Below are 144,179 nucleotides of genomic sequence, written 5' to 3'. Positions count from 1 at the left end.
TTCACTTGTATTTACAAGTAATGTAAAAATAAACAGAACTGTCTTCTGTATTATTGAACACTATAAAAATCTTTAATGCAAGTTGAAATGAAGGAAAATCAGGTGCCTCAATTTAACTGGATGTATCAGACGTTAATGGTAATGCACTGGGCCACAACCCAATGTTTGGAGACTCCTCCTGTGATGCATCAGTCCACTTCCTGCTTCTATGGTTCAAACTATCAGCCTGTGACTGGTGTGATAGTGTGGAGACGATAATCATATGATAAATAAAAAACTTGCGTCGCTCTAACATTAAACTTTCATAACAAGGTGGGGACCACAAAATATCGGCCCACAGGCCAATTTTAACTGGAAGTACAACTATAAACCAAACCTCTCTGCCTCAATGTTACTTATATAAATGCAATTTTGTTTGTCGACACTTGACAATTCATTTTATCTATTGTTTTGGTTGTGTGTGGTTTTATATTTAAGTGCTAGGGTCTATTTTTATTGTTTTCAATTTTTATTTTTAATTAAGTGATTTTTGTATATGTACTATTGTATTTTTACTGCATTTTGTTTGTTTTATTTATTTGGGATATTTAAAAGTTCTTGAAATTCCAATTAAAATGGTAATAAATACTCATGAGAAATTTAAGTAAATTGCATTTCAAAGTTTGTTAATTATGATATATAATCATTACATCAGTGGTTAATTAAGTGTCAAAAAATGATTGAGAATAATATAGTTTAGCTGGAATAATTTGTGGGACAATATATCTTCCAGCAAAATGTGTCAACCCAAGCCTACGTCCAACAGACAAAGCTGACCAAGGTTCGTGCTTTGAGGTTTTGGGATGTTTAAGTTTGAGGCTGTGCAAGGAGCAGTTACGTGTTTATAATATTGCTGCACATATGAATGACATCAGGTGTGGAACGCTTGAATACAAGCATTTCATGCTTTTAGAAGTACTTCAATTTACAGCATTTACCAATTTTATTTTACTTAATTTCCTAAAATGAATGTTTGCTCAGACATCTCACAGCTGTTCAACATGCTCAGCAGAGGGAGTGTTTTTTAAATGATATTTTAGTCAGTCAGCTTTTACAAACATCTGCAGGTGAATTAAACGACCCCTCAGTGATGCATGAATAAACGTGATAACGTGTTTTGTTTTTTTTTTTTTAAACCTTTGAGTTGACTTAATAATTCTACAAATACATTGTTTCCATCCCAGTTTTTGTACAATTTACAGGTTCCTCAAAGCATGAAAAGGTTTTTCTCCCTCTTGGTTCACAAAACCGTAATGTATGGCCCTATAAAATCTACGTTAACAGAATCACGGAAACAATCGACCAATGAAAACAGAATTCACTGTTGAATGTGGAAATTGACAGAATCGGGATGAAACACTGCCTAGAAAACATGCAATTCATCACTCACTCCAAAATACAGACCATCCAGTTATCGCCTAACTTTACTGTGTCTGTGAAGCTCAGTCTATTTCTCATCAAACTCTGCGGCGCTCCACAAAAACATGAGCAGCTTCACCTGCTCAAAGTGTTTGAATAACATCTCATCAGTGCTATAGAAGATCTGTAGGAAACAGTTGTTGGTTGTTGTGGACGAGACCACCGATGCCAGGGATTGTAGAGTATGAAACATCGTAGGTTCATAACTATAGCTTCTAATACTGTCAAATATTCTGACCCCCCAGTGGTGAAATAACATCATCAGGATAATTTAAATGAGGTTAAGTGAAATTAAGTTGATCAAAACTTAATCAATAAACCTGCTCAGATTCAGTAAACCATTGATCCCTGAGAGGAAATTGGGTGACATTAATGTTGCTCTCATACATCTTTATATGACATGTACATAGGGTTGGGCATCATTTGGATTTTAACAATTCTGATTCCGAGTCTCAATTTCAATTTCTGTTCTAAACGATTCTCGATTCCGATTCTTTGAGTTGTGCAGGTAAACAGGTCATAGATTTCACAGGATAATTTTTTTGTTTGAAAAAGCCTTTACACAGGACATTTTTATTAATTCACTTAGTTGATATAGTTTACTTTGATTGCTGTACTGCAATTAGGATATTCAATTACAAAGGTCTCCAATTGTAACTGTAAAAGTGAAACTTTCTGAAATAAAACTACAAACAAGTTGTCATCAGTCTAAAAAACATAGAGCTACAGGTAGATGTGAAACTAAATAAAACAAACTCAAACCCTGGAACAGTCATGTGACAAATCAATCAACAGTTCTTGTTGAGAATTATTATTATTATTCGGGATACAGTGGAAACAGAAACTATAAAAAGTTATATTTTGAACCTATATATTTTATAGGTAAGATATTATATACATAAATGTAATTGGAGTCTAAAGCCACAAAAATTGCACCACTTTAAAAAGAAAATAGACTAACATAAAACCTCTTTACAGTTAATTCAGATCGTTTTGCGCTTGCGCGACTTGCTGCGATGACGCGCTGGTGACGACATAATCCAAGAATGCAGCGGCCCAGACTCCAGCCGAGAATATTTAATAAGAGCCTTAAAAGACATGGATATAATGAAAAGAGTGGATGGACGGAAGCATAAACATGCAAACTTTCACACGGATACACACGGACTTATTAAACACACAGGGATCTCGATAAATGGAACAGGCTTCAGGACGACTGGCACTAGGACCCGGAGGCAGAGTAAATGCGTCCCTGTACTGCATGTACAGGCTGTAATATCACCAAGTTTATCATTTTACCAGTTGTTAGAGCTACTATCTTTATCAGGGAGCAACTATTGATTCCTGGTGATTGTTTTACTGGGCTTTTTACAGGTGATTAGTTTCTATCTCTCTTCCGCTCCGCGGTCCAAACTGAAACCGTAGCCAGACAAACACAGACACGCACACACAGACTGCAGTCACTATAGTCGCGTTCTGAACGCACCTACAAACCCTGCATAAACAAACGGAGCAAGCCACGGAAACAAACTAGTACTGGCTTTTAGGAATCGAAAACAAGAATCGAAATGCAAACATCTTCGTAACGGTTCCAAAACCGGATGTTAGGAACCGGTTCCTATTTGGAACCAGTTCTCGGTGCCCAACCCTGCATATACAGCACATAAGTAAAAAAGATCAGTCAGAATAATCCATGTCAGTACAACTTATAGATACTTTTTAATTGCATCTTACTCGTTATTTTAAATAAAATTTTTATTTTGAACATGCATTTTTGTTTATTATGTTTCGCTTTTTTATTAGTATTTATTTTGTTTCCTCAAAGGAGTTAAAAACTAATTTTCTTCTAGAAAAATGATTCATATTTCTAAAAAACTGAATTTTAAAAAAATTAAAGCGGAAAACACCGAATTTGGAAAAAAAATAAAAAGGATTTTATAGGACCCTAGTAATGGTCTAATTGATGTCACCTGATTGGACTGTAGGAGTATACATGCATCTGTCACTGTGTTACGCTGTTATGGACTGGCAATGCGTACATGGTGTCTTACGCAAGCTGGGATAAGTTGTAGTAATGTTATCGTAATTAACAGAAGAATTGGTATTTAAGTTTTATGATTAAAAATGCGAAGGCAAAGTCTTATCAGATTCAGAGAACATTTCTATACTTTTCAATATGAAATAGGTCAAGTTAGGACGAGGGAGTGAAGCCGACGTACTCTGACAGCATTTGGGAAGCATCTCACAGTATCTACACTGAACTTCCTGTTGTGGAACAGGAAGTGACTTGTTCCTCTCTCTGCTCGACTTTAACTCTCTTTGCCCTGAGCGTTTTAAAAATGTGTTCCTGCAACCAGATTCTTTCTGCTGATAACACAATGAAAAATGAACCTTCAAACTACCAGCAAAACTACCAACTTGATTTTCTCACTCCCATCAAAGACTCTCCTATCCACTGATACACTTAGGGCCCTATAAAATCCATTTCAAATTTTTCCAAATTCCCACTTTGGTAGTTTAGACGGTGTTTCGGCTGGAGGCTTGATCTTCCACATGTTGAAGCAGCTAAGATGAGAGGGGGCGGGCGGTGCACCGAATGAGTGGTCCCCAGAAACATTTCCCCATAACAACCGTTCTTTGCCTCATGATGACGGTATTTCATCCACATTCTGTTAATTTCTGCATTCAACAGTGAATTCTGTTTTCAAAGGTCGAATCTGTCTGCAATTTTGTTAACGTGGAAATTATAGGGGCCTACTTATACTATCATCCATGCGTCACATTTGTCCTGCGCCTGGGAACTGTCTTTAACACTGTTACTGCACCAACACATTCGTCAGATTGTATGAAACCAGTGATTGGCCGTACCTCTTCCTCACTGCAACACACAGGCCGTGCAGCACTGCTCCTGCTTCTCTGGTAGAGTGGAGTAGTTCATCTGTCGGACGATCTCTGCAAACAGCTCGTCCACCATGGTCTTACTCTTGGCTGAGGTTTCGATGAATGGGCAGCCCCACTCCTGAGCCAGAGCCCGCCCGTCAGTCCCAGCGACCTCACGCTCAGACTCCAGGTCCACCTTGTTGCCCACCAGGATTAATGGCACCTTCTCAAAGCGCTTCACTCGCACGATCTGGTCTCTCATTGGTCTGATGTCCTGAAATATTGAAAAAGAGTAGCGAGAATGAGAAATGCAGCACAGCTCTCTCTACCATCTCAGAGACAATGTGTGATTACTTGTAACTGGAGAAAATATTTCATTTGAGCAGAAGAATAAGAATTAATAAAAGCTGATGGGAGCCTTTCATACGTGCAGACATTTCTTGGCGTCTACAACCAATAAAAGTAAATAGGCAAAAATGTAAAAAAATCCAAACAAAAAAATAAAACACTGAAAATGAGAATTCACTTTAAGGATTGGGCTACAATTTGAAGTCCTTGATCTTCTGCACATTGGGGATGAACCTAATATGTACCAAAACTTATCTCAATATTTTTTCTTAAAATGGCGGTATACGATATGAATCTAGATAATTTTAAATTAAATAAAGTCTGACCAGAAACACAATTCTGGGTTAAATTTGCTGATGCAAAATGCCACACAGAAGTGTGCCAAATTATCGATACGACAATATATCGCAAGGTTTCGTCTCGTGATACGTAATCGATTCACTGGTGCCCATAAATGATTTTTTATTTATTGCAACATACGAAATATGAAATATGAAAACAATATATATACACATGATACACAGATAATTTATTACAAACACCATACCTACTGTAAAGCATGGGGGTGGTAACATCATGCTTTGGGACCAGGACGACTGATCCATGTAAAGGAAAAAATGAATGGGGCCATGTATCGTGAGTTTTTGAGCGAAAACCTCCTTCCATCAGCAAGGGTATTGAAGATGAAATGTCGCTGGCTCTTTCAGCATGACAATGATTCCAAACACACCGCCTGGGCAACGAAGGAGTGGCTTTGTAAGAAGCATTTCAGCCAGTCTCCAGATCTGAACCCCATAGAAAATCTATGTAGGGAGTTGAAAGTCTGTGTTGCCCAGCGAGAGCCCCAAAACATCACTGCTCTAGAGGAGATCTGCATGGAGGAATTGGCCAAAATACCAGCAAAGAAGTGTGACGACTTACAGACATTTGACGTCTGTCATTGCCAACAAAGGGTACATTACAAAGTATTGAGATGAACTTTTGTTCTTGACCAAATACTTATTTTCCACCATAATTTGCTAATAAATTCATTAAAAATCCTACAATGGGATTTTCTGGATTTCTTTTTCTCATTTTGTCTCTCATAGTTGAGGTATACCTATGATGAAAATTACAGGCCTCTCATCCTTTTATGTGGGAGAACTTGCACAATTGGTGGATGACTAAATATTTTTTTGCCCCACTGTACACAGTCGTTTCTCTGGTGTTCCAAAACTTCCTAGAGCCAAGAAACGTAAACAGTAAGCTGAATGAATCGCCAAACTGACTAAGACTGAAAAGTTTGTCATCGGGTGTAATTGCTTTGCTGTAAGGCTCCGGAGCACTGTCTCAAGGAGCAGAATGGGTGAAAATCCTAGCTATGTTTATCTTAAGATGAGGAAAATATTGGGGATTGTGATTTAGAAAGCAGAGAAATGGAGAAGCAGTAATGGTTAACTTCTGTGAAACAAACTTTTTCTCTGGCAGGATCTGTTTAAGTGAGGCTTGACAATGCATAGCAGGACAAAAACAATATGACAGGGCTCGAGACTGCGACCGCATCCGTGCAAGTGCATATGGTTGACCTTATTTTGGACGGAGCGGCTGACCGCTTCGTCACATCCTACAGAGTGCACTTCTCTCTCTCCCGCTCTGCGCTGCGTGTGAGGAGGCAGAGCGCGTTCACACAACTTGGCTGCGGATATGCAACCTTGAATGCGCCAAGTATAAACACCAATGTGTTTATATTTAACCGCCACTGTGCCGGTTAAATATGCAGGCTTTAAGTGGATATGAAGTTTTGGAAGATGTGATAAAAAAGGTGAAAGTTACAGGCCAAAATGCGTTTGCACCCATTATAGTGCCACCTAGTGGTGCACTTTTTGGCATGGGTGGTCTGTGTGCTCTTCTATACGTACCCTGTAAATTTCAAAGCCCTCAACATAATACTTCAGCTGAAAAAAACAATTGTTGTTTATGTTGTAATAAGCCACACCCACTTTCATCAATCGCAATTAACTTCAAGATATGGCCTCAGGAGCGACCCAAGGCCAAGTTTGGTAAAAATTGGTTTTGCCATTTAGGAGAAATAAATATCCCATATTTGCAGTGCCCCTTAGTGTCCAACATTATTCAAATTTGGCCCCAGAGTCACATGCCAACCAAGGATCTCAGATTTGGTGTTTTTGGTATTTATTTGACCGAGATATGCACCAGTTCGAGTTTCATAGCTAGCTAGAAATATTTTCTTGGTCATCCCCACCAAGTTGACGCATATACCCACAGTCACATGCCAACCAAGGATCTCAGATTTGGTGTTGTTAGCATTTATTTTGACCGCGATATTCACCAATACGCGTTTTTATAGTTGGCTTGAAAACTTTATTTGTTAATAATTTGCGCATTTTTTGCTCGAGCAAAATTCTTTGCAGAACTTTAAATCAGGTCTAACCGCTGGTCGTAAGAACCGCGTATGAAAGGCCCCTAATAATCTTTATATAACATTGTGTTCATGCAAACTGAGATGCGTAAATATTTGAAGATGCAAGATACAGTTTTATTTCTTGATTTAAACTGTTTTTAAGTTTCCATTTACATGATCAGCAAAAATCAAATCAAATTAACTCAAACATTCTATAAAATTTTAACTGTATCAAATTTAATACACTGTAATGTCTTCATTGACAAGGTATTTTTTTTCGGCTCTGGGTGAGCTGAGGCAAATGGCTGCTTGTAAATGTTGCAGTCCCCTGACCAGGGGAAGAGGGTTAGGAGACCCCACTATAAGAGCTGCACCCTCTGAATTTAATTACATGGGGTGAAGCAATGCAGATGCTAAGTTGTTTATGCTACTGTTAAGTTAATTCAAGTACCGCATTTCTGCATTCCTGTTATGCTTTGCTGTTATTGAAAACCTAATGTATGCTTCAACACTTTTCATTGTTTTCACTACGTGGCCAATCTCAACCTCTGCTTAGAAGACGCTTTAATGCCCAAATATAGTGAAATACAGTACGTCCAGGCAGACACATTGACCCGTATCCGGTGTTTGCTCGAGTCATCGCAACATGCTGTTACCTTTCAGTCGATTCACTCGGTACAACACATAGTATGGGATATCACGCCCCCGCGTGGCCCACTGAAGAAAACCTCAAATCACGCCTTTAAGGCAGATGATCTGTGATGACGTAAGTGAGGCTCCGCCTGCCTCATAAATACGCTGTTATCACAGTCATCCTTCAGTTCTTACTCTCTTCACCTCGCTAAAAACACCTCTACCGAGTGGAGTTAACAAGCTGCTGCTAGTTAGCTCTGTCTCTGCCTTGGCTACTGCCTACTTATAATTAGTTTAACTGCCCCTGTTGGTGTTAGCAGCTACTGCTGGTGCCCACGAACCGCTTATTCTTTTAACAAGCTTCAGTGTTTCAAAATGAGCACGAAGGCTAAAGCAAAGAAGAAGTCTCCTGGCTTTTCCTTGCACGATAAGGACCAGCACGAAGCATGTACCGTCTGCCTGGGGATAGTCCGCACCAGGAGAGCGTTGACACAGCCCGAGTCCTGTGCGTTTTGTCGCCAGCTTTGGCATTCAAACCTGCAAAGGCGGGTCACTTTCGTGGAGAAGGTTCTGGGGAAAGCTGCGGTTGCACGGCACGACCCTCTCCTATCCGAGTCTAGGGACCCTGCTTCATCCGTGTCTGATGAGGAACCTGTGGTCAAAGTCCCCGCTACTAGCTGCGCTGACCACATGGAGTACGTGCACGGGTTGGCCGAGGTCATGCCGGAGTTCTCTGAGGGCTCTAACCTGCCTCTGGAAGGACTAGACGCCGAGCGTGAGGACGATGACGTACTGGACATCGGTCTGGACATTCATGGTTTGTCGGAGGATGAGCTAGATGCGCTGTTGCCTGGGCGGTTGAGAATAGCCTGCCCATGTTCCTGGATCTTATTTCGGAGTTAACATCAACATGGAACAAACCACTGTCTACCCGCATCACGGTGCCCGGCTATGGACAATATTTAGATTTACATGAAGCGGAAAAGGCTAGCTTGGTCAACCCTCCACCTATGGAGCCTTCTCTGGCTGCGTATCTGGCGCCTTCACACAACCATGGTGTGAGCGGCCCCACATCGCTTCCTTCCAAGCACTGTAGATTTTCCTCCTCGCAGCTGGATAAAATCTACAGAGCGCAGGCAGGCACCGCTCGTGCACTGAGCTCTGTCACCATGCTGCAGACCTATCAGGCTATGCGGCTGGCTGAGCTCAGTTCGCTGCTTCCCCCCGACAGCTCTGTGGCTCCTCTCCTTAACGAGGTGAGGATCGCCATGGATTATATTCTCCGGGTGTCCCGCTGTGCAGCACTCTCCCTCGGCAGAGGAATGGCGTCTACCGTGGTGTCACAGAGACGCCTGTGGCCGACCCTCGGATGCTCCAGATAGAGACCGGACCGTTTATTTGGATGAGCCGGTATCTCCCATGGGTTTATTCGGGCAATCTCTTGACGCCATTCAGGCACGGTTTCAGTTGGGGAAGAAGCAAGCTGAAGCCCTGCGCAGCATCATTCCCAGGCGTGACGCTAAACCCAAACCATCTGCAGATGCACGCAGGCCTGCAGCACCACCTCCGCCGCCCTACAAGAAGGCTACACCTCCGTCAGGTTTTGGACGACTGGGAAAGGTGCAGCCTCCTGCGCCGCAGGTTCCTCATGCTCCACACCACTCGGTTTGGAGCAAAGGTCCGCCGCAGGGCTTCCAAAAGGGCCCAGCGCATAGGCGGAAGAAGCCACACACCTCCCAGCAGTGGGACTGAGTGGAGAGGGACTTCAGCAGCAGGGAGACGCTGCTGTCCCTATTTTGTTCCCAAGTTCTGTTCAGGGGCCCAATCCCAAAAGGCATTGTTCTGTCCTAACACAGTCTCCTAAGCACAAACTCCCCATGCACACTAATGCACATCTGTTACCTCTGTTTATAAACCCCAGTTTGGGTGTGTTGAATGTTTCTCAGGTAACTGTAAAGTTTTGCAATGTTCGTCACTTTCTCGGTGCCCCTTTAAAGGTTCACTCTGTGACTACTGCAAATGTGCCCACGTGGTACTCAATAAAAAGTCTATTTTGTATTAATAAAAAAAAAACTCCAACTCATATGAACCTGGTCGGTCAGGCGAGGCCGCTACCCCCCAGCACGCTAGAGGGGAGCAGCACTCCACCCACAGTGCTACAGGTCAGTCCGCTCGCTGCCCACCTTCCCAGGTGGCGCGCATGCGCACTCATCCCTTGGGTGGAGAGGACCGTTGCTATGGGCTACAGGCTACAGTTCCGGGTCCGACTTCCACGCTTTAGTTCTGTAATAAACACAGTGGTAAAGAAAGAGGCTGCAGTGAGGGAGAAAATACACACTTTTGAGCAAGAAAGCAGTGAGAGTGGTGCCCGCTTCGGAGATGAAAAGATTGGTACAGCCGTTATTTCATTATTCCGAAGAAAGGGGGAGGGGGGGGAGTACTCCGTCCTTTATTAGACCTGTAAGTGTTGAACAGGTATCTGCGGACGTACAGGTTCAAGATGCTAACACTCAGACAGCTACTGAGTGCTTATTTTCATGTGGCAATACACCCGGACCACAGGTAGTTTCTAAGGTTTGCATTCGAAGGTGTAGCCTACAAATACCATGTGCTTCCGTTCGGTTTGTCGCTTACCCCTCGCACCTGAACCAAATGTGTCGAGGCGCCGTTAGCTCTGATTCGGGAGAAAGGCGTGCGTGTCTTAGCCTATCTGGACGACTGAGCTCTGATAGCGGGTTCGAGAGAGCAGTCAGCAGCAGATCTGTCTCTTGTTCTGTCCCGTATCCGAGCTCTGGGCTTTTCAGTGAACATGAAAAAGAGCTCGCTGACCCCCGAGTCAGCAGTTTTCTTTCCTCGGTCTGGAAATATGCTCTTTAATCGGCCGAGCGCGTCGGTCGGAGGGAAGGGTGGCCGTGTTTCACCGCTGCCTTTCTCATTTTCAATTGGGATGCAAACTGCGTTTCCGATTGGTCTTGCAGCTGTGGGGCATGATGGCATCTATGATTACTGTAGTGCCGCTCGGACTTTTAAAGATCCGCACTTTTCATCGCTGGTCTCGCTCACACCGGCTGTGTCCACAGCGTCACCTCCAGCGGATGTTGATAACTCTGTCTTGTATGATGGCTCTCCACCCTTGGAGGGATCCCGGGTTACAAAGCCAGGGCTCCCCGGTAGGGAGGGTGTGCTTTCGCAAAGTGGTGACTACAGATGCCTCCCTGATGGGATGGGGGCTCTGTGCAATGGAGCAGCAGTGAGAGGACTCTGGACCTTAGTACAGAGCAGGCTTCACAGAGAGGTAGTTAATCCACGTCCGAAAAACTGTGGCAGCTACATGCCTACCTGTTGAAAAGTCAAATTTAATGGCTCAGGGTCTGCCCCCAAGTGTGGTGGCAACGATCCAGAGTGCTAGGGCATCATCCACTCGTGGCTTATATGCTTGTAAATGGCAAGCATTCGATCAATGGTGTCAGGACCGAGGTGTACTCCCATTTCAGTGTTCAATTGTGGAGGTTTTGACTTTTCTTCAGGAATTGTTGGATAAAGGTCTGTCCTTTTCCACTATTAAGGTTTATTTGGCGGCTATATCTGCTTGCCATGTTGGTTTCAATGGAGTGACTCCGGGTGCGCATCTGCTGGCCATGCGTTGTTTAAAGGGAATTTGCCGACTGAGGCCTGTGGCGAAATCCATCATCCCCTTATGGGATTTAACTGTAGTGCTGGATGCTCTCTGTGGCCCCCCTATGGAGTCAGAAGATATGAAATTTGTTTCATATAAGACTGCAATACTTCTCGCTTTGACCTCCGCTAAGCGAGTGGGCGATCTTCATGCTTTGTCAGTGCAACCTTCTTGTACCCAGTTCACTTCAGATGGTTCCAAGGTCACATTACGCCCAAACATGGCATATGTGCCTAAGATCATCCCTTCAGCTCATAGCTCCATGATTTTTGAGCTAATGAGTTTTTGCCCTCCTCCTTTTGCATCTGAGGAGCAAAGGAGGTTACATTCCTTGTGTTCTGTACATGCTCTACGTGAACACATAAACTGCACTAGGAGTGTGCGTTTATGTGACCAGCTGTTTGTGTTTTGCTAATCCAGCTAAGGGTAAAGCCCTGTCTAAACAGCGGCTTTCTCACTGGATTGTGGAGGCCATCTCCCTGGCCTACAACAGCAGGGGTCTTCAGTTACCTCAGAGTGTGAGAGCACATTCGACCAGGGGCGTATGTACATCATGGGCTTTGTTTAGGGGGGTATCTTTAAGTGACATCTGTCGTGCTGCCAGTTGGTCATCACCACAAACTTGTTTGGTTTTACCGTCCGGATGTAACGCCCCCTGCGGTGGCCCATTTGGTTCTTTCCACTGGGTCTAACATGCACTAGAGGTGCTGGAGGTTGGTTTCTGGTTCATAGCTGCTCTGCGAGGCGTGTATACATGTCCCATACTATATGTGTTGTACGGAGTAAATCGACTGAAAGGGAACGAAATGTTATGTCTATAACTTCTGTTCCCTGAAGGAGAGGAACGAGGTACAACACTTCTTTGCCCCGCTTCACAGCTGGGCTCGGTGAAGAGCAGCTACTGAACTGAAGGATGACTGGCAGGCGGAGCCTCACTTACGTCAATACAGATCATCTGCCTTAAAGGCGTGATTAGAGGTTTTCTTCAGTGGGCCACGCGGGGGCGTGATATCCCATACTACATGTGTTGTACCTCGTTCCTCTCCTTCAGGGAACAGAAGTTATAGACATAACATTTCATTTTAAAGCTAAAGTTGTTGTTTTTTTAAATCTTTGCTACTGCTTTTCTTTAAAGCCAAAAGTTATTTGTTGAATAGGTGAAGGTGATGAGTATGTAGTAGGAGTGTGACGATATCTTAATATGGCGATATATCACAATATTTTTTTTCGCACGATCAATTATCAATATGCTCGCGCCAAGTATAGATTTTTAGTTTTTTTTTTGGATTTAAGATGTATTTTATCATTTTCAAAACCTTTTCTGCTTTTTCACTAAAATGTGCAGGTTTTCACAGAAATGTTATCACTGTTTGTTGAAGGAACCTATATATTGTTTACTGAAATATTGCACTATAATTGCATCACTGGTAAGAAGGACCCTATTTTTTGTTTACAGAAAGCAATATTGGAGATACCTATTCGTTTACAATGGTATGTTGACACTTATTTAGAGAAATGTTGCACTAAAATAGTGTCACTGTTCATAGGACACTTTTTCAATTTATTGTCTTTCAGAAATATAAAATAAAAATTGTATTTTTTCACTTCATCTTTTTTTTTTCTTATGTCATAAATTATCGTAGATTGATTTCTGACCAATATATCGATAATCACAGCATCATCATATCGTGAGATAATCGTTATTGTGAGCTGTGAATCGCGTATCGTGAGGTATCCAGAGGTTCCCACTCCTAGTATGTAGTTAGAGAGTTAATCATCCTTGGTATAGGTCTTCCACTAATAAATACTCACAAACACTGTAGAGACAAGAAATAACATTTGATTCAAAAGTCTGATTCCAAAACGCACTTTTAAAATTTAAATGAGGTATTATGTGGGACCTGCAGTAATATTACAACTGTTATGGACACACACCAATACACACGCTTGCTTGCATTATGAAGGACACGGTTTATATTGGACGGTGATTATCGTGGATTACAAAGCGGAGAATGCACACAGAGCTTTACTCAGGCAGAAATCACAGCCCGAATGAAGCCGATGTCTCTTTAAGCCTGAACCCATTTCAACGCGACAGTATTCACATCTGTGCAAGTGCATGTAGAATGATACATTGCAAGTTATAAACATGACAAGCAGCTTCATGTGCTGCTACGTCTAGTTGAAGCACTGTTTATATTAGATGGTGATAAGGGTGTGCGATATGATGATATTAGATCGTTAAAGATTACAATATGACGACAATCTCCCAAATCACGGAGATCGTAGAACCGTTTGTAGTTCACATTTTAACCCTTGCGGTGCCGCGTCTGTGTCATATGTCTGTCATCCATACACAGAACATTAGGGATGTAACGATTAATCGTAAGGCAGTTAAAAATCGATTCATAGGGGTCACGGTTGATATCGATTTTCTGACAATTGAATCGCAGTACTTTTTTTAACCAGCAGAGGGCGCTATCCGGAAGTGTAGGCGGCGGGCGGAGTCTGCTAATACTTTCTTTCTGGCCGCCTTCTACTCTTAAATATGTTAATAAATGATTCATTACCCCTTTAGCACCGAAAGAAATTCTGTAATATTACTTGAATATCTGTAAAAGTCACGGTTTTCTATTAGCTCTGTCTGCTAGCATAGCATCTCTTCTTCACTGCAAGATATCTGCATGCCAACCGACCACTGGGTTACCAGCGCCTTCTGCTGGTCCAAACAAATATGACGTAAATCAGTGTAATCACGGTTTTTTTTTTTTTTTTTGTTTTTTTAAAGTCCAATTGTTAAGACACAAAATACATTTTCAGTTGCACTTTTAAAAAGAAAAAGAACTATTATGCAGTTTTGCATAGTTTATTATAGAACCAGAATTTAAATTAATAGGCTTCATTTTCATTTGTATTATTCCTTTATTTATTTAATTCAAGATTTATTTTTAGTTAAATTGCATTGTTTTGAATAGTTTATCAAGGAATTCTTTTGACAATGAAAAATAAAAGGAAAATAATACAGTATTTTCTAGTTTTTTTCCCAAAAAAAAAATTGTCTACAGTCCCATTTTGTAAATGAAAAAAATCGTGAGAGAATCGTATCGTGAACCCAGTATCGTGAATCGAATCGTATCGGGAGTTGAGTGAATCGTTACATCCCTACAGAACATCCAATGTTTTTTCTCTGCCAAATCACACCATTTACTAATTGATTAATTTAGTGCTTAAACAGGGCAGAAATACAATGTCGGGGGCCCCTACACTCAACAGTGCTGGCAAGAAACCTGCCACCTCTGTGTGTGGAGTGAAAGAGTAATGTAAAGCGCTTTGAGTGTCCAAAAAAAGCACTATATAAATCTAATGCATTATTCTTAATATTATTATTATGTCATGTCTGTAGTCCTCTGCAGCATGTCAGTCATTGTTTGCAGTTAATGAAACATACACACAGTAGGTTCAGAGATGTCTAAACATAGCAATAAGAGGGAACACATTTTTGTCCGCGATTGGACTCTGTTTCATGGTGCTCTTCGTGTGGTGCAGCCATGAAAGGAAATAATAAAACGCTTGCACGTCTTGGTCCTCTCTTCGACTTGATCCATTGTAGAAACAACACTTTCGCTCCGCAAAAAGATGAAAAAGAGCAATGTCGACTGGAAAAGGCATTGACCGGGGATGAGGTTTGGAGTAAACCAATCACAGCCTTACGGTTCGTGTTGCGCAGTCAGGATTTTTAGGAGGCACGCGTCAAGTTATAAAGTAGATTTCTGAAGGCAGAGAGATATGCATAGCTACGGTGTCGATGAGACGCAGTAGCATGATTTAGGCTTTAGAAGGTGAATATTCAGCCTCAGTCCCCTCCTTGTGAAGCTCCCCCAAATTCTTGAATGCATTTGACAATCCTCTCAAGGCTGCGGTCATCCTTTTGCTGTTGCACCGTTTCCTACCACATATTTTCTTTCCACTCGACTTTCTATGAATATGTAGGGTTTTCACCAGGAATTTTTCACAGCATGGGGGCGTGGTGTATGAGTGAGCGAGTGCTGGTGCGGAAAATTTTGAAATTTATAACTCAAGAGGGCCAAAATTAGTGAAGTAAAGCAAAAGTTTTTTTAAATCTTTGTTACTGCCTTACTTTTAGGGGTGTGCCATCTAAGGCACCTCACGATTCAATTTTGATTCAGGGTGCTACGATTCGATTATTCAACGATTATTACGATATTGATATTATCACAAAAAGATAGAAATGTAATTAGCTGAATGACATGAACTAACCCCTCAGATATGTTTTGGGGCAATGATATCACGCATTTTAACTATATTTTTTGTGATAAAACGGGTGCTCAAACCACATCTAGCAAGTGCAGTTAATTATTTGACAGACGTCATATTCTGCAAAATGTTGCGGGATTAAGGCGGATTAAATATGAATTTAATAAAAAATAGTTAACGCTATTAACCTTATTAAGCATGTTTGGAACAATTTCAGCTACTAAAGTAGGGCCCTATAAAATAACAGAATCGTGGACAGAATCACAGAATCGACCAATAAAAACATTTAAACGCGGAAATGGACAAAGTCGGCATGAAACGCCGTCACCGTGGTGCAAAGAACGTTTTTATGGGGAAATGTTTCCAGGGACCGCTTATTAGGTACATTGCCCTCTCTCCTCCTGTCCTGGCTGCATTAAACTCATCTTAAACCACCACAAACACCCTCTAAAACAACGCAAATCATCACTGACTCCTAAATACAGAACCTCTAGTGCCAGTTAAACTTTGCCTGTAAAACTCCGTGTTTCGTGTAGCGCAGCAGCGCTCTGTGAAAATGTGATCAGTTTTAATCATCTTCACCTGCTCAGTGTTACAACTGCTATGCCTGGCTAACTAAGAATAACTCAGTCCGTGTTGTCTTTTAGTTCTTTATATTCCAGTTTGTGAATGTGTAACCACGAGACACGAACAACAGTCAGCAAGCTACCTCAAGTGCAACCGTTTCAGTGGGAACTTCCGGTTTACAAAATAAAAGTCCGTTGGAACAACTCATCAGAGCTACAGTAAAATGCATGTTGAAATAATGAATTAAAAAAAAAAAAAAGAACTAATGAAACCCAATAACGAAAACAATCAAAGTTTATACTAATTTTTTTTTTTTTTTAATTAAGCAATGAAAAATGTATTTTTTATTTATAGTATATGGCTTATTAGCCAGAACATTGTTTTGTTTTGTTGTTTTCTTAAAAAATATGTTTTGTTTTCTTTTGTTTTTTAACTTCAGTGTATTGTATGGTATTACTTTCGTCCTGACTATGGGGAACAAAAGTAACAAAATGCAACATCTAATCAATGTCAAATTCCACATTACACAAAAGATAGGATCATTTAAATTAGGTTAATTTAAACTCAGTTGATCAGAACTTAATCAATAAACCTGATCAGACTCAGTAAACCATTGATCCCTGAAAGGAAATCAGGTGACATTAATGCTGTTCTCATACATCTTTATATGACATAAATAATTAAAAAGGAGAAGTCAGAATAATCTGTCACTACAACTTATATCTACCTTTTAATTGTGTGTACTTTATTTTTGACATGCATTTGTTTAATTATGAGGTTTTTTTTTTAATTTATTTTCTTTCCTCACAGGAGTTAAAAAAGAATATGTTCTTTTAAAAATTATAAATATTTCCAAAAAAAAAAAAAAAAAAAAAACGGAATTTGGAAAAAAAATAAAACGTATTTTATAAGGCTCTACTAAAGTCATCCAATTTCATTTATTAGCATCAACGTGACAGCCTTGCTGGTCAAACAAAAAACCAAAAGACCTGAACCTCTATGAATCTGGCTACATCTTGGGGTTAGATATCACAGCACGCCCCAGGTCTGATAAGCGCCCCCCACATGCACACCGTCACCCTGCTCAGTGCTCTCTGGGTGCTCTACCCCACTCCACGTTCGCTAGGCGCACCCCCCATGTGCTCTGTTGCTACGCATGCCCGGAGCTCAGCGGTAACTCCCCGCTTCCTTGTTTTAGATTTTCAAAATAAGGTCACCCTACGCACTCGCACAGATGCGACCAGATTAAATTTTCACTTGCACACTGAGAAAATACTTGCATATGTGACCAATTTGGTCACAGTCTTAAGCCCCGTCAATGACTGTCTTCTGGACATCTGTCAAGTCAGCAGTCTTGCCCATGATTGTGTACTGACCCAGATTGAGAGATCATTTAAAAGCTCAGGAAAACTTTGCAGGTGTTTTGAGTTAATTAGCAGATTAGGGTGTGACACCATGACTTTGCAAAAATGAACTTTTTAGAAATAGAGTTTGGCTTTGACTGTGTACATGTGAGAGAAAAAAATTCTGCCTAACAATTTATACCCACCTGGTTAGTATATGTTCCAATATTCCTTCACCTTCACAAAACAGTTTTTAGTTTACATCGTTTAGTTTCTGAGCTCCTAAGATTTGTTTTTCTTTTATTCTTTCTGTAGACTTTAAATGCCACATCCTCAAGTGTCTAAAACCGTGTTTTACCGAAGTAGGCCTTCAGTTTACAGCTTCTTTATTTACCTTATGCCACCACAAAGAATTTTGCAATTCAATTATGTTAAGCTGTTAAGAGGATATTTAGCGCACACACACGACTTTTTTTTTTTTTTTTTTGCGAAATATTAATAATACAATCATAGAAAATGCTTAGATTATTTATTTTTTCAACCAAAGTCAAAACTAAAAAGGTCTAATTGTGGACCCTGTACCAGAGTGAACCTGACACCCCTGATCCGGGCCTTTTAATATGCAAACACAATAACCCAGGTGTGTGTTTGAGACTTTGTTGATGTGCAGGTATTCAGGCCAGTCTGGTAAATGTCTGTGTGTTTACCTGGAAGGACTGCTGGTTGACCAGGCTGTAGACCAGGATGAAGCCCTGTCCGTTCTTAATGTACAGGTCCCTCATGGAGGCGAACTGCTCGGTCCCCGCGGTGTCCAGGATCTCCAGCACGGACGGAGACGAGTCCACCTCGATCTCCTTGCGGTAGAAGTCCTCAATAGTGGGGTCGTATTTCTCGATGAATGTGCCGGTGACGAACTGCACGGTGAGGGCTGACTTACCGACACCACCGCTGCCCAGCACGACCACTTTGTACTCCTTCATCGGTGCGGTGAAGGCGGGCTGGTGTTGTGGCTATCGGTGAAGCTTCTCTCCCCGTCTCAGGAACATGTACCGAGCCGGGAGAACAGCTGAGGGCCCGGCAGGAGGGTGACAAGAGGCGGCCCAGGTCCGCTCACACTGGCACGGCGTTGCGGCTCATTATGGCTGCTTTTTTCCCCAGACGCTTTAGAGCTGATTTATGGTAGAACTTCCCTGGTGTTAGCTAGTCCCGGAGCTCGTCCTCTGTCTGCATTCCCGCCGGCCCATACCTGAGCCCCAGCCTCTAACACCGCCCGAAAAGACTGTAGCACCACCGGGGCCCACAGTAGCCTCACACGGCTCTGACCGTGCTCCGCGCTGCCGCAAACTCACTGCATCCCGCCCGGGCCTCGGCTCACCGCCCTGCTATCAACACAGACTAGATGGAGCGAACCGAGGCTCCATGGGCCGCCATTCAGTGGTGCTTATACCCGTTTTGGACTAGTTCTAGAGGCGTTCGTTTCAGACTGAGTCTGAAGCAGTTTCTGGTTTAACTGAAGCTAGCAGTCCGCTTCCGCTAACTCAGCCACACTTCCGTCGACAGAGATATCAAAATAAAAGTTTTAGAACGTCGTTGTCATGGAAACCCCTACATTTTTAGTTTCACATACCCATCAGGGTACAATTATGGCGTAAATATAATGGTAATTTTTCAAATCTGTTGCTGTCCTAATCGTAGTTAAATTATAGTCGCGTTTAGATGATTTACTTTTTAATTGTAATTGCCATGAAAATTCTTTTTAAAAAAAGTCTATAATTTTTCACCATGCAGCCGAGTAGTTTGCCACAAGTAACATTAATCAGTTATGCTGTTATTATGTATAGGCACCTAATTTAAAACTGCTAATTTACAACAAATCGGTAAATAAGAAAATGTAAATGAAATGTAAAACTAACCTATCCACCTAGAGAGCAGGTACAGTTCAATCAGTAGGGGATGATATTGGGGGCTATATTATTATATAGGCTTTGTAATACTGCGGTCAAGCCAGCCGTGGTTCACGTTTGTCTGGTCAAATCAGCCGCACGTTGTTTTCTTGTGCGCGAATATACTGACACTTACGGTAATCACAATGAGACCGCCCTGCAGAGCTGCTGGAAGAGAGAAAAACAAACATTTCAGTATATTTCACCCAACTTTGACATAAAATAAAAAACTTTTTTTCTATAAGTAGTCAATGATTCATATTTCACTGAACTTATTACACAGTAAAAGTACTCAATATTATTAATGCAAGTAGTCAATGAAGTACTAAGTTCAGTGAAATATGAATCACAGACGACTTATGGAAAATTATCTTTTTATTCCACGTCAAAGTTGGGTGAAATATCCTTCAATTTGTGATCTGTACATGATTTTGACCGAGGATTACACAAAAAGTACACAGTAGAAGTACTCAATATTATTCATGCAAGTAGTCTATGAAGTATTAAGTTCAGTGAAATATAAATCATTGACTACTTATGGAAAATTATCTTTTAATTCAACGTCATAGTTGGATGAAAAAATCTTAATTCCGTAAGTGTCAGTATATTCGCGCACAAGAAAACAAATGCGGCTGATTTGACCAGACAAACGCGAACCACGGCTTGCTTGACCGCAGTTTTGTAATGTAGTGTAGTTATATTAGTGTAGCCACTTTTTTCAACCGTATTAACAAATAGTGCCAACTACTTTTAATATCAGAATACTATAAGATAAAATATTAGAAAGCATAGGCTACACCTTATTTTCTCCTTCTTGTGTGGCGCCTTTGCCTATACCAGTGATACGTAACAAATGTTTGGGAACAACTGAGCTGTTGCGCCCCCTTTGTAGAATATGAAAATAATCAGGGGCCCCCATCGCAACAAAATGTAAAAGAAAATGTGTAAAAAATGTTAGTGTAAATATTGGATAAAGTTCAAAATTGTATTTATTCTTTTTCAAAACTCGTAAAAATAAAGTAACAATAAAGTTATTTGAGTGCAAAGAATATAATGTAAAAAAAAATATCCAATTACTTTTCACCTTGATGGTACTATTATGGCGTGTCAAGTGTAAAAATGTATCTCTTGCCCACTTTGATGCCTTTGTACGGTTTAATGATCTTATACTCGGGCACCAGAATATGAAAGTCATACTTGGGTTTCCACCTACGGTGCAATCTCTTAAGTTCCAAGTGTTTCAAATTGAACAACAAGACTTTTACCTTAATGATAATTTCTTCCTGAATAATTTATATTCTGCTGCTGGCTGGATTGATGTTTTGAAGGGCCGGATTTAGCCTGCAAGCCTTGAATTTGAGTCATATGCTCTTATACTTCTGCTTTGTTTGTATGGCCTTTACTGTATGTAAACTTTGCCCACATTAAGAACCTGTAAGGTGAGTAATAGTCTTATGCAAGGTGATTCCTTTGTTTGATACTTATCTGTGTCACATACAGATTTTTCAGCTTTTTTTGTTCAAATCACCATGTAGTACGGCAGTTATAAAAACAAGTTAGACTTCAGCTATCATACTACAGATAACAATAGCCATTGCTGGCAAATGGCAACTGTAGTAACTTGTGCAACTGACTTATATTAGATTATAATAGTATAATTCCATTTAGCAGATGCTTTTATCCAAAGCAACATCCAACATGAGCAGCTATGGTTAAGAGACTTGCTCAACATCCCACAGTAATGACCCAGGTTGGATTCGAACCCATGACCCTTTGATTAGAAGCCCTTCTTGAATGTTGTATTCTAAACGTTAAAAAGATTGACAAACATGAAGAAAAATAATGAACTATACATCAAACTTTCGTTGGATAAACAACTACATACTTAAAATGCTGCCATGTATGGTGATGAGATGCAGAAATGCGGCACAGCAAAGAAATTTAATTCTTCTTAAGGACCTAAAATAAATAATGTCATAATCATGTGTTTTAGAGACTGATAACTATTAAAACGGTTAAGTAAGAACATTTATTCTGGTCTCCATTCTGATGTGACCCATTATACAGCTATGTTGATAGAAACTACATTATAGCTGACTAAATATAATAGCTGTGTTATGATGTGAATGTTCTGCACCTGAAGCACTGACTCAACAATTACACACAGATATATGCATACAATCCTGTGATCCAGAACAGGTTTAACTCTAAGGACCTTTTAGTTTGTCATCAAGGGAAGTCAAAATAAATCAAAATAATCTGTAAACCTTGTAGAAAAGTATTTATTGGTAAATAATCATACTTTGATTGTGTTATAGAACTTATTTTGGAAAATAAATAAATACAAATAAAATACATATATATTTAGATATATAAAAAAACATTTTTAGGTTTAAAAAACATTCCTATGCTCAAACATAGATAAAAATCAAATGAATACATTAAAAACCAAAAAGTGATACTGAGAATTAAGAGAGAATCTGCAAACTCTGTACAGAGTTACAGTTCTGCAGCACAAGTTCACAAACTTTAACCTCAGAGTAACTATTTTTGGTATTAAAGTATAATACACGTTAAAACACACAGGCAACAGAACACAAAGTTTCATGCATGATTTATTTAAGGTCAAACGTAAATAGCAGAAGTCAGCCTAGTAGTGTTAGGGTTAGCATTTGGACTCGGTCTTGTCTCGGACTCGGGATTTTCTCTCAAGACCGTTCGAGACCAGCACTAATTCCTGCTATTTTTAAACTTTTTTAATAATGTGATAATAACACGGAGAAGAACGGGATAAAACATTTTATTCATTCTTTAATCCAACCCGTATAATGACCACAACCTTCCTTAATGTGACTGAGTGACGTGTGTGACACACTCATACGTGTGTGGCTACGGTGTCAGTTTGGACCGCGGAGCGCAAGGGAGAAATGAACTAATCACCGGTAAAAATCCCAGTAAAACTCCAGAAAACAATCACCAGTAATAAATATTATCTCCCTGCTAAAGACAGTAGCTCTAATAACTGGTAAAATGATAAACTAGTGATATTACAGTCTGTGAATGCTGTACAGGGGACGCACTTACTCCGCCTCTGGGTCCTAGTGCCTGTTCCGTTTACCGAGGTCAGTGTGTGTTTAATAAGTCCGTGTGTGTCAGTGTGAAAGTCTGCATGTTTATACCTCTGTCCATTCACTCTTTTCATTATATCCATGTCTTTTAAGGCTTTTATTACATTGTGTCGGCTGTAGTCCGGGCCGCCGTTATCTTGGATTATGTCGTCACCAGCGCGTCATCGCCGCAAATTGCACATGCGCAGAATGAGTAAACAGGTTCACAGTATAATTATTTTTTTATAGTTTCTGTTTCCACTGTATCCAGAATAATAATAATAATTCTCAACAATAACTATTGATTAATTTGTCACATGACTGTTCCAGGGTTTGAGTTTGTTTTATTTAGTTTCACATCTACCTGTAGCTCTATGTTTTTTAGACTGATGACAACTTGTTTGTAGTTTTATTTCAGAAAGTTTCACTTTTACAGTTACAGTTGGAAACCTTTGTTAATTGAATATTCTAGTTACATTACAGCAACCAAATGAAACTATATCAACTAAGTGAATTAATAAAAATAACCTGTGTAAAGGATTTTTCAAACTAAAAAAATATCTTGTAAAATCTGTGACCTGTTGACCTGCACAACTCAAAGAATCAGAATCAAGAATCATTATTTTTTGGCAGAAATACTTTTAAACACTTGCTGTACATTCAGCTGACATAAAAATCTTGTTTTCAAATATGTAGAATAATTGTGAATTTATCAGTAGCAGTAGTAGTTTTTATATTTTAGTTGATTTTTTGCAGGCGCCTTTTTTGTCCGTCAAATGTATTTAAAATAAACTAAAATTAAAGAGAGAATGTTATTTAACTGTCGAACCTTGTCATAATTTTATTTATTTATACATTATTTTTTAAATTGAAAAAAAAATGTTCATGGTCTTGGTCTCGGTCTCGGTTTGTCTCGGTCTTGGTCTTGACTCGGTCTCGGCTCCTGAAAGTCTTGGTCTTGTCTTGGTCTCGGTGCATTCTGGTCTCGGGCAAGTCTTGGTCTCGAATAGTGTGGTCTTAAACACAACACTACAGCCTAGGCACAGTAACTTACATTTAATAGCGTCACAGTTACACTACAAATATAACTGGCATGTAGCACACAGCAGCGCATTTGAGTTATTTCTAAAACATGGCTTTGATGTCTTTATTTACTCTGTGATTGTACCCATTTATAACCTGAACAACACAGAAATGGAAATTAAGAAAAATCACATATTTTCAGTGACGTGCAGTCAGGGTAGGCAAGGTAGGCAGTGCCTACCCAAGGGTGAATTGATATTTTGATTATTTGTTTTAGTTATAATATAATTATAAATTGTTTATTTTTCCATTTCCAATTGCCTACAGTACCTATAAGTTTGAAAGTCTCCGCATTTTGTGCGTTTCATAGTCCAAATTACTAAACAGCGCTATTTCCTGGAATGGCTGCACAGTCTCACTTCACTGTAAAGCAAGAGGAGGCCACCCCCCCCCTCAAAAGCACGTTGCTGCACTGCCTCTGCCTCTGGCAGTCAGTTCCCCAAGATGACCATTTATGTCCAAAGGCAGCGTAGAGAGCTGCCTTTGGACATAACTGCGCTATGCTAAATGCTATACGTAAGTTCACAGTACATTAGTGAATAGATGCCATGTGACCGCTGCTGCTACGTTCTCTAGCTAGTGGGCGGGATAACACTACAGGCAGGATGACAGCGCTAGACACGATAGAGAAACTTGTTTTTGAAGAAAAACGACAGCTTTTAAATGATGGGAGACCAACACCTGAGTTACCAGAGCTTCCGCAAAGGTAAGGTCAGAAAATTGTTGGTACTTTCTACAGTGAATGAAACAAAAGGAAGCATTGACTTTGTGGATGCTCCTCACTGAGGCTGTTCCGAGTTGTTGCCATTTTCTCCATGTTTCTGTGTTTACAACACAATCAACGGATGCGCTGCCGTGTCATGTGATATTTCTTGTTGGGAGAGTATGGAGGCTATATTAAATAATTGTTTATGTTTCTGTAATGGTGTTTATGATGGTGATTTTGTTAGATCGCTAAATGTTTGTTCATGTGGATCTTGTTGGGTTTTTTCTTTTTTATTATGAATTTTATATTTTGATAAGCGTGTTGAGATGACTTTGTTGGAAATTGCTTTATACAAATAAAGTTGATTTGAATTGAATTAACACTTGCCAGCAGAAACATATTTGCAATGTGCCTACCCAACCCTAGTGGTCACGGCACGTCACTATTTACACAAACCAAGGTCCTTTAAGGATGAAGAAAAAAATTTACGTTTTTTACAATAAAGACACAAATACTTGTATGTTACTGAATGTTAAATGTGCTCCTCGGTGTGTTTGCATGCTGTGAGACAGCAGAGATATTCAGCAATGTGGACTTAACCAAATCATTGGAATGACTCGGTCAGTCTATCAGTCAGACAAGTCCACGGTTGTTAGAAGCTGATGAGCATCACATGCTCAATCTTGTTGGGTTCTTTCTTTTTTTGCTATGGACTTTATATTTTGTTCAATGCTTTGAGGTGACTTTGTTATATTTTGTGCTATATAAATAAAGTTGAAAAAGTTTAACCAAATGACTTAACGCACTTGTGATATGTGAGAAAGCAAAAACACAAACTACGCCTGTGCCTAGATCCGCGCCCACTAAACAAAGCCATACTGCGACCGTACTACTCACTACCCAGTGTAGGGAACCAAACCACATCAAGCCGAAAGACCTTCTTCCTAACAGGAATTAACCAAGGAGCCTGTTTCTTTATCAAGCACTGGTTACAAAATAACTGCCCCAGCAACTTTGAGGTGCATAGCTAACCCACTATGCTTCCTTTGAACCCAATAACGGAACCAAATTGACTGGCTACAACACTTTGAAGTTTCCAGTATTGAACTTTTTTTATGACTCCACAAGGAGGAAGAACCCCCGTCTTCCCCCTCCGATACAAACAGATACCTTTGGGATGCTGTAAAATCACAGAACTGACCCCTGACCACCTGTGGTGAACTGTCACACAAGGACACTGCCCAGACCTCCTCTGGGATGTGTCCCAGTGAACTAATAAGAACAAAGAAACTATACTATGTTTCGAAAAGTCACAAATTAAAACATTATTAGAATGGTTTCTGCAGAAATTGAAAGTGCAAATATTGTCACAATTCAACTTTATTTGTATAGCACAATTTACAAAGTCATCCCAATGTGCTTATCAAAATATAAAATTCATAAAGAAAAAATCCAACAAGATCTACATGAAGTATTTAGCCATCTAACAAAATAAACATCTTAATACACCATTAAAGAAACCTAAACAATTATTTAATATAGCCTCCATACTCTCCCAACAAGATATATCTCATGACATGGCAGCGCATCCATTGTTTGTGTTGGAAACACGGAGAAAATGACAACAACTCAGAACAGCCTCAGTGAGGCGCATCCACAAAGTCAATCCTTCCTTTTGTACCATTCAATGTGGAAAAATACAAACAATTTTCTGACCTTACCTTTGCTGAAGGTCTGATAGCTCAGGTGTTGGTCTCCATCTTTTAAAATCTGTTGTTTTTCTTCAAAAAAAGTTTCTCTAGCGCTGTCATCCTGACTATAGCGTTATCCCGCCCACTAGCTAGAGAATGTAGCAGCAGCAGTCACGTGAAATCAATTCACTAATGCACTGTGAACTTACGTATAGCATTTAGCATAGCGCGGTTACGTCCAAAGGCAGCTTTCTACGCTGCCTTTGGATGTAAATGGTTTTCAACTTGGGGAACTGAGTGCGCATGCGCAAACACATAAAAACATGCTATGGAGGCATGAGGAGGCAGAGCTGCAACGTGCCTTTGAGAAGGGGTGTGGCCTCCTCCTGTCTTAGTCTCAAACTTATAGGTACTGTAGGCTATTGGAAATGGAAAAACAAATAATTTATAATTATATTATAATTAAAACAAATAATCAAAATATTAATTCACCCTTGGGTAGGCACTGCCTACCTTGCCTACCCTGACTGCACGCCACCGATTGACAGTATGGTGGGCGTTAGAGGCAGCACCAGTGACCAGGACTCGGACATTCAGGTGACAGTATCTGCTATCGCTGACACCGGTGCGCAGTCGAACCTTTGGTCACTGGAGGAGTTCCTGGCCTGTGGCTTCTCACGTGACAATCTGCACCCCATCAGCCTGAGCCTGTCAGTCGCAAACCGCTCCCCTATAGCCATTGAAGGGGCATTTTTTGCTAGGCTCTCGACCAGGCACGTGCAGTCAGGGTAGGCAAGGTAGGCAGTGCCTACCCAGGGTGAATTTAAATGAATGACATATTCATTTAAAAAAAAAAAAAAAAATTTTATTTTTTTTTTTTTTTAAATCATAATTTTTTTTTTTTTTTCAATTTCCGATAGCCTACAGTACCTATAAGTTTGAAAGTGTGAGCATTTTTGTGCTTTTCATAGCCCAAATGAGTGACTAAACATTGCTATGCGCCTATTTCCTGGAACGGCAGAGATGCTGCACACTCCTGTATTAGGAGGAGGAGGACACACCTCTCCCGAAGGCACACTACTGCTCCACCTTTAGCGGCTAAAGTTTAGCCCCATATCACGTGAACGGATGTTTGCGCATGCGCAGTCAGTTCTCCACAGACCCACTATGAAAAACCATTTAACCGTAACCGTGCTATGTTAATCCAATACGTACGCACAGTGCATAGTGAATACAAAACAGATATCACGTGGGCGGGATTACACTACAGGTTGGATGACAGCGATGGAGAGGATAAATAATTTTTCACAACTTTCTTTTGAAGAAAAGCGACAGCTTCGAGAGAGCAGGGAATGACACGCAGGAAAGGGTCCCAGGCCGGGAATCGAACCTGGACCCGCTGCAGGTGAGGAACTATAGCCTCTGTACATGGGGCGGGCGCTCAACCCACTGAGCTAAACACCGCCCCGAAAGCGACAGCTTTTAAAAGATGGGAGACCAACACCTGAGCTGCCAGACCTTCAGCAAAAGAAAGGTCAGAAAAGTGTGCGGACTTTCCAAAGTGAATGTTACAGATGGAAGGAATGGCTTTGTGGATGAGCCTCACGGCTGTTCTGCTTCCCGTGTTTGCTGTTTGGCGGCCGTGGCATCACCGACAAGGTCTGGTCTGCTGAAGTTGGTGTTGACCATTCCAGCCACCACAGCATCGGTGGAGAGGTCATTTTCTGCTTTAAAACGCATCAAAACTTACAGCCGCAACAGAACAGAGCAAGGAAGACTTTCATCACTGGCTCTCATATCCATTGAGAAAGAGAGACTCATAAAGTTAAAGGCCAAGACAGCGGACTTTTACACTCCTGTGATCGACATCTTTGTCCAGAAAGACAGGCGCACGGACTTCATCTTCAAATAAAGTAAGTCTAAAGTTTAATCTCTCTCTCTCTCTCTCTCTCTCTCTCTCTCTCTCTCTCTCTCTCGTGATTACAGCGGTGGTCATTGTGTGAGCTGAATGGTGTGTGTATATGGTAAAATATGGTGTATATGAAAAAATAACAACGTAAATAGCATGACGTAAGAGGAAGAGGTGCTGCACATTTTGAATACGTGCATAAACTTATTGTTGTAAAGGTTTTGGGTGTTACGTGAATTTGGGGTGCAGACGTGGTTTCAGCACCGCAGACAGCTCCGCCATCCGAGTCGTTGTCATTTTTTCAGTGTTTCCAACACAAACAATGGATGCGCTGCTGTGACGAGATATATCTTGTTGGGAGAGGAGGCTATATTGAAAGTTGTCATTGCCGTCTCAATGATTGCACTTCTTGTAGTGTTGACCTTTGACAACATGTGCAGACAAGGGGGAAAAAAAGACAGGAAAAAAAAAAGAGAAAGTCATTTGTGGTCTTGATTTGCAACGCCGTGCCTACCCAACCTTAGTGGTCACGGCACGTCACTGCTCTCGACGGTCTCCAGCAGCGGTGTAGTGGCATCGTGCCGATCCATGGTGTACGTGAGCAGCTCTGTTTGCGCCATGTACCTCTCCTACTAGTCACTGCTCAATCTTGGCCACCTGCCAATGAACTTTCCGTCCATATACGGACAAAGCCCTGTCACTCTTGGCATGCCACCTGACCCCTTGTCTGTCAACACCACACGGTCCAGCTGCAATGACCCGGATAGTACTCATCCTGCCCAGTGCTCGTGCTCCCAGCATACAGTCCCACCAGCACGGCCCACGAAACTGCCGTTCCCTTGCACGCAGTAAAATAATGGACGGATGAAAGGTTGGCTGCTCAAGAGATACGCCTCATCTACATTTAACACCTGCCCCCATCAAGCGTTGCCATTTCTCAGCCTGCCTGTCGAGATCAGCCCAACAGCCCCACCCAAAGCATGCCACACCGCAGCCACCGTGCCACTACAACTGGCAGCAGAAGATCTATGATGATCTCCTCCGGGACGAGGCCCTCGGTGTCTGTCGCAACCTGTGACGTGATGCCATCATATGGTAGTCACCCGGAAGCATGATGGTTTCCCCAGCAGGACAGTAGACCTCTCGCCTCTCAACAAGTTCTGCCAGCGTGAGACTTTCGCCACTGAGTCCCCATTCCAACTCGCATGCCGTATCCCCAAAGACACTTGGAAGACTGTCACTGATGCCTGGAATGGTTACCATAGTGTGCCCCTGCGCAAGTCCGATTGTCACCCGTCCACCTTTATCATGCCCTTCGGACGCTGGCGCTATACCAGGGCACCTCAAGGGTTCCTTTCATCGGGGGATGGCTACAACTGCCGTTTTGATGCCATTCTTTCAGACTATGAGCGTTAAGAGCGCTGTGTTGATGACACTATTCACTATGACGCTGACCTGGAACAGCACTGGTGGAGAACCATTGACTTTCTCACGCGTGTCGGTAAATTGGGCATTGTGTTGAACCCAGACAAACTCCAATTTTCAGAGTCTCGGATGCCACTTCCCAAGTACTTGGACGCTATACAAGATTTCCTCACCCCTGACTCCACGACGGACATCGGGAGCTGGTTCGGGCTTGTAAACCAGGAGCACAACTATGCCCAGTTGCGTGACACAATGGCACCCATTGCCATTTCTCAGCCCTCGTTGTAAGTTTTCGTGGTCGCCCAAGCTGGAGGAGGCATTCCAGGATTTCAGAAAGGCCATTGTCGAGGCCATCCGAGAGGGCGTTGAGATTTTTGACATGTAAAAACGCACCTGCCTTCGCCCTGACTGGTCCAGGCATGGCATTGGTTACTTCCTGCTTCAACAACACTGCAGTTGCCCATCCGGCATCCCGGACTGCTGCCTTGTGGGATGGAGGATTACCCTTGCCGGCTCACGTTTCCTGTCTTCAGTGGAGCAAGGCTACGAACCACTGAAGGGGAGGCCCTGGCCATTGCCTGGGGCCTTGACCAGACGCGATACTTCACGCAGGAATGTGACAGCCTTGTCGTTGTCACTGAACACAGGCCTCTGGTGAAGATCTTTGGTGACTGAACGCTGGATGAGATAAACTCTTGTCTGTTCAGACTTTAGCCGCATACTCTCCCATGGCCCTTTGACATTGTGCATCTGCACGGCAAGAGTAATCATGCAGCTGATGCAGCCTTGAGACATCCTTCCCCCTCGACTTCTCCTGACGGCCTTTCCCTGGGGTCAGTGAGTGTTCCCAATGATGTGGAGTCGGCATTTATGGCCTACATCGGGGAGGATGCACAAGAACTTGGAGCCATCTCGTGGACTGTCCTCTAGTGTGAGACTGCGGCAGACGCGTACCTCGCCCACCTCCTATACCTCATCGAGCATGAGGGTAGGGTTGATGTGGATGACCCTGTGCTAGCAAACTTGTCTCCAGTGTGCGGGTCTATCTAGACGCAGGATGGCGTCGTACTATATCAAGACTGTGTTGTTGTCCCCCCGACCCTTCGCGATAGAGTCCTCCGGCACCTCCATTCTGCCCACCAAGGTACTTTGGCGATGGAGCAGCGTGCCCGTGCCATAGTCTATTGGCCTGGCATGTCAAGGGACATTCGTGACATCAGAAACAGATGTGCGGACTGCAACCGCAATGCCCCATCGAAGGCGGCCACGCCCCCCCTCACATCCTCCCCACCGTCCACACCATTTGAGGTGGTGTTTGCTGACTTTTTTGAGTATGGGGGCCGCTACTACATGGTTGTCAGAGACCGTCTCTCAGACTGGGTGGAGGTCCTTAGTTCCACGGCTGGCACTGACCTTGGTGGCTCGGCTGACCTGGTATGCCACCTCCGGTTGTTCTTTGCCACCTTTGGCGTGCTGGAGCAACTCTCAAGCGACGGGGTCCTGCAGTTTACGGCGGGCCGCACTGAAGACTTCCTGCGCTTGTGGCACGTTAAACATCGCATGTCCTCGGTTGCCTTTCCACAGTCGAATGGGAGGGCGGAGGTGGCCGTGAAGACTGGCGTCCAACACCGGCCCGACCGGTAGTCTTGATCATGACCATTTTCTGTGTGCTATGTTACAGTTCGTAACACACCAGACCCTGACTGCAACCTCTCGCCAGCGCAGATCATCTTTGGCCGCCCCCTTCGGGATGTGCTTGCTTTTGTTAATAGACTGGAGAAGTTTTCAAACCCGCATATCCGACCGCTCTGGCGCCGAGCATGGGTGGCAAAGGAAGATGCCCTCCGGACCCGTATGGCCCGTACTACGGAGTCCCTGCGTGCCCACTTGAGGCTACTTTGCCCACTGGCGCTCAGTGAAACAGTATTCCTTCAGAATCAACAGGGCCCGAGTCTCCACAAATGGGACAGGTGGTTGTGGAGTCGTTGGATCATGATGAGTATCGGGTCAGGGTCGACAGGTCAGCGATTCCTCTGTGCCTTTACACAGGCTTCAATGTTACACCTGCTGGAATGTTACTGTTGCCAGTGTCTTTGGAACAGGGCCCCAACCTGCCGACCCGGGTCCTGTGGTCCCCTGTGAGGTCCCTCGACAGGTGGATGGGTCTTGGGAATCTGCGTCGGATGCCCCCTCTATACTGCGTGGTGACCATGTTCCTGCGTCCATCACCCCGCCCTTCTCGCCCTCAGCATCTCCGAACCCGCCTTTGCTTCCCCAGCCGTTGCTGGGGTTTACCACCGGCCACTAGAGGCCACTGTAGGCCTGTGCTTTGTCTGTGTCTGAGTTAGTCAGGAGGCATCCATGTTTTCTGCTGCTTCCCTCCCGCTAAGACATGTTTGTGAGCTGTTCCACTTATTTCATGTGAGTTTGCTCATTTATATTTGTTCTCTATGTTCTTGTATATGCTATAGCTTTATGTAAGAGTTATATATATCATTCATCTCTGTCATTAAAGAAACCATTTGACATAGAGGAGTGTAATTCTTCAGTTATCATGAGCTTTATTATTTAAGTTTAAAGGGCCCGGCCTGGCTCTGATTTGCTCCACTACTGGTCACTCCTATGTAATACCGATGAATACATTTACAGTTTGTGTGAAGATATGGTGAGGTATTTAGTGTTTTAAAGCAAAAAAGAAAAATGTGTTAATATGTTGTGTATATGGGCTTGGGTTTGTATAATTGTAGATGTGTGTTTGTAGATACATTTGTATGGTCTAGTTCAGGGGTTCTCAACTGGTCTCACCCTGGGACCCACATTTTAACACGGTCATTAAATTGTGACCCACTTTTTTTTTTTTTTAGAATTCAACAAACCAAATTTAGTTTTTTTAAAAAATAGTATGTATAATCTTTTTTTAATCAGCATGCCTATCAAAAGAAGTTTATTTCAAAATAAAAAACAAGTCAAACATGAGAGACAATAAGTATTTATTTATTTTCGACCAGCTGTCCGTGACCCACCTAGTGCAGGTCTGTGACCCACCAGTTGAGAATTGCTGGTCTAGGTTGTGTTATCATGCCTTACATGTTGGTGGCCTTGCTTTGAACTTGTATTTCTTTTGGTTTTGTATGTTCCTGATCATTGCACATTGAAGGGTGGATACTCATTGTGAATTTCCCATTGGGATTTTTTGTACCCATTTAAAGCACTTTTCAGGAAAGGCAAAGAAACATAAACAAACTAGTAACAAACTAAATTTGATGATGTCAAATCTTGAAGAAGTCCATATATTGTAAAATAGGTCTTAAATTATATTTTGTCAGGTCCTAAATTATGTATGTTCATTTACCACTTTCTTTTTCACAGCCTTTTTTAAATTTTTAATTTTATTAGTTGTTAAACAAATTAATTTGTTTTATAATCTGAAAAACTAAATTTAAACTAAAACAAATTAATTTTCAAAAAGTGTAATAACCCTAACACACACTCACTCACTTCATTGTTTAAACATTGTTTATGGCTTCTATGGCAATACATTTGGTTAGTTTGAAAGCAGTGCTGTGACAGCAATTTTCTTCTTATTTGCTTATCAAACCCTGTTTTTGGTGTTTGTCTATTTTGGAGTTGTAGCCCCCCCTCCTGGAGAAAAATGCACCAGACACCACTGACCTGTATGTCTCAATGTTCTTAAGTGAGCTTTATGATGATACACGTCATTTGCAGAGCAGCTCTATGTTGACAAGTAGCCATGGTAACAGAGGCCTAAAAAGCCAAAAGCTGTGTCTACAGTAGGAAGAATTGTCAGAAGGACGTTTAATATCCTTGAAACAACCTATAAATATGGACCAGCAGATGTCCTCAGTGAACAACGTAGGTGACCAAAGTGAATTCAGTGATATTCCTGAATCAGGTTAGTAAATACTGCTCGTTTTATAATATTGTAAATGTAGTTACATATTCAGTGATAATCCTGTGTGAATGAGCTGAGACTGTAAAGCGCTTTGGAATTAATTAGTCACAAAAACACTATTTAAATCTAGTCCATTTGAACATTTACTATTTAGTCAGAATCGCCTAATTTTGGGCACACGGTGGAGGCGTGGTTTGCATGTTCTCCAGGTACTCCAGGTACTCCAGGTACTCCAGGTACTCCAACAATCCAAACAAAACCGACTGTTAGGTTGAATGGAGGCTCTAAATGGCCCATTAGCAGTGAATATAAGTGTGTGTGGTTGTCTGTGTATCTGTGTTAGGGTTCAATTACATTATTAAATTTCAATTACGTCTTCAGTTAATCACTTCCAATTACAATGACTGAGCTTTTTCTCCAATGAATTACAATTAAAAATACAATTATTATTTCCCCTTAAAACTAAATTATATTACGTTCTCAATTACAATTATCACAAATACTGAGCCTTAAATAACGATCCCCATCAAACGCGACTTTCCTCTTGTCTTTCTGTTAACAACTCGTATGATAACTGGTCAGTTTGACCCATTACAGTAAATCAGCTATAAAATAGAATATTATCTTATATTTAATTTGTTTTTCATCTCTTGTTAAGCTTCCTTATCCATCAAAATAATTTTTCCCTGTCAGTATACCCCTCAATTTCATTTTTTTAAGATCGAAAAAATATTCTCAAGCGAACTGAAATGTAGTGGGAGAACTTGATATATTTTATTGACTGTTAACTACGTATGTGTAAGCCATAGAACTGTAAAATGGTTCCACAGTTTTGCTTTTTAATTAAATTTGAGTTTTTCGAGACTTTTCATGCCAATTAAAATTACAGTCAAGTTTTTTTCTTCTTCCACCTCCAGTAGTACCAGTACCAGGACCAGTTCCAGTACCAGTACCAGGGCCAAGTATCCAACAGTCAGTATCCATGCCAAACATTCACACATACACAGTCTGTCATTGTGAGCTCCACCACAGTGGATGATAATTAACCTGTGTGTGTGTGTGTGTGTGTGTGTGTGTGTGTGTGTGTGTGTGTGTGTGTGTGTGTGTGTGTGTGTGTGTGTGTGTGTGTGTGTGTGTGTGTGTGTGTGTGTGTGTGTGTGTGTGTGTGTGTGTGTGTGTAGTTTACCAGTAGAGGTGATGCAGCATTTAGCTGTGCTCAAGGACAGTCACAGTCAGCTGGAGTATTTGTCCAAGGATTTGAAACAATGGGTGAATGTTGTTGACGAGGAGATGTCAGAGCTGCGCTCACAAAACTCTAGCATGCTGCAGTACATCAAAAGGTCTGTCATTGCAATAAACATACAACGTAAACATTAGGAATGCACAATTTTGGATTTTTGGCCAAGATCAGATATGCCAATATTCTACAAGGTAGATTACGAGATTACAATTTCATTTAGCAGACGAGTTTATCCAAAGTGATGTACAACACAAACAGTAGGGTTAAAGGTCTAGTATTATGCTATTTTTCACCATCTCTAATTGTTCTAAGAACCCCAACAACATAGTATATGAGGTTTATTTTCACAACCTCGTCTGTTTTTTGGATTTTTAGTCCTCTGAAAAGTCACTTTCATGGCCGCTCCTAAGAACTGGCCATTTTGGGGCCTTCATGCACATATTTGGACTCGACAGGACCAGACATTTCCGCTGATTCCCTGTTCAGTACGATCTGAGCACTTTTTGAAAAAAAAAAGGAAGAGACCAAATTTTCAACAAATGGAACTTAATTTATTTTTCACGAAGGCATCTGTATAAAATAAAAGGTTTGTCAAAATGTAATTTTTTCTTTTAAATACATAAAATTAACACCAATGACTTCAATTCAAAATTAAAGTACATTTTCAGGCTCTAAGTATAGCTAAATTTCTGAACTATAAAACTGAGAAGATAACCAGCATTTAATGGTGTTTTGGTGCGGTGCATAATGTTAATCTGGTTGGTCCCCTATGATGTGATGCATTTGGTTGTTGTCTGGTCATTTCATTTTTTGTAGTTACACAATGTCCGTTGATCATTTAAAAAATGTAAATAAATAAAAAAAATAGAAGTTAAACAAATTGCTTTACTTATTTTAAAATGTACTGAACTACAAGTTAAATACTGATTTAGAAATATACTCAAAATAGTACAAGTACCAATAAAAAAAACTCACCACAGTGGATGGTAATTAACGTGTGTGTGTGTGTGTGTGTGTGTGTGTGTGTGTGTGTGTGTGTGTGTGTGTGTGTGTGTGTGTTTGCAGACTGGAGAAGCTCCTCAGTGAAAAAGCTCACACTGAAGCAGAGACACACAGGTTTCTTGGAGATAAAATCAATCCGCAAAAGATGAACAAGATGGTGTGTAATAATCACAAGCTTTTCAATTAGAATTGAAGCTTGAAAGAAGATGCAAGAAAAGATCACTTGTTGTGATGACTTGTGTGGAGCTCTGATTTAAAGTTGAACTTTGGTGTCCTGCAGGAGAAAGAAGCTGCCCTGATGATGGAGGAAACTCAGAAGCTCACTGCAGAGGTAGATATGTTGGTAAAAGCTACATCATGTGTTTAACAGAGAAGCTAAACATTATCACCAATGTTTATCATTAATCATTCAATTTGTTTCAGCTGAGAAACCTCCAGGAAGAAAAACAGAAGACCCAGGCTAACATGATATGCTTCATGAAAGACCTGAAAACAATGAAGGTTGATATTTGTTTTCCAATATTTCTGATAATTACTGATAAGTGTCATGCTGTGGCTGAGTCTGTCTGTGTGTTCCATCAGTGTCACCTGGACCAGGTTGTGTTACAGGTGCAGAAAAAAGATGAGATCATTCATCAGGTAAGAACACAGGAAGTGACCAAACTATGACTCCTTAGTAATTACAACTCATCTTACCATTCACATTGAAATATTTGCCTTTGTTTGTGATAGGGAAAGTTGAAGTTAAAACGTTTTGAGGAAACCGTTGGAGAGTACACCAACATCATTGAGGTAATTATATCTGCATGTTTGTAATTTAAATGATAAAAAAACAAACCAATATCAGTTTGGGTTTAAGATGTGGGATTCATTGTGAATAGACCCAATTTATTTTTCTTTAGGTAGACGATGTTGAAGTTGCTGGAAATTACTGTATATCATCTTTTATCAGATACAGATATGGGCCACATCCTCAAAAGGATTGAGCTGAGTTTGCAAAACTAGACCAGCACAAATGAGCAAAAAAGTGACATATTGCGACCCACAGAGCATACGCAAATCGTGATATAGACGAAAACTGCACTCAGCTGGAAAACGTGGGTGTGTTTGCTCCGGTATATGTTTAGTGCAAATTAGGGCTGTAACAGAGATGTGCAGTCAGGGGAGGCAGATTGATTACTTTTGAAAACAATTTTAGATCTATTAATGTCATCCAAAAGGCCAACTTGCCGAGCACAGATCGATGTAGTTGAATCGTAGGAATACAAAGCGATTCATCGATCTAATGGATGAATCATTACACCCTTAGTGCAATTGCGGAGGATATGGCGCCAAAACAGTGGCGACTGCCGGCGCAGACGCTGCACAAATCGTGGCACTGAGAGCGATTGCACTCCGTTCTTTGTGGATGAGGCCCATAGTGTAGACTCCATAAATCAATAAATCAAATATCCTTTGCTCGAAAAGAAGTTGAAATTGCAGCTCAAAAGATTTTATTGATCTCTACTTCAGAACAAATCTCTAATACATATTTGAACATCATTTATTTCATGTTCCATTCGCCTCCTCAGCATCCATCTGTGCATCTTTCTCGTGCTAACCAATCACATCATCTGACGGTTCATTTACAGCACAACGCCCAAACCTGACCTGACCCTTTGTCAAAATGATAGAAATGAAGCCTAAGATTTACAGCTCTATTGTGAAGTCTTGTAGACGGATGCATAGAAGTTACTTTCAGTGCATGACAACACCAGAAATGAGATAAGTGACTTAGGCAGAGTTTTGTGGAGCAAACACAAGAAATCACAGGAAGAATGAAGTAAAAAACACTTCCATCCGTCTACAGGACTCCACATCCCACAAAGTAATGGGTGAATCTTTTCCGACGTCAAGAGAATGTTTACAGTGGAGATCAAAACAATAAATAAATAAACAAAATATTTATTGGAAGCCTGTTTCCGCCACTAAAAAAAAAAATGAAGATGGCAAGTCATAATTACAAGTGAGTAAAGTCATGATTACGAGTTAGTAAAGTCATAAGTACGAGTTAGTACAGCCATAATTATGAGTTAATAAAGTCATAATTACCTAAAGGCACACCGCAGAGACTTTTTGACCTAAAGAGTTGACCCATATGAGTTATTTTGAATGATTCCTCAGGCCAATATACAGCGCTTGATTGTGTCATTGCTCATACCTGTCAAGTATCTCGTTTTGGCCAGGAAATTCCCGTATTGTACCCCTCTTTCCCGCCATCTTCCCGTATTAGTATTTTCCCCGTAAAGATCCCGTATTTGAATGTCATAATGATTAAAAGATGCGTTACTAAACTGAACGCCGTCACTAGCCTCGCCACCTGAAATGGCCTGGGTGGCAGTTCTGGCGAGATTAGTGCCGACAGCGGCAACAAACCCGGAAACAACTCAGAAAAGTGATGATGAATGAAAACGTGCCAGCGAAAACTGGTTGGTCCCCTATGTACTGTATTTACTGTTGTAAATACGTTGTGAAATGTGACAGAGAGTTTATCTTCATAAAGAACAGCAGGATCTGACACAGTTACACGTTCTGTTAGATTAATAACTGAGATTTTAATGTTTACCACAGCGGAAGGAACCATGAAAAATCAGCCAATCACAAGCGACACAAATATAAACTGCTTTAAAAAGTGTTAAATAATGTAAAGTCTGCAACAAATGTGTCTAATAAGTCATTAGTGAATACCAGAGAACCACATGAGAGAGCATGAGAAATTATAAGAAAATAAGTAATGAAAATAAAATGTTAATGTCTAACTTAAAGACAAGCAATGTGAAATTAACAGTAAATATGCAACGTGTTGACTTGTATATAAACTGTAAGTATAATAAATAAACATACAGTGCCTTGCGAAAGCATTCGGCCCCCTTGAACTTTTCGACCTTTTGCCACATTTCAGCCTTCAAACATAAAGATATAAAACTGTAATTTTTTGTGAAGAATTAACAACAAGTGGGACACAATCATGAAGTGAAACAAAATTTATTGGATATTTCAAACATTTTTCACAAATAAAAAACTGAAAAATTGGGCGTGCAAAATTATTCAGCCCCTTTACTTTCAGTGCAGCAAACTCTCTCCAAAAGTTCAGTGAGGATCTCTGAATGATCCAATGTTGACCTAAATGACTAATGATGATAAATAGAATCCACCTGTGTGTAATCAAGTCTCCGTATAAATGCACCTGCTCTGTGATAGTCTCAGAGGTCAGTTTAAAGCGCAGAGAGCATCATGAAGACCAAGGAACACACCAGGCAGGTCCGAGATACTGTTGTGGAGAAGTTTAAAGCCGGATTTAGATACAAAAAGATTTCCCAAGCTTTAAACATCCCAAACATGTGCAAGCGATAATATTGAAATGGAAGGAGTATCAGACCACTGCGAATCTACAAAGACCTGGCCGTCCCTCCAAACTTTCAGCTCATACAAGGAGAAAACTGATCACAGATGCTGCCAAGAGGCCCATGATCACTCTGGATGAACTGCAGAAATGTACAGCTGAGGTGGGAGACTCTGTCCACAGGACAACAATCAGTCGTATACTGCACAACTCTGACCTTTATGAAAGAGTGGCAAGAAGAAAGCCATTTCTTAAAGATATCCATAAAAAGTGTTGTTTAAAGTTTGCCACAAGCCACCTGGGAGACACACCAAACATGTGGAAGAAGGTGCTCTGGTCGGACGAAACCAAAATCGAACTTTTTGGCAACAATGCAAAACGTTATGTTTGACGTAAACGCAACACAGCTCATCACCCTGAACACACCATCCCCACTGCTTTTCTTCAGCAGGGACAGGGAAAATGGTTAAAAGTGATGGGAAGATGGATGGAGCCAAATACAGGACATTCTGGAAGAAAACCTGATGGAGTCTGCAAAAGACCTGAGACTGGGACGGAGATTTGTCTTCCAACAAGACAATGATCCAAAACATAAAACAAAATCTACAATGGAGTGGTTCACAAATAAACATATCCAGGTGTTAGAATGGCCAAGTCAAAGTCCAGACCTGAATCCAATCAAGAATCTGTGGAAACAACTGAAAACTGCTGTTCACAAACGCTGTCCATCCAACGTCACTGAGCTCGAGCTGTTTTGCAAGGAGGAATGGGCAAATATTCCAGTCTTTCAATGTGCAAAACTGATAGAGACAAACCCAAAGAGACTTACAGCAGTTATCGCAGCAAAAGGTGGCGCTACAAAGTATTAACTTAAGGGGGCTGAATAATTTTGCACGCCCAATTTTTCAGTTTTTTATTTGTTAAAAATGTTTGAAATATCCAATAAATTTCGTTTCACTTCATGATTGTGTCCCACTTGTTGTTGACTCTTCACAAAAAATTACAGTTTTATATCTTTATGTTTGAAGCCTGAAATGTGGCAAAAGGTTGAAAAGTTCAAGGGGGCCGAATATTAATCAATCAATCAATATTTATTTGTATAGCGCCAAATCATAACCAATGGTATCTCAAGGCACTTTACAGTAGAGCAGTCTTAAGGACGGACTCTTCATTTTATGGATACACACATATGCATATATACCTATATACACATACATATGTATCCCACACCCAACATGAATTCATCATGGCGGCAAGGAAAACCTTCTGTTAAGCAGCAGGAACCTTGTGTGGATCCCATTCCTATGATGAACAGCCATCCACGTTATGCTGTGTTGGGTGTGTGCAGAGGAAAGGGTGGAGACAGAGTTGTTGAGACTCTGTAACTCCACACTGAGGATCCCACGGACCTGCAAGACAAAAGCCAGAAGGAGTACAGGAGCAAACACACAAGGGAAGAAGCAGACATAGAGGGAGTGTTAGAGAGAGGAATGGGACCCTCTCCGGTCCCTCTCTAGCCTAAATGACCTCTCTCTTAACGCCCTCTCCAACCTCTCTCCAACCGAGCATGCCAGACCCCCCCCCCCCGGCAGTCTATGCCTATTGCATCTTAATTATGAGCTATGAGCTGGTTCCTAACTAAAAGCTTTACCAAAGAGGAATGTTTTGAGCCTAACCTTAAAGGTAGAGAGGGTGTCTGCCCCCCGAACCGTGATTGGTAGGTGGTTCCAGAGAAGTGGGGCCTGATAACTGAAAGCTCTTCCTCCTATACTACTTTTAGAGACAAATGGAACAACGAGTAGGCCAGCATTTTGAGAGCGTAGTGTTCTGGGGGGATTGTATGGCACTACAAGCTCCTTGAGATAGACTGGGGCTTTATTGGGGCTCCATTTAGGGCTTTATAAGTGAGAAGAAGAATCTTGAATTCTATTCTATATTTTATGGGAAGCCAATGCAGAGAGGCTAATACAGGAGTAATGTGATCTCTTCTCCTAGTTTTAGTCAGTACACGTGCTGCAGCATTTTGAACCAGCTGAAGTGTCTTAAGCGACTTGCTCGGGCAGCCTGCTAAAAGAGAATTACAATAATCCAGTCTAGAGGTAACAAAAGCATGGACTAGTTTTTCGGCGTCGCCCTGAGACAGGATAGATCTGATTTTAGCAATGTTACGGAGATGAAAGAAGGCAGTTCTTGAAGTTTGTTTTATGTGAGAGTTGAAGGATAAATCCTGATCAAATAGAACCCCAAGGTTTCTAACAGTTGTGCTTCGTGCCAGAGTAATGCCATCTAGGGCAGTTAGGCTAGCATAGGTTTCTCTAAGGTGTCGTGGGCCCAGTACAATGACCTCAGTCTTGTCTGAGTTGAGAACAAGAAAATTTTGGTCCATCCAGGCCCTAATGTCCTTTAGACAGGCCTCAAGTTTAGATAGCTGATTTATCTCACCTGGCTTCATTGATACATACAGTTGGGTATCATCAGCATAGCAGTGAAAGTTAACAGAGTATTTTCTCATAACATTACCAAGGGGGATCATATAGATACAGAAGAGGATTGGACCTAGCACAGAGCCCTGAGGAACCCCGTAGCTTACTTTAGTGTACACAGAAGACTTATTATTCACGTGTACAAACTGGTACCTATCAGATAGGTAGGACTTAAACCAGTTTAGGGCAGTCCCTGTGATTCCAAGTAATTTCTCTAATCTCTCTAGTAGAATATAGTGATCTATAGTGTCAAAAGCTGCACTAAGATCTAATAAAACCAGCACTGAGAGTCGTCCTTCATCTGAAGCCCAGAGTAGATCATTAGTTACTTTAACTAAAGCAGTCTCTGTGCTGTGTTGAGCTCTAAAACCTGACTGGAAGTCCTCGAACAGGCTCTTGTTTTGAAGAAATTCACAGAGCTGAGCCGCCACAACTTTCTCAAGAATCTTTGAAATAAAAGGAAGATTAGATATAGGCCTGTAGTTTGCTAAAGTGCTGGAATCAAGAGTAGGCGAATACTTTCGCAAGGCACTGTATGTGCATCATATACCCATTTATGGTTTCATTTAGGCTGTTTTATAATTTAGGAATTAGGGCTGGGAGATATTTCGAGATTCAAGATGTATATCGAGTTTTCTATTTGGTGATATGGAAAACTATAATATTTCATATATATATATATATATATATATATCTCCGGCAGCAGGGAAAGTAGGGTGGCGACGGCAGCTGAACCTCCAGCCGTGGCACAAGCCCAGTCCCGCTTTGCACCCCAGCCCGACTGACCCAGCTCTTAGAGCCAATCCTTATCCTGAAGTTACAGGTCAACTACTGTCTGCATACACATAGTGGCGCTTGTGGCCACTAGATGTGCTTGACGTGAAAGTTACAGATCCAGGGCCTCTAGTGGACAAAAGTTACACAGTGTGCCTTTTAATAACAATAAATTCAAATCTACACTATGTACCATGTGTTGAATTCTATGAACTGAATAAACAAAATATGTGACAGTCAGTGTCAGTAACCTGCTGCAAATGCTCAGTTTGTATTTCATAATTCTGACTTTCTTTCTCATAATTATGCCTTTCTATCTCATACTTATGAACTTACTAAGTTATAATTGTGAGTTAGTAAGTGATTAGTAATTAAAAAATGTATTTGTGGAAACAGGATTTCTATATATGTCATTATCTGACAGAATATTTTAATTTCCAGCAGCTTTAAGATGGTTTGGATGTGTTTTATTGTCTGATGTTGTTTTTCTGACTGAAAAATCAGGAGCAGAAGAGGCAGTTAGAGGAAGCATTGGAGAGGACCCCTATGTAATAATGACACATCTGATCTTCTCATATCCCATTAATCTGTAATGCTGTATATTACTGTAACTCATTACTGTTTGCTTTTAGTGAAAGAGCGATCAGTCTCCCTCTGTCCAATGACCTGCAGGGAAATGATGCTGCCCTAATGGAGGAAAATCAGAAGCTCACTGCACAGGTAGTTATGTCAGTAAAAGTATGTGTTTAACAGAGAAGCTAATCAATATTACCAATGGTTGTCACCAATCATTCAGCTGAAAAGCCTCCAGGAACCAGACCAACATAAGCAAACTCAGTGCTGAACTACAAACATCTATGGTTAACATTTGTTTTCCATTATTTCTGATAATTACTGATACTGTAACTGTCATGCTGTGGCTAAGTCTGTGTAAAGTTGTTGGAAAATATCATCTTTTATCTGATAAAGACATAGGAGCGGATTCACTAAAGGTTTACTGGTATAAAAACATGTGCAAACATCACTCCGCTATTAAGGGGTACAAACCCCAGGGAATCAGAAATTAGAAATTAGAACTAGAAATTAACCTTTCTAGTATGAACATATTTTAAATAATTGAATATTCATTATTAACAGCCACTGAAAAAAAATGTTGAGTAAAGTGTGTGTGTGAGGGAGAGAAATGCAAATGATCTTTGATTGTTCTGTCTATGAGGCCTACGTTAGATAAATAATTAAATATTTATAATATAATAATTAAGAATGGCAACAGTCAGTGTCAGTAACATGCTGCAAATGCTCAGTTTGTATTTCATAATTCTGACTTTCTTTCTCATAATTATGCTTTTCTCTCTCATACTTATGAACTTACTAACTTATAATAATGAGTTTGTAAGTGATAATGAGTTAGTAAGTGTTTTAAGATGGTTTGGATGTGTTTTATTGTCTGATGTTGTTTCTGTCCTGAAAAACCAGGAGCAGAAGAGGCAGTTAGAGAAAGCATTGGAGAGGACCCCTCATTCCACTGCTCAGGAAAGTGATCTGATGATCCCTGTAAAGGAAGAGATGACGAGCACCTTTCACTCCTTAAACATCAAACAGGTATTAACTCGTTTTAATGTGAGTCCCTAAGTACAGGTTTATCATACGCTGCCTGGCCACACATGCTAATATTTCCTATGTCTGCCCTCAGCTTTGATTACAGCATGCATTTGTTGTGGCATCATTTCCACAAGCTTCTGCAATGTTACAATATTTATTTGTCTCTCTCAGATGTCACACTTCACCATTTATAATGGTTTCTACGAATTTCTACTGATTCAGTCGTTCAAAAGTTCCAACAAACAAGATAACACTTAAAATACAACAAAATATTGTAAAACTTGAATATTGTGCAGCGCTGTGCTGTAGTGGTTAGCAATTCTGCTTTTATGCTCCCCATCCTGGCATTTATTGATGTAGAAAACTGTCGAAACTTTTCTTTGTGCTGCATTTTGTACTGGCCTTTAACTGACTGGGCTGCTGAATGAGAGTGAAATTAATAATGTTCTCTCATAGAAACACAAAGTTCATATGAGGTTGTGATGAAGAGCAGGTTCTCTGCTTTATCTCACAGTGACTCTGAGCGCTGTTCTCCTTTCCTGCACTGCCCTTTGTCTAAAAGCAGGTTCTCCACATCCATTCTATCATTTCCTGTGCATGCTGTTTTAATCCCATCCAAATAATGATCTTTACACCAAGGACAGTCGCAATTAAGTGCACATGATCTCAATGAAACCTGGGCTGACAGACTCTAAAGCCACGCCTCAGGCTGTGCTGTAGGAGTCCGTGTGCCGACACAGAGGGCTGTACGTACCTGTGGTGCCAACTTGAAACAGAAACTCAAATCTCACCTGAAAGTGAACTTTTCACGTGTTTAAATACGGCCGCTCCACGGACACATTGACCCATTTCCAGACAAGCGCATGCTGGCTGTGGTGTTTGCTTACGTCATCTCAACTGAAAATGTAAATTTTGGTGGCTGGAATTTCAGTGCATCACTGAGTTAGAAGCTGCTATCTACCTATAAAAGCAAGAATGTTCTGTATGCGTGTGTGTGTGTGTTTGTGGAGCGAATATCTCCTCGACGCGATATGTGTTTGACCTGAAACTTTGTCAACGGCTTCCAAATACTCCAAGTGTGAGCATCCATTATTTTGGAGTAATTTGGAGTTGCAAAACATTTAGATTACGGCTCCTTCTCGGTATTGAGCGAGGTATTGAACTGGCTTTTTCAGTCCGATTTTGCGTTTTCCGTGTAATTGCAATGTCAAAATCTTTCCCTCTGTAAAGTTCCTGGTCTTATAATAACGTCATAACGTGCCAGGAACTAGATGACACATAACCAAGCCCTAAAGCATCAGACTGACATGATGAGTCTCAATAGACTCTCACTGCAATATCTAGGATAGGAACAGTAATCCTGACAAGACAAGAACATATGTGAAAGCTGATTGGCTGTAATCTCCAAAATGGCGATTCCCACATATTGAGGGATATTTCATGTGTTTAAGGCTAAAAGTTAATATAAATGTCTCCAAGAACATTTCCTACACAAATTAGTAACAAAGTTTTAGTATTCAGTTTTATACCAATCAAAAATATAGAATAGGTAAGATCTGTTTGGATGCTGTTGAAACCTTGTAAAGCTGCTGTATCAGTGTATATAAGCTATATTTGACCTGTCATGCTTTGTGTGTCTGCAGGAGGAAACTGAACCTGAGGATCAGACAGATCCTACAGTTGTACATCAGCACTACCAACGGTACCTCAGCTTTTACTCTTACATCCAGTCTTTTACTTTAATGTTTCACTTTTTTTTAAACCATATTTCAATGTGTTCAATGCTTTCCTCAGCGATGATCAAAGCTGTGCAAACAAGAAGAAGGAGGAATCTTCTGGTTGGAGCTGGACCTTTTGTCTAATGAGTGTGTTGATCATTTTTCTTACACTTGTGGTCTTTGTGGCTCCAGGATGTTCCTATCAGCTCTGCCCTCTTTTGAAGGACTTACTCAAGATGTTGCAACCTCATCTCAGCCTTACCTACAAGTCCAGACCTCCCATGTGAAATCACTACACAACCAAATTAAAATCATATGACATTGTGTTTGGTGTTTATTGTTGACAAGTTTCATATAGTGTTTTAAACTGAATTCTAAGGCTGTATTTTTGGTTCCCACTCTAATCTCTGGAGAATTAACTTCCGATTGTAGGAAGTCGTATTAGTGTATATCACATTTCATTAATACCTAGTAGTGCTGCAGATTAGTAAAAAAAATCGGTCACTTTGGTATAAAAGCATGAAATTTGGCAGAGAAACTCTCTAAGGGAAACTATTGTGGAAAAAGGTGTTGGCCACTCAAAAACTCAATATGGCAGCCATTTTTCAAGATGGCCGCCATTGCTATTCAATGGTTATTATGTAACCAAAAAAATGCTTGGATCGGGCCAAACGACGTGTTGACCTTTCTGCTGACACCTCGTTTGAAATTTTGAGTGGCCAACAGCTTTTACCAAAATAGTGGCCCTGTGCCAAATTTCATGCTTTTATACCAAAGTGAATGATTCTCTTAAAATATGCAATTAATCTGATGCACTATAGGAGATAATATTTTCATGGTGTAATCTTACGCCATGGAAGGTTCCATCTTATTCTCTCTTATTCCTCTTTTTGTTACCCTCCCAAAATTCAGTTTGAAAAATCTCTATCTCTAATTGTTTACAAAATTGAAAAAAAAAAAAAAAATCATTTCTCGGTTCATAATTGAGCGATCTTTATGAAATTCGACTCACTTATGTCAGTTTGGTTTCTCAATTACCACGGAGCAATTGTGTTAGTGTTTCAAATCACTTAATTAGTTACGTGTCATCCAGGAATGTGAATTTTTTTTTCAAGACTGTCTACTCTCTATAACAAACCATATTATATTGTATTATTACAGTTTTTCTCGATTGTTTACACACAAAAACTGGTACTTGAGACACAATGACCACAACATGTAACTTGTGCACCAACCCCCTGAACCAATTCGGCTAAACTACAAGCACAATTCCTGCTTTACACTCAAATTGCAATTCTAAAACACATGTTTTTCACAACACTACACACAATTCTCTACATTTGGCACAATTTTCATGACGTAAATCTCTTGTCTTCACAAGGAACACACCACCATTCAAATTCTATAGTTAAGTTGTCCTACTATGCACACTGACTCATCACATGGGTAAACACCTGTCACACAGGTTTACAATTAGCAATCAGAGCTTTAGCATAAAAAGGGCAACAGGTGAGCACTGTTTTGGAGCAATGGATGCCAACATTGGAAACAGAGGGAGATCCAGAGCCAAAGGAGTGAGAGTAAGAGGAGGAGGACTGGAACGAGGACAAGGAAGGCCAAGGACTGTAATCTCTGATGAGATCCGAGCCACTTTGGTTGACCATGTGATCAACCATGGTCTAACAATGACGGAGGCGGGGCAAAGAGTACAGCCACATTTGAGCAGGTACACTGTAGCATCCATTATCCGGACCTTCCAAAATGAGAATAGGTAAGAAATCTACTCTCAATAGAAAATTGCAGTACTGCATATCAATACAGCACTCAATGAGTACAGTAGTACAGAAATGCCTGTGGACTCTTCAATAAAAATAAAGTATGTTTTGAAGTATTTGGGAAATGAATTCCTACTTTGCATTCCTACAGAGTATTTACAGTATTTTACTATTTGTTTGGCAGAACTGAAAGATTGCAAACACAAGGTGGTCGGGAACGTCTTCTATTCCCTGAACAGGAAACTGAAATAATCAACATGGTCCTAGAAAATAATGCCATAACATTACGGCAAATACAAAGAAAAATAATAGAAAACAATGCCATATTGTAAAATATTGATAGGGATAGCTTATCAACACTGGATCGTGTCTTGCGCAGAAATAATCTGAGGATGAAGCAGGTCTACAGGTGCCGTTTGAACGCAATTCAGAGAGAGTCAAAGAATTGCAATATAACTATGTGCAAGTGAGTCCTATAGAATCCCACAATTGATGCATACTCGCAACACTGTATAAATTACTGTACACCAGTGGCGGCTGCTGGTCTTTCATGCAGGGGAAGCTCATTTTCTGCCTACTTCAGAAAATATATCTGTTTATTTAAATGTGAATTCTAGTAGAATTCACATTTTGTTGTCAACAACTATTTGTAGATTATCACACACGCACGCGCGCGTAGCTGCTGCGCGCTGGAGTGTGAGTGTTTGGTCAAAAGTCTCACAACACAAGCAGTAACAGTCTCCACAAACACCAAAAACAGACACTAGGTTTGTCAGAAGTTAATTCGCTATGAGAGGATCAGCAAAGTCTCCGTGTCAACACAGAGCAACGGACTGAAATATTTGAAAAACCCGCCTGTGTGCTTACAACGTCATACTCTCTGATTGGCTCATTTCGCTGTCAATCAAAATTGAATTAGCCTGAGACAGATCATCCAATCATCATCCATTATTACAGCGTCCGGAACAGACAGATCCAGCCCACTGCTCCATAGACCTCCTGTGAAGCCCGGTGTTCGATGGGCGGGACTAAGTGCGTCATAACCGAGCATTTATCCAATGAGCGTCTAGTTTGACTGCAGTGGATCAACCCCTAAATCTTGTCCCATTGAAGTCAATTGAAGCTGAACTTCACCACTGTTTATTAACACTGTGACGCTGCGGTAATGAATGAAGAACGTCACGCTGTCACTGTCAGTTTCCTGTTATAAGAAGCTGATTCTGAACTAAACATACATGTGTTCTGTCATATATTTAGTCAATGAAATGTACACACAACACTACATATTTGACCACTGATTTTAGGGGAAGCTGAGGTTCCCCTGTAGTCTTAAAGCATCCGCCACTGCTGTATACATATTTCAGTATTGTAATCACAATGATTGTGTTTTACAATAGTGACCACTCCCATGTCTATTTCTGATATTGTCATGTGTGTTTCAGAGAGTCCTTGAGCTAGAGGCTGCAGTGGAGCACCAGTTCATCTTCAATGATGAGGTTGGATTCAACCTCACAAAAAGACGAAGGAGTGGAAGGAATATGATCGGGCAGCATGCTATTGTTGAAGTCCCTGGCCAGCACGGAGGGAACATCACAATGTGGGCAGCGATTAAGCACCACGGTGTCATGCATCACCATGGTACCCTTGGCCCCTACAACACTGCCCATCTGATCACATTCCTGGACACGCTACACAACACACTCATTCCACCAGAGCAGATAGATGGCCCAGAGCAGCTCAGGTACGTTGTCATTTGGGACAACGTAAGTTTCCACCGGGCTGCTCTGGTTCGTAACTGGTTCATTGCCCACCCACGTTTTTTAGTTGTTTAACTCCCTCCATATTCCCCATTCCTAAATCCTATTGAGGAATTTTTTTCTGCCTGGAGATGGAAAGCGTATGACCAAAATCCACAAACGCATATACCCCTTCTCCAAGCTATGGAAGATAGTAGAGATATAGCAGTTGATGCTTTTCATGGCTGAATTTGCCATGCTAGCAGCTAAGCCGCTGCTTGGCCAGGGAAAACATTGCTTGTGATGTGGATGAGGTGCTGTGGCCAGACCGAAACAGAAGACAGGATGCAGCATAGCTTTTTTTTTTTTTTTTTTACAGTATCCGTATACAGTAAATTCTTCTGTTTTGTATGTATACCACTGTACAGTATGTGGAACCTTGTGTTGGTTGGGATGTACACTGTGTACATTGTTTTTGTGGGAAAAATAGAATATATTTATTACCTTGTATTTGTGTGTTCTGAGTATGAAACCAATATTCTCAAACACACTTATGTATATACTATCTGTTGTAAGTGTAACACTGAACAAAAAAGGCCTAAGTCATTACGATGAATGAAGAAGTGTGTTTTACACTGAGCACGTCAGTGTTCAACTGGTTCTTATAAATGTCTATTGATATGATGGTTTGTTTGTGTCATTTGAAAACAAAATACCATTTTGAGAAGAAATAACATTGTTTTGAATGTGAAGATTAATTTTGGAGGAGAATTGAGAGGTTTTGCCCATTATTTGTGTGCAGAGTTCTGAGCAAGGAATCTTATCTTACAAGTAATTCAACTCTGAGCAAGGAGGGACAGAAACTTCAGGGTGTACTCATACTGCCAGCTCGGGCCATTCCAAACTCACAGCAGGAATCATCCCCTCCCTGTCCCTACTCTGGCACAGTAGAACGGACGTGATCACCAGCTCAACTCAGTTCCCACAGACAAACACGTCATCACGTTCATTTACGACACACATATGCCATTACATCATTAAGCGACTCTGGGTTTGTTGTTGATAGTACATGCTGTTAATTTCACATCTTCTGTTGCGTATGGTAACTATACGTCCAGATTTACCCAGACACGTGCTCTTTTCACGGCTGGATTATACAAACGGAGTGGGTTTCCCAGGGCCCCTGAACGCAACACGTTAATTTGAATGACCTTAATTCTGCTCATATTTGCTCTATGGGGAAAATTCCACCAGTTTATGAAAGATAAGAAGTTGCTCTTTACAGCCTGTGTGTAAATTTAATTTTAGTCACACGTGATTGCAACATTAAAGATGCCGCTTTGTTTTGTTGAAATCAACATGAGGAAAAGAGAGAGAACCAAGTGAGTGAGAAAGAAAGAGAAATTAAAACAGACGAAATAACGGTGGATTTAATTGAAAATGAATGACTTGCTAAAAACCACCATGAATAGAGGTTCAAAGGGATTCAAAAACAAAGAAGGAAACTGAGAATATAAAGGTAATGTTGTAGGAGGTCATGTCTATGACAGATGCCACGGCACACTTCTTGACCACTTTGGTCAGAAACAGTTTCCTCCTTTTTCCCTTTCAAACAGAGACAAAGATCTGAGGACAGGAATTTAGGACTGTGTGTTCTTCGCCCACTCCTCCTTGAAGCACATGAAAGAATCGTTTCCTTTGTGTCTACTTTCTCCAACTATTAACAATGAAACATCCTAAAAGCGGACACAAATTCCTGATAAAAGTTTGAAATGTATTTTTCTACACTGTCAATAACTGTTTTATTCACAGGAAGTCAAGGACAACCTTAGAATCATATAATTGTTTTTACAGTTAAAGTATCCCTAAAGAATCTCTCATTAACTTTGCATAAAGTATATCATGTTTGGTGCCAGAATAACCGGGAAAATATGATCTCTGCTTTCGTCTCATTTTGGAAATTATAATGTAACTGGTTTCTGAGTTATATTCATATTTCTTGTCTGAAAATGTTTCTTATTCATTCATCTCTTATCACATATACAGGATAGCCACAACCCACAAAACATCCAAAGCAATCTAATTGGCTCCCGAAAACACATCAACCAATAGAATCGCTTAGATCTCGATAAAACCGAAGCGCAAAATTCAAATAATTGGATTTTGGTGCTGGCCGCTAAGATGCCCACTGCAGTGTTATGTACGTCTTCTTTAATCTTTTATTTTCTTTGTAACAAAGTGTTTTCTTTTATTAGACCTTTTAAACAAGCTTGCGTGTCCCAGAGATAAAACCTCCTGTTCCAACTGAAGATGCTGAACCAAGAACCAAGAACCAAGAACCGAGCCTGAAGGAGCTGAACACTGAACCACAAGAACAAAGCCTGCACACGCTGAACAAAGGCCAGACAGGCCTAACACAGGTCAGAACCAGTGGAAACCTGCTGACTAAACGAGCTGTGAAACCTGCTGAACAAGGAACAGAACAAACCACCCTAAAACAGGACAGAACCAGGTCCAGGAAAGGACCCTTTCGGACACACTCCAGCGGTCCACAGCCACGCTTTGCTGCTTCAGACTCCTCTCACCAGTCCACTCTGCCACAAGAGAAGGACCCCTGACCACGGACCCATCAGAACCGAGGCACTCTGGATCTCAAATTCTCAAATTCTAATCGGGCCTAAAATAATTGCTGCCACATTATTCTATACCAGTGGCGGCTGCTGGTCTTTCATGCAGGGGAAGCTCATTTTCTGCCTACTTCAGAAAATATATCTGTTTATTTAAATGTGAATTCTAGTAGAATTCACATTTTGTTGTCAACAACTATTTGTAGATTATCACACACGCACGCGCGCGTAGCTGCTGCGCGCTGGAGTGTGAGTGTTTGGTCAAAAGTCTCACAACACAAGCAGTAACAGTCTCCACAAACACCAAAAACAGACACTAGGTTTGTCAGAAGTTAATTCGCTATGAGAGGATCAGCAAAGTCTCCGTGTCAACACAGAGCAACGGACTGAAATATTTGAAAAACCCGCCTGTGTGCTTACAACGTCATACTCTCTGATTGGCTCATTTCGCTGTCAATCAAAATTGAATTAGCCTGAGACAGATCATCCAATCATCATCCATTATTCCAGCGTCCGGAACAGACAGATCCAGCCCACTGCTCCATAGACCTCCTGTGAAGCTCGGCGTCCGATAGGCGGGACTAAGTGCGTCATAACTGAGCATTTATCCAATGAGCGTCTAGTTTGACTGCAGTGGATCAACCCCTAAATCGTCTCCCATTGAAGTCAATTGAAGCTGAACTTCACCACTGTTTATTAACACTGTGACGCTGCGGTAATGAATGAAGAACGTCACGCTGTCACTGTCAGTTTCCTGTTATAAGAAGCTGATTCTGAACTAAACATACATGTGTTCTGTCATATATTTAGTCAATGAAATGTACACACAACACTACATATTTGACCACTGATTTTAGGGGAAGCTGAGGTTCCCCTGTTGTCTTAAAGCATCCGCCACTGCTGTATACATATTTCAGTATTGTAATCACAATGATTGTGTTTTACAATAGTGACCACTCCCATGTCTATTTCTGATATTGTCATGTGTGTTTCAGAGAGTCTATACTGATCTTATCATAGCTCACACACACACACACACACACACATACACACACTGAAATCATGCTACTTTTCTTTCCTTCTTTCTTTCTCTACTAAGCTTTTACCTTTAAAGTGTAAATACATTTATCCTTAGTTTAGTGAGCGTAGTACTCTTTTAGCTTTATTGTGTTAGTAGGTTTTAACTTGTTTTGATTATTAAATGTTTATACTTTGAGAAGTTGCCTGTGGTTTATGAAAATATTACATTCATAAGGTTTGTTATATGGAGAGTAGATAGTCTTGACAAGAGTTCACAACCCTGGATGACAAGGTATTGATAACTAATTAAGTGATCTGAATCACTTGAACTCGATTTCAGATGGCACCTCTTGGCAAATTACTGTAATATTAATAATAATTAATATTGTAATTCTTATCACTCCTTGTCCAAGCTCATCCTCCTACAATGTCAGTTTAATTTCTGGATCAATAAATGCTTTTGTGGAGCTAGTCTTTATGTACATTAATATTAGATTAAATGGATGCTTTTAATGTGTGAGATAGTTTAGGACAGAGTATTTGTGTTTGTTTAAACTTTGTGTGTGTGTGAGAGAGAGTCCATCTGAGTATGTTTATCTCCATCACTTTCAGTTTTTCTATTGATGAACATCCAATGTAATGACAATAACTAACTCTTCTTTTATTTCTTGTTCTTTAAGTCCATGCAGAGTGGACACGCCCCTCCCTGGACATTAAAACCATGAGCTGACCCGAGTTTCCATCATCTGGTCTAGACCCATCACTTCCACAGACAACAGACAGAATCAAGTTCAAAGTCAACATGAGACCATTGGATGCACTTATTTATTGAAACTGTTAAAAATAAGGATCAGATACAAAAAACACATGAAGGACTCCCAGAATATGAGAAATAAGATTCTCTGGTCTGATGAGACCAATATTGAACTTTTTGGCGTTAATTCTAAGCGGTAATTGTGGAGAAAACCAGGCACTGCTCATCACCTGCCCAATACAATCCCAACAGTGAAACATGGTGGTGGCAGCATCATGCTATGGGGGTGTTATTCAGCTGCAGGGACAGGACGACTGGTTGCAAATGAAGGAAAGATGAATGCGGCCAAATACAGAGATATCCTGGAAGAAAACCTCTTCCAGAGTGCTCAGGACCTCAGACTGGGCCAAAGGTTCACCTTCCAACAAGACAATGACCCTAAGCACACAGCTAACGGAACTGGAGAGGATCTGCATGGAAGAATGCATCATTCCCAAGAAGACTCTTGGCTGTACTTGCTCAAAAGGGTGCTTCTACTCAATACTGAGCAAAGGGTCTGAATACTTATCACCATGTAATATTTCAGTTTTTCTTTTTTATAAAATTTGCAAAAATGTTTACATTTCTGTTTTTTTCTGTTAAGATGGGGTGCTGAGTGTACATTTATGAGAAATAAAATGAACTTTTTTGATTTTAGCAAATGGCTGCAATGAAACAAAAAGTGAACAATTTAAAGGGGTCTGAATACTTTCCGTACCCACTATATATACACACAATTCATTGATATAGTTTTATGTAATTATACAATTAATGTGATCCATTATGCATTCGTATGTGGACAATGCAATTCATCATCTGGAACTATTGGCATAGGAAAATAGTACGACTGACAAGCAGGTGCAAACACACACGCAGAGATCAGCTGCAGTAAATGTTGACACAAAACAGTGGAGATGAAAAAAAAGACTCCAGTTAACCTTTCTAATAATTTCAATAAAACAATTATTATTAACAGCCACTGAATAAGAAAATGCAGAGTAAAGTGTGTATGTGTGTGTGTGTGTGACACAGCGATAATCTAATTTCCTTAATCTGCATAAATCTAACCATTCACATTAAACACAAGATGAACATTTTAAAGGTCTCGCAAAAATTTCTTACAACTATATAGTGTGCGTGTGACTACATTTTACACACAGGAATGACCTTTCTATCTAAGTTTACAGAATTATCTCCAATACCACAATAATAAATCTTAACTCCAGTGTGGAGCGGCTCAGTGAAGGTGGTGTTCACTCTGTGGAGGAGAGTCAAAGATGCTGTAGAAGGACAGAATACCTGCTGTGGGATCCACGTACACTCCTATTCTGGAGGACTGAGGACCTGGGACTGGATGTTGTTGTGATGAAATATGCAACTGTTTGGAGAACAGATTTGTCATTATATCAAAATTTACATTCATTCCCACTCCCAGCTCTGCTGACACTCTTGTATGCGACCGATACACAAACTCCTTTCACTGCCTTTCTAGAAAAAAGCAAACAGAGTTTTCTGTGTATTTAACTGGAGACAGGAAGTGATGAGATCATTCTGAATGTGAGTTAGGGTTAATGTTAGTTTGAGCTGATTCCTCAAGATGTTTTGGCACTTGTATAGATCACTGCATCATCGGCGTATAGTTGCATGTCCACACCCTTGTAAACATCTGGCAGCTCATTAATGAAAAGTGAAAATAAGATGGGCCCCCGGGATGGATCCTTGGGGGACCCCTAGTGGACAATCCAAACAAGATGATCTCACTCCATTGACCATGGTGGCTTGTTTTCTGTTTGACAAATATGATGCCATCCATTTTAAAGCTTGGTCAGAAAAATTAAAAGATTGCAACTTTGACAGGAGTATGCTATGATTCACTACATCAAATGCTTTTTTCAAATCTAAGAAAACTGCTCCTACATAACTGTTTTTATTCAAACTACTTTTTACTTTTTCTACAAACATCGCAGATTCAGTTGAGTGATGTGCATGAAAGCCAAACTGCATGGGATGCAAAGGAGTTTGGCCATACATTAAATGTTCAGTTAACTGTTTAGCAACCCATCTCTCGAGGACCTTTGAAAACACTGGCAGTACGCTAATTGGTCTGTAGTTATTCATATTGCTTTTATCACCTGCTTTAAAAATAGGGGTAACTGTGGCCACCTTTTATGTATATGGTACAATGGAGTGCTTAACAGACTTAACAGATTAATTAAATGGGTAATTGGATATGCCAGCGCCATTTAATGGGTTTTCAGGAGGTCAACGTCAAAACCATAATAGTCTTTAGCTTTGGAGTTTTTCATGATATTCATGATTTTTACAACATCGGCTTCATAAATTGGTTTTAATTTAAAAGTTTGACTGTTTGCTTCAGTGTCATAGGATATTTCCGGTGTTTTGAAACATGCAGCTATTTCTTCAACAGAACGTAGGAACGATGAGTTCAGCTCTTGTGCTAGTATAGCAGGATCATTCACTAGCTGGTTGTTAATTTCCAATTCCAAGTCATTTGTATCTTTCTTTTTCTGCCTCATTAGAAGTTTATTATTATTCTGCCAAATTTGTTTTCCATTTCCATTGGCATTTTTCATAATATTATTAAAAATTGAATCCAAAGATTACATTGTGTAATTTTTGGAAATGTGTGTTTGTTGTAGTGTGGTAGAAAGAAATACCAGTACTTGCCCAGATCAGGGAAATCCTCAGTGTACTGAAGTAATAGTTGTTTTGTTGTTTGTAGTATCTGTGCCCTAATAAAAGTCAGCTGCTGCATAGAAGCTCTCTGGGAACGTCCAGTCCTGCAGAATTTATTTAGGACGAAAGTCACGATATTCATGGCACTTGTCGATATGGTCTCGTCCATGCAAGCGTACTGTAGGAAGAGAATATGTTTGTGATGATGTCATCAGTTCTATCTCCACAGTGATGATGGCGGGGGGCTTTGGGGTTGGGGTCGTTGGTGGAGTGCGCTGGGTCCTCGGCTCCTTGGGGCTTTCTCGGGTGTGTATGTGGCTGCCTCTTGGCTTGGGATCTTGGGGACGTCTGGGGGGCTGCTTGGTCGTGAGGGGGTGGCCTGGGGCTCCTTGGCCCTCGCTCTTTCTGCTGGCCAGGCTGCATCTTCTGGCCCAGGGCGGCGCTTGGGTTCTTGCACATACATTGGTCTATGATGCACTGGCATGTCTTGGGCTGTGGGATAAACTCGTACTGGGTTTAACCCTACCTTGACTCCCTGTTCCCTTCCCCTTCATTTAGGTGTAACACTGCCCTCTCTTTTTATATCCTCCTTATAATAAAGAGTTTCTTACCTTTCCTTAGGGAGGGCTGGTGATGGTCACAATAACAAAACATGCATTGCTGTCTTTAAAAAGATTGCTCTTCTTGTAGTGTTGACCTTCAACAGCATGTGCAGACCAAAAAAAAAAAAAGACAAGTACTTATTTTCTCAACTGAATCGATAAGTGTCAATGATGTTTAGTGGTTTGCCCTTTTCAATAATTTTTCAAAATTGTGGTAATAGTGAAACAGGTCTGTAATTGTTAAAATCATGCCTTTCACCAGATTTATACAGAGGTTTAACTTTAGTGATTACTTTCTTAATGGCATACAGTACATATCAATGCCATCACAGTCTTTTGATCTCTTGTTTGCAAATTTGTTTACAACTTCAATCACTTTATCTTCCAGATGTTGTAATCCATTCAGTTGTGTAGGGGCTCTTATTCCTCTTTTTGTTACCACCCCAAACTCCAGTTTGAAAAATCTCTATCTCTAATAGTTTGCAAAATCTAAAAAACTCATATCTCGATTCACATTTAAGCGATCTCATTGAAATTTAACTCACTCATGTCAGTTTGGTTTCTCGATTACCCCACTGAGTTTCTTTTGAATTGGATCTGGATTTCACATTTGGTAATACTTTACTTGAAGTTTTATACTTAAGGCTGGCAGTACGCTGTCATTAGAATGAATAAGGTGTTATGAAGGCTGTCATTAAGTGTAATTCTGACACCTTTGGATATTATTCAGATAAATAAATAAATGTGGTATTATCATAGATGTGTAAAACAATGGACCATCATTTTGCTAACTTTATGGATGGACCCCAAAAATCTCTCCCTTTATTCCCCCTTATAGATGGTCCTGTCTCCACATGACTTGTTCTGACAATGTTCATGTCTGTGTTCAACCACCTTCAGGTACAGTGGGGGTCTCTGGTCTCTGGAACCTTTATTTTGGGGGTCACGAGCTGAAAAGGTTGAGAACCACTAACCGACACTACATGGACAAAGTTTGACCAACAATTTCAAATATACAACCTTTAATATGGAGTTGGTTCTTTTGCAGCTCAAACATTTTCCTCTCTGCTTAGAAAGCTTTCTGTAGAATATATATTGTGTGCTTTAATCTTATAGAGCAGAGATGGGCAAGTTCTATCACACCGTGGCCACAAAAATGTGACTGTCAGACCCGAGGGTCAAGTCATGAACATTCATGTCAGCATTTAGAATAATGACCAATCTGAGCATTAATACAAGATTTTTAAAAAACAAGGGTTTGTGTGTTTTTGTGGTAGTTTTGTATATTTTATTATTATTTCTGTAATCATCTTGTTTTTTTTTTTGCTTTTCTCTCATTTTGTGTGTTTTTCAATTTGTTGTGTAGGACTCATGTTTGTGTATTTTTGATGTTTTCTATACTTTTTCAGTTATTTTTCTGTATTATTGTGGTCATTCTTTTTGTTGTAAATATTGGGTATTTTTTTTTAAGTCATTCTGTGTGTTTATTTTGGGGACACACATAATTAGACTGAGGGCTGCATTTAGCCTCCGGGCCAGCAGTTGCCCATGTCTATTGTAGAGTATTCATGAGTGACTATGTCATTTTGAAGTCCATCAAACGGACATGAAGTATAACAAAACAAGAGAACAACAAAAACACTATTTCAATATAAAGTACTATAGACCTACTCACCACTATTTGAAGGGCATACGACGAGCCTTGCGCTCCGTGAACTCGTGCACGATTTTCTTTGCTCTCATTCTCTATGGACATCATGGCAAATCCACTTAGTCTCTCCTGTCCCACTGTGCTCCTCAACTGGTTTTTAATGAGTTTTAACTTGGAGAATGAACAGGACATGTGACTGACTTGCGCGCGCATACTCTTTGTTTAAATATGTGAAAAAATGAAAAATATCAATGAATGAACTGCTGTTAAGGCTAAAAAATAGTTCGTAGAATTTAGAAAGCTTGTCATCTGAGGACGTGACCACTTATTTAAGGGAGGAGTGTTCTCCCCACCCTGGGCTTTTCAATGTAAAGCACTCAAACATAACAGGCGCTATCTAAATCCTAATGCACATTTATTGTAAATAAATCATTTATTTTGACTAAAGCGATCCTGACTGAAATTGAGCATAGTGTTAGTTCAGGCAGGCTGCGGACGTCAAGCCAGCCACACCTCAAATCAACCAAGAGCCCAGATTGTCTCCCTATTGGTCAAAGCATACAGGAAGTACATAAAACGCGACACCTGCCTCTTACCTCCTCAGCAAGCATCTCACAACCCACCTCTGCCCAACTCCTCCAGGTCAGTATTGTATCCAACTAACTGGGTGTCATGTTGTTGTCATTAACATCTGCTCTGATCTGTTCCAGAGGGTTTCTGCTAACCGCTCTCCTTGCTTTAGCCTTTAGCTAGGGCTCAGGGAAGGGAAGGGAGGAGTGCTCTCCCTACCTCCAGCTTTCCACGTAAGCTCGCGGACAGGGCAAGGAGGTCCTGGAACAGACCCATACCGCCAAATATACGATTGGATGCTTATCCATGCAAAGCGCTCAAATCGCTATATAAATCCTGATAGACATTTATTGTAAATAAATCATTTATTTTGACTAAAGCAATCTTGATCCACACAAGGTTCCTGCTGCTTAACAGAAGGTTTTCCTTGCCGCCATGATGAATTCATGTTGGGTGTGGGATACATATGTATGTGTATATACGTATATATGCATATGTGTGTATCCATAAAATGAAGAGTCCGTCCTTAAGACTGCTCTACTGTAAAGTGCCTTGAGATACCATTGGTTATGATTTGGCGCTATACAAATAAAGATTGATTGATTGATTGACTGAACTGGGCTTTAGTTTTCCATCAGTTTTTTTTTTAACTAAAATTAACGCGCTCAAAGACTCAAACTCCTCAGCTTCTACTGTTGTAGCTGGTACGTCACTATTATGGGTATACTGGGAACGCGCGCAATGGAGAAATATTCAGCGCTGTTTGTGGTGCAAAAAAAGAATCAATTAACGCAATACTTTTTTTTTTTTTCCTGTAATTAATCACTTGCAATTAACACATTAAAGTGACACCCCTAATTAAAATAATAGCTTAGCAAAAATAATCATGGACCTGGTTAGTGAATGGTGTAAAATTTACCTTATCAAAGTGAGAACATACTGTCTTTTTACACTCGGAAATCTCACTTGTCCCATTAATAATAATACTTTTTTATTTATAAGTGCTTTTCCAAAACTCAAAGACACTTTACAGTTGTTAAAACAACTAGACAAGTTAAAATAGAAACTAACAACAACAAAAATAATGACAGAAAATACATAACAATTAAAAGTTAAAAGCTTGGGAGAAGGAGTGTGGAAACTTCTCCATCGGTTTTACAAAAGTGATCGGATATGTGCATCATTAGAGTCCGAATTTCGCCCGCTGGAGACCCTGTCAGTGTTTTCATTTACCTGGGGTCACCTGTGTGGAAACAAGGGGACTGCCTTTGCTTCCATACTGCTGCTGCCATCGGTTTTTAAAAGTGCTCGGATTGGGCTGAAAGTGACTTCAGCAGAAACCACTGCTCCCCTCTCTAGTCTGGATATGTGTAATATGAAAAATATTAACACTAAAGATCTCTGGACTAAAATTATAAAAGCTGTTAGGTTGGAAATATCAACAGAGTGAACAAGCTTTTTGATGTTTATATCCCACTCAACCTATGACCCCCCAGGTCGGGCATGCGCAGTTCTAGAGTATGAAAAGGCTTATTCTCCATTCTGAGTTCATCATGAAGGAAGGTGCTCCATGGGGTTGATATAATGGCTCATCAAACCATGTCTTAAGAGCCAATTTCTACTTTAAGACACATGAGAAGTATAAAAAAATCTATTTAATCATTTAATATATGTTTGCAATAAGTCATTGCAAACATAATGTGATTAAAGCTGCAGTTTGTAGAATCCTCTCTTCGCTCTGATTTGAAAACAAAGAGATTTTTCTGGTGTTATAGAGACTCTGACATGAATGAATGTATCACTGTAGTTACTGTCCCGAGCAGCGGCTGCTGGGGGGCGGGGGGGGTACAACTCCAAAATAGCCATACACCAAAAACATGTTTTGTGTAGCTTCGAACGAATAAGAAGGAAAATTGCAGTCCCAGAACTGCTTTCAAACTAACCAAATGTATTTTTCAGATTATTTGTTTTAGTTAGTTAGTTTAACAAGTAATTCAATAAAAACAGGGTGACAAAGGAAGTGGTAAATGAACATACATAATTTAAGACCTGATGAAACATACATTAACACCTAGTTTACAAAAAATGGACATATTACAAGATTTGACATCATCAAATTCTTCTTAGTTAGTTCACATTTCTTTGCCTTTTATGAAAAGTGCTTTAAATCGGTCATATCTGTCTTTATCTATGCTGGGTCTGATCCCGACTTTTGAAGAAGGAGGCAGGGAAAGCACAATTATTTAATTTCTCTTTCTTCATGTTGCTTCTCTTTTCATGTGTAACTGAACGGCTGCGTCTCTGGGCATAGGTGAGCTGCACCCAGAGTCAGTCCATTGACTTGTAGTGAACAGGAGTTACTGCGCATGTACAACGGAGAGTAAATGAGCAAAGATTAGTGTGCCCTAAGGCGAAAACGTCACCAATCAGACACAGATGAACAAAACAATTTTACTCATCATCAATTTAATATTTATTCTGATTATCCAAATACAGATATAAATTTGTTACATTGTATTTTTAATTCATTATTATTATTTTTTTTTATGTCTTACTCAAACTAATGTGGTGAGTGGTGGGGCAGTGCCGTAGCGCCCTCTATTGGCCAGCTGCCACTGGATCCCAGCTGCTCTGAGCGGCAGTCGCATTCAGACTGTAAAATGATTTTATCTTGAATAAGCTTCTCTTAGGTTTACACGCAATTTATCCCGTCTGTTCTTGCTCTCCCTCTGAAGGCAGTGTTTGTGTGTGCGGCGGGCCCTCAGCAGTCACGGAGGTCCGCAAGGATGCAAAGCAAAAGCAGTCCGTTACTCCTCAGTGTTGACTTATTCTGTTGCTACTACACCTCGGTCTGCCTTTTTCCGCTTGATTTGCCGCGTAACTGTACGTTTACTACCGATTGGCCCTGAATGCGCTTGACTCCAGTAGCGTCAAGTTGATTATGGATTTTTGACCAAATGATGCCAAAAAACTACTAACTGCAGCTTTAATATATTTGTTTCTCAAGATGTTAAAACGCTTTAAACATTATCTCTATCCAACTAAAAATGAATTGCACGGGAAATCGTCATTAAAAAAAAAAAAGGTTGAGAATCCCTTCTTTGAACAACTATAGGCTGATGTCACCACTAACTGCTTCAAGCCACTACTGTAAATCTATGGGGACATTTTTATGTTAAACATCTTGAATCTAACTGTGAAATGAAGGAAATTCACCTGAACTTCTATATCAAGTTTCCTAACCAAAACATGTTTTAGTTTATTTTCCTAAATTGATAATACAATTTTTATTCTTTAGTTTGTTCAATAATTACTATTTTACACAATTCTCACAAAGAGGCCACATATTCTTTTCTTCTAAACCAATGTTTACAATGTAATAATTAACAGGAAGTGAAGCCATCGATAAAACATAAGTGTTTTGATGGTATTGTGGTGTGAAATTTTTCAAACATGTCTAAAAGAAAGTTAAAGCTTACAAGTATTGGGGGACAGTGACGCTCTGTGCAGAACACGGGGGATATATGAATGGTGGTAAATTAAAGGATGATGATAAAATGAAAATGGACAAATGTGTTATGTTATATATATTATCACATTCAGATATATAACATAGCTACTTGTTTCTAAAGCTATTTCATTTTGGCCATTTCACATACTTTCTGAGGGTCCTGTAATGTAGGTACATACATTGTTGAACCTCACACTTCCTCTGGGAGTGAAACCTGTACTCTGAAAATAGCCACACCACCTATTGACAGTAATATAAACCCATATAACAATACATATATAAGTCTTCACACAGTGTTAGCATGGTACCTATGAGACCTCTAACATAGTCTATATGTAGTGACTTGTTACATGTCATCACACCTGCATTTTAGAGACACATGTGCAAAGTTGTTGCATTAGATACATTCACAACACATTACCAGGGTCTAAATGAATAACAATCAGTTGGACAAAGCTGCAGTATCTGCATCATCACAACTAACCAAATGTGTGACTCATCTCTTTCAACACATGATGTTTGCACACACAACACAGGTTTAAATTTTTACATCAACAATAGGACAGCACAGGTGTCTGACAGAAGAAATACTGCACATGAATGTTCAGTGAATAGAATGTATCAGGTGACATCTTTGAGCACTTGTCGGTTCTTACAGTGCATGAAAGTTGGTGTTTTAATGAAAATTCAAAGAGGCACATTTGAATTTGGATAACAAATATTTCATACCAGTTTCCAAAGCTGGTCACCTCACCTTCAAACATTCTTCAAGGTACTCTTAAAAATCTACCTGGTTTTTGCTTTTGCAACAATCAAACAGTTTGCTGTTTATTCCAAAGTATTGGATCAAACCATTCATCGATTGAGGTTGTGGCTTCAATATTTAGAGTCTTGCGACTTTTGAAGGACAAAACATCAGTGAAAAAAAAGGACACAGTTCTAAGTTCTAAGCCGTTTTCTTCCTGATGAGCCACGCCTTATAAAATTCTTGTGCCTCATACTTTATACAAATCCACATGAAATGATAACTCACACTGCCTTTTATTCAGATATTGCATTAAACAGGGGCAGTCATTGCATATGCAACAGCCTTGAGGCACGACTTCACACTAATCTGGTTTTAGGATTGTGTGGATGCTGATTTCAGACACCTTTTTTTGACAACACAGCACTGGGTGAAAATTGCAGACACGTGTCATTAGCTAGTTTGTGACCAGTTTTTGCTGTGTGAAGGGTGACCTAGAAATGATGTGTTTATTGGAACAGTGCTAGTTTTATATTGGTGCAATTGGCAAAATGGAGAATAGGGAGCACAGCACACACAGGAGGCTCCCTGATCCTTCTCAGACATTCTATCAGTGATGCAGAAGTTTAACCACTACATCACTGTTAATTTGGTAAGTGCTGGTTTTTGTAGTTACCGATTGTAGTTCTTTTGCTCGCCGAACATTTGCTCACCCAAAGATTTGAAAAATGAACAATGGCCTATACTGCCAAAATATACTAAAATATTTACTAACTGTAAACTTACCAGATTGGCTCTACTTTGTTCAAATGGTGGGGGGGCGACGGTCCTTTTTTTAGGGTGAACAAATGTGCAGTGGGTAAATGTCCCAGCCAGGGTTGGGGTCAATTAATTTTTTTTAGTTACAATTACGTTTTCTATTACCCATGTTAAATTACATTTCAATTACGATTACAGTGACTGGCATTTTTTCCAATTACAATTAAATTACAATTATTTTTTGTCCTCAGAAAGTAAATTACATTTACGTTCTCAATTATTAAAGTTCAAATACAACTAATCACAATTACCGGTACTGAACCTGAAATAAATAACCTAATAAAAGTTAACCTGCGTCTTGTGTTAGCTTTCTGTTAGCATCTCTTATAACCACGTCCTAAATCAGTTGTGAAAAACACTAAAAACAAATATCATCTAATTTGTTTATCATGTTTGAGCCTTTTTTGTGTCATAACCCTAGATTTATATATTTTTTTAAATGGTCAAATGTGGGAAAGCATATTTTAATAATTAACTACATATGTGTAGAACTGTACATAGAACTGTACTGAATTGCAAAGACAATTATCTGAACTTAATTACAATTTAAATATGATTATGACATCAACAGATTTTTAAAATTACAATTATAAAAATGCCCTTATTGTAATTAATTGTCAATTAGGCAATTACAATTATAATTGACCCCAACCCTGGTCCTAGCTACAAAGTCACCACATTGGGGGAACAAACTGTCTTTATGGAATGTTACACCCACCAATGAATTTCTTTGATCAGACAATAAGGCCATTTTCCATCCCTGCCAAAAGAGAATATCATGTCTGTTCACATCTCAAATCATGTTTAAAAGTGAGAGTGATGTCAAATCTAAAGGCTGGTCATTTTACATCTGACTCGTGTCAATCAGGACTAAACCCATTTTCACTTCAGGTCATGAAGATGCTAAAGATAACAAACAGGAGAACACCAGAATATATTAAGGATTAAGGACTCAATATTATCCACATGGAGGTTATTCTCTTTTCAAAGGCCTTTAGCAAAGATTGTTAATCTATTTTTACCATCAGTTTATTTGTTTCTAATGCTTAGGTGATAATAGTCATACCTCAGTTCCTGCTATGAATTTAATATAGTCTAAAGCAGGCCTTAATCATATATAAACACATGTTGTGCTGTAGTTATCAGGTGGCGATCACTATAAATATTTGTCCTAATGTCTATGGTAAATGCAGGCTAACATGTGGCCCTCGAAGGTTTGGGGAATGTAAGCAGAAAAATAAAAGGTACAAACTAAGAAAAACCACCTGCTGACACATGTATTATTAGGAGGATGGGGTAATGACATCAAACTGATATGTATCTATCATCAGTACAGCTCAGAAGTTACACAATGTGATAAGAGACACGTTTCCATGGTTGTAGACCTGCAGCAAGTTTGTTTTCAGTTTTATCCATTTTTGGAAAAAGTGAAGTCTTGGGTAACTTCCTGTGATGGCTTCAAACCAATAAGTCGTTTCAGTCTTAAATGCTTGAGTGTGTGTGTTTGCACCACTTTAGGTGTGGACATGTATGGCTGTAGGAACCACAGAGCTCTACTGCTCCTGCTGAATAGAGGTCAGTATGCATCAGGATGGCTGCTGCAGACGTCCAGGTTAGTTTTGCATGAACCGTTTCAGCTTTCACATCTTCTCTGAGTCTGTGTGTGCTCTCAGCACATTTTTATGTTTCAGGGGCTTTAGCTTGGGTTTCGGGTAAGGCTTACTGAGTTTAGGGCCACTGGAGCTGCCACCAGCAGTTTGGGGATGGGACAGAATTGGTTTTCCACTGGAATGCACTGAAGTTCCACTGGATCAGAGGTCAGAAGCTCTGAGGGGTCTACTGGAAAAGAGAGAAGGGCAGATAAAAGAAGTTGTGAAATAATTGGTTGAAAAACTTTTTTAATATTTACAATGTTTGAGGAGTTTGTTCATCTATTATAAACAAGATTCAGCCATAACATTATGACCAGGTGAAGTAAACAGTAGAAAGTGAAAAATAAATATATATATTGTTATCATGGGACATGTTAGAGGGTGGGACAGGTTAGACAGTAAAAAGATATGAGTGAGTTTGACCAAGTGTTGATGGTTCTACGTCTGGATCAAAGCATCTCTAAATCACAGCTCTAGCACTCAGTGTCTATCAGAAAGAGAGAAGTGGTCAACCAGACACACTATTATGGCCAGCTAAAGCACACTGATGATCCTGTAAGTTGACCGCAAACTTGACCAATCTCAGCAAAGACGTGTGTTACTAATCTGTGTATCGTTCGTTCTTTGGCTATTCCGTTTCAAAACCCCCCAAAAAACAACAAATAAATGGTGTGGTTATTTGGTTTTTACTGATTTAAAACCTTAACTGAAATACAGAAAAAACTAAAACCATAGAAGCAGTGTTTTTCTGTTTTAAAATTAGAATATTAATGGTGAAATCTCGTCTTTAGTTTTTTAATGTTATTTTTCATGTCCATGTCAATGTAATGAGGTATTAAAAGTGGCAAGAATTGGAAACAATTCATATCAAATTCCATTTCAGTCGATTCCTGCCAAGTGTTTAATGTAGTGAAATGCCAGGATGCTGAGGGTAATAGCTAGCAACACACACATACTGTATATAAGTAGACAACAAACTATAAACATTGTTCAACATTTTGTTTTGCGAACTGAACTTTGAACTAATTAATGTAGAAAATGTACTTTCCCAACATTGTCCGTTAATATCCAAACATCACACAAACAGAAAAAGATTTTGCCATTAATATATTAAGTTTAAAACAGAAAAAGGCTGTTTATCTGGAAATGTAGTTATTTCTGTATTTGCTTTTTTGGTTTTGAATCATCCATCCATCCATTTGTTTTAAGACCCACTTTGTCCTATTTAAGGGTCACAGGGGTCTGCCGGCGCGTTAATAGGGGGTACACCCTGGGCGCCAGTCCATCGCAGCACAGGTTTTGAATCAGTAAAACCAAATCAACACACAGTGTATTTGTTTTTTAAAATTTGTTTTTTCATTTTTTTTGTAATTAAAGTTTTTTTATTGAACATTTTCTTGGTACATTACAAAATCACAATCCACACTCAATAAGGTGGCTGTACATACAGTATGCATAAATACATTCATGGATGGGGCTTTTGTACAAGGTAAAAATAATAAAATAATAATAAATCACTATACTAATGGGCGGAATTAGGCAGATATGGAATCACGTCTCATCCTGACTTGTGTTTATAGTAATGTAGGACCAAAATGTGTCCCAAGCTGATGTGCTGTCCTTATTTTTTAATCTATTTAGCATGCATTCATATGAGGCCATTTTTGTTATCATGTTTGCCCATTACTTAATATGTGGGGCGATTGGAGTTTTCCAATGTTTAAAGATAACCCTGGCTGCCACTGATACCCCAACCATAATAAATGAAAATTTCCCTACTGATATATTAGTTATCCTTCCTTTATCACCCAGTAAACACAATCCAGGACAAAGTGGTACAGGCTTTCCCAACCATTCACTTAGGACATGGATGACCTCCACCCAAAAGCGTTGAATAATTGGGCATTCTCACAAACAGTGCATAAAGGTACCAGTATCATTCTGACATTTCCAACACAATGCATTGTTCATAAGACTTGCCCTATGTAATCTAACTGGAGTCAAATAATACCTTTGCAATATCTTATATTGTGTAAGTTTACTTTTACATTCTCTCACAAATTTTCCATTTTCTGATAGAACCCTTAGCCATTCATTATCCCCAAATGTAACCCCATCTCCTTTTCCCATAAACCCTTCAGTGCTTTACAGTCATCACTAATGACTTCACTGATTCTTCTGTAGAACACTGAAGCTTGATGATGGTGAGATGGTAGGGTCAAATAATCCAGAATGTGGTTCACTCCTGCATGCTGGGGCAATGACATAACACAACTCCTTATCTGAAGATATTTCCAAAAATGTCCTTTCCCACACAGGTTATATCTGTTCATTATATCATTATATGACAAAAATATACCGTCCTTTTAAAGATCATCCAATGAACATATTTTATGATCATACCAACTTTTCCAGTAGACCAGTGCTTTTCCAACACAAATCAGGGTTCTGCCACAAGGAGGAGTAAGATTGTTTACAATGTGGTAATTTAAACATCTTGTGGACCTTCATCCAGATTTCCTTTGAATGCAATATAATAGGATTGGAATTTTTATTCGAAATCTGGGAGAGACACTCTATAGTGTGAAGGGGTGGGATAACGATTTCTCAATAATTTCCCAGTCAAATTGATCATGTCCTGTTCAATGTAGAAAAAATGTAGAAAAAAAAAAATTGTTTTTAAACAGAACATCCAACAAACGAACGATATACTGATTGATACTAAGTAATATTCATGCACAACCCACCCCAGAGTGATAGTATTCAACTGTGTCAGGAGTGGAATGAACGGGGCCTTCATGATGGTGGGCACTTTATTACACGTTGCAAAGGTACATTTTGATTAGCTGTGATTACTACAGTTTCCTCCAAACTGCCACTTGTAATAATGTAGAATCACTTGCGGCTGCATGATGCCTCAATTTAATTTATTTCACCAGAAACAACAAACCATTGGCCTGCCAATAGACTGGCACGTGGCAGTGGGGGCCACGAAAATGTGTTTGTTTGATCGAAGGGCCACACAACTATGGAAGTAAATCTGTGCCATTGGTTTTTTAATTCAAATTTTTAGCACAGAATTTTTTTTACACCAATTTTATAACACTAACTTTTTTTGCATCTAAATCAGACTTTGAATTTTAAAAGCCATCGAATTTCTAGCACTGAATTTCTTTTGCATATGCCTACATCTGTAAAAATTAGATGTAAAAAAATTCGGTGCTAAAAATTCAAAATCCAATGGCACAGATTTACTTCCATACATTATCGGCATTCATGTCAGCATTTAGAATAATAACCGATCTGAGCAATAATACAAGAAAAAAGAGTTTTTATAGTAATTTAGGATGCTTTCTGTGCATTTCTGTTGTCTTTTTGTGTATTTTTCCTATAAAATATAGGATTTTTGAGTTATATTGTGTATTTGTGTTGTCTTTTTGTGTATTTTTCCTATAAAATATAGGATTTTTGAGTTATATTGTGTATTTGTGTTGTCTTTTAGTATTTTTTGAAGTTAATGTTTGCGTATCTCTGTTTTTGTTTTGCAGGTTTGTTAGTACTGTAGGTTTTTCTTGTCTTTTTGTCTACTTTTGTTTTCATTTTCTGTAATTTGGTATATAGAATAGAATAGTCTTTTATTGTCACGGTACTTGGTGGTACAGTGAAATTTGAGAGATGCTCGCATAGAGCTACAGTACACCACAAAGCATAGAATTAAAAGACAGGAGCGAAAACAACAACAAGGCATTGAATATGTACAAAGATGATAAAAAACGAACGTACGGCATAAAAATTTTAAAACGAGACATCGGTGAGTACTTTACAGAATAAGTTACAGTTTAAAGTGCTGTAGTGTTTAGTGCTAAAGCGTGTGTGTATGTGTGTGTGTGTGGGGGGGGGGGGTTATGGGAGATTGTTCCTGAAAGAGTGTGTGTGTGTGTGTGTATCCATGGGTGTTTGCAGTCCGTATGGCCAAGAGGAAGAAGCTGTTTGTCAGTCTGCATGTGTGGGATTTTGTTGACCTGTAGCGTCTTCCAGAGGGCAGCAGGTCGAACAGGGGGTGAGCAGGGTGTAAGGGGTCTCCTGTGATGGCCTTGGTTCTCCTGAGGCAGCAGGATGTGGCGATGTTTTCTAGGCTGGGCAGAGGGCAGCCGATGATTTTTTGGGCAGTGTTAATGACCCTCTGCACCGCCTTCCTGTCCTTTACTGTTGAGCCTGCGTACCACACACCCAGACAGTATGTCAGCACGCTCTCCACAGAGGAGTGATAAAAGGCCAACAGCAGCTTCGTGTCCAGATGGTTCTTCCTGAGGACACGCAGGAAGTGTAGCCGCTGCTGAGCCTTCTTGACTAGGGCCCTGATGTTGTCAGTCCAGGAGTGGTCAGCAGAGATGTGGGTGCCCAGAAACCTGAAGGTGGTGACAGTCTCCACCTGCTCTCCATTTATGAGGAGGGGGGTGTGGTCCTGTCTGATCTTCCTGAAGTCCATGATCAGTTCTTTTGTTTTCTGGATATTCAGGGTCAGGTTGTTTGCTGAGCACCAGCGTGATAGTTCCTCTACCTCGGCCCTGTACGCTGTCTCATCCTCGCCTCGGATGAGTCCAACCACAGTGGTGTCGTCCGCATATTTAATAATGCGGTTGGTTGGGTGAGTTGAAGAGCAGTCATAGGTGTACAGGGCGTACAGTAGAGGGCTCAAGACGCAGCCTTGCGGGGAACCAGTGCTGAGTGTGATGGTGGAGGAGTGGTGGAGGCCGAGTCTGACAGACTGTGGGCGGCTCGTCAGAAAGTTTTTAATCCAGTTGCAGGTGGGGAGAGGTATCTGTAATTTCAACAGTTTGGTGATTAGGATGTCCGGAATGATTGTGTTGAACGCTGAGCTGTAGTCCACGAAAAGCATCCTCACATAGCTCTTCTTGTTCTCCAGATGACTCAGCGCTGTGTGAAGTGTGATGGCGATGGCGTCCTCTGTGGATCGGTTTGCCCTGTAGGCAAACTGGTGTGGATCGAAGGTGGGAGGGAGGCAGTCTCTGATGTGCTGAGAAACTGACCGCTCCATGCACTTCATGATTACAGACGTCAGAGCGGTCGGTCTGTAATCGTTTAGGCTGTCTATGGCAGGTTTTTTGGGGATGGGGACGATGGTGGAGGCCTTCAGACATGTGGGGACGGTGGCATGTGTCAGGGAGAGGTTGAAGAGTGTGGTGAGGATCCCTGTCAGTTGGTCTGCACATGCTTTAATCACAGCCCCTGGGATGCCGTCAGGACCAGCAGCTTTTCTGGGGTTCACTGCTCTTAAGTTTTTCCTCACCTCATGCTCCTGGAGAGAGAGAGGTGGGGTGCTGGAACCAGGAGGGGGCAGTGACTGCAGGTGTGTGGTGGTGGTCTCGAACCGGGCAAAGAAGCTGTTCAGCTCCTCTGTCAGTGTGCTGCTGCGGCTGGAGGATGTGGGAGGGGGGTTTCCTTTATAGTTGGTTAGGGCCTGGATGCCCCTCCACATCTGGCGCGGGTTGTTGTCTGTCAGGTATCCCTCTATTTTATTCTTGTAGGAGACCTTGGCCTGTTTGATGCTCCTCCTCAGGTCTGCTCTGGCGGTGCTGTAGAGGGCTCTGTCCCTCGTCCTGAAGGCCGAGTTACAGGCTCTGATCAGGGTCTGGACTTCCCTCGTCATCCAGGACTTCCTGTTTGGAAAGACCCGGATGCGTCTGTCCTCGGTGACGTTCTCTACACAGCACCTGATGTAGAAGAGGACAGACTCGGTGTGTGTGTCCAAGTCCTGAGCTTCAAAAATACTCCACTCCGTGCAGGCAAAACAGTCCTGCAGCTGGTTGAGAGCATTTTCAGGCCAGGCTTTGATGGTCTGAAAGGCTGGCTTAGTTTGCCTTCTGAGGGGGGTGTAGGCAGGGAAGAGGAGCAGAGAGAGGTGGTCTGATTGTCCAAGATGGGGGAGGGGGGTCGCCCTATATGCATGCTTTATATTTGAGTAAACATGATCCAGTGTGTTTTCTCCACTGGTTGCACACTTGACGTGCTGGTAAAATTTGGGGAGAACAGTCTTGATATGTGCTTGATTAAAATCCCCAGCGATGATGTGAACCCCGTCCGGGTGAGCCCTCTGTTGTTTAGAGACCATGATCTGAAGCTGGCCGAGTGCCGTGCTAACGTTAGCGTCGGGAGGTATGTAGACAGCAGTTACAATGGCTACCGTTAGCTCCCGTGGCAGATAGAACGGTCGGCACTGGACAGACATGGCCTCTATGTCCGGTGAGCAGTGAGTGTGTATCACTCTGCTGTCCGAGCACCAGTCCTCGAGCACATAAACACAGAGTCCTCCTCCCCTGCTCTTACCGGAGGCTTCGGTCCGGTCGTGGCGGTGGAGAGTGCGGCCTGCTAGCTGCACTGTAGCGTCGGGGATGTGCGGGCGCAGCCAGGACTCGCTGACAATCAGCAGACAACACTCACGGATGTAGCAGTTGTAGGCGATCTGTGATTGCAGCTCATCCATCTTATTTGCAATGGATCTGGCGTTTGTCAGGAAGATGGATGGAAGCGGAGGTTGATGTGGTCGGCTCCTGAGCTGAGCTAGCAGGCCTGCCCGGCGTCCGCGTTTCTGCTTCCTCTCTCTGCGCCGCCTCCGGCGCCTGCCGTGCCCGACAACAATCCACGGGGTGCCCGGCGGTCTTGCTATCTCCGATGGAATGTTGTGTGTCCGTGAGAAGATGCTTGAAATATCCATTTTTGCCTGAAAACCGATGTCTATCAGGTCTTTACGGCTGTAGATTCGGTTGCTGTGACATGGGTATGTCATGATACAAGGACATAGAAAGGACATGAACATACAAAAGGTGCAAAAGTAGCGGGGAGCCTCGGGCCGCTGCGACTGTGCGCGCCGCCACACATCATTTTGAGTCATTTTGTGTATTGTTGTTGTTGTTGTTTTGTGTTATTTGGCATAGTTTTGTGTATTACTGTTGTCATTTTGTTCATTTTTAGTAGTAGTAGTGGAATATTTTCTGTTTATCTTGTTTTTACTGTATTTTCCTGCAATGTTGTAATTCTTTGTATTTTTAATATTCTTGCCTTTGTTTTATGTAATTTTCTGCCATTTTGTATGTTTACTTTGGGGGCCGCATAAAATTAGACCGAGGGCCGAATGTGGCCCTTGGGCTACATGTTTCAACTAACTCATGTCACAAACTTGACTCTTTTTGATTTCCTAAACACATCCTGAACCACAAAATAACAATAGTCTCATGGTCCTAATTACACAGTGACAGCACACTGCATGAAAAGGGACTACAAACTGTTCACTCAGGAATCCGACAAAGGTCCTATTTAAAGGTGAACAACCAGACACACACGCACAAAAAAATGAAATGTAAGTTCAAATCATAGTAATTAAGTAGCATAAGTTGCTGTGTAAATGTAGCCTTAGCTGCATGCACTGAGACCAAAGTCAGACTTATTGATTTATCTTCCTTTTTTAGGGTCAGACTGGAAACACTACTTGCAAGATAAAGAGCTAAAGTCAGTGTTGATGATGGCCATAAACATTTTTCTACCCAAAACTACCAGTAGGAAAAAATCTCAATGTCTTTGCGTAAGATCCTGTCAGTGCCCAATCCTTTCGCAGGCCTGATAGTTTAGGATCCTTTCAACGCATGCGTAAAACACCTCTACATGCGATCGACCTATTTTACGGCAGTTTGTGTACTATTTAAAAGGTTGAAACCCTGCTATTTAAAAAGAATTAAAAAAGCATGTTTTGAGTGAATTCCAATTTATTTTGGTTTATATCTTATTTTCTGTTTGTTTTTGATTGTCAATGTTGTGTTTGTATCTGTTTTTTATTTTTTTGTTTTAATCAACAATTAAAAACACCACAAAAACAGTCACATATTTAAATGTATACTATTAAAATATTTAACAAACGTTGTATGGTCGGTTTACATTCAAATATCACGTGCCAGGAGCTCTGTCGTAAAGATTGCGAGTATAGGAAGTGCCGTAGTCTACGCGTGTGTGTTGAAAGGATCCGAAACAATCAGGCCTGCGAAAGAATTGGGCACTGACAGACCCAACTGGACTGAATTCTTCATTTTCCTCCCCCACTGGGACAATACAGTAATGGATCAAATTAAAGGTTAATATTTTTAAGCAAGGCAAGACATTGAACATCATGCACAGCAACATGACACGCCACACTTAGAACATCAATTTTCATTTGCTTTCCATCACAACACAAAGGATTATAAATAACACAAACACACACACTGACACACACCAGCCCCTCACAGCAGGTGAAACAATGAAGATCTAAACAAGCCTAAACAGCTGAAAGAAAAAGAGAAGTGAAATGAGGAGCAAACCTGGTTGGAGGCGGCGGTTTCAGCGAAAGGAACATTGGTGACTGGGGTCGAGGCCGACGAAACAGTGGATGTAGTGGCACTGTGCATCATGGGAACTTTTATTGAGCAAGACAGACGAGAGAAGGAGGATGTGGGGTGGAGACGAGGAGGGGGAGGACAGGAGTGAAATGATTACTATGGAAATATGTAGTCTGTTCAGAAGTCGTGGCGCAAGTCAAATGAACATCAGCTAGATGAGTTTGAACAGGTTTTAGGACACATGCGCATCTTGCAAAACAAGATGAAACACAACCTTCACAAACAACAAATCACAAACTTTCTGAAATTTGGTTACACTGAACAAATGATACACAAAAAAAGATCTGTTTCAGTTTTTTTCAGTTTCAAAGTTTGTATTTCTGAGGGTTCAAAACATGTGTAGAGATTTATTGTTCTCCCTGAGCATGCATATATTTTTTTGGGTTATCTGGTTAAGTCACAGTGTTAAAAAACATGTAAGTTAGGTTCCCTGCAGTTCATACAGTGGCAAAAACTTTAGCTTTAAATATGTGTGAATGTAAAAATCTCTCAGTTCAAGTGAGATTAGACCACTCTCCTGCCCAAGGTGTTCACACCAGGTTGCACCCAAAAATAGGATAAAGGAATGAAAGGTAATAGGGTAGAATTCTACAAATTAGAGCTGCCTAATGAAACAGTCGTCAGCAATACTGCTTCTCAGTTTGACGGTAATGGATCTGAGCCAGGGTGGCCTCTCTCTACAGTTTTACATGTTCTCCCTGGTTGCCTTTTTCAGTACATGTTGGACCTCAGAGCAAAACTCCAAACATTGGGCTACCTGTGATCTGTGAGAATTTTCTCCAGGCCCTTCAGCGTCAGAAGAGCCTAAAACAGAGAGAATGAGCTGTGCCAATTTACATCGTGAGAAAAGGTGCTTGTATTGCTCCCTACATCCAACTCAAAATTACTTGCTGGAAAGGGCTCTTTATGGTCACATGGTGGGTGGGTGACTCACTAATCAAGCCTCATTCCCCGTTGATGGACATTTTTTCCCCAGCACAGAAAGCAGGTGTGCAAAGATTGCAGGAAGAGTTTGCAGATGTTTTCTCCCTTTTGCCCAGGCATACAACACTCATCGAGAATAGAAGTGACACTCATCGCTGGGTTACAATCTGTTCTTGGCCTGATAGGTTACCTGAAGACAAACGCAAAAATAGTGCAGGATGAATTTACGGCCATGTAAGAAATGGTAGGAATAGAAAAGTCCCCTAGCGGGACTTCCGGTTTGGGTGAACATGGGATAGGGTGCGTCGTCTCTGCCTCCCGCAGCTACAACTTTGAAAATCTACTTTTTCCTTAAAACCCCCAACCTGCTTCGAGGGTTATAACTATTATCTAAATTTAAACCAGCCCAGAGAGATGTCGAAAGCTACAAAGTCGGCAAAAAAGACAGAAGCGGATGCCTCTGCGACTAATAGCGACACAGCGCTAACTAGCATAGCCGCCATGCTGGAGGCCCACAGAGCAAGCCTCGCAGCCGACTTTAAAGCTTCATTTGCCGCTTTGGAAATGAGACTTTAAAAAATACAGTCAACAATGACAGAGCAGGGTCAACGTATAGACTCTTTAGAATCCCATGTCGAGCTGCAAGACCAGCGGATCTGGGCACTGGAGGAGAAGTGTGTGGCACTTGAGGCTAACAACACCAAGCTAACGGCTAAGGCTATCGATTTGGAGGGCCGCAGCCGCAGAAATAACATTAGAATAATCGGCTTGCCTGAATCCATCGAGGGCCCCAGACCCACAAGTTTCTTCGCTGACGTTCTGGCAGAGATATTTGGTGACCAGATTCTACAGTCTCCTCCTGAGTTGGACAGGGCCCACAGGACGCTCACCGCCAAACCACAACCAGGCTCCCGACCGAGACCGGTGATAGTCCGTCTCCATCGCTATCAGACCAGGGAATTGATCATCCGAGAGGCCCGTAAAAGCCGAGGGAAGCTCCAGTACCGGGGGTCACCAATTCAGATCTTCGAGGATTACACGCCAGAGGTCGCCGAGGAACGGGCTAAATACCGTGTGGTGATGGCCCAGCTCTACAATCTCAACCTTCGGCCTGCACTCCTTTTCCCGGCCCGACTGCAGATTACCCTAGAGAACGGAGCGAGGAGGAGATTCTCATCTCCGGAGGAGGCCTCAGTCTTCGTGGCCGATTATCAACAAACCTCGAGGCCTGATTAGCTTAGGTGCTAACTCACCGGCCTTTGATGTGGGCTAAGGTAACCTAGCCTCCTTACAAGAGGGGGCAAAATCAACATTACACATCGGTAAGCTGCTTGTTTCAAACGGGAACCTTTTGTGCCTTAGCACCAGTCAGTGTTTATTTATTTTTTACTCTATTTGGACAATATACTTGGTTATCTTGTTTGCTTGGAGAGGTTTGGAGTCGTGTTGGACATTGTGGAGCTCAGGCCTGAAGCCTCACTGTTTGACTGTTCTGATGTGTAGCCGGATAATAGTTCATAGGATGATGTTGTGCTGTTAAGTTACTACATGGTGAGAAACAACTATAATTTTTCTATGTATATAATGAGGGAGGAATTGTGACTACAATTGACCATTTAATTTTCAAATCCAAGTGTTTAATGTATTGTATTTCAGTATCTCTTATTATTAGTATTTTTATTTTTTTTTGTTATTAGTATTTTTAATTTGCTTTACTTTGTTTTCACCATGTTGTGACTATTTAATCGCTTCAGGTATTCAATACCTCTCAAATGTTTATACGTACATTGCACAAGATTATTTTATTTATTTATTTTACTTTACTATTATTATTTTAAATTTTACTTGTTTATTTTTCTTTTCATTATTTACTTTACTTTATTTAATTTTCAATTCATTTTTGCTATTGATTTATACTGAGTATTCAAAACCTCTCCCATATCTATCTACGCGTTGTACAAAAGTTATTAACATGTTCAAGGTTCACACAAAGGACTTTGGGGGTTTCAAACAGTATAAAGAAGCTGCAGAGCTGAGACAGACAGAAGAAGAGGAAAGATGACACAGAAAGGGAAGATCGAAGAGTTGGGGAATGGGGAAGGGGGGTGGGGAAGAACCTCTTTACCTGAAACTGTTTACTTAGAATTTTGTTTTTTGTTTGTCTTCATCTCATGTTGTGCTGTCTCTGTGCAGAGGTTCACATGCACCTCTGGCTGCTTGCTCCCTGGAGTTGACCTACCAATCTACTGCTGGATGCTGGATCATGGCTAGTGTAGTCAATGGGGGTGCTGCTAGTGGACGGGCTGTGAGGATCATTTCACTAAATACTGGTGGGCTAAACGCTGCGATCAAACGTACGAAAATTATGACCCATATCAAAAACCTCAATGCCGACATAATGTTTCTTCAAGAGACTCATCTATGTAACGCAGATCACAGAAAATTAAATAGGCCTTGGATTGACAAATGGTACAGCTATATTGATCAGGAAAAATGTACACTACTTTAACCCAGATAGAGTACTGACAGACTCAAGCGGTCGTTATGTTGTTGTCAAGGGGACATTATATGACAAACAAGTAATCCTAGTATCAGTCTATGCTCCCAATTGGGACGATCACAATTTTGTAAGCTCACTATTTGCTACCATTCCCAATTTAGACTCTCATCTGCTAGTAATGGGAGGAGACATGAATTGTGTAATTGACCCGATACTAGATAGGTCTGTCACACGAACAGTCACACCAACTAAAATGTCCCAGGCTTTTTTCACATTTATGGCACAATATGGATTTATTGACCCCTGGCGACTCTTACATCCCTCCATTAAACAATACTCCTTTTTTTCTCATGTACACCGTTCCTTTTCCCGTATAGACTATTTCCTGATAGATAAAAAACTTTCCTCAGCAATTATCTCTACTCAGTATTTACCCATCACAGTGTCGGATCATTCCACGGTAATTTTGGACCTCCATTTTAGTATGAAACCAAAAGGATTCAGACATTGGAGTCTGAGTCCTCTTTTACTAGCAGATGTTGACTTTTGTAAGTACATCTCGGACTCTATTACATTCTTCTGTGAAACTAATATAAATAATGAAACCTCCCCGTCTATAATATGGGACACTCTCAAAGCCTATCTGAGGGGTAGAATAATTTCTTTCACTTCACATGCAAATAAATTACGGAGGTCCCGGCAAAAAGAGCTAGAGGAATCTATCGGAGACTTGGATAATCGATTGTCAAATACAGGTACACCGGACCTGTACAAAGAAAGAATAAAACTTCAAACCGAACTAGATCTCCTTCTCACCACTGAAGCTGAACAGCTCCTCCTTCGCTCTTGGGGACTAGTATATGAGCACGGGGACAAAGCTGGACGCCTATTAGCACATCAGCTTAAAACGAGATCCGCTTCGAATCAAATTATCCAGATAATGGACGAGTCAGGCTCCATAACTTTTGACCCGGACAAAATAAATAGTACTTTTAGGTCATTCTTTTCCCAGCTATACACATCAGAATCTCACACGGATAGAAATCAACTAAATAATTTTTTTTGAAAATCTAGACCTACCCAAGGTCTCACCTGAAAATAATCTGAAACTAGACACTGCTATCACTCTGTCCGAAATCAAGGAAGCGATACAGTTAATGAACAGTGGCAAATCACCTGGTCCTGATGGATACCCGGTCGAATTCTTTAAAAAATTCTCAGATCAGTTAGCTCCACTTTTACTCGACATGTTTAATTATTAATTTCAACAAGGCATGCTGCCACCCACATTAATGCAAGCTTCCATCTCCTTAATTTTCAAGAAGGGTAAAGACCCACTAAACTGTGCATCCTACCGCCCAATATCACTCCTTCCAGTAGATGTTAAAATACTCGCAAAACTATTAGCTCATCGATTAGAGTCCGTCATGCCCCTGATCATTTCAGATGACCAGACAGGATTTATAAGAGGAAGACATTCATATTCTAACATAAGAACGCTCCTTAACGTCATCCTCTCACCATCCCCCTCCAATGTCCCAGAGGCCATAATATCTCTCGACGCCGAGAAGGCATTTGACAGGGTGGAGTGGGAATATCTTTTCTTTACCCTGCAACAGTTTGGGTTTAATAGTAATCTTATCTCATGGGTCAAACTACTTTACTCTTCTCCTTATGCTTCAGTCTGCACAAATAATCAACGCTCTACGCCGTTTTCACTTTTTCGGTTATCCCCACTGCTGTTTGCACTGGCGATTGAGCCGTTGTCGGCTGCTCTGAAGAGGAGAGCAGGATTTGAGGGTATTGAAAGATGGGGCATAGAACATCGGGTCTCATTATATGCAGATGACTTGCTTTTATATGTCAAAAATCCTCTGAAAAGCATTCCTCATATCCTGACACTGTTGAACTCTTTCGGTCGCATATCTGGATATAAACTTAACATCTCTAAAAGTGAATACTTCCCAATAAACCAGTCAGCCAAAGACATACCTCCCTCGTCTATTCCTTTCAAACCAGCCATCACAGGATTTAACTACCTTGGCATTACAATTACACACTCTATACGAACTATGCGTGAGAGGAATTTGACCTCATTGACAGCTGCAGTTAAATCATATTTACAAAAATGGGACTATCTGCCATTATCTTTAGCAGGTAGGATACAAATAATTAAAATGAATGTACTACCGAGATATTTGTATGTTTTTCAATGCCTCCCGGTGTTTCTTCCAAAATCATTTTTCACAGCCATAAATGGTATTATTTCATCATTCATCTGGGCTAATAAACGTTCAAGGGCAAATCGAACACTGCTCTGCAGGGATAGATCAATTGGGGGGCTGGGGCTACCCAATCTTATTGGCTACTATTGGGCAGCCACTATGAACAAGATTATAGCATGGTTCACAAGCCCTCACCTCAAGTGGTGCCGAAGTGAGTCCGTCTCATGTTCCTCATCTCTGTTGGCTTTGGCTTGCAGTACCTTGCCCCTCACGCTGTCAGATTTCACTTCTAATTCAGTTGTTGTTGGAACTCTTAAAATTTGGGCACAAATACGGCATCACCTTGGATGGCTCACTGTCCCTCTAGCATCTCCTATTTGCAATAATCATCTCTTTATTCCAGCGAAGACCGACTCACGATTTGCCACCTTAGAAAAAAAGGGATTATGTAATTTGGGAGACCTGTACATGGATGGTGTGTTTGCATGTTTTAATCAATTAATCTCTACTCTAAACCTACATAAATCAGACTTCTTCCGGTACTTTCAACTGCGGAACTTTGCAAAAACGCACACTACATCATTCCCACAGACTCCAACACCCAGTGGAATAGACTTGATTCTTAAGGCTAAAACCTTAACAAAAGGCCATGTTTCATTCTTTTATAAATTACTCTCTCCTATGAGCAAATCTGTTAATAAAATCAAGGTACACTGGGAGTCAGAACTACAACTTAATTTCTCTGAGGATTTCTGGGAGGGGGCCTTGAGGGCTGTTAACTCGTCGTCCAGTTGTGCTAAACTCTCTCTCATACAATTTAAGGTCCTGCATAGATTACATTATAGCAAGGAAAAACTTTCAACCCTCTATCCAGACACCGTTGACCAAAATTGCAATAGATGTTCTCAAACCCCATGCAATCTCACTCATATGTTTTGGTCATGTCCTAAACTGTCCACATTTTGGCAACTATTCTTTAAAACAATTTCAGATGTTTTGGACATTAATATACTTCCTACCCCACATATTGCCATTTTCGGCAAACCTCCAGACGACCTTCGTACTACGAATATTCAAAACAATGTCATAGCCTTTGCGTCCCTTATTGCTCGTAGAAGAATCCTCTTGTTATGGAAGTCTTCCCAACCACCTTCAGTCAAAGTTTGGTTACACGACATTCTCTCTCTTCTTAAACTTGAAAAGATCAAGTTCTCACTTAGAGGCTCATCTAATAGATTCTACTCCCACTAGAGACCATTGCTCTCCTATTTGGATGGGCTCCCAGCTACGGAAGTCTGTTTGTAAGCACCCACTGTGGGCTCATGTGAGCACCACTTCTCTCTGAGTCGGTCCACTGGCGGCAGATGACCCCCCCAGCACATATTCATTATAAAATATGCCAGCATGGCGGTTCCGCATCAACAACCAGGGAGTGGGCAGCCATCGATATTCATTCTGTACTGTTGTTGACAGCTATTCAGGCAGGTATGAGGATGCGCACATGCATGGTTCATGTGTAGATGTGTAGCTGCACATGTGCACTTAAATATGTGTGGACATGTGTATATGTGGGGGTGTATGTGCTGTGCAGAGCTAAGTGTATATATGTGTATGTACTTTTTCATATCTATTTTGTAGTCATATTTGCACGGTAATTATTTAAGAGGCTCAGGGGTTTGGGGTGAGGGGAGGGTGGGGCTTTCTTTGTTTTGTTTGGATCAAGTTTTTGTCTTTTTATACAATTGTTCAATTGTATAAAAAGAAAAGAAATTGTACGCTTTTGTTTACAGTTATATCTGTGACTTGCATTTCATAAATAAAATTATATTAAAAAAAAAAAGAAAAGTCCCCTAGCGCAGGTATCAGCCCCATTGTTTCTGTAAGGCAAGGCAAGGCAAATTTATTTGTATAGTGCATTTCATACACAAGGCAACGCAATGTGCTTTACATGATCAAAAAGTACAACAGAAAATATTCAACAGCTTAAAACCAATAAGAACATTAAAATCGGGAGCAAAAAACATCTAAAAAGCATTAGTAAAAACAAAACTATTAAATCAACAACAACGTGACCAAAAATTTCTCTCTCAATCATACACAGTAGAGAAAAAAAGTGCCTTTAACTTTGATTTAAAAATATTCACATGTGATGCTGACTTGAGCTCTGCTGCAGTTTGTTCCACTTCTTTGCAGCATAACAACTAAAAGCAGCATCACCATGTTTACTGTGAACTCTGGGCTCCACTATCTGACCTGTGTCCATAGATCTGAGAGACCTGCTGGGTTCATACCTGACTAACATGTCACTGATGTATTCTGGACCAAACCCATTCACAGATTTATACACCAGCAGCAGAACTTTAAAGTCTATTCTGAGGCTGACTGGGAGCCAGTGTAAAGACTTTAAAACTGGAGTAATGTGTTCTGACCTCTTTGTTCTGGTTAAGACCCGAGCTGCAGCGTTCTGAACCAGCTGTAGCTGTTTGATGCTCTTTTGGGGGATTCCTGTCAGAAGACCATTACAATAGTCCAGTCTGCTGGAGATAAAAGCATGGACCAGTTTCTCCTGATCTTTCTGAGTCATTAAACCTTTCACTCTGGAGATGTTCTTTAGGTGGTAGAAGCTGTTTTTGTGATAGATTTGATCTGACTGCTGAATGTAAGCTGTGAGTCAATCAGAACACCAAGGTTTTTGACTTGGTTTTTAGCTTTTAAAGATCGAGACTCAAGGTATACGCTGACAGCAGTCCTCTTTTCTTTGTTACCAAAGACAATCTCCTCCATCTTGTCATGGTTTAGTTGAAGGAAGTTTTCACTCATCTAGCAGTTTACTTTTTCTAAGCAGTCACACAACATTTCAGTGGAACCATAGTCATCTGAGTTCAGTGATAGATATAGTTGTGTGTCATCTGCGTAGCTCTGATAATCAACCTTACAGTTCTGTAAAATGTGTCCTAAAGGAAGCATATAAAGGCTCAACAGAAGGGGTCCAAGAACAGATCCCTGAGGAACCCCACATGACATTGGTAATCTGTCAGATTCAAAGTTTCCAATGCTTACAAAATAACTTTGCTCCTCCAAGTATGAGTTAAACCATTGGATTACTTTTCCATTTAGTCCAACCCATGTTTGCAATCTGTGCAACAACATTATATGATCTACAGTGTCAAATGCAGCACTTAGATCCAATAGAATGAGAACTACGTAACCACGTTTCATGAAGAAATAAAAAGTCCAAGTGATGTGTCAAAACAATATCATTAATTAGCAGTGATTTGTTAACAAGAGCTCTAATGTTTAGAAGAGCTAATTTTAAAGACTTTACTTGGAGACACTGGTGGACTCTTTGGATGACATGTTGTAGTAGTCAAATTATTATATTTATTAACCTTTTTGTTTCTCTTATATTTAACAATTTTACATCTGTTACCTGTCACCACAGAAATTAAAGAAGCTGCATAAACTTTTTGTAGTTATTCCTACAAATAGAGGTATTGCAGTCCGGACCCAGCACACATCGGACATGTGTCGCTCTAAGTTGAAAACAGCTGGCTGTTTGGATTATGCTCTTATCAGCCTGATGAGCAGAGGGATCCTGGTATCGTTGATGAGGGATGGGTGGTGCTGATTGGTTCTTTAGGGGAGAGAAGATGAGATCATGGTGGGGTAGTCTTGTGCCAGCAAGAACCAGCTCATTCATCTGGGCAGTTAAATACAAGAAGGTAGGAGAGAAGCTGGATGAGGTGGAAGTAGGTGAATTTTGGGGTGAAGCAAGTGGGTCCTGAGATGTGGGGGGTGGGCTGACTTCTTCATTTTGCCGATTTTGATTTTTCATTTCTTGATGGAAACTCATCAACGCCATGTTCTTTCCTTGTTGTTTTGTTCTCCGATGGTACATGTTGTCCTCTGTCTTTATCAGGACTGATAGCAGTGTGACTGGTGAAGTAAAATAAGTTGGATGTGAAAAGTTTCACTCCAGCCTTGTTTAGACACAGTCCATCTGCTCAAAAAAATCTGAAAATTTTCTATAAAATATAGTGAAAGGGCAGCACAAGCTGAAGACAAAAAATTATTCAGAGAGTAAATCCTTGAGAACTTCACATCTCCTTTGTGGACTGGAGGTATTGGGCCACTTTAGAATGCAAACAGCTGACAGTTTTTTAGCAGATGCTGCTTTAACACCTCAGACTCATTCTTGGCAAAATCATTTAATCTAAATCCTTGGCCATTCAGCAATGGGGCAAATCAATTGTCCAGTTCTACATGGAACAGGATTTGTGATTTGGTGATACTTCTGCCTTTAACAGATGTCCACTTTTGTGTCTAGGCAGACAAGGGAGTTGAAGTCAAGGCTGCGGTCTGGGAAGGGAGTGATGTTAAATGACAAAGTTTGTTGTGAGATGAAGTATCTTGTCCTTTCTCAGAAGAAAAAGTTAATGTTTAGTAAATCCTTTCCAGTGTGTCCTAAAGTACTCCAACAAGGATGGGTTAGCGCGTTTCGGTGTGGACTATTATAAGGTAAATAAGGTGTAATGTTTCGATGCATATCCAATGTCTATCCCAAGTTGATTTAACCAGGGGCTACTGACAGATTGCCTTTTCTCCAGAGTCTAAGGAAAAATCAGCCCTCTCCTCTCTGTATGGTATATTCCAAGTCGTCACACTTCCTTTTAGGTTGTTTGGGGCTCATGCCACTTTCCAATGCCTGATGGATGAAGTGCTGTGCCCGCATACTGCCTATGTGGCTGCAGACCTCAATGACATGATCATTCACAGCAACACCTGGGGGTAGCATGTCAGCCATGTGGCAGCTGTGTTGGCTACATTAATGCAGGCAGGGCTCACGGCCATCCTAAAGAAGTGTGCCTTTGGATGGAGGGAGGTACGGTATCTGGGGTACTACTTGGGTTGTGGTCAAGTGCGACCTCAGATAGATAAAACTGCGATTGTGGCATGTCTACTGCCCCAGCCCAAAAATGTCGAGAGGGATTTTTTTGGGGATGGAGGTTACTACCGGCGGTACAGTCATAACTTTGCAGACCTGACTGCCCCTGTAACTGACCTTAGGCAGGTTACAGGGGTTAACAGGTAAAAAAGACTCTCTGTGATGACCCACTAATCTACACACCTGACTTTTCTATTCCTTTTGTCTCACAAACAGATGCTTCAAACAGAGGCATGGGGGCTATTTTGTCCCAGCTACAGTGTATAATTTAGGACATCCTCAGGTCTCAGGGTGAAGTATCAGGTATCAACAAAACCTCTGTCATTTATCAGACCAACAGGCCTCATGTCTCAGCAAAACCTCCGTCAAATCACCAAACGGCATCTAATGAAACAGCCTCAGTTGTCAAACCAAATGCCGTCAAATGACACGGCCTCAGGCTTCAAAATAAAAGTCATTAGACTCAACGGCCTTAGGCCATGAAACACAACCTAACGTTGTATTTTGAAGAAACCAGAAATACACGTCATCAATATGTGCTGTTTCGGAAACCTGTTTCTATTTACTTTTTAAAGGTTAAGATATATCAACATTTCATTTAACTATGTATTTATTAATCAAACAATATGTCAATATCTTAACTTTAAAAAAAAAAAAAGAAAGGACGGCCTTTCAACTTACTTCAACATGTGTACTTCCGGTTCCTTCAAAATAAAAACATCATGTTGTGTTTTACGGCCTTTTATATCTTGCAGGGAAGCAGTGGGTGCTTTGTGCTCAAGCTGGCAATAAAAAGCCAAAAAAAAATTACATTTTTTAGTTACAATTACATTTTCATTTACCCATGTTCAATTACAATTAAATTGCAATTACAATGACCAACATTTTTTTCCAATGACAATCAAAATACAATATTTTTTTTGTTGTCAGAGTCAATTACAATTAATCACAATTACTACATTTAAATATATATCCTAATAACAGTTAACCTTCCTCTTGTGTTAGCTTTCTGTTAGCATCTCTTATGATAACAGGTCCTAAATTGGCTGTAAAACATACTAAAAACAAATATATATCATCTATTGGTTACCATGTTGGGCTTCCTAATCAATGAAAATATAATTTTTAATATTTTTAATGTGGGCGTCTGAGCCTTTTTTGTGTATATTTTTCAAATGGTACAATGCAGGAAAGTGTCATGTGCAGGTGTAGGTGCAGACCCAAATGCAGGGACGGAGGCGGAGCTCAGGTGCATAATTCCAATATTTATTGTTTTCTGGGGCATGGTCAGTCCAGGGAGGTAGAGGTAATCAAAAAACACAAAAGGCAAACCAAGAACACAGAGCGAGGGTCAGAACGTCCAACTGCAGGGGAAAAACACTTGTTGTTGATCCAGAAGTTACTGGCATGAAAACCGAGCCTAGTTCACAAGTGGTATCAAGTGGAATGAAACAAAAGTAATGTCCCAGCACTGACCTGAAGCAAAGCCTCCCCATTTATACCCAGCAGTTAATCAGTTGCAGCTGGAGACCAATCAGCAGTAGAAGGCTGCTGGGAGAGAGGCCAAGATCTCCTGCCTGCCCTCCAAAATAAAACCCCATCCTGACAGAAAGCTTGATATGGAACGTATTCTCATTAAATAATTTAAATATATTTGTTAACTACATATGTGCAGAACTTTACATAGTACTAACATGATTCCCCAAATTTGGGTTATATTATAACTGATAATTTTTATTGAATTTTCATGGCAATTACAATTCCATGTTAATTATCTAAACTCAGTTGCAATTTAATTATGATTACGACAGCAACCAGTGACGTGCAGTCAGGGTAGGCAAGGCAGTGCCTACCCAAGGGTGAATTGATATTCTGATTATTTGTTTTAATTATAATATAATTAAAAATCATTTATTTTTCTATTTCCGATAGTCTACAGTACCTATAAGTTTGAAAGTGTCAGCATTTTGTGCTTTTCAATCAATCAATCAATCAATCAATCTTTATTTGTATAGCGTCAAATCATAACCAATGGTATCTCAAGACACTTTACAGTAGAGCAGTCTTAAGGACGAACTCTTCATTTTATGGATACACACATATGCATATATACGTATATACACATACATATGTATCCCACACCCAACATGAATTCATCATGGCGGCAAGGAAAACCTTCTGTTAAGCAGCAGGAACCTTGTGTGGATCCCATTCCTATGATGAACAGCCATCACGTTATGCTGTGTTGGGTGTGTGCAGAGGAAAGGGTGGAGACAGAGTTGTTGAGACTCTGTAACTCCACACTGAGGATCCCACGGACCTGCAAGACAAAAGCCAGAAGCTTTTTTCATAGCCCATATTACTAAACACAACTATTTCCTGGAACGGCTGCAGTTTCAGTCCGCTGTAAGGCAAGAGGAGGCCACACCCTCTCCCAAAAGCACACGGCTGCTCTGCCTCTGTTCCCATAGCATGTTTTTATGTGTTTGCGCATGTGCAGTCAGTTCCCTAAGATGAAAACCATTTACGTAAAAAGGCGGCTCTCTACGCTCTCTATGCTTTTGGACGTAACCGCGCTATGCTAAATGCTATACGTACGTTCACAGTGCATTGGTGAATTGATACAGTGTCGCCCCTGCTATGTTCTTTAGCTAGTGGGCGGGATTATAACACTACAGAGAGGATGACAGCGCTAGAAACGATTGAGGAAAAATGACAGTTTTTCAACAAAAGTTGTTGTCGTCATCATCATTTTCTCCATATTTCTGTTTCCAACACAAACGACAGATGCGCTGTCATGAGATATATCTTGTTGGGAGAGTATGGAGGCTGCTATTGAATTGTTTATGTTTCTTTAATGGTGTTTTTACAATGTTGATTTTGTTAGATGGCTAAATACTTGTTCATGTGGATCTTGTTGGATTTTTTTTCTTCTTATTATGAATTTTATATTTTGATAAGCGCATTGAGATGACTTTGTTGTAAATTGCGCTATACAAATAAAGTTGAACTTAATTGAATTAACACTTGCCAGCAGAAACATATGGAATTGTCATTGATGGTCTTGATTTGCAACGCCCTGCCTACCCAACCTTAGTGCTGACGGCACGTCACTGACAGCAACAGATTTCTAAAATTACAATTACAATTATAGTACGCCATAATTGTAATTAATGATCAATTACATGATTACAATTATGATTGACCCCAACCCTGACCTTTACCTGTTATTATGAAGTCTTGTTACATACAGTATATATTTGGTAGTCTCAGTAATGGCATAACTAATAAATGAAAAGCAAGTTAGTGAGAACAGTCGCCACTGCTGGAAAGAGTGTGAGTGCCACGGAGTGAAATGCAGCTGGGGTGAAGAAAAAATGTCAGATCTCAAGGTGGAGGGCAAGAGGAGAGTCAGTGTGTGCTACAGGTGCAGGTCAGGGCACACAGAGCTCACACCACTTGACACCTCCAGCTAAAACTCATCAGGGAGGTGTAGGTCCAAATTAAAGCGCACCTCCTCCACACTGAGGGTTGGCTGCAGTCTGTTCCTAACACTGCTGTGTGTCAGGATAAACGTATTGGCCTCCATGCATTAATTTTCACTCTGGGCTTTAATATGAACATACAGTATTTACATCCATGGAGCAAAGGCTCACGAAGAGCCCTATTCTCCGTTATGCACTTCAGCGCTTTTTTACGCGCCTGCAGTTAAGTGCCGCTCTCCAGCGCGTATTCTCTGGTCCAGGCTCCTGACATGGCCCCCACGCGTAAATCGACCAAAAGCTCGTAGTCTGTGAATGAAGGCGGTCTGAAGCAAAGGAGCCGGACTGGACCATGATGTCATTATTTTTTGTGCAGTCTATAAATCACGGAACATGGAATTTTCCTAATGCTTGGAAAATTCCATTTTCCATTTTCCAAGAAAATGATCAAATCACAGATTTGATCATTTTCAAATCTGTGAAAATGAGTAAGCGCACTTTTAATTTGAAATGCCTTCATTGATAAACAATGCGACAGGTTGATCTGATCAGATTATTGATCAGATTATTGCAGGGTGAAAATCGGCCACATTCCTCTGTCCGAACCACAGTTAAAATCTCTCTTTTTCCCCCCTCATACTAATGACAGATCCATGTTTGTTTGTGAGGATAGCCTGGTTTTATTAACTTCTTACATTCCTGCATTCAGAAATGATCGGCACATCAGTCAAATTCATCATCATCTGACGTCAATGTTTCACTTGTTATTCACTCTGTAGTGGATCAAACTGTGGCTTTACGTAATATGCAGTTTTAAAATAGTTGGACATCATTCTGATGTCTGTCAGAGTTTCAGTGTAACATGCTGCAGCTGACGTGCACACCTCGTGGGGCGCACAGCAGATCTGCTTTGTGACGCAGCAACCACCCCCTCTCAGGACAAGGAGTAGACGGCACGGATAAAATATAATTAAATCTAACACATTTTGTCCCGTCTAGAACTGGTAAATGTGAACTTATTAGAAATGCTGATGGTCAATCCTTTGGCGTGCTTGTGTTACTCTCCCTGCAACCCCTGTGACAGCGTGACACTTTATATAGATTCTTTCTGGGAGTCTCTTTTGCAATATTATGAGTGCATGTGGCTTAAAATGTTACTAAGTCCAAACTTGTAGTGAATATAATGTTTCACTTTATCGGGGCACTGCACTTATTTCAGGTTCAGAAGCGCGTAAGAGGAAAAGAACTTAAACAGACGGTAGAATGCACGTAAGGCCAGATTTCAATGGGAACGCCCACAAGCAGAAAAATCTGGCTTTAATTCACCAACGTTGTTGTTTCCCCACATCTCCAAAATGCTTGTGCGCCAGGTTTAATGTGCCAATGCACACATTTTCATGCTACCTTTATTTTGATGAATGACAAACTTTGCGTGCAAAGTGTAGTGCGCATCTTTCAGACCCCGTTTTGTGCCTGTGCAACAGATATAAACGAGGGCTCTGATCAACACCTGACTCAACATTTTAACATGGTACTGTGGTTTTTCGCCCCATTTCGTTGTAAAAGACACATGTTTCATATTCTCCATTAAAGACAGGCGAAACAAGGCAGATTAAATCATAACACAATATTAATTTATCCATTTATTTATCCTTACAGAAGCCTATTTGCGCACCACACCCTGCAGAGCAGATCTTTGACCTACTTTTACGACACATCCAGCCACAGTGATTCACATTCAAGCATCACAACAGGTGGAGTGGAGATGCCTGAGACGGGCAGTGATGATAAGAAGCCCTGAACACACACAGCATGCAGCTTCCACACAAACACAAAGTGTGTGTCTGTCTAACACTGACATTAATGTGGGGAGACTGGACCTGAGCCTTACCATTGGGGATGAATGCCGGCTGCTGGAGCTGCATGTTAGCCAGGGCTTGCTGGTAGTGGAACATGTTGTGGGTGAAGAAAGAGGCAGCAGCTCCGTTGCTCTTCTCCAAGACTGACCTCTTTGGTAGTGACTGCACAGCACCGAGAGGCAAAGCCTGCTGTGTGACAGAAGCAGTGAGGAAAACACCATGTTTTAACACCAGCTCCAATACTTATAGCACATGTGTCAAACTCAAACCCTGGGGGTCAAATCCGGCCCTTAAGGGCAGTGGTTCTCAAACTTTTTTGGCTCTAGTACCCCTTTTCTCTTATTTCTGTATCTTAGTGTCCCCTTTGTCCAACCACAAATTTTGCTTAGAAAACTATTTAAAAACAACTATAGAACATAATTGATGGAATGAATCAGTGATAATGCACAATTTAAAGAATATCATTTTGTAAATAAGTGGAAAGAAACATTATTTAGTGCAGTGCTTGGCAACATTTTTTGGATCATGACCCCATTTTGAGATCAAGAATGTCTGGCGACCCCAAAGAAATGTTTTTCTAAAATTAGTTTTTGATCATGTTTGAGCTCAAATATATATATATATATACTGTATATATATATATATATATATATTTTTTTTTAACTGCATTTAAGTTGAACTGGATTTATATTTCACAAAGTAAAAGTATATTAATACATGTTTTTTTAAGAAAATAATTAAAACATTTCACAAATCGATTTAAATTTTTCAGAAATTTCAGGAGACCCCATTTAAACTCCAGATGACACCAAATGGGGTCCCGACCCTAAGATTGAAAAAGGCTTTTTTAATAACTCCTAAATAGATTTATTTCTACAAAGTCCGTTGTTAATTTCCCTCTCTTTTTCAAGTACCCCCAGTAGTGCCATCATGTACCCCTAGGGGTATACGTATCCCCATTTGAGAAACACTGCAAATTCAAATTCATCCCAACTGAAAAAGTATGAAACGCTTTGTAAATTACCAACTAATTCAGTTGTATCTCAGCTACTCCTCCAAAAAAAAAAAAAATCTATTCAAATCCATAATATTTTAGAGCTCAGTTTTCCATTCCTTGTATCACAAGACGGCAGTCATTTTTAATCTGAAAAGCTGAAAGAACTCTACTTTTTTTCAAAATCTGGCAAATTTACCTCTAATTAGTCCATGAAATTTCCCCAAATTTGCAAAATCTGGGATCATTTAAATGTGGAGTGCAGACCAGGGCACATTTATGTTGAATTTGCTCTTTTCTCACAAAAAAAAAAATCTGTGGCCCACTTAATCTTAAACTGGTATTTGGCCCCTGAACTAAAATGAATTTGACACCTTTGACCTCAGCAACATACAGGATCCAGGTCCAATCGTCCTGTCCAATTCTATTCACCTTACAGAACAAGCTACAGCATAGATGGTCAAACTTTTTAATCCGGCCACCAGCCAAAATAAACAATTACAACACAAACTCGATCATTTATCTCCTCAACACCCGTGGGAACCGAATGTTCTCCCATTCTCCGCTTACGCCCGCCCTTTTTTACATCCTCCCAGCCAATCAACACGCAGAACACATGTAAACAAAGACGAACAATGGCAGAGAAAGCTGCACGTAACAATGATGCCTTCAGGGCCATGGGAAACCATAACACCTGTTGAATAAACTACATGCAGAACATTACATTACAATATCATAATTATGACTGATTTGACTTTGACCTGTAATGCCTGGCATCCTATTAAGTATGGATAGAAAATGTAAGATGAGGAAGAATTAGATTTGTACTAGATTGGTCACCGCCATAACAAACCCACAAAGAAGAAGAAGAAGAAGAAGAAGATTTTTACAAACACACTTTATTTACATAATTTGCATATATTCACATTTACAGACCTAGAAAAAAGGAATAAATAAATTTTAAAAAAAAATAGAAAAATAAATAAAACCAAAAAGACATTAGTGAGACATTTAGTGCAACAGAATACTAGAAAAACGTCAGTTTGTCTCTGATTACAGTGCAGAGTATGTCTTCATAGCACCAAATGTTCTTAAAATCATCAAAATTGTTTGTAAACTGAAAAACTGAATTCCAGTCTCAGTCGGCACCTGATATTACAGCAGAGTACCATGGCTGCCTCCTGAGCTGGCTAACCTTCCACTTTGTTTTTTCATGTTACATAAATAGCTAGTTCGGCTTCTCCAGGAACAAAGTTCAACAGCTTCCCCTTTTCATGATGACTTTTTCTGTAGCCTACACCATAAATTAAACTCTTTACACTAAATGTTTCTCCAAACAGACCAAAAATCTCTGTTAATGGAGCAAAGAGCACTGCAAGTCTCTTACACTCACTAAACACATGGAAAACTGTTTCCCGTGCAAGACAGAGGGGACACAGGTTCGACACAGCAGGGTTAAGTACAGAAAGAAAAGCACCAGTAGCAATTGTGCCATGTAAAATTCTCCACTGGAGGTCGGCTGTTCTTTCCTGAGGGGGAGTTTGTAGAAACACCCTCCACTGTGGACCCAGTCCATCTCCTCCAAATTTATCATGCTCTGTCACACAGACATTTTTTATTTATCGCCTTCACACAGTTTTGGTAGAGAAAATTCTTACCAGCGGTGTGTAGGTCAGTGTCCTTGCAGTCTTTTAAAAGGGGTCCGGTCAGCTCACAGAGAAATGAACTGATGTGGATTTCCGGGAAAGGATCCCTGTGGTCAGGTACGGTCCCGTGACTGTAATCCATAAGGAGTCTCTGCTTCCAGAGCTCCAGCACCTTATTAGCCACCCTTGTGGACCGAATGCCCAGCGTGCAGGCCACCGTCTGGACGTCCAACAACGCCGGTCCTGCATTGTCCAACAACTGCCGAAGAGTCAGAGTCCCAGTTCGACACAGTGATGTCAACACTGCAAACATCAAGCCTGGCCCCATAAATCAAAGGTTCATTTAACAGCCAGAACGGAGAGGCAACCCGTTTAGTTTTAAAAAATTAGAATCAGTTAAAAACAGTGCAGCATCCAGTCCCAGATTCCCCACCCATCTGAAAATGCAGCTGGCTACCGCTCTCCACACCAGATCTACTGATCCATTTAAGAACCGTTGGATGACTGCAATCTAAAGGTAGCTGTTCTACTAGCCAAGTGGACGAGGCCCTGTCCCCCCTCCTCTTTAGGTAAAAACAACACTCCCTGCGGCACCCAATGTAGACCATCCCAGAAAAAATTTACAAGTTTTGTCTGTAGTTGAGCTAAAAGACGTGATGGAGGGTCCATACAGTCCAAACAATGCCAGAGGAGTGAAGCTGCTAAGTTGTTGACAACCAAGGTTCTGCCCCTGTATGACATGTATGGCAGCAACCGTTTCCATTTTAGAAGCTTCCCTACTACTTTTTCAGTAACCCCCCTCCCAGTTCCTCCTCGTCAGCCCTCGTTGCCAAGGAAGACACCAAGACCATGAGGCCATCAGTCCTCCACGATAGGCTCCCAGGAATAACTGGAAGACCGCCACGCCATCTACCGACGCAAGGGCTTCACTTTTGTCCCATTCACACGTGCTGAAGACAGAGTGTTAAAGTGTCCACTTCTTTTTGATTTTTAATAAATACAATGACATCATCTGCATAAGCCGATTAAAACAATGTTCCTCCCGGAGCCAGGTAAAACCAAACCAAACAAGACCAGTACCTGATGAGCTGGACACCTCCAAAACATCTCGAATTAGGAGACATTGTCCACCATGGACCTGCCGGGAACACATAGGATTTGGTCCCTGTGGATGACCTGCTCCATAGCTTTCTTCAACCGATTCGCCAATGCCTTGGACAAGATTTTATAATCCGTACATCGGAGGACACAGGGCGCCAGTTCTTTATTTATCGCAGACTTCCTTTTTTTGGAAGGAGGGTACAACAGTCTGCGACTGGAAAGTGGTAGCAAGCCTGAGGCCAGGACTCTCATTCAACACGGAGCTAATAAGACCCAGAAGGCCATTTAAAACTCAACCGTCAGGCCGTCGATGCCAGGGGCCCACCGTCCCTGCATACTCTGCAGTGCAACAGCAAGCTCCTCCATTTGTAGAGGTCAGCTCAGCAGCGAGTTAGTCTCTGCAGAGACTTGAGGTAGCACACCACAGAACTCCTCAACTAGTGGGTCACTGTCATTGCACTCACTGGTGAAAAGTGATGAGAAAAAATCCACAGCTCGCTTTCGTATCTGGGCAGGCTCTACCAGATCCTCCCCTCTGTCCGAGAGCAAAGAGTGAATTACTTTTCTCTGCCCATGCTTTTTTTCCAAGCTAAAAAAGAAGCTAGATGGAGCATCCATCTCAGTGATGTTCTGAACCCTGGACCGAACCAGTGCACCATGTATCCTATTATCCAGCAGGTTGGCTAAAGCCATTTTTTTTACTGTTACGTAATATAATAATTCATAATAAATCAAAAACTAAATTACACTCATTATCTGGATAAGAAAAAATGTAAAAAGTGCAGTAGAAACCACAAAAAAAATAAACCTAAGAAGAAGAAAAAAAGAAGAAGAAGAAGCAGAAGAGAAGCAGAAGAAAGAAGACGAAGAAGAAGAAGAAGCCTGAAGAAAGAAAGAAGAAGCAAGAAGAAGAAGAAGACGAAAAGAAGAAGAAGACAAAAGAAAGAAAAAGACAGAAGAGAGAGAACGAAGAAGAAAGAAAGAATAGAAAGAAGACAGAATGAAGAAGAAGAAGAAGAAGAAGAAGAAGAAGAAGAAGACAAGAAGAAGAAGAAGAGAGAGAATTAATAAATCATTCCTGTTCTTTAAGTCTTTCTACATCAAAAATGTGTGACAATATGGGATGTATAGATGTTGTTTTGGATTTATATGCGTATATGGTTATAAGAATCTCCTTTGTCTTGGAGCTCTTTTTCTGTTTGCGTTCTGGGCTCTTTCACTTCTATTCATTGTTTGATCACATATTGATGCATTTCTTTAAATGGTAAATTGACTTGATTTATATAACACTTTATAAGCAACGAGGTAGTCCTAAAGCACTTCACAATATCAGCTCATTCACCCATTCACACACAGAGCTGCCATACAAAAGGCGCTAGTCGACCAATGGGAGCAACTAAGGGTGTACTCACACTGGCAACTGGGGCCGTTCCAAGCTCACAGCAGGAATCCCCCCCTCCCTGTCCCTTTTCTGACACGGTAGAACGGACGTGATCACCAGCTCAACTCGGTTCCCACAGAGAAACACATCATCACGTTAATTTATGACACACGTATGGCGTTACGTCACCATTAAGCGACTCTGGGTTTGTTGTTGACAGCACATTCTGTTAATTTCATATTTTCTGTTGCGTTGGGTAACTATAAACCAAGATTTACCCAGACACGTGCTCTTTTCCCAGACTGGGTTTCCCAGGGCCCCTGAACGCATCACGTTAATTTAAATGACCATAACTCTGCTCATATTTACTCTATCGGAGAAATTCCACCAGTTTATGAAAGATAATAAGTTGCTCTTTACAGCCAGTGTCGGTACATTGCGGTAACTTTACTCACACGTAACGGAAACATTAAAGATGCTGCTTTGTTTTGACGAAATCGACACAAGGAACAGAGAGAACCAAGTGAGTGAGAAAGAAAGATTAAAACGGACCAAATAACGGTGGATTTATTAAAAATGAAAGACTCTCTCTGACGATAAAAACCACCATGAATGGAGGTTCAAATGGATTTGAAAACAAAGGAGGAAACTGAGCCTATAAAGGTAAGATCAGTTTAATTTCTGGATCAATAAATGTCGTTCTGATTTTGTGGGGCTAGTCTTTGTGTACATTAATATAAGAGTAAATAGATGCTTTTAATGTGTGAGACAATTTAGGACAGAGTATTTGTGTGTTTGTTTAAACTTTGTGTGTCTGTGTGTCCATCTGAGCATATTTATCTCCATCACTTTCAGTTTTCCTTTTGATGAACATGACATTATCTAACTCTTTTTTTTTATTTCTTCTTCTTTAAGTCCATGCAGAGTGGACACAACCCTCCCTGGACATTAAAACCATGAGCTGATCTAGTTTCCATCATCTGGTTTAGACCCATCACTTCTACAGACAACAGACAGAATAAAGCTCAGAGTCAACATGGGATGCACTTATTTATTGAAATGTATATTAAATGATTATTTAATTTTCTGTAATTTTATTTTTTAGATGTTTTTAATTGTTTCAATAATTTAGAGACTTAAGGAACAGATTGTTATAATGCATAACAAAGGTGATTTACTTGAGTCAGCACTAATTTCAGATTGTTTTTAAGTCTTTGTATAAAAATACTTTAACAGAACAACAATGATGTGCCGAGCTGCAGTAATGTTGGCTTCATACAATAATAATAATAACAACCACTGCACACGCCACCAGAGAAGCTTCCAGTGAATAATTTACAAATTTAAAAAAAGTTCACTGATCAAGTTCACTTTTTTTTAATTTTTTTTTGTAAATTATTCACTGGAAGCTTAGATATTGTGTGACAAATATATCAAAGTTTGTTGTTTTGAGAAGAGTCATATTTATGATTAAAAGTTATGATTGTATTATATTCTAAAGTTTAGAATTATCTGGCTCGTCTTCCTTTCTTTCTGTTCACAGCATAACCTTATATTTAGTTCTACAAAATGTGTTTATAGCTAATTTTACTGATTATTGTTACACATCATTCTGCATGTGCATTATATACAGTATAAATGTGTAGATTTAACCAACTGTTGGAGAAACCATTTTACTAAATACAAAACAAACGACATGCAAACAGAAAAACAAAGGTAGAAATAGTGTATTTAAATTATGAAATTAGTGAGTTGTTAAAGTGCTGAGGTGCAGTGGAGGGTCTTCTTCTGCAGAGACGTGATGATGAGGGGTCCGAGTAAAACCCAAAATTCCATGGTAATTTTGAGGGTATAAACATGCATATAAACACATTACTGGTATATTAACCCATATAAACCCAAAAAATATAGAAATGGGACATTTTACGGCTGTGTAATGTGTAACATATTACTGGTATTTTGAGAACAGGACACATGTAGATTTCTGAGCAATTCATTATAGTTGTGCAGGACTAACAGGAACTCCACATACTGAAAATTGGTATTGCCACATGTGCACTAACAAGACACGACCTAAGAAGAAAACAAAAATAAGATTAAAAATAAATAAATAGTTGCAACAATTTGCAGTATTGTTCCAGGTTCTGCTGTCATAATATTCCCATCCTTGTACTTCCAATGTTTAAATGTTTTGTTTTTAAGGTTCATGTTACATTTTGCAAAAGGTTGCACTTTATTTCTGGCTTATTGATTTTTGTTTGGAAAATTATTACCCTTTCTTTCAGACATTTCATTTATTTGGGCTTGTATTTGTGATGTTCTGTTTTTGGTTACATTTAGATGAATAAATTAACACTACACTTTGCTCCCCAAGACACTGTGTTTGTTTTCATTCTACAGAGTTTGTGAGTATGTGTCCCAGAACACTCAAACACCATATATATATTTATATTATTTATACATTAGCAGCAGTACAATGTCCAATTTCCATTTTTTTCTGGGTTATATAATAGCCAACCACATGTGTCCTGTCCACAAAATACCAGTAATATGTTACACATTTGCAGCAGTAAAATGTCCCATATCCATATTTTCTGGTTTATATGGGTTAATATACCAGTAATATGTGTTTATATGTATATTTATACCCTCGGAAATACCCGGACCTGATGATGAGCTGCTACACTCCGTTACTGTCCCGCCGTCGGCTGAACAAAGAGAAGTCCTGACGGTCATGTTGTCCTCTTCCTCCATGAGTTCTCTGTGGTGTTGTTCATATATATCAGGAAACGCCAACTCTGAACTTTTCATCGGCTAACGAGCACTTCTGACACCGCTATCTTTGCTGAATGCGGATGTTTATGTGCCGTAAAGCGTCGCGCGGTACCAACGTCATCACATTTTGCACGCGGGTCGAGTCGAGTTGTGCGTGCGCATGCGCGGCCAACCGTGCCAATCTGGCACGCTGTTTGGACCACCTCTTCTAGCAGGACCATCGGGCCGTTAACCCCCCTGCGGTGCAGTTCACACCTACGCAGGCCAGACAATGGCCCCCCATGGTTTCACACATGCACAGAGCTGGTTAGGAACGGCCCTGGTTGCCAGTGTGAGTACACCCTTAGGGTTCAGTATCTTGCCCAAAGACACACAGACAGGTATAGCCCTGGGATAAAACCCCCAAACTCTCGATTAGAGGAATACCCCTCTACCACCTGAGCCACAGTGTTTAGTTCTGATTTCATTCTCTGAAAGTTCTGCTCATCTCATCCCTCAGGTCAAGTCAGTGGTTGAGCTGTGAAAGGGATTATGTTCCCTTCTGTTTTCCACCCAGGTGTGATTCACTTCTGAGTTGGCCTCCATAATAATAATAATAATAATAATAATGCATTGGATTTTATATAGCGCTTTTTCATAGACATTCAAAGTGATTTACATTAATGTGCATTACTCTTTCACTCCACACACAGTGGTGGTAAGCTATGTGGGTAAAGTGACTTGCCCAAGGACTCAAGGACAATGACTTGGCTAGAGCGGTATTCAAACCCACGGTCGTCCCTGCAAACTACTTATTTGGACACAGATTGGTCAGAGTTTGTCACGTCTGTCCTCTCCTATCGTTTTCTAGTCTCCGTCATGAGTAGGTCATTTTGCTTTGTCTTTATTTTGTACTTTGTGGATTTTGAGAGTTTTATGAAACGTTGTTTGAATCCATTACTGCCTCCTCCAACCTCTGCATTTGGGTCCTACAACACCTCACCCCACGACACCAGGTATTTTTTTACTGTGTATTGTATAAAGGTTTGTCAAACTTTATAATGACACTTAACATGAATACTACAGCATTTTATGACACATCATTAGTAGAAATTTAGCAATCCTATGTTATTAAGAACTTCTGAAAATGAATAATTAGACATGTTTAGGTGGTTGAAAATATAGCTTTGTATAGGTTTATGAGTGTATGTAGTTTTAAAGGACAGCTATTTAAATACATTTCAATTGGCATCAAGATCCAGATTTGATATCAATCACTTTGGCACATCTATACTCCATAATAATGGGGTATAGGTAATAATACATATATAAAGCCTGACAAAGCCTGATTACCTGCGCTAAGGAGGTTGTGTTTTTGCCTGTGTTTATTCATTTGTCTGAACAGTCTAAATCAAAAACTAATATACAGATTTTGATGACATTTCCAGGAAATGTTCAAAATGGGATAAGGACCAAATTATTAGATTATGAGAATGATCTGCATCAATATCCTGAATCTAACACTTAGGTGACAATGTAATTATGGGGACAGCTATGGCGTAGTGGCCTTGCCCTCTGAGTGCTTTCTAGTTTATGTATGTTTCATATTATAAGGTACATCATATTACCTTGATATAGAAATAAAATAAAAAATTAGATAACCCTTTAGCTTTCAAGGCAAATCATTTTCAAAAGGTCTGTGTGAGAACTACAATGCAGCTGCTTTCAGACAACACAGATTAATTTCACCTTCGTCCAGATTTGTCTGAATGTGCGTGAGTTCAAATCTCTCACAGCTTACAGGCATTTATATTAAAGCAAAAACATATGAATAGGAATAGAAACCATAAATGAAACTAAGAATGTTAATTCAAATCACTAGGGGGCAGTGTAGTAACGAGCTGTAGGAGGCTCAGAGGTCAAGCTCAAAACCTGACTGTTTTAATGTCAGTGTTGATGTTCTGGAACATCAAACTGCCCCACAACCCTGAGCCTCCCTCACAGCACCAAATTAAATGTAACAGAGCACAGCATCAGTCAGTGTGATGCTATAACTCCTTTAGTTTCTGATTATTGGTATTGTCTTTTCTTTTTATCCTAGTTCACACTGACTTGTGTATGTTCACACTGCTCTCTCCTCTAACTTGTGGTTCACTCAATAAATGTGCTCTGACATTCTGCCATCAATCAAATGAACTGCATTTATTGAAAAACAGCATGCATCAAATTGCTGAAGTTCACCAAAAAAAGATGCTGTCTGGTCTGAATCAATGCAAATCCTGATTGTAGCTATTATGAACATCACTAAAATGTAACAAGTCTCACTTTACTGCACCTACAGCAGGGACGCATACAGATATTTTTTTAAGAAACTTGTCCAAGTAACCAGTAATCAACTTGTCTAGCATGTACAGTATTGTACATGCAAGACAAGTTGATTACTTGAAACTCTGCCTCCGTAATTACATGACAAGTAACTATTCTGCAGTATGTAAAATGTGATGAAACCCGTCCCAGCACTAGCACTTATCTGAATATCTTTGAATATCACCTTTGAAAAAAGTTATACTCTTTGAGCTTAGGTACCAAAATGGTATCCTTCATAAAACTGTCATAAAATGTATATCATTTCCCCCCCATTTTTTCACAACAGATCTTGTCAACAACTCTAGACCTAACCACAGAAATAAAGTTTTCATCATATTTCTGTATTTTTTAAATGTTTTTATGCCCTTTTTGTCATAAAAACACCATTTCTTTTTAAATGACAAAAACACCATAGGTACCACAAAGGTACCCTTCTTAAAAGTGTAATAGAAATTTCATATATAAATATTTTTCACATCAGAAATTCAGACCTAATCATAAATCTAAAGGTTTTCATTGTAGTTTTTATGCCCTTTTTGTCACAAACCCCTGATGAACCAGTTCATTTGCCTTTTGTTAATCGACTTTTACACAAGCCTTACACACTTACACACAAAATATATTCTCAACCATATTCACGCCACTCCCAACACATCAAGACCTTTGCAGTTTTTTTTTATTGCCACGCATTTTGCCTGGTACTGATAACTGTCCTCCAATAAAACTCTATATAATAAAGCTCTGCTGTGGCTGTGGGGGGTGGGGCTTTCATCCCCCTGTATTTTGAAGGTAGAGGCTTAGATTTATTAGGTATTTTTGGGAATCCACTTGTATATGTGAGGTTATCCAAAATATGTGGTTATAATGGGAGACAATGGGACCAAATCGGTCCTAAACTCAAAGAGTGTCGGTACATTTTATATCACCTGCATTAAAAGTGACCATGGAATTATGAACATGACAATAAAAGAAAAATCCTGTCCAAAGTTCATCCAATTAGTCTTAAAACCTAATGAGATATTGAGAGTTTAAAACACGCAATGAGCAGAAGGTACATGTTTGGTCCTCAAAGGTGCCCCGAGGGTTAAAAGAGGTGTCAGACTGTGTTCCTGCCTCAGTGATGAGGAATACTCACCAAGGATGCTGAGACATTGTTGTGACTGGCTTGTTGCTGGGCAGCTTTGATCCGAGCCTGAAGATGAGCTGGAGGATGGAAGTACTTGCACTTGTCTCTGCTGCAGCGGCCTTTAATGTAGTCCATGCAGACAATGACTGAGTTCTCACTGCAGTCCACCATGCCGGCCTCCTGCGGATGAGCGTAGCGGCAGTCGCTCTCACCGCGTGTACAGTTCCCACGCTGGAACTCCCGACACACCTGACACACACACACACACACCACCCATGATTATCTCATCAGTCTTTGGAACAAGAAACACAACAGAGAGCAGGCCACACACCTCCAGTTTGTCTGTACGCACATGCTTGTGCATAGAAGTGCCATTACCCCCAGCTGACAGGCTGGTGGGACTCCCAGGGACCAGCAGGGGGGGGCTTGGCAAAAGCTCAGGCATCAAACCCACAGCTGGGTTCATGTGGCTCAGATATGGACTGAACACCATACTGGGACTCGTTGCCAGGGAGGAGGCTGTCACTGGGAATGTTGTCTAGGAGGAAAGGAATACCACAAAAGAGAGAGAGACAGATTATGGTGGAGCAATCACCACTGTAAAGAGATTTGGTGCCAAGAGAAGAGGACTTACAACAGTGAGATACAATATCATAATATTCAACTATATTCAACAATATCGCCTATATCAATATATCTTTATTTTTTAGCTAATTTTGTATTAAAATACTCATTTTAGGAGTCGCTGGTTTTGCTACTTCTCAGAACAGCATGAAAATCACAGTTAGATGGATTTCTAAATGTGTCTAAATCCAGAACCTCCTCTAAAAAAGCCATACTTACATTACACAATAATTCATGCTAACTATGTCATTTTTACTTTCTCCTAAGGGCTGAACTGGATGCCCGGGCCTTGAGTTTGACAGATGTTCTAAGGGGTCACATACCTTCTTTTCTTGTACTGTGTCTAAATAAATCACCAGCCTCCTCATTCCTAATTTATTGTATGCTCACAAAGCTCAACTCAGATGTTTGGATGAATGACAGAACTCCAGTGTGAACTACTTTGTGGTGCCATGCGTGTGCGTTGCTCACAATGGGCTGCAGCTGCGCTCCAGGCAGCATGAACTGCATCTGTTGAGCCAACATGGCTGCCGCTGCCTTTTGCTGGATCAGGTTGTTCCTACCATTGATCTCCAGCTGTGTTTTTAGGTGTGGTGGTGGGTGCAGGTATTTACAGTTCTCTCGTGTGCAGCGACCCTGAGGAAGAGATAAAGAAGACAGAACTGATGAAGGGCCATGCCTATCAATGCATCAGCTCATCAAACTAGCAAAGTACATTTTGTTTACCTATGCATTGAGAATAAAGAATAATACCAATTTTTACTTTTTAAGTTCTAGTATGCTTCAGCCTCCAAATGCTGCATAAGGATTGAGGATATGCGATGTGTAAGATTTTGAAGCTTGTGGTGAAGGCACGCGTTGGAGTGCGCCTTCCCAGTTGAATCCATTTTTCCCCAGTGCAACAACACCAAATGTGGTTGAAAAGGAGTAAAAAATGTAAAAAAAATAACAGAAAAGAACTCACGTTGAATTGGTCAAACTATTTAGGCAAACTTGACAAGCAAAACTGAACATCATAAGGCCTCTTCAAAGGAGCTCTAGAGCTGTGTTTCTCAAATGGGGGTACACAATTACACTACAAGGGGTACTCGAGAAAAAGAAAGAGAGAGCGAAAAAAAATGTTTAATTTCTGTTAAAAATTATGATTATAATAATGATGATGGAAATGAAATGATCTTGATTAGAACATGAAATGAAAATATAAAGGTCAGTCTCATCCCACACCAGGGGGTAGATGACACTAAATGATAAAAACTACAGAAATAAATCTATGGAGGCACTCAATCAGTGTTTTACATGTTTTACACGAATTAAAGAAGAGAAAAGTGTCTTTGGGGTCACCTCCAATTTTTTAATATCAAAATGGTTTCATAATCCAAAAAAGGTTGGAAACCACTCTGCTAAATACTGTTTCATTCCACTAATTTACAAAGTTAAATTATTTTAAAATGTTATCACTCATTCATTCCTTCAGTATGCCCTATAGTTGTTTTTTCATAGTATATTGAGCTAAATGTAGTCCATCAATGGGGATACTTGGAATAAAAAGTAAGAGAAAGTTTGAAAACCACTTGTCTAAGACATCAGCTGGAAGATATGCCATGGGACTTTCACGACTCAGATACGCGCATAGACTAGCAGCTCTAGCAGCCAATAGTAATGCTTAAAACAGCTAATGGGCTTGCCCTGTTGGTAAAAAGATCTCTGAAGTCCAGCATCATGCTCCTATATTACTAAAAATAATTTACAGGGTCAAGAGAAGGATAAGAGATTCACTGTAAACTCAGAATGCAATGGATTACAGTATGCAATACAATATAATAAGATGATTATGGATTTTTGACCAAATAAAACAAAAAACAAAAACTTACAAACTGCAGCTTTAAAGCTCCCATATCATGCATTTTCCACCCATCTCCATTTGTTCTAAGAACCCCAAAAACATAGTATTTGAGTTTTATTTTCCCAAACTCGCCTTTTTTCCAAATTTTTAGCCTCTGAAAAGTGACTTTCTGACCAACGGGCTGTTTGTTGCCTGCTTATGCATATTCATGAGTGGGTGTGTCTATACATGCCTGCATGACTCACTCTGAGGCAGATCAGTGATCACCAAAGTGGTTGTCTTTTGCTATCCACACACTGTTGTTGTTTTCAGCCAATAAACTGCCCATTACATGTTCTGAGAAGGATATTTAAGCAGCTATTGTGTGAGCCTCCGTGCTGTGTGTTCATCCAGCAGCATCAGCTTCAAACACTCAGAGTTTTAATCAGAATCAGAATTCCTTTATTATTCCCAGGGGGAAATTGCTTATGTTACAGCCATAGAAAAAAAATCACAAATAAAATAATAAAAACGATCAAATACACACACAAAATACAGTATTAGAAAATAAAGTAGGATAGATAATACTAATAATAATAATAATATTACAAATATGATACAGATATTTACAAATATAATCCAAATATAATTTAGATATTTACAACAATCAAGCTGTGAGGTTACAGTGATGAATTATACAGTTTGATCGCCACAGGCAGGAATGATTTCCTGTGGCGTTCTGTGAAGCACCGTGGTTGGATCAGCCTGGTGCTGAACGTGATTCTGTGACTGACCAGCACGTCATGGAGTGGGTGGGACTCATTGATCAAAATGGCCTTCACCTTGGACAGGCTCCTCCTCTCTGTCACCGCTGTCAAAGAGTCCATTTTAATCCCCACAGCGTCACTGACCCTGCGGATGAGTCTGTTGAGTCTGTTGGTGTCTGTGACCCTCAGTCTGCTCCCCCAGCAAACAACAGCATAGAGGATCGCACTCGGCACCACAAACTCATAAAACATCCTCAGCATTTTTCTGCAGATGGTGAAGGACCTCAGCCATCTCAGAAAATAGAGGCAGCTTTGGCCCTTCCTGTAGAGGGAGTCAGTGTTCCTCCCCCAGTCCAGTTTATTATCAATATCTTGTCCATGTGATTCACAGAGTGCATCCCAGTTTGTAGCCTCAAAACATCCTCTCAGTGTCTCAAACGCCTCCTCCGACCATCTCCTCACTGTCCTCGTGGTCGTAGGCTGGCGTTTCACCAGGGGCAGATAACAGGGGCTGAGGTGAATGAGGCTGTGGTCTGACCAACCCAGCGGGGTGAGAGGAGAGGAGCCGTATGCATCAGCAACATTAGCATACAGCAGGTCCAAAGTCTTCCCCTGGAGAACTCACATATTGAGTGAAACCAGGAAAAGTCTTATTGCAATTAACGTGATTTAAGTCCCCCGAGATAGCACATTAAACTGCACTCCCGATACTCCATTTGACTCCGGACTAGGGCCGTAAGCGCCTCCATCTTGTTTGCCAGCGACCTCACGTTGCCCATGGTAACCGAGGGGATACTTGGTTTAAAATGTTTTTTGTTCATAAGCCTCCGCTGTTTCAGCCTGGCTTTGTTAGTTGGCTGTCTTTTACCTCCCCTGCAGCCTCTATGAGTCCTTCTCCAGATCTCTTTGGGGATATTCTCCGATCTGGTCTGCATGTCAGCCGGCTTCAGCCTCATCAGCTGATCCCTGGTGTAAACAATGTGAGCGTGTTGTTGCGCTCGGCAAAGTCCGCTTTAGGAAAGTAGCGCATCCATCATCAAACAAAAACTATTAGAAAGTGTCATAGATGTGGTGGCTCCAATCAAAACTAAGAGAAAACCAAACACACAGAAAACACCTTGGAGGAGGACTGAGATAATGCAGAATTTGAAATCTGACTGTAGAAGAGCTGAGCGTAAATGGAGATCAACAAAACTCCAAATTCATCTAGAACTGTACAAAATAAGTCTGCGAAAATTCAATGATGGCTTGTTCAAAGCAAGGCAGCAATACTTTTCTGAAATTATTGCCAAAAATGTCAACAACTCTCGCACGTTGTTTTCTGTAATTGAAAAGCTCACAACCCCCCCAGATCAGATAGCCCCTGAATTACTGTCAGCTGGAAAATGCAATGAATTTGCTGTATATTTCAATGAAAAAATACAATCAATAAGGTCAAACATCAGAACAAACCAGCAAAATCACAAAAAGCTTGAACAGCTTCAACCACTGAGGGATGAGTCAACTACAATGTTAGAGTTTATTACAGTGAACCCAAAAACAATAGAGGAGACTGTTCAGCAGCTGAATCCATCAATGTGCTGCCTTGACACAATACCCTCAAACTTCTTTAAAACTGTTGTAAAGTCAATTGTCACTGATTTGTGTCAGATAATTAACTGCTCATTCCAATCAGGCACCGTACCAAAATCCCTGAAAGTAGCTGCTGTGAAACCGCTGTTAAAAAAGAGAACACTGGATGCCTCTATACTGGCTAACTATAGACCAATCAGCAACCTTCCATTCATGGCCAAGATCATTGAGAAGGTGGTCTTCAACCAACTGAGTCAATTCTTAACATTCAACAAAATATTTGATAAATTTCAGTCAGGTTTTCGTTCTCATCACAGCACTGAAACTGCTCTTATCAAAGTGATCAATGACATAAGGTTGAACACTGATTCAGGAAAAGTATCTGTTCTCATTCTGTTGGATCTAAGTGCTGCATTTGACACTGTAGATCATACAATTTTGTTGCACAGATTGCAAACATGGGTTGGACTAAATGGAAAAGTAATGCAATGGTTTAAGTCATACTTGGAGGAGCGAAGCTATTTTGTAAGCATTGGAAACTTTGAATCTGACAGATTACCAATGTCCTGTGGGGTTCCTCAGGGATCTGTTCTTGGACCCCTTCTGTTTAACCTTTACATGCTTCCTTTAGGACAAATTTTACAGAACTGTAAGGTTGATTATCAGAGCTATGCAGATGACACACAACTATATCTATCACTGAACCCAGATGACCATGGTCCCATTGAGGTGTTGTGTGACTGTTTAGAAAAAGTAAACTGCTGGATGAGTGAAAACTTCCTTCAACTAAACCATGACAAGACGGAGGTGATTGTCTTTGGTAACAAGGAAAAGAGGACTGCTGTCAGCAATTATCTTGAGTCTCGATCTTTAAAAACTAAAGACCAAGTCAAAAACCTTGGTGTTCTGATTGACTCAGATCTTACATTCAGCAGTCAGATCAAATCTATCACAAAAACAGCCTTCTACCACCTAAAGAACATCTCCAGAGTGAAAGGTTTAATGGCTCAGAAAGACCAGGAGAAACTGGTCCATGCTTTTATCTCCAGCAGACTGGACTATTGTAATGGTCTTCTGACAGGAATCCCCCAAAAGAGCATCAAACAGCTACAGCTGGTTCAGAACGCTGCAGCTCGGGTCTTAACCAGAACAAAGAGGTCAGAGCACATTACTCCAGTTTTAAAGTCTTTACACTGGCTCCCAGTCAGCCTCAGAATAGACTTTAAAGTTCTGCTGCTGGTGTATAAATCTGTGAATGGGTTTGGTCCAGAATACATCAGTGACATGTTAGTCAGATATGAACCCAGCAGGTCTGTCAGATCTATGGACACAGATCAGATAGTGGCGCCCAGAGTTCACAGTAAACATGGTGATGCTGATTTTAGTTGTTATGCTGCAAAGAAGTGGAACAAACTGCCAGCGGAGCTGAAGTCAGTATCTAATGTGAACATTTTTAAATCAAAGTTAAAGGCACTTTTTTTCTCTAGTGCATATGATTGAGAGAGAGATTTTTTGTCATGTTGTTGATGTAATGATGATTTTACTGATGATTTTAATTGATTTTACTGATGATTTTAAATGTTCTTATTGATTTAAATGTTCTTATTGATTTTAAACAATTGAATGTTTTATCATGTAAAGCACATTGAGTTGCCTTGAGTATGAAATGCGCTATATAAATAAATTTGCCTTGCCGTGCCTTGCCTTGTAGGCAAGCAAGTCAAAATGAGGAAGTAACTGAAGAAAAATAACTTAAAATGAGGGAAAGGTTGAAAAAGTATGAAAAAAGCAAGAGCGGCTGTAACAGGCAGCATGCATGGTGGCTGCTAATTAACTTTCTTCTCCTCCTCATCTTTATTAAATACAGGAATAGTGCATTTAAGGTGATAATCATTTGTTTATCACCTCAACCGTTGCGTTGCATTGGGTCACAAACACGTTAGATCAAGTCAAAGGCGATACGATGTCTGCTCCCTGGATGCCTACACTACAGTGTTCACCATGGAGGCGCGGCACCGGCAGCAGGCACTTCCTGGAGGGGGCGGTTCATAATTCTAGTGACGTCACTAGCATTTGAACCAGTCATTTTTTCAGAAGAGGGCAGAGAAGCAGCTCAGAGAGCAGGATTACTGAGGATTTCTCAGAGATGCAGGAAGGAAGCCCAATAATACTTTGGGGGTGTTTTTGATAAGAAATCAACATTGTAACAAGGTTAAAGGCTCAAAAAAGTTGATTTGTATGATATAGGACCTGTACGAGGCTGGCAGCAGCATTTTGGAGCAAATGAAGCCAGGACAGCAGAGACTCAGAGACCCCAGAATAGAGGCTGTTAAAATAGTCGATCCAAGATGAGATAAAACCATGAATCACTTTCTTGAAGTCTTTGAGGGTTTGACATTTTCTCTCCCTCAATATTTATTATTATATATTGATTACACTCATTATAAGGGAAGGCTCTGAGAATAAGGTGCATATATTAAGCAATGTCAGCACCAAATAATATTTTTTTTATTTGCTCTTTTAACAATTTCATACTATATATATACACACAGTATACTTTCAATTTGATCATACATGGTAATCAACAGATACATTTGACTTCATAACTTAACTTACATCCGCTGAAAAACAATTCTAACGACAAACTTTCTAATTTATATTATTATTATTATTATTTTAAAGCTGTTATTAGTTTGCCACTCGCTTTGTCATCCCAATGGAAGTTGTGCTTATCATCATGTATCTTCTGGGAATTGTCCACTCCCATCCACCCAAAAAAGCACACCAATTTCTCTACACTTCTATACCTACATAAATGTAATTAACCTAGTATAATGTCAAAAGTAATCATCTTTTCCTCAGATATAAGTTGCTGATAATATCCATCCATCCATTTTCAAGCCCACTTATTCCTGTTTTTTTACAGGGTCGCGGGGGTCTGCCGGTGTCAAACTCCGGCTCTCATTGGGCGCTGGGCGGGGGTACACCCTGGACAGGGCACCAGTCCATCGCAGGTCTTGCTGATAATAACATTTTCCTAAATGAATATTTCTAATATGCACACATTTTAAAAATACATTGCTGCAGAAAAAACTAATGGAATGCTGAACAGAGGAGTGTTAAAAAACACTTAAAGGATAAAGTGTATAATGAGGAAGTATTCAGAACAGACCAATCATATTCTTGCTTGTTACACAGCTGTTGGTTCACACCTGCCATTATTAATAATGACTCATCAAGAGCTTTGTTATATTAGGTAAACATGCCAGTGTTGAAAACTTTCCCAGGCATTGGACTAACCAAGGAGCACAGTGAGAACAGTGGAGAAAACATGGATGGTCACATTACCAAGAACTGAGTGTCCCTCCAAAACAGAGTCTTTGGAATCTGGCCTCGGAGGCTGCCAAGAGATCTAGCGCACTGTTAAAGCAGCTAAGGAATCTGTGGCAAGTAGCTGCTGTGCTACGTGTGACAACAATCTACTGTATTCATTATATGACCAGCCCAGCCTGGTCCAGTCAAGGAAAAGTAGTTGGTTAATATATGAAAAGTGAAAGCTATGGTTGAACTATAAGGGCACTGTAGTAAAAGGTTAATTGTGCAATGAAGCAAACTTGCACAACAGTAAAATTACTCAAAACAAACATGGTTATTTGTTTACTCGTCATTCACGTGACATAACTGTTTACTGCAAGATCTTTGCACATGCCTCTGCGGAAACAAACAGTAGTACATAACGCAGCACACAACATGTTCAAGGCAATAAGGAGATGTATCTGATCAGTGATTCCAAATGTTTGGTCAGGTCCAGCTAACTGAGAGATAGCCCAAATATGTTTATCCAGCGTCATAGTACAGGGCCCAGAAGTCAATAACAGAAGCACCACAGGTATGTGGACAGAGACGTAACATGCATAGACTACATTGTTTAATCTTTTGCAATGACACTGAACAGAGTAGGTCACGGTCACATGCCTTTAGTCTACCTCTATCTATAAACAACAAGTATTCTCTCTCTTGTACTGATAAATATTATTACAATAACTATACTAAGTTGTATTTATAATAATAATAATAATAATAATAATAATAATAATAATAATAATAATAATAATAATAATAATAATAATTTGTAAAGCACTTTACATTTAATAATCTCAAAGTGCTACAGACAAGGGAACTGAGAAAAAAACAGATAAAAGCAATAATAAATAAATAATTAAATAAACAGTGAATAAAATCAATAAAACATAATTTAGAAAGCTTGTATAAAAAGATGGGTTTTAGGCCTTGTTTAAAAACATGATTAGTATTAAAACAAAGGTGTGACTAGGATGAAAGGAGTTGAGGTGGGTAAACCTTGTAATAGCTCATACCTGACTTACATCCACAAACTGGAGTGGAAAGAGTCCAATGCTAGATTGGAGCCATTTATCTAAATTCAGTTGATTATTGAGTTTTGTTGCATCAGTGTCCTTCCTCTCTGTCAGCCTGTGAAGAAGGTGAAGATGGTGCTGCATGAAGACTGAGAGTCAAACACAGAGGAGAAACTGCAGCCCTCATTAAACCCCTGGGTGGACAGCAGCTGTTTGCCTCTGCAGATGAGACACATCCGCACACTAAAGCAGCTCACCATGGAGTCACGCAGCTGTCACAGCACTACCACAAAGGAGAACTACAGTGTGAGGAGAAAGTGACGTCATGGTGCAGAGAGACTGACGTTGATGGATGATGAGGGATCGTGAAGAAGGGTTTAGTACCCGTAGAGCGAAGGACACTGCAGTGACTAACATGTATCCACAGCAGAGCTTCAACACATTCTGTGTCCTGTGTGCCTGTTAGCCATGTCATTATCACCCCTCATCATATCATGGGTACACCCTCCATGTCTTAGTTGTGTGTTGTTTATATGTTTCTGCAGCTTGTCCTGTCCTGTGTCCAATGCACCAGTAACCAGAGGTGAAAGTAACAAGTTACAAGTACTGACGATGCTGTAATTGAGTTGCTTTAATGGGTACTTGTAGTTTTTTGAGTATATTTCTAAATCAGTAAATGTACTTGAACTTAAGTAAGTTTTAAAAGAAGTAATTTATTATTATTTTTTGTGATTATTTTTTTTTAATTTCCATATTGCTCAATCCATATTTTTTTAGTCGTTCCATTTCTGATCAACGCCACTCTCTATGGTTCAGGTTGGGGTTTCTACCTATTATGTTATTACCCACATGGCACATTTGGCATGGCACTGTTTTAACTATACTTAGAGCCTGAGTATGTATTTAGTTTGAATTGAATTAATTGGTGTTATCCATCCATCCATCCATCCATTTTTCTGACCCACTTGTTCCTGTTTTTCAGGGTCGCAGGGGTTTGCCGGTGCTTGTCTCCAGCTCACACTGGGCGGTAGGCGGAGGTACACCCTGGACAGGGCGCCAGTCCATGGCAGGGCAACACAAACACAAACAACCACTCACACATAAATTCACTCCTACAGGTATTTTAGAGACTCCAATCAACCTAACAGTCATATTTATGGATTGTGGGAAGAAGCCGGAGTACCCGGAGGAAACACATTGGTGTTATTTTATTTTAAAACATGATTTTATATTTTGACAAACCTTTGACGTCTTTGCGGAAAATAAATTAAGTTTCAATTCTGCAAGATTTGGTTTCTTGCTTTTTAAGTTTATACATGAGATGTTTACTGTATGCAAGGGAACCATGTCAAGATTTATTACCAAAATTAAATGTGGGGGTGAAAGAAACTAGTAACTTTTACTTTGAGTACTATTTAATTGAGCTACTTTGTACTTGTACTTCAGTACAATTTCATTCAAGTCCCAGTATTTCTAGAGTAGAATATATCAGTAGTCTTTACACCTCTGACAGTAACCAGGGAATAGATGCCTTTTTAAAATTAGTTTATGAGGTTTTGGCAACTTGTAACAAAACTATTATGGTCATTATAGATAGGCTGAGAAAAATGCTGTGTGAGCAAATTCCTCGTTGGAAACAGGCTCCGAAATTAAGAAAATAGATTCAATTGTTCTTAAAAATGACTATATCTGTGTTTCTACATAACACTAACAATATACATGTGCTGGTCATATAATTAGAATATCATGAAAAAGTTCATTTATTTCAGTAATTCCATTCAAAAAGTGAAACTTGTATATTATATTAATTCATTACACACAGACTGATATATTTCAAATGTTTATTTCTTTTAATTTTGATGATTATAACTGACAACTAATGAAAATCCCAAATTCAGTATCTAAGAAAACTAGAATATTACTTTTGACTGATACAAAAAAAATGATTTCTAGAAATGTTAGCCCACTAAAAAGAAAGAACATGAAAAGTATGATCATGTACAGCACTCAATACTTAGTTAAGGCTGTCCAAAAAACGGACAGAAAAAGTAGTAATAAGGGTCAATATTGGCCTAAAAGTGGCATAAATTGGGGAGGGGGGGTTGGGGTAATGTAATTAAAAAACTAAGAACAATGAGTTTAAACTGGCAAATAATGGGCATGAAAAATCATGAATGCAATTAAATTGGCAAAAATAAGCATTAAATATTGTGAAAAGAGCTTAAAAGTGACAATAATGGTCAACACGTGACACTAGGTGTGAAAGTGGTGAAAAGGGTTTATAAGAACTGAAAATGTCTTGAAAGTGGAAAAAATGTGCAGAAAAGACATTTAAACATGCATTAAAAGGAGCAAAAAATATGTGGCAAGTTGTGGTGTAGTTGCAAAAAAAGGGGTAAAAATAGGCAAAAATAGGCTCAAGTTGTTAAAAAAATAGGTATCTGGCTTGCGAACCCAAATGGGGTCCTGACCCCAAAGTTCAGAACCCCTGATCTAGATTACGTCACACAGTAGCCTTAAAACGTATTTGTATGCTGCCTCTTGACAAAAGGCTAGAGCTTTGCATCAGGGAGTAGTAACAGTGTGGGTTGTGTTTCACATCGGTTTGCGTTCACAATGCACTTTTTGAACACCCTGAATAATTACAGAGCTAGGCCGCGAGGTACGCTGTGCATGCTGAACTGCTCAAAACAGTGGCCATACCATAGTGCATTGGTTCTCAAACTTTTTTGGCTCAAGTATACTTTTTCTCTTACTTTGTCTGACTGCAGCAATTTGCTTAGGCAGGGCAAGGCAAATGTATTTGTATAGCACATTTTGTGCACAGGGCAATTCAATGTGCTTAACATGATCAAAAAGTTCAACAGAAAACATTCAACAGCTTAAAAATTAATAAGAACGGGATCACGTGATGCACACACCTGAACAGACGTGAGCTTGTCGGCTCCCTGAAGAACTGCTATAAACTTTATTTTTCAAATATTTTCTTACCAATGGAGAGGTCCATCGGGTGCACAATAAATTTATCATGTCACTCGATGCATTTTTTGCGCACCCTGGACCTTGCAAGAAGAAAAAACACAAACGGAAAAGGGAAGCTAAAGCTAATTCTACAAATGCTATCGATAGCCCGAACGAAGAGCTGGAACAGGAGGATAAAGCAGTGCATGTGCCTGTCTCTGCTAACAACGAAGAGTTAAGCAAACAACGAGACCAGCTTATAGTGAATTGTGTTACTGCAAACATAGAGAAGATGCTGGACAGCAAACTGGTCAACATAATTAAACCGGTTAGCAAATTCTCGGGGAAGCTCGACAGCTTAATACAGAGGATGGGAACGGCCGAGCGGCGCATCTCAGACCTCGAGGACACATTGGTGGCAATAGCACCCCGGGTAAAAGCTCTGGAAGGTGAGCTGCAGAAGGTATTGGATCGTCTGGAAAACTTCAAAAACCTAAGTCGACGTCAGAACCTGAGAAATGTTGGTCTTAACGAAGGCACGGAGGGCCGCGCACCGGTTGAGTTTTTTGAAAAGTGAACACCAGTCGTGTTGGGTATGCACACCGACCGCATTAAGCTTGACGGAGCCCACCGTACGGGCCCACCGATAAGACTTTCTGGTAAAAAGGGGCCAAGAGCCTTCCTGGTGAGGCTGCATGATTATACTGACAAACAGAAAATCCTGCAAGCAGCCAGAAACAGATGCACACTGAGCATCAGCGGCAGCAATGTATCATTCTACCAGGATTTTTCTATGGAGGAGAAGGAAGGAGTCCACCAATGCTCGTAAACTGCTGAGAGAAGCTGGGATAAGATATTCATTTCTGTACCCCTCTGTCATCAAAATCTTCCATCCCGACGGCACCAGCTCCTCATTCTCCACCACAAAGGAAATTGATGATTACGTACGTCTTCAAAATGACTGCATCTGAATAACCTCTGATTGTCTGGTTAACCACATTTGGACAGCTCCAGGTATGACCTAAATGCAACATAAACAATGTGCTTCATGCCTTAAGATGCGTGCTCTGTATTTCAAGGTTTCCTTTTTCTCTCTTACTGTGTGATATGCTGGTAATTGCATGTGCAGTCCTGCGGGGGAAGCTGTTATCCCTTGTTGCTTCTGACCCCCATAGCTGTGCTTTTTTTTTTTTTTTATTAACAGTACATCTAGGTACATTTATTTCATTATTAATATTAATATTATTATTCATTTTTATTTTTTTACTTCTAAGTTTTATTCTGAGGTTTACATTCATAATGCACTCTCTTTATGTGTTAATGTTTGTAGTGCTTCTGGGCTTGTTCGGGTTTTGCTCAGAACACATTTCTATGTTTGTTTGTGAAACTTTATTCTACATTTGGAGCTGCAGACTGGCCTCTTCCACATAAAATGGTTAAACTTGATGGTGACTAACAATTCATAATATAATTGGGTGTTAATCTTTATTAAAATAAGTACATGGAATATCCGGGGCTCTAATATTGTAGTGAAGAGGAAGGCTGTCCTAAATTCTCTTAAAAAAGACAAGATTCAAATAGTCTTTCTCCAAGAAACACATTTGAATGATGAAGAACACAAGAAATATTGTAGGGAATGGGTTTGTCAAGTTTTCTTTTCTTTTCAACAAATAAGAGAGGCGTGGTGATCTTATTGCACAAAAACCTCTCATTTACCATTACAGCCTATTTTAAAGACACTGAAGGCAGGTTTGTTTTGGTTAAAGGGGTACTACATGGTGAAACTACTGAATTAGGAAATGTTTATGCCCCCAATATTCAGGATGAAGCATTTTATGCATCATTACTTAGCCATCTACCTGATATGGATTGTCCCAACATCATAATTGGGGATGATTTTAATTGCGCGCTATCCCCAATGATGGATAGACTCCTCCCTCATGCAAATACATCTAAAAATGCTAAGGCTGTTTTAAATATCAATAAGGAACTCAATCTGGTAGACATATGGAGGCATTATAACCCACTTTCAAAACAATATACATTTCCCTCTCAGCGCCACCTGTCCACTACACGCATTGATTATATTTTAGTTTCTAGATGTCTCTTGGGCTTGGTTGAACATGCAGATATAGACCTCATTGCTCTTTCAGACCATGCCCCTGTGGTAATGACAATGCAACCTCCTAGACCAAGTGAATGCTCATTCTCCTGGAGAATGAATGCAACCCTACTTATGGATGAAAAATGAATGATAAACATGGAGCTGATCCAAGAATTGTGTGGGACACATATAAAGCTTATACGAGAGGTATGATTATATCATATACAGGTCAAAGGAAGAAAGAGCGAGTTTCCAAACAACTGGAAATAGAAAAGAAAGTAAAACAATTAGAGGAAACCTATTACACAACAAAATCTGATGCAACTTTTCTGAAAGGTATATACTATTCACAAAACAAAATTTTTTTGAATTGGCTAACAAACCAAATCACCTTTTAGCAAGGCTACCAAGGAATGCACCTATCAAATCTTATTTATCAGCTATACAGGATGAAAATCAACAAAGACAAACTAATAATCGTCAAATTAATGAGAGCTTCAAAAGATTTTACACTAAACTGTACAGTAGTGAGATTGATGAGGAAAGACTTGGGGCAGGAAGCCTTTTAGATCACTTGTGTTTTCCACAAATATCAGAGGATCAGTCTGACCGATTGGAATCCCCATATTAGAAATACTGTAGATAAAGCTATAGCCACACTTCAGTCGGTGAAATGTCCTGGAGAAGATGGCTTCCCAGTCGACTTTGAAATGATGAAGGGGAAAATTAACAAAATTCTGTTAAGGGTCTTTAATAAATCACATGAGGAGTCTGTGCTCCCTGAATCCATGTATAGGGCTAACATAACACTAATAGCAAGGAAGAATAAAAATCCAGAGCTGTGCTCCTCTTATAGTCCAGCCTCCATAACGTGGATAACTGATAAATAATAAATACTCTAAATACTGGCTCTTAGGCTGGAGAATGTTGTAAATACAATTGTGGATGCAGATCAAACATGATTTATCTGAGGTTGAAACTCCTATCACAACACTAGACGCCTATTTCATAATATTCATCATCTTACAACTAACAAAACACTGGGTGCTGTTGTTTCTATGGATGCCAAAAAGGAGTTTGATAGAATTGAATGGGAATACCTGTTTGAAGAAATGAAGAGATTTGGTTTTGGATGTGGCTTCTTGAGGTGGGTCAGACTACTGTATAAAGCACCGACAGCTCCGGTTTTGACAAATGGTCTGTTGTTCCCTTTAAAGTGAAAAGCGGTACAGCTCAAGGAAGCCCACTACATTGTTTGCCCTGGCTATAAAGCCATTAGCGTTGGCTATCAGACAAAACCTTGATATCCAAGGAGTAACGATTGGCACCAAACAACATAAAATTTTACTGTACGCTGATGATATTCTGACATTAATTAAACCCTCTCAATCATTAATAGCTTTAACTACTTGTTTAAAGTAATTCAGCTTAATATCTGGATATAAAGTCAATTTTGATAAGGCAGAAAAAATGATCCTAGATAATGACATTAAAACAGAACCATCTTATATTCAGCCTTTTCGTTGGACTCCATCTGGGTTTAATTACTTAGGAGTTAGAATTGTCCCCCAGCTCAATCAGTTATATTCAGAAAATATTACTCCTCTGGTTAAAAGTGTCTAAGAAATGTTAACATGATGGAAGAGTCTCCCTGTATCATTCCTGGGTAGAATCAACCTCATCAAGATGAACGTCCTTCCACAAATATTATATCCCACATCAAGTAAATTTAGGTACAAATGACATTGCAAATATAAACAAAGCACTATCAGAATTTATTTGGAATGGCAGGAAACCAAAGGTTAAACTTGCAAGATAACAACTTCCAAGGGAGCAGGGCGGATGGGGCCTTCCTAACATAGAATACTATGTGCTATCTTTACAAGCCAGGATTATCTCAGCTTGGGTCAATAGAAGCTCAGACTCCCCCTGGTTAGACATAGAATAATTTTTATGTAAACCACTCTCTCCAGTGAATCTACTGGGCAAAAGCCTGAAGGAAATTCCAAAACACAGCTAGAAATAACCTGTTGATAACTAATGTAATGTGGGCATGGAAGAAATGTGTGAAAATAACACTCATCCCCTCTCCCTCTTAACAACATTGGTAGATAATACCGAGCTCTCACCACAGGGAACAGGACCAAACTTTATACTTTGGCAAAAAGTGGGTATTGTCAGAATCCTTGACCTCTTTGAGAATGGTAAATTTAAAACGTTTGAGTCATTGAAGGATCAGTATTATACGTCAAATAATGACTTTTACAAATTGTTACAGGTCAGCCACGTTGTGTATACGAAGAACAACTCATTGGAAATCCCAAACGACTCACACTTACTGGATCGATTTTTTATCAGGTGTAAGCAACAAAAACACTTCATATCCAAATTCTATTCTGAGATATTGAGTTTGAACCTGAGTAAATTGTCATGCGTAAGGACATCCTGGTGTACTTTGCTTAAATGTGTAATAGATGATGATGCTTGGGATGAGATCTTACGACTGCCTTCCGGAATTTTGATTTGCAACAGATGTAAAGAATTACAGTATAATATCTTGCACCATATTTACATCTCTCTGCATATTTATAGTAAGTACAGAACAGGAACCTCAACAAACTGCCCCAAATGTAAATCTTGCATAGGCACCAGATTGCACTGTTTGTGGGAATGTAAAAAAATCCAAATATTCTGGAAGGCAGTATGTTTAAGTGTTATCAAACAACAGGTCAACAGGTGGCAGTAGACCCATTTATGTGTCTGGTTGGGAAGATCCCTGCCTCTCTAAAAAATAATGAAAATGTAATCCAGTCGCTTTTAATGCGAGCAAGAAAAGCTATAATGGTAAAGTGGGTTGAAGAGGATCCTCCTTCTATCTCTGTGTGGAAATCCATGATCTCAGAGGTTGTGACTCTGGAAAAACTTGGACATTGCATCAATGGAAAGACATCTTTTTCTGCAGGAATGGAGGAAGCCACTGGAACTTCTGGGACTCAGTTATAATCTGGATTTAATTTGGTAACTTTATGTAATTTTATTTGATTTTTTTTTATCACTGAACAAAGGACATGAGGTTGATTTGGGTTTGGACATTGTATTGGTAGATGTCACCAAACGAAATGGACAAATATGTAAATGTTGCATTACTTCACTGTGCTATTGATGCCACATACTTTATCATACGGCCCTGTCTCGCAGCTCTATTATTGTTGTTGTCGCAGTATTAATGTTTGTTCACTGTGTAATATTTGTGTATTTGTTTCTGTAAAAAAAACTAAAACTGTAATAAACAGAATATACAAAAAAAATCAATAAGAACATTAAAAAATTTAAAATCAGCAATAAAAACATTAAAACAACATTAACAGGATTAAAAATCTCCCTCTCAATTAGGGCTGGGTATCGCCTGGTACCTCGCGATACAATACATTGCAATATTTTTGCCCACGATAACGATATAATCACGATATAGCAATTCTGCGACAATCACTATATCACAGGAAATTTCATCCACGATACATTACGATATCTGTGTCACTGAAGAATTTCAGAATTTTTTCGACTGCCCTGAATCCATTTCACAGGAATTACAAAACATTGTCAATCAATTTCACATGAATGACAGCCAAGTAAAACAAAGTGTATACTGCACAGTGGTTCTTCTTGTACTGTTTACTGCATTATCTCTGTGTGTCAAGTATATATATATATATTGTGTTTGCGATAAATCGTCGTATCCATATTTTGGCACACCCTACTCTCAATCATACGCGGTAGAGAAAAAGAGTGCCTTTAACTTGGATTTAAAAATATTCAAATTAGAAAACTATTTAAAAAAAATTATAGAGCATAACGAACGAGACATTATTTAGTGCAGTGGTTCTTAACCTTTATTTGATCGTGACCCCATTTTGATATCAAGATTTTCTGGCAAACTAAATTTATATTTCACAAAGTGAAAGTATAGAACTACAGTTATTTAAGATTGTGTATTGTTTTAATTTTAAAAAAGATGTTGTCTTTTTGTGCATTTTTTGTATCATTATAGATTCTGGAGTCATTTTGTGATTTTTCTATTTTTTTAGTGTAGTTTTGTGCATTTTTCTTGTCATTTTGTGCATTTTTTGTGTAAATATTTAGTTTTGTGTATTTTGAGTCATTTTCATATTTTTGCTATTCCGTGGCTCACACACACGCACGCAATTTAGCCGAGCACATGCAGGCACATCAGTGACTCACATCAGGCCAAATCAGTGAGACATGAGAGCTTTGCTAGTATATCAATGTGACCGCGGCTGCTCAGATGCCCCTCCCACCTCTCCGGTCTAAAGTATCTTCCTCTCTCTCAGTAGTGTGTTTGCAGTCCGTGTCTGCTTGGCTGTGTGCACAGCGATTGGCTCTGGCCACACACACGACTCTAGCTCGCCGCTGTGAGGAGCTGTGCAGTGAAATAGATATAGATGGTTCGCTCGCGCACCCTCACCTTGAGGTCAAAAGCTAAATAGGTTTCATTTCTGGGTGAACATGAATGTGCCGTCCGGGTGAAATAAAATTAAAATAAGACCAAGACTGACACTTTATTTGTTAATTTTCCAAACTCTCTCTCACTCTCAAGTACCCCTGTAGTGCCACTGTGTACTACTAAGGGTACACATACCCCCATTTGAGAAACACTGCCACAGTGTACTAAACTTTACCCATATCACTGTTGTCTTTATAAAAACTGTTTGATGTAAACTGAAGAGGCAAAGCTGAAGAGTATTGGATCAGGAAACCCCTTTAGGTATCTTTTAAAGCAGCAGTGGCGAGGTCCCTTCTGAAGAAGAGCAATTTAGATTTAAATGATTTGAGCAATTATCGATCAATCTCCAACTTACCGTTTTTAAGCAAAATTTTTGAAAAAGTAGTTTTTGTTCAACTGAATTATTTTTTAGCTGATTTTAATATTTTTGAAAAGTACCAGTCTGGTTTTAGAATATACCACAGCACAGAGACTGCTCTCCTGAAGATTTTTAAATGACACTAGGGATAACCTGGACACAAAAAGAGAAAAAAATGTTGTTCTACTGGACCTCAGTGCCGCTTTTGATACCGTAGACCACACCAATCTTTTAAATAAACTCAAACACCTGGTGGGCCTCTCTAATGTTGTTCACAAATGGTTTTTATCCTACCTCACAGACAGGACTTTTATGGTAAGTTTGGATGTTGTCTCCTCTAAGGTCCATAAAACAACATGTGGTGTGCCTCTGGGATCAATTTTAGGCCCTGTTTTATTTAATCTGTATATGCTGCCTCTTGGTGATTTCATCAGGAGGCATGGAGTCAACTTCCAGTTTTACGCTGACGATACACAGCCGTATATCTCCGTGTCTCCTGATGACACCAGTCCAATGGACGCTCTTTTTGTATTTGTATTTTGTATTTTAGATATCAAATCATGGATGGCAGAAAACTTTCTCCAGCTCAATCAGGACAAAACTGAAGTTTTAGTTCTTTAAACAGCATCTTTAATTCCCTCCATACAAGTTAAAAACCTGGGTGTTATTTTAGACCAGAGGTATTCAACTCCAGTCCACGAGAGCCAGAGTCCTGAGACTTTTAGATGTCTCCCTGCTCCAACACACCTGAATCGAATGATCGTTATCGTGCTTCTGCAGAGCTTGATGACCTCACATTGATTTCAACCAGGTGTATTGGAGCAGGGAGGCATCTAAAAGTCTCAGGACTCCGGCCCTCAAGGAACCCTGTTCTCGACTCTGGGCTCACTTTTATCCCTGACATTAAAAATATAACAAAATTAGGTTTTTATCGTTTGAAGAACATAGTCAGAGTCCGCTCCATTCTCTCTCTGGCCAAAACAGAGACGCTAATGCATGTTTTTATCACTAGTCAAATCGACTACTGTAATGCCCTGCTTTCTGGTTTTCCCAAAAAGAGTATTTCAAGTTTACAACTATTACACAATTCAACAGCATGTGTCCTGACAAAGACCAAGAGGCGAGAACACATTACACCCATTTTAAAAATTTCTGCATTGGCTCCTCGTGTGTTGGGACGTGAGATTTGAATGTAATTATTAATTATTTTAATAGTACATATGTAAATATATGACAGTTTTTGTGTAGTTTTAATTGTTAATTTAAAAAAAAAAAGACAAAAAGGAAATACCACGACGATATATACAAAAACACAATACACAACATTCACAATTAAAAACCAAACAGAAAATAAAAAATAAATAAAGAAATCAGAATTTACTAAAAATAATAATCCAATAATTTGGGAAAACTTGGCAGCAGGTTTAGAATGCACAAACAAATTATTTGTAAAGAGCAGGGTTTCAACCTTTTACATATTAAACAAATCGGCCGACCAGATGTAGACGCATTTTGCGCATGCGTTGAAAAGATCTGAAAACATCAGGCACTCACAGACACTCTGCTACATAAATTAATTTCCTTCAGAATAAAAGCATATATCCTTTTTCCCTCATTGCAAATGAACAATTACCCACTGAAAACCAGTGCTTGACCACTTATCCCATCAAACCCACAAGTTCAGTATTTCTTCACTAACTGCAAATTGATAATGCAGGAAATTTTCTGTCGCCTACTATGAGCCGTCCCACCACCCCAACTAAGACAAGTGTACAAGAAATGTAAAATAGCCACTTATCAACCACTTACTAAATACAATTTACAATGAAATGCTGTGAACATTCCTATTAGGGCTGGGCAAAATAGACCAAAACTCATATCTCAAAATATTTTCTCAAAATGGTGATATATGATATAAATCTCGATACATTTATTTCAAATTAAGTCTGACCAGAAAGACAATTCTGGGTTAAATTTGCTGATGCAAAATGACACACAGGCTCATTTATTAACAAAAAGCTGCACAATATGTGCCACTTTTGGCTTTTTGACCTGTAATGGACAGCACGTGTGAGTGAGTTCTGTAGTGTGGCTTGTTATGGGGAAGGTCTGGGTTAGAATGCACTTAGTAATCCATCTAACTGAGCTTTACATGTTGTTCTGAGAAGTAAAAGCAACGACTCCTAAAACAAGTATTTTGATACTAATAAGCAATATATATATGCAATGTTGTCGTTTTCTAAATCGCCAAAACAGAAAACTCGGTACATCTTAAATTTCGATATATCGCCCAGCCCTAATTCCTAAATTATAAAACAGCCTAAATATAAAACATAAATGTGTATATGAAGCACGTGTTTATTTAATATACTTACAATTTATATACAAGTCAACACATTGTATATTTACTGTTAATTTCACATTGCTTGTCTTTAAGTTAGACATTAACATTTATTTTATTACATATTTTCTTATAATTTCTCATGCTCTCTCATGTGGTTCTCTGGTATTCACTAATGACTTATTAGACACATTTGTTGGAGACTTTACATTCTTTAACACTTTTTAGGAGAAGTCTATATTTGTGGGGCTTGTGATTGGCTGATTTTTCCTAGTGACTTACGTCGTTCCTTCCCCTGTGGGAGATGCTAAAATCTGAGTTATTAATCTAACAGAATGTGTAACTGTGTCTCATCCTGATGCTCTTTAGGAAGGTGAACTCTGTCCCATTTTCCAAGGTATTTACACAAGTTCTTTGTTTTTTTTTACAGGAACGACTTCATTCATCCATCTATCGCTCTTCTCAGTTGTTTCCGTGTTTGGTCCCGGTGTCTGCACTAATCTAGCAAGAACTGCCACCCAGGCCACTGCAGGTGGCAGTTACCACCAGGCTCGTGACAGCATTCCGTTTGGAGAAGCAGAGGAATGTTTTTATTTATTCATCTTTAAAAAACTACTACGAGACGATGGCGAGAAAGAGGGATAAAATATAGGAGTTTCCCGGCCAAAACGGGATACTTCACAGATATGGACCAAGTAATGGAGGGGGGACTAACAGCTAACCAGGAGAAAATCTGGAAAGGTTGGGGAGGAGGGAAATCATGAGAAGATATATCCATGAAATGAACCAAGCAGGAAGGATGGGGCCAGAGTGAGAAAGAAGGAATTTGCTGTTATGGAAACCAAGCACGATGCTTTTTAGTGGCTTCCTCAGACCTCCACAAAAAAAAAAAACTGCCATTCGTGAATGAACAACCACTGTTTAAAGATGACTTGATACTCCTGGACTGATGGAAATAAAGATGTCACCTTCTCTCTCTCTCTCTCTCCAATACAAACAAATCCCCCTCTGAGCTTCAAACAGCGAAGCTTGGCTTACATTGTTTTCTTGTGGCCTTTAGTACAAAGCATCTCCCCTCCGTCAGTGCACAGCCAGGCTGTTGCTCTGAGCTAAAAACAGCCGTGCCACTCAGGAAGATCAAACTATCCAATGGGTACGCACTACTGTGCTGTTGCTAGGGCCCCCTCTCTCTCTCTTTCTCCTCTCCATCTCCCCCCTGCTCTGGAGAGCCTAACGCAGAAAAATAGCCGAATAATAAATTTCTAACTCAATAAAAGGGAGACAGCCACTGCACGGATGGATGCTCGTCTGGCTCTTACTTTTCTTCAGCAAAATCCCCCACAAACAAGAGCGCACAGCAACAGCCTGCTCTTGGGTTTGAGCTGCTTATTGTCAAAGAAAGGTGTCATTGTTGTGTGAGCAGAGATGTGTGTGTGTGGAAGATGAGACAGCAGCAGCGTCATGAAAGACCAAAGATGGAGGAAACTTCAAAAATAATGCCTGAGCTAAATGGACCATAAATGATCTGACATCTACATGCTGACCTGCTGATACAATTATATATAAATGTTAGCCTGTCTGCTTTAAAACAGCTGGGCAATATGCCTAATGTAATTTATAACTGAGTGATGATTGGCTACCAGGATGTGTAGATAATATTTCTAATATACATGTTTTAAGTGTCTATTTGTCTAGTTTTCATGTCGATGCTAAATGCAACAACACAACCAAATCCGGCTCTTTAGACCATCAAATTTGGCCCGCGAGAGAAGGTTAAAAAGATTTTTTTTAAAAAATAAATAAATGTATGTTCAAATTATTAATTAACTCAGTTGTAGATCAATCAGCTTAGATATCTCAGATATCTAAATACACAAATTCAATGAAACTCCACAATATTGAGAGGCAATTTTCCCATGCTTTTGCATGACTGTGGTCATTTTAAATTTTAAACTGTTCAAAGAACTCAATTTTCCTCAAATTATATCACATCATTTCCCCAAAATTGTAAAATATTGGTCACAAAAATCAATGAAATTAAAAAGAGACAAATCTGTCACTTATTGCTTGGATATTGTTTGTGCCTTACATACTTTATGTATGATTTATACGTCGTGTAAAGTACAAACTTGGGGACATTAATACTGAAATTGCTCAATTTCCCGCCTAAAATCTGTGGCCCACTTAGGATCAAACTACTTTGTTTTTGGTTCCTGAACTGAAATGAGTTTGACACCCCTGCCCTAAACAGTGCGCCAACAAAATTGATGGATTACCATTGTGCTGTTCAGAAAATGACCTGATACTGTATGTATTGATGCGCAAAGAGTTTCCAGAACGGTCTCTCCACTTTCACCACGACAATAGGTAACACTGACGAGGAGTTAAGGAAGGAGTTAGATAGTATTATCATTATTATCAATACACCAATTGTTCTTAAAGATGCCTTGATACAGTGTAGCAGCTAATTGTAAGAAGACTCGTGAATGGGTACTACAGGTCAAGCGAACTCAAGCCAATTTTTCTGATTCATGAAGCACTCAGTGCTATGCGATGATACTTTCAGTGAAGATTGTTTCAGAGCTATTCTGGTACTCAAGCTGAGTCTCGGCATGGATACACATTGACTAACCCCCAATTTCCACTGGATGTGTAACAGCACAGAACTGATATATTTCCATTAAAGGGGGAAGGGGGGATTATGTAAAATCGACTTTTCAATATTTATATCATGTTACTATGTCATTCCCTCATTAAAAAGATGTCTGGAGTGTTGCCTTGGCTCATTCATGTATGTTTGAATAATCTTTAAAAACCATTCGTCACCGCCCACCGCTCCACAGCAGAGCGCTCCTCCCCGGCATCTCGAGCAGGTAGCAGCACAGCATCAACACAAGGGATGGGAATTGATAAGAATTTAGCGATTCCGATTCCATTATCGTTACTGCTTATCGATTCGATTCCTTACCGATTCTCTTATCGATTCTCATTGGGTGAGGGAATTAAATAATACAAATTGATTTGTTTGTTTAACTCTTTATTATATTAGCTTTGTCTCTTTAATTTCCTGCAGGGATATCAGCTCTCTTTTAGTCCACCAGGTATAGATTGTTTTCACTGGATAATAATATATACAAAAGCGCTATATGAAATTGATGAATTATTATTATCATTATGATTATTATTACAACATATGACACATTTTGGCAACAAACATTTGAGGATATGTACAGTGCTCCTTTTGAAGTTGATCCAAAACAAATTCAGACATAAAACAAATAGTTATTGTGTAAAAAAAGACCATATTAACCAAAAGTACAGCTGCACTTATTGTTATGTATTTAAACGGTAAAGCTCTAGTTTAGCCTTTGTTTACATTTCTATAAATGGACCTTCAGAGACGCCATCCCCGTTGTTACATGTGACATCATCAGCCGTGTGTGTGTCTGAGTGTGAACCAGTGTGAAAGAGCAAACTAAAGACAACAATCAGTACCAGTCCGCTGTTTTCAGAAAAAAATCCGTGCATGAAGCAACTTTAGCGTGAGTGTACAGAACTGAACAGAAGTGACTAGCATAGCAACAGAGATGCTACAAACAGAGCACGGAGGACAGCGCAGCTGTGGGTGGAGGAGATGGATTCTCTGCGGTGGACAGCAAACAACCAGTGATGTGCAGTCAGGGTAGGCAAGGTAGGCAGTGCCTACCCAAGGGTGAATTGATATTTAAATTATTTGTTTTAATTATAATATAATTATAAATTATTTATTTTTCAATTTCTGACAGCCTACAGTACCTATAAGTTTGAAAGTGTAAGCATTTTGTGCTTTTCATAGCCCAAATCGCTAAACATCGCTATTTCCTAACCGCTGGAAGGCAGGATGAGGCCACACCCCTTCTCAAAAGCACATTGCTGCTCTGCCTCTGTTCCGATACCGTTTTTTTTGTGTGTTTGCATATGTGCAGTCAGTTCCCCAAGATGACAACCATTTACGTAAAAAGGCAGCTCTCTACGCTGCCTTTGGACGTAATCGCACTATGCTAAATGCTATACGTAAGTTCACAGTGCATTAGTGAATTGATCCCACGTGACCGCTGCTGCTACGTTCTCTAGCTAGTGGGCGGGATAACACTACAGTCAGGATGACAGCGCTAGAGAAGATAAAGAATCTTTTTTTAGGAAAAATGACATCTTTTAAAAGATGGGAGAACAACACCTGAACTACCAGACCTTCAGCAAAGGTAAGGTCAGAAAAGTGTTCGAATTTTCTACAGTGAAAGGAAGGATGCTCCTCACTGACGCCGTTCTGAGTTGTTGTTGTTGTCATTTTCTCCGTGTTTCTGTGTTTCCAACACAAACAACGGATGTGCTGCCGTGTCATGAGATATATCTTGTTGGGAGAGTATGGAGGCTATATTAAATAATTGTTTATGTTTCTTTAATGGTGTTTATGATGTGGATTTTATTACTGTAGATGGCTAAATGCTTGTTCATGTGGATCTTGTTGGGTTTTTTCTTACTTATTATGAATTTTATATTTTGATAAGCGCATTGAGATGACTTTGTTGTAAATTGCGCTATACAAATAAAGTTGAATTGAACTGAATTAACACTTGCCAGAAGAAACATATGGAATTGTCACTGGTATTGACGCTCTGCCTACCCTACCCTAGTGCTCATGGCACGTCACTGCAAACAACCATATGGCGGAAGGACCTTCACTTGGTGCTAGCTTAAACACAATATACAGGACCTGGAGGAGTTTATCGTTATGTATTTGTGACGTAAAATGAACCGATAAGTGGAATTGAAATACAAGCAAACAAACAATTCCTAGGAATTGGATTACTGGGAGCCGGTTTTCAGAAAAAAACGGTTTTCGATTCCCATCACTAGTCAATACAATACTACAGCTAACACCTGGTGGAACTGCACATCTCCTGAGCTCATCGTACTCAAGACACTTTTCAAAATTACAAAATGCCTTCATGGAAGAAATGTACCTTTGGATGCCAAGACAACTGCCCTCTTTTTAGTCTTCCAAAAAATGAGACCATTTGTCAAAAATGGTTGGACTTTAACTATTAATGTTGCTTTTAACAGAAAATAAATTATTATAGTTTTATTATATATTACTGAATTGAAAAATGTAGCTTCAAAATTACGTATATTTATGTATTTATTAATGACAAGAAGGTCTAATATTACTAAGCAGACACGTCTGCCACTGAACTCTCTCAGGTTCGTCTTCAAAGTCACTTTCTGGGTCAGACGCAGGAAGAAATTTGTACGGATTCACAATATCCTGCGTGGCTATTGTTCGTAAAGTGTAGCTCCTTTCCAATAGTCAAAATAAAATGCACCGAAGATCAATAGTAGTTTCAATGCATGTGGAGGAGATGCAGTAATGTAGTGATGGTCCCATGTCATGCTATTTTTCACCCATCTCTATTTGTTCTAAGAACCCCAGAAACATAGTATTTGAGGTTTATTTTCCCAAACTCGCCTGTTTTCCAGAGTTTTAGCCTCTGAAAAGTCATTCTCTGAGCAACTCTACACAAACGAGCTGATTTGTATCCCACTTATGCATATTCATGAGTGGGCGTGTCTATAGACGGGACACTGACTTCCTCCTCCCCGTACGTGACGTAGGGCCAGAGGATGACCCGTGCTCCTACCCACTGCGTAGACGAACTGAAATGCTCACCTTCGTGGGCGTGTCATGTCAATCACGGCAGAGAGCTTCCTGGAGGCGCGGCTTCTCCAGCTCAGTGCCCTGCAGTAAGAAAGGAGCAAATCACCCTCTAACTAACGATTGAGGGAATCAATGAAAAAAACACTTTGGCATGTGTATGAAGCCCAAAAAACACTTTTACGATGTTTAAAAACACAAAAAAGTTGATTTAGCTTAACATTGGCCCTTTAAAGAGACAGAGGCTTATTTCAAGACGTTTGATACAGCCATGATGCGAGAGCAAAGTTCTTCAAGGAAGTTATTCTAATTTACTGCATTTACAGACCAACATAAGGTTGCATCATCATTGTAGTGTACTGTAGAATGGTACTATGTGATTGAAAAAGGCACAATACCCCCCCTTTAAAGTCAATGTGTCCATTTCCAGCACATGCGTATGCGGTCCACCACAGCTACGTAACTACTCTGTCATGTCTCTGCAATAGATATGTAGGCCTTCTATTTTTGCCGGACGCCAGAGCTGTGCTGTATAAATCCAACAAAGATAAGCCTGTGCGGGACACAAAGTAGTGATGGATTCTTGAAAATAAATCATCTGATTAATTTTAAATGATTACTGTTTAGCTAATATTGAATGTATTTGTTAGTACTACTGACAGTTATTTGTAATGTAATGTTATAATACTGTGTGCACCTGAACAGGGACTGCAGATGGAAATTAGCATAGTACAAAGCATCTTTTCGTAAGATTAATGAATTTTGTACATTGTCCCTGTCAAATAAACTAAACTAAACTAAACTAAACACAGACACATTTCTAAATGAAATACTCTGTGTTCAAGGTGGATCGTATTTCCATCCATTTTCCGACCTGCTTCTTCCTTTTCAGGGTGGCAGGAGTCTGTTGCTGCCTTTATCCACTTTTCTTCAAGCACTAGGCCAGGGTGCACCCTGGATAGGGTGGCAGCGGACTGTATTTCACATGTAAATATTGCACTAATACATAGTTGAATCACAATAATCTCCACAAAAGCGGAAGATCTACAGGGCAGGAGAATAGATTTCTTTCTACTCCCCTCAAAGGACACAGTGTTTTGCTCATAAGTCACAACATCGTGCGATTACGAGCAAATTAGCAGGATCTCCTGAGTCCTTGCAATAACAGATATACATCACAGACGGAGGCGGTGGGGATTGATGGACAGTGAATTACGCTGCAGTTACACAGCGGCGACGTTACGGCGTAGTTACGCATCCAGTGGAAATCTGGTGTTAGGGTTAGGAAACCAGATGCTATCCTGTCAGTTTGAACCCACCAGGACTCACCTGCCCCATGCTTGAGCGCTGGAGGGTATGTGTTACGATGTTAGCCTATATAATTTTGTACATGAGAACATTGAAGAAAAAAAAAACTGTATGAAATAATTGCTGCATGCTAGCCTGGTGTTATTGATTTACTGGTGATACTTTAACTGGTGATTGACTTCTGTTAGCACAGCTAGTGCACACAAAGGTCTGCGCACACACTACACTTTAAGGGTTTTACAACATAAATAAAAGAAACACGACATCGACAAGACCCTGGTCTTCTTTGGCAAGATCTGCCATTTCTGCAGCAACTAGCAATGCAAACAAATGACATTCACCAGTTAAAATACTCACCAGTTAATCTATTACACAGGTTTCTTCATAATAACTCAAATAGGGTTCACATCGATAAGGCAGAATGAATCCTTGCAGCAGAATGTCTATTTGCAACTGTTGCTCAGATCTACTATCTGAGCATGAAGGGGAAACATTTTCAAATTGTACCTCTCCAGAAATGTGTGTGCTTCAGCCATGATGCTAGACTACCCTGCTGAGGGCGTCTCATCCTTGTTACGCCATGTGCAAGGCATTGAAATAAGAGCAAAATAAAAACCGAATGACCTGCGGAGGCAGAATGTACAATGTCCAATTAAAGATTACAGACAAACCGGGCAATTTTATTACCTGATATCAGAATTATTTTTTTCCATAAAATAAGATGGTGTTAAAAATGTGGCAGCAATGGGAAGCCAAAAAACAGAGAAGTGTCAGCAATTGTTTAACAAAATAGCTCATTAAAAAAGAATCTTAACAAAAAGTAGTGCCTAAACACACACACACACACACGCACGCACACACACAAGCACGCACGCACACACACACACACGCCTTGGCTTCCTGAATTAATAATGAAAAAAATCATGCATTTTGTTTAAAAAGGATTTCATCTGCAGTAAAATACACTAGCACTTTCACTTAGAAGATAATCCTTGTTAAAAAATGCTAATGATGCTAACATTACAAGTCAACACATCAAGTAGAGAGATGCAGTCTCCTCATTAGTGTGTATTCTGCTGTGAAGTGTTCACACAAGAAAACTGTGTGTATCACATTCTGTAGCATCACTGCATGTTAATTTAGTCATCAATGTTCTGTTTTCTCTTGTTGACACACTGTAATGATTTATATAAACACTGGTTTTGATTAATTAGGGAAGATTATTAAAGACAAACTAATTGGTCTGAACCCCCAATGATGCATAACTTGTGTTGTGCATCATTTTTGTCCAACTTCATTGTGCTCAGAATTCTAACAACTAAACAACCATAGAGCACAATAATGGAATTAATGAATAACACACATTTGAAAGAAACCCATTGTAAACAACTAGAATGGAACACTATTTAGTGCATCCTGAATTAATATATTTCTATAGGTTTTTTTTTTTTTATCTCCCACATGGTGTGGGACCAAGACTGACCCTTGTATTTTTATTTCAAATGCTAATCAAGATCATTTTCACCACCATTATTATTATAATTTTTAACTAAGAATAAACATTACAAAACCCCAAATCTTTAACGTTTTCATTTGTTATTTTTCCACTTTCTCTCTCTCAAGTACCCCATGTAATGCCATCACGTACCCCTAGGGGTACACGTACCCCCATTTGAGAAACACTGCTCTGTGTGATATGAATATTAACAGATCCTCTGTTTCCATAAATGCTGGCTTGCTTATTTGCTCCACAGAGCGCACTAATATTAAAGGTGCAAAGTCAGAATTTCAGGCTATGGAAACAGAAGTTAATATCAAAACCCCTGATAGTGGAAACACATACTTTGTACCACTCAGTGCAAGAGTTGTAACAAGCATGACGTAGACCAGAAGGATGCACTGCTAACCAAACCAGGAAGGAGTGCTGAGGTTACCTTGAGTGAGTCGAAGCAGGCGATGACTCGGCCGTTCTCCACGTGGCAGCTCCGTGAGGGATGAGCAAACTTGCACTCTGCATCTGAGCGTGAGCAGGTTCCCCTCTGAAACTCACGACACACCTCCAAGGTCAGCCATTTGGTGTCCCGGTCCATGTTATAGCTGATAGCCATAAGGGACACTCCAAGTCTCTGAGCTGCAGCAGTAAGGAAAACAAACCCCAAAAAATTGTGAAGCTGAGGGAGAATGATGGAGATTGAAAGAAAAAAATAATCCTCAGCAAAAAAAAAAACAGATGAAAGAGCAAAACAAAAGGTCTTCTGCTCAGTGGGAATGAGCAGTGAGTCCTTTGGGTGTGTGTAATTGTGGTAATGTTTAATAGGTCTTCCTGGGAATAGTGGCAGCTGAGATTTGAGAGAGGTGAGATGGAGGAGGGTCAGAGTACAGAGGCCCGCTCTACGGACGTCACTCCAGCATGCTTGGCTGTGTTGCTAAGTGTGTGTGTTCACCTGTTCCTGCTCACACCCACTGAGGGACTGACGCTGACGTCAGCATGGCTGAAGCTGTCGCTCTACACAGAAACACTGAGTACTGAGACTTCTGCAGACCTTTACAGACGATGTCCTTGTAATGATGGAACAAGAGCTCAGCTCTGCTAAGTCGGTTCTGCAGCTCAGTAAAGTGATGGATGCTTAGCTCTGACCTGCATTCAAGGCCAAAAACTGATCCTGGTCCTGTCCTGTGGGAGGCACTTTGGAGTTTCACGACCTCTTCTCACTTCAGCCGTTTCTCATCCTTCCTTCTTCACTCTCATCCTGCTGCACCTCCTCGCCTGCTGTGGATTGCCAAACAAAAACATTCAAACATCAGGTTAAAGTATTAAAACAGCAGCAGAAGTATCATTGAACAAAAAAGGATGAGGACCACGAGGCTGAAGAGGCGGAGATAGGGCAAACAAACGGGGAGAGAGGGAGGCAGCACTGAAGAGGAAAGGGCAAGCGATGCTTGGATTAGGTGATAAAAAAAAAGAGAAAGGGGGGAGAGAGGACAGAGAGAGACTACAGGAGAGAACTGGGATATCACTCCTTTGCCTGAGAAACATGCATTAGGAAGTAATTAGGTAACTAAACATCCATCATATTGCAGAGTGCAGTGAGCAGCGTGTCCTTGAGTCGGTGCCCCATGCTTTCCAGGTAGAATGTTAAAGGGTGGGAATCAGGAAAAGGGAGAGAAGCACAACTCTCAGGGCAAGGCAGCCAATCAAAGGGAGTTTTACAGGCAGGTGGGTGCATCACAACCCAATGAATGAGCAGTTTGAAGTGCAGCTCCTCCCCTATGACTCTGTCCTTGTTTCTCAATCTTTTACCAATCTTTTACCAATTCAACAACAAACCATAGGCCCAGACACACGCTGCTGGTCAAACTGGGACTTCAAAGGAAAAACTGCAGGATGAAGTAGGAAGTATGCACACACAGTGCACTCAGCAGGAGCAGTGACGTGGGCGGTCACTGAGTGCATACTGATCACAGAGGTGACACACACACACACACATCCTGAAGATTGTAGTGTTTATCTTTCTATGGGAGGGTAATGTCGAAGTTATTATGAATAAGAAAGATGTGAACGCACAACAGAAAGCTGCAGAAGGGGAGGGGTGCAGATAAAAATGAAGAGGAGGGATGGTATCAGTCGCAACGTCTGATGGTGGCAGACAGACGGAGGAAGCGGCGGGGGGATTGGAAGCATGTGTGTGTGTGTGTGTGTGTGTGTGTGTGTGTATTTGGGTGTATGCAGATACACAGTGCAGGAGAAGGCACTGCAGTAGAGTAAAGGAAGGAGGAGGAGACTAAAGTGAAAAACACCCGCCTTCCAATAGGAGAACAAAGACAGAACTGAGTCAAATACAGAGACAGAAGAAAGGAGGGATCTGCTAAGTTTACCTGGGAGAAAAGATCCAGGTCTGTGTCAAACACGCCACCAGATGATGCACTTGGGCAATAAACCGAGCTGCAACATCAACATGCTGCTTCACTCCCTCTCCTGCACTAAGCTGCCATTACAGCATCCCTGGAAATCTGCACCTGCTGCCTTTAAAAATACAGGAATGACCTTTTTCCTTCAAACAGCAGTGAGTGTCGCCCTCCTGCCTCACCAAGCCTCTCTTGGTCTGTGCCTTTGTGAACACACAAGGTTTGAGTAAGGCAACTAATACATGTCTACTCCAACACCAGCAGGTACCGTTATCAGCTTGTCACAAAACAGGAAGTGGGTTTTATTAATTAGTTACTCATGAGTGGGTGTTGCCATGGGAGTAGAGCTGTGAAGTAAATATCTTGTCTATCTTTTTATTACAGTTTATTACAGTATTAAGTGGCAAGTAAGGACGTTGCCCTTAAATATTTATCATGATTTACTAACTGTCAAAATTACTGTTTTATCACACCAATAAACTACTGCAGTACTTTGTAAACACAGTCCTTTGCTTAAAAAGTTCCCAGCCCTTGGGAAAAAAAGGGCGGAGCACATAATGCACACATGTTCAAAAAGAAAAGACGGTGAATAAGAAGGTGCAAAGTAGGGCTGGGCTATATGGACCAAAACTCATACCTTAATATCTTTTTCTCAAAATGGTGAGATAATTTTTAACTCAATAAAGTCTGACCAGAAAGACAATTCTGGGTTAAATTTGCTGATGAAAAATGCCAAACAGGCACATTTATTAACAGATGCTGCACAATATGTGCCACTTTTTGTCCTCTCAGGGACAGCACGTGTGAGCGAGTTCTGTAGTGTGGCTTGTTTAGGGGAAGGTCTAGGTTAGAACGCACTCAGAAATCCATCAAACTGTGCTCTTCATGCTGTTCTGAGAAGTAACGAAGCAGCAACTCCTAAAACATGTGTTTTAATATAAAATAAGTTATACAAATACATATCTCAGAATTATAGAAAACATTGTGAAGGACACTGTGTGACTGTAGTGTATGAATAATGTTAGATACTTGTATGATGTGATTTGTACTGTGTGATTGTCTAAATAAAGTTAACAAACATTTAGATATATCTTGATATAGGCGATATTGCCATTTTCTATATCGCCAAAAAAGAAAACTTGATATATCTTAGAACACGATATATCGCCCAGCCCAAGTGAAAAGTTCTTTGAAGATCCAACCATTATGATGATGTTCATTTATACATCCTCTGTAAGTTTCTTATTTCTGTACACAGTAGGGGTGTGGTATCTCTCGCTCACATCAGTACATCCTTAACTGCACACAAACCCACGTTCACACACCACTGACCCCTGTAGGCATGTTTGGATTGTGGGCCAAAGCCTGACTACCTGAGGGAAAACAGAACCCATACAAGCATGTGAGAACATTCAAACTCCACACAGAAAGGTCCCAAATGCTAAGGGGTCAAAACCCAGCACATCAGAGAGGGCTAAAAAAGCCACAGCATACCTCTAGAGGTCTGGTGGAGGTCCAAGGCCGTTTCATAACAATCAGGACTGTTGTAGGTAACTCTTTACTTGAAGATTTACACATAAAGGCTGACATTATTATAACATAACACCTGTCATTAGCATGAATAAGGTGTCATGAAGGCTGTTATTAGGTATAATTTGTAACCCTAACCCTAACTGTAACCCTTCGTTACCCTAATCCACGTGTCAAACTCATGGCCCGGGGGCCAAATTCGGCCCACAGAGGAAAGCAAAAATGACTGAGAAAACATGAATAATTGTGTAAATGAAAATCAACAATATTTGCATGTGCTCACAGTTTGTCTTATATTGCACAATTGCAGTCATTTTTCATGTTAAACAAATGACAAAATTAAAATTCTAACAAAATCATTCAATTTTCCTTAAATTATGACAAAATATTTTCCTTAATTTAATATAAATTGGTCACAAAATCTAGGAAATTTAAAGTGAAGATGCTTTTGGGACTTATATCTGTCACTTATTGCTTGGATATGGTCGGTTTCCTGTATTTTATGTATACGTAGAAGTGTAAACTAGTGCACAATGATGTTGAAATGACTAGTTTTCCCACTTGAGATCAAACTGCTCCATATTTGGTTCCTGAACTAAAATGAGTTTGACACCCCTGCCCTATCCCCTAACCCTAACCCTACTAGATCCCTCCACCTAAACCAAAACACTTAATGACAGTTAATGATACCATATTCATCCTAATGACAATGTTTCCCTGATCCCTAAAGCCCAGGTGAGTCCACATAAACCCTTTTCGTTTGTGCAAATGCAACTCTAGTTCTGATCCAAGTTCATTTAGTTAAAAGACAAGGACAAATTCAAACAGAGCAGGTGACTGCTTGAACAGTTTGAGCTGAAGGAGCCATCAATCATAATGAAAGTAAAAGCACCAACCTCGATGGAAGGAACAAAATAATTAGGTTAAGTATGAGTAATCCTTTCAGCTCATGGAATCACCACAGCTCCCATTCAGGCACTAGTACAACAGGAACTGCTCCACCAACAAACGTAACACAGAGAAAACAGTGGAAATCAACACTGCAAGAAAAGCTGAAAATTGTACTTTACGTTTCATTTCGAAGAAGGAATTCAGACACCCTGCAGCTTTTATCTTATCTTATAATAATAAAGGTCAGGAGCTCAGACTTTTACGATCCTGAGGTGACATAATGAAAGTTAACTGCAGGGAAAAACTGCAGATGTTACAGCCTGGCCAATAACACAGTGTCACTGTTTGATTTGTTACTGTTGCTTATCTGTACCATTAAAGGTTGGGGCCAGTGATTGTGTGTGTGTGTGTGTGTGTGTGTGTGTGTGTGTGTGTGTGTGTGTGTGTGTGTGTGTGTGTGTGTGTGTGTGTGTGTGTGTGTGTGTGTGTGTGTGTGTGTGTGTGTGTGTGTGTGAGTGCGCTTGTCGGTTTATCTGTGTTTATATTAGGTAAAGAAAAACGAGCCAAACTGGTACAGAGTCCACACCTGGAGGGAGGAAAAACTTGTCTCAACTGGTTATGCTGTTTAATGAGCCGGAATGATGGCAATGCATTTATCTGGATCACATGCAGTGTGTGTGTTCAGGTAGCTTCAACACATTGAGCCATGGTGAATGAGCATATGTGTGTGTGTGTGTGTGTGTGTGTGTGTGTGTGTGTGTGTGTGTGTGTGTGTGTGTGTGTGTGTGTGTGTGTGTGTTACACTCTGGAAGTGCACATGCGCGACCTTTTAATTGAATATTTGCACTTTTATTAGGCCGGTCTACCGGACTCAAAACACCACTCACTTTGTTCTTCTTGTTGTTCTGTACACTAGTTAAAATCACTATTCCTCTGTTATTCGAGAATGAATCGGGCTAAAATTTGGTAGGTATAATCTATGTGTACGCAACGAGGCTTGGAGCCTGATTTTCGATTTGTTTTTAATGGATGAGGAGTCTCAAAAAATAATATGTCTTGGCATAATCTGTGGTTAGCTTAATGTGTGTGTGTATATATATATATATATATATATATTGTTTAATATTATAAATAAACATATATCTATGGTAGTGGTAATGTGAGATGGTGAAAATACACAGAGAAAATACTGTACTATTTCTAATCACTTGAATCTGACCATTATTTTGGCCTTTTATCATGTTTAGTTTTGTAAATCATACCAGTGTAATATACCTAGAAAACTTTATGGACCCTAAGCAGTGTAGCCAGGACACATAAATTTGCCAAAACTACCACCATGCATTTACTTATTTTGACAGATCAAATTATTTCGTATACTCAGTAAACTTCATGGGATTTGTTAATTGGTAGTTTATTTAAATAAAGTATTTTCTGATTCTGATTAAGTGAAACAGCACTGATCAGCCAATTCATGTTTACAAAATCTACTATAATCTGGGTCACTGTTGAAACGTCATGCAAAACTGGAATTTTCAACTCGTGTGTAGCATTAGCTTTAGCAGCTAACTTGGTCTTTCTGACTCTGTCAGACTCACTTCCCAGCCATGGCCAGTTTATTTCTCTTGACCTTTGACCTAATGTGGAAGAACTGAACTAAAGCGAGAGTGTGAAAAGGCTTATTGACAATCCTGAATCTAAAACTACTCTATTTTTATTCTCTTCATAAACTACACAACTGTTACTGAATATATATTTATGGACATTTAAAGGCTTTAAAGGCTTGACTCAGGTTGTGCAGCTACATATCAGGGCGATTACTCAGGAGTAACTACACACAGTCTTCCCAAGCAGTTTGCATGTACTCTTCAGGTATGCAATCTATTTTCTCCCACAGTCCACAAACCTGTAGGAGTCTGTTTGAGATGATGCATTGAATAGCTCATTAGCATTTTTCTCTCAGATCCTGATTGGAATTAATGGGTTGAAAAGACAGACCAGGTACATGTTAGGGCTGGGCAATATGGACCAAAACCCATATCTTGATATTTTGTCTCAAAATGGTGATATATGATACAAGTCTCGTTAATTTGAATTCAAAAAAGTCTTAGCAGAAAGACAATTTTTGGTTACAATTGCTGATGTAAAATGCCCCACAGTCACATTTATTAACAAACAGTAGATTTGGTTAATCAAGGATACCTTGATCTGGGATGTTGTAGAATTATGATATTTTTGTTTGTAAATGTTCAATGTTAAATATTCACGGGTGGCATTACCAAATTGGAAAATTCAATATGGTGATGCCAGTCGAGGTTATTGTCAAATATGCATAATATTTAGAATCCCTGATGTCCAGACTCTTAGAAATGTGTTTTTAATTTTAATTATGTGACTTTTGGTTGGCTAGTAACAGAAAAACCTGTTTTCGGATGGCCACCATTTTGAATTGTCCAATATAGCAACCCCATTGAAAATTGGCTCCGGCTCCCACCAGATTTTAATTCAGCAGGTCAAAAACTGCAAGTAAGCCAAATGTCATGCTTGTAGACAAATTTGCACAATTATTCCCCGAACGGACCAGAGTACCATAAGAGACAGCACGTGTGAGTGAGTTTGTAGTGTGGATGTATAGGGGAAGGTCTGGGTTAGGACGCACTCAAATATCAATCTAAATGTGCTTTTCATGCTGTTCTGAGAAATAGATCATTACAATAAAGCTGTAAGATAAGAATATATCATTATAGACAATATTGTAATTTTCCATATCACCAAAATGGAAAGCATGATATATCTTGAACCTCGATATACGCCCACCCCTACTCAATGTCATTTGCATGATAGAAATGCATGATGGATGGCTTTAATACCACTTTTACTTTTTTTAATTTGATGCTCATATAAAGAAACAATTCAACCTTTTAAATACTGACGGTTTTTTTAAGGAGATACATCACTGAATAAAAGGTTTCAGCAAGATGCACAAAGCCAAAAACAACCAACTGCCTGTAAACATTCAAAAGATGTTTACTGTAAGAAAGGAGGGCTGCAATCTGAAGGCTCACACTAATTTCAAAGCTGTTACAGTGTGCACAGTGAGATGGAACTTTTTTATTTCTGTTTTTGGTGTGAGGCTAGGGAACAGTATAAATGTGCAGCTGAGGGAAAAAAGTACAAAGAAAGTAATTAAGATGGCATTATTACATTTGTATGTGTATACATGTGCATATTTGTATGTATTCAATGTATATGTATATGGGTGTAAAGACAGTCCCCTCCAAAAGTATTGGAACAACAAGGTCAATTCCTTTATTTTTGTTGTATACTGAAGACATTTTGGGTTTCAGATCAAAACATGAATGTAAGACAAAAGTTCAGAATTCCAGCTTTTATTTTATGGTATTTACATCTAGATGTGTTAAACAACTCAGGACAGAGCACCTTTTGTTTGAACCCACCCACACGCCACCATTTTAAGAGGGGTACGCTTTTGCTTGACAACCGCCATTGACCGCTGACAACACGGTGGAGATTTTGCAGTCTGGCAAGTTTTTATCGTAGAATGCACAAATCCTGTGTAGTATTTGGCTGTCATAACCACGTCTGGCTGAACAAAAATATATCATTATACAGAATACCTACAAAAAAAGGACAGAAACAGAAATTATGGATCCAAGCACTGAGGGAAACAAACGACGACAGAACTCCATGGAGCCCAAAATCGAAGTGGTCGCATGTTTGCAGTAGACATTTTGTTAATGGTAGATTGTGTATTTTGGGGATCTAATTTCTTTCCTGACATTGATTATGAATTAGCCTATATTTAAACTGCAATTGATTCAGCAATGAATGAAATGTCTATGGCTAGTTAGCTAGCCAGGGCTAGGCCTAACTAGAGGGCTTTCATGCTGGGTTTAGACCTAACTATGATCTTTACAAATATAATTGTTCCCGTCGTTTTTGACATTGTTAACCTCACTTAAAGAATCGGAATAAAGCCTGTCGGTTGTTGGCATTTGCGTGAGTCACAGGCAAAGGCAGACCACGTGGGCCGCTGGTCAGGCGTGAGAAAGAGAAAAAAAGGGGGGAAAACATACCTGTCAAGTATCCCGTTTTGGCTTGGAAACACCTGTATTTTACCCCTCTTTCCCGCCATTGTCCCGTATTAGTATTTTCCTGTAAATATCCGGTATTTTCATGTAATAATAATTAAAAGATAAATAAAAACACTCCTCTGCCTTACTAAACTGAACGCTGTCACTTGCCTCGTGTGAACTGCCACCTGAAATGGCCTGAGTGGTAGTTCTCGTGAGATTGGTGCCGACAGCGGGAAGAAAACCAGGAAACAACTCAGAAGAGAGATGAATGGAATAAAACAAAAAAAAAAAAAGTTTTGTAAACCAACCAGATTTTCTTGATATCGGTGCTTGGCCTTTGGCTCTAATCTGCTGAAATATACGACACTGACATTGAGTAAAACCTTCGTGCTGTCCGCGGAAATTAGCGTAGATAGAGGTTTGTCAAGCTAAAGCATACCCCTCTTAAAATGACGTTACTAGGTCAAATGTCCCGGATGCTGATGTCAACGCGAAAAGGTGTATATCACATATGGGTTTGACTTTCTGAAATGAGTGACCAAAAGTATTGAACATTTTCATGATATTCAAATTTTTTTAGATGTACCTGTATCAGTACTCTTTACATCTTTGCAAATGTGGACTGCTTATTTGCTAGTTTTTAGTCTTCTTCTGCCATCCCTCTCAAGATGTGAGTGTTACAATCCGTTTTTTCAGTTTCACACTGTAACATTTACGAAAGTGTTGCTATTGTAAAGTCAGTACAGTTTCTGTTGTTCAATAAAACCTGCTCTACTGAAGTTCTCCAGTTCAAATGAGGCCAAGATAAAAACACGCCCGATGCTTACAGTTGACACACACACACACACACACGCACACACACCATAAATATAAGCGTTTATGTGTGAATATGTGAGCCTCACACTGTCCCACAGCATGTTCACTTAACTGTAAATGTCGTTATCCTCCTGTCACTGTATGAAACACCTGCAACAGGCGCAACAAACGTGGAGCAAATAAACACAGAAACACATCTACCTTTTACATCGACTCAGAAGCAGAAAAACATCCTATCTTACCTGTTTATGGTTTCTTCTTCTTCTTCTTCTTCTTCTTCTTCTTCTTCTTCTTCTTCTTCTTCTTCTTCTTCTTCTTCTTCTTCTGTTTGACCCTCGGCTAAGTGTCTGTTTATGGTTAATTTGCTCAAACGCGTCGTCCTGGTATGTGCGGCAGAGACGCGATTAAATACAGAGAAGCTGAGAGCAGCAAATGGAAACAAGTCGGGAAAAAGAAGAAGAAGGAGACAAGGTGAGCAGCAGCAGCAGCAGCAGCAGCAGCAGAGAAACGGGCAGAGAACAGCTGGAGGTGAACACACTGACTGGTTGGCTGGAGCCCAGACTACAGACAGGGGGCGCTGTTTGAGCAATGGGAGGAGCTGAACCCAGGCTGTGTGTGTGTGTGTGTGTGTGTGTGTGTGTGTGTGTGTGTGTGTGTGTGTGTGTGTGTGTGTGTGTGTGTGTGTGTGTGTGTGCCTTCATCATCATCATCAGCACTGCCTTTATAAAAAATCATCATCATCATCATAATCATCATCATGCCTGTTTTTATAAAAGTCGTCATCATTACCCAAATAGCATACAGATGTGGGCCGCATCAGGCAATGATCCGGCATTTTAGCTGAATTATGGCATGTTAACATTGATGTAAACCAAAACTGGCCCACATGTACAGTAATCATAATCATCATGAATCAATAAATGATTTTCTAAGACTTTATGTGTAAGACATGGACACACTTTACAGTTAACGTGTGGATGTAGTGGCTCTCGAGTGGGTTATTTGATCATTAATTAGATTAAGGAAGATAAAAGCTCTTTTATGAAGCTTTTTCAGAAGTTGAGGTTATCTACTTTGAATTTTAAATGTAAATTCCGTGTATTAATAATTAATAATTACTTTAGTTTTGAATGCCTGCAGCATATCTTTATTTTCTGTGTTTAATTAAAGATTGACAGTGTGTTCGTTGATAAAGGCTAAGCTCTTAGTTTGTCTTATAAAAGCCTCCAATTCCCTTTATTAGGGGGCCAAGCCTGCGTATGATCCTAGGACCAGCAGTGCTAGGAACCCTATTGTAATCGTAAGGATTTCCATTATTATATTTATTATGTTTCCTTGGGTAAAAGTGGTGCTGCAGGCTAAGCCGTGCAAGGTAGGGCGATGTCCTTCTGAGATCCTTAGTTGGCATGTGACTGTGAAGAAATGCGCCAAAATTGAATGATGTAGACCACTAGGGGGCGCTACAAATAACGAATATTTATATCTCTTAATTGGCACGACCAATTGTTACCAAATTTGGAGGGTATGATCTTGGGTCCCTCCTGAGGCGATATCTCAAAGTTATTCAAGATTGGTCAAAGTGGGCGTGGCTAATAACATAATAACACATAAATAAACAAACATTTATTTCTGCTGAATTATTTTGTTGAGGGCAGTGAAATTTACAGGGTAGATATAGAAGACCACACAGACCACCCATACCAAAAATTGCGCCACTAGGTGGCGCTATAACTGCAAAAACATTTTTGCCTTTAACTTTCACAGTTTAATTCACATCTTTAAAAACATCATATCCACATGTTTCATACATAAAGTCGCATCTTCTGACATAGGCCACGCCCACTCCCACAGCACATTACTCTTTGTAAGTCACTACATATCAAAAACCTACTTTTTCAAATTCCTCTTTGGGGTTTTGTCCAATCAGCGTGAAACTTGGCACGTAGAGTCTTCACTTGGACCTGTTCTACAGTTCAGCAAAAAAAAATTTGTTCGGGCAAAATATGCGCAAAATATTAACGAGTAAACTTTTCTAGCTAGCTATTAAAATGCAAACTGTTGCATATCTTGGTCAAAATATTTGCTAACACCACCAATTCTGAGGTCCTTGGTTGCCATGTGACTGTGGGTGTATGAGCCAAATTTGAATAACTTAGGCCTCTAGGGGGCACTGCAATTATGAGAAATGTATATTTCCTAAATGCCACAACTGATTTTTACCAAATTTGGTGGGTATGACCTTGGGTCGCTCCTGGGATCGTATCTCGAAGTGAATCGGGATTGGTCAAAGTGGGCGTGGCTTATTACTACATAACATATAAATAAACAAACCTTTATTTCAGCTGAAGTAATATGTTGAGGGCTGTGAAATTTACAGGGTAACTATAGAAGAGCACACAGATCAACCATACCAAAAAGTGCACCACTAGGTGGCGCTATAATGGGTGCAAATGCATTTTGGCCTGTAACTTTCACACTTTAAATCACATCTTCCAAAACTATGTCCTGACGCTCGCCACGAGCCCGTCATCCTTCATGACGTACTTCCACGGGCTCCACGAAACCTGGGGGCAGAGTCGCGCGGGAAGGCTTGGCCCCCTTTAATAACTGCTTGCAGTTCTTGTTTTTATTGTTATTATTATTTTTTTTTTTTTTTTTGTCACTGGCAATGTTTACATGGGAGCATTCATTCCTCTTTAATTCAGAATAAAAGTTAAATCATCTTTAAACATTTAATTCCTAATGCAAATTGTATTCTAAATTAAACTTAAATCTGAATTAGGTGGCTGGTTTATTCCGATTTAAATTCTGAATTAAATAATTCCTCTATCTTGTATTGCATTTTTACCCAACCATAGTAAACACACTGACGAAACAGGGAGTGGGTTTAAACCTCTAAACCCAAAGAACACTATAATAGGAAAATAGTTGAGCAAAAACAACACAGAAAATCAGGTAACCGGGACTCGAACTCGCAACCCTGA

General features: G+C 40.0%; 3 protein-coding genes across 10 annotated transcripts in view; 1 reads left to right on the top strand and 2 right to left on the bottom strand.

The window, feature by feature from the left end:
• Positions 1-19,123, bottom strand: part of rap2c (RAP2C, member of RAS oncogene family) — a 20,325-nt gene extending 1,202 nt beyond the window's left edge. The window contains exons 1-2 of the mRNA XM_028458796.1: positions 18,289-19,123; positions 4,327-4,612 (exon numbers count right to left, since the gene is read on the bottom strand). Coding sequence (XP_028314597.1) covers positions 4,334-4,612; positions 18,289-18,561 — 552 coding nt within the window. The 5' untranslated portion in view covers positions 18,562-19,123 and the 3' untranslated portion in view covers positions 4,327-4,333. The remainder of the gene's footprint in view (positions 1-4,326; positions 4,613-18,288) is intronic.
• Positions 19,124-33,218: 14,095 nt separating this feature from the next.
• Positions 33,219-45,848, top strand: LOC114470550 (uncharacterized). 2 transcript variants are annotated; one of them, XM_028458784.1, is made up of 13 exons: positions 33,219-33,358; positions 34,276-34,330; positions 34,540-34,698; positions 35,664-35,757; positions 35,881-35,931; positions 36,024-36,101; positions 36,183-36,239; positions 36,333-36,392; positions 42,750-42,787; positions 42,872-42,959; positions 43,716-43,841; positions 45,485-45,543; positions 45,636-45,848. In XM_028458784.1, the coding sequence occupies exons 1-13, from the start codon at positions 33,289-33,291 to the stop codon at positions 45,844-45,846; spliced, it is 1,146 nt and encodes a 381-aa protein (XP_028314585.1). In that variant the 5' UTR covers positions 33,219-33,288; the 3' UTR covers positions 45,847-45,848. The 2 variants fall into 2 exon arrangements, with proteins under 2 accessions (XP_028314585.1, XP_028314584.1); XM_028458783.1 differs by having other exon boundaries at positions 42,744-42,787.
• A 19,045-nt stretch (positions 45,849-64,893) lies between these two features.
• On the bottom strand, positions 64,894-141,749 carry mbnl3 (muscleblind-like splicing regulator 3). Of its 7 annotated transcripts, none has more exons than XM_028459740.1 (8): positions 141,438-141,749; positions 132,594-132,725; positions 131,890-132,086; positions 102,604-102,768; positions 101,840-102,046; positions 101,518-101,757; positions 90,172-90,328; positions 64,894-65,944 (listed from the first exon to the last, which is right to left on the bottom strand). In XM_028459740.1, the coding sequence occupies exons 3-8, from the start codon at positions 132,061-132,063 to the stop codon at positions 65,802-65,804; spliced, it is 1,086 nt and encodes a 361-aa protein (XP_028315541.1). In that variant the 5' UTR covers positions 132,064-132,086; positions 132,594-132,725; positions 141,438-141,749; the 3' UTR covers positions 64,894-65,801. The 7 variants fall into 7 exon arrangements, with proteins under 7 accessions (XP_028315541.1, XP_028315543.1, XP_028315544.1 ...); XM_028459745.1 differs by adding an exon at positions 74,127-74,221 and having other exon boundaries at positions 65,810-65,944; positions 131,890-132,725; XM_028459746.1 differs by adding an exon at positions 74,127-74,221 and having other exon boundaries at positions 65,810-65,944; positions 90,172-90,325; positions 131,890-132,725.
• Between the last annotated feature and the right edge of the window lie 2,430 nt (positions 141,750-144,179).

This window comes from Gouania willdenowi, chromosome 10 (assembly GCF_900634775.1).
Source record: "Gouania willdenowi chromosome 10, fGouWil2.1, whole genome shotgun sequence".
In the NCBI taxonomy this organism is placed as follows: domain Eukaryota; kingdom Metazoa; phylum Chordata; class Actinopteri; order Blenniiformes; family Gobiesocidae; genus Gouania; species Gouania willdenowi.
This window is presented reverse-complemented; position numbering and strand designations above follow the sequence as displayed.

Coding starts and splice junctions, on each gene's coding strand:
- LOC114470550 (XM_028458783.1), top strand. CDS start 33,289: ATGGACCAGCAGATGTCCTCAGTGAACAACGTAGGTGACCAAAGTGAA. Junction 34,331..34,539: donor CCAGGGCCAAGTATCCAACA/GTCAGTATCCAT, acceptor GTGTGTGTGTAG/TTTACCAGTAGAGGTGATGC. Junction 45,544..45,635: donor GTACATCAGCACTACCAACG/GTACCTCAGCTT, acceptor TGCTTTCCTCAG/CGATGATCAAAGCTGTGCAA.
- mbnl3 (XM_028459740.1), bottom strand. CDS start 132,063: ATGGCTATCAGCTATAACATGGACCGGGACACCAAATGGCTGACCTTG. Junction 102,047..102,603: donor GAGCGCAGCTGCAGCCCATT/GTGAGCAACGCA, acceptor CTTTCCTCCTAG/ACAACATTCCCAGTGACAGC. Junction 90,329..101,517: donor ACAATGTCTCAGCATCCTTG/GTGAGTATTCCT, acceptor TCTGTCACACAG/CAGGCTTTGCCTCTCGGTGC.